The sequence below is a fragment of the Ziziphus jujuba genome, chromosome 11 (genome assembly GCF_031755915.1).
Source record: "Ziziphus jujuba cultivar Dongzao chromosome 11, ASM3175591v1".
In the NCBI taxonomy this organism is placed as follows: Eukaryota; Viridiplantae; Streptophyta; class Magnoliopsida; order Rosales; family Rhamnaceae; genus Ziziphus; species Ziziphus jujuba.
The window spans coordinates 18,715,702-18,859,880 of NC_083389.1; the positions used below are offsets into that span (position 1 = coordinate 18,715,702).

General features: G+C 33.6%; 13 protein-coding genes across 23 annotated transcripts; 3 read left to right on the forward strand and 10 right to left on the reverse strand.

The window, feature by feature from the left end:
* Window positions 1-5,604: 5,604 nt before the first annotated feature.
* Window positions 5,605-10,393, reverse strand: LOC107432888 (disease resistance protein RPV1-like). 7 transcript variants are annotated; one of them, XR_007238549.2, is made up of 7 exons: window positions 10,265-10,393; window positions 9,372-9,797; window positions 9,201-9,244; window positions 7,993-9,099; window positions 7,391-7,675; window positions 6,454-7,292; window positions 5,605-6,362 (listed from the first exon to the last, which is right to left on the reverse strand). XR_007238549.2 is itself a non-coding variant. In XM_060812523.1 (5 exons), the coding sequence occupies exons 2-5, from the start codon at window positions 9,719-9,721 to the stop codon at window positions 7,038-7,040; spliced, it is 1,020 nt and encodes a 339-aa protein (XP_060668506.1). In that variant the 5' UTR covers window positions 9,722-9,797; window positions 10,265-10,393; the 3' UTR covers window positions 5,605-7,037. The 7 variants fall into 7 exon arrangements, 1 of the variants encoding a protein (XP_060668506.1); XR_009634706.1 differs by lacking the exon at window positions 9,201-9,244 and having other exon boundaries at window positions 7,993-8,122; XR_003058059.3 differs by lacking the exon at window positions 9,201-9,244 and having other exon boundaries at window positions 7,993-9,062.
* Window positions 10,394-22,850: 12,457 nt separating this feature from the next.
* LOC125419670 (desiccation protectant protein Lea14 homolog) lies at window positions 22,851-24,677 on the reverse strand. Its single transcript, XM_048466087.2, has 2 exons — window positions 24,378-24,677; window positions 22,851-23,202 (listed from the first exon to the last, which is right to left on the reverse strand). The coding sequence occupies exons 1-2, from the start codon at window positions 24,581-24,583 to the stop codon at window positions 22,953-22,955; spliced, it is 456 nt and encodes a 151-aa protein (XP_048322044.1). The 5' UTR covers window positions 24,584-24,677; the 3' UTR covers window positions 22,851-22,952.
* A 3,854-nt stretch (window positions 24,678-28,531) lies between these two features.
* On the reverse strand, window positions 28,532-31,062 carry LOC107432893 (probable WRKY transcription factor 24). The gene is made up of 2 exons (XM_016044096.4): window positions 30,403-31,062; window positions 28,532-29,066 (listed from the first exon to the last, which is right to left on the reverse strand). Exons 1-2 carry the CDS (start codon window positions 30,843-30,845, stop codon window positions 28,889-28,891), a joined length of 621 nt encoding a protein of 206 aa, XP_015899582.2. The 5' UTR covers window positions 30,846-31,062; the 3' UTR covers window positions 28,532-28,888.
* Window positions 31,063-32,703: 1,641 nt separating this feature from the next.
* On the reverse strand, window positions 32,704-37,330 carry LOC107432887 (uncharacterized). 2 transcript variants are annotated; one of them, XM_016044089.4, is made up of 7 exons: window positions 37,006-37,330; window positions 35,880-36,041; window positions 35,234-35,299; window positions 34,449-34,523; window positions 33,544-33,673; window positions 33,337-33,462; window positions 32,704-33,184 (listed from the first exon to the last, which is right to left on the reverse strand). In XM_016044089.4, the coding sequence occupies exons 2-7, from the start codon at window positions 36,038-36,040 to the stop codon at window positions 33,041-33,043; spliced, it is 702 nt and encodes a 233-aa protein (XP_015899575.3). In that variant the 5' UTR covers window position 36,041; window positions 37,006-37,330; the 3' UTR covers window positions 32,704-33,040. The 2 variants fall into 2 exon arrangements, with proteins under 2 accessions (XP_015899575.3, XP_015899574.3); XM_016044088.4 differs by having other exon boundaries at window positions 35,880-36,047; window positions 37,006-37,328.
* Window positions 37,331-37,806: 476 nt separating this feature from the next.
* On the reverse strand, window positions 37,807-42,342 carry LOC107432885 (uncharacterized). Of its 2 annotated transcripts, XM_016044085.4 has the most exons (10): window positions 41,989-42,340; window positions 40,616-40,752; window positions 40,364-40,537; window positions 39,838-40,074; window positions 39,644-39,744; window positions 39,489-39,561; window positions 39,335-39,403; window positions 39,063-39,170; window positions 38,401-38,526; window positions 37,807-38,195 (listed from the first exon to the last, which is right to left on the reverse strand). In XM_016044085.4, the coding sequence occupies exons 1-10, from the start codon at window positions 42,314-42,316 to the stop codon at window positions 38,001-38,003; spliced, it is 1,548 nt and encodes a 515-aa protein (XP_015899571.2). In that variant the 5' UTR covers window positions 42,317-42,340; the 3' UTR covers window positions 37,807-38,000. The 2 variants fall into 2 exon arrangements, with proteins under 2 accessions (XP_015899571.2, XP_060668502.1); XM_060812519.1 differs by lacking the exon at window positions 39,335-39,403 and having other exon boundaries at window positions 41,989-42,342.
* Window positions 42,343-44,785: 2,443 nt separating this feature from the next.
* On the reverse strand, window positions 44,786-48,766 carry LOC107432889 (uncharacterized). The gene is made up of 10 exons (XM_016044092.4): window positions 48,141-48,766; window positions 47,646-47,782; window positions 47,391-47,564; window positions 46,900-47,136; window positions 46,706-46,806; window positions 46,545-46,617; window positions 46,390-46,458; window positions 46,171-46,278; window positions 45,256-45,381; window positions 44,786-45,126 (listed from the first exon to the last, which is right to left on the reverse strand). Exons 1-10 carry the CDS (start codon window positions 48,316-48,318, stop codon window positions 44,932-44,934), a joined length of 1,398 nt encoding a protein of 465 aa, XP_015899578.3. The 5' UTR covers window positions 48,319-48,766; the 3' UTR covers window positions 44,786-44,931.
* A 979-nt stretch (window positions 48,767-49,745) lies between these two features.
* On the forward strand, window positions 49,746-52,860 carry LOC107432882 (3-methyl-2-oxobutanoate hydroxymethyltransferase 1, mitochondrial). 3 transcript variants are annotated; one of them, XM_060812521.1, is made up of 5 exons: window positions 49,746-50,328; window positions 50,670-50,876; window positions 50,963-51,091; window positions 52,104-52,157; window positions 52,239-52,860. In XM_060812521.1, the coding sequence occupies exons 1-5, from the start codon at window positions 49,921-49,923 to the stop codon at window positions 52,503-52,505; spliced, it is 1,065 nt and encodes a 354-aa protein (XP_060668504.1). In that variant the 5' UTR covers window positions 49,746-49,920; the 3' UTR covers window positions 52,506-52,860. The 3 variants fall into 3 exon arrangements, with proteins under 3 accessions (XP_060668504.1, XP_060668505.1, XP_060668503.1); XM_060812522.1 differs by having other exon boundaries at window positions 49,748-50,328; window positions 50,963-51,123; window positions 52,239-52,412; XM_060812520.1 differs by having other exon boundaries at window positions 49,751-50,328; window positions 50,977-51,123.
* Window positions 52,861-61,904: 9,044 nt separating this feature from the next.
* LOC107432895 (pentatricopeptide repeat-containing protein At3g61520, mitochondrial) lies at window positions 61,905-65,335 on the forward strand. Its single transcript, XM_060812518.1, has 2 exons — window positions 61,905-64,678; window positions 65,096-65,335. Exon 1 carries the CDS (start codon window positions 62,181-62,183, stop codon window positions 64,443-64,445), a length of 2,265 nt encoding a protein of 754 aa, XP_060668501.1. The 5' UTR covers window positions 61,905-62,180; the 3' UTR covers window positions 64,446-64,678; window positions 65,096-65,335.
* A 1,951-nt stretch (window positions 65,336-67,286) lies between these two features.
* LOC107432879 (WRKY transcription factor 22) lies at window positions 67,287-68,348 on the reverse strand (the record flags this gene model as incomplete). Its single annotated transcript, XM_048465758.2, has 3 exons — window positions 67,287-68,007; window positions 68,097-68,169; window positions 68,258-68,348. Coding segments are annotated over 3 exons (702 nt in total), but the record flags the coding sequence as incomplete, so codon positions are not given.
* Window positions 68,349-73,921: 5,573 nt separating this feature from the next.
* On the forward strand, window positions 73,922-76,867 carry LOC107432894 (pentatricopeptide repeat-containing protein At3g61520, mitochondrial). Its single transcript, XM_016044097.4, has one exon. The coding sequence runs from the start codon at window positions 74,077-74,079 to the stop codon at window positions 76,372-76,374; it is 2,298 nt and encodes a 765-aa protein (XP_015899583.3). The 5' UTR covers window positions 73,922-74,076; the 3' UTR covers window positions 76,375-76,867.
* Window positions 76,868-79,384: 2,517 nt separating this feature from the next.
* Window positions 79,385-81,242, reverse strand: LOC107432881 (WRKY transcription factor 22). Its single transcript, XM_016044080.4, has 3 exons — window positions 80,507-81,242; window positions 80,279-80,389; window positions 79,385-80,188 (listed from the first exon to the last, which is right to left on the reverse strand). Exons 1-3 carry the CDS (start codon window positions 80,953-80,955, stop codon window positions 79,693-79,695), a joined length of 1,056 nt encoding a protein of 351 aa, XP_015899566.3. The 5' UTR covers window positions 80,956-81,242; the 3' UTR covers window positions 79,385-79,692.
* Window positions 81,243-93,067: 11,825 nt separating this feature from the next.
* On the reverse strand, window positions 93,068-106,868 carry LOC107432880 (exocyst complex component SEC10b). The gene is made up of 25 exons (XM_048465329.2): window positions 106,567-106,868; window positions 106,152-106,247; window positions 105,731-105,988; window positions 105,556-105,630; window positions 104,962-105,063; window positions 104,807-104,857; window positions 104,623-104,728; window positions 103,640-103,759; window positions 102,368-102,459; window positions 101,300-101,468; window positions 101,136-101,212; window positions 100,953-101,051; window positions 100,747-100,837; window positions 99,972-100,057; window positions 99,713-99,886; window positions 97,276-97,329; window positions 97,068-97,196; window positions 96,898-96,990; window positions 96,648-96,794; window positions 96,436-96,533; window positions 95,811-95,895; window positions 94,826-94,884; window positions 93,963-94,061; window positions 93,802-93,885; window positions 93,068-93,553 (listed from the first exon to the last, which is right to left on the reverse strand). The coding sequence occupies exons 2-25, from the start codon at window positions 106,245-106,247 to the stop codon at window positions 93,475-93,477; spliced, it is 2,523 nt and encodes an 840-aa protein (XP_048321286.2). The 5' UTR covers window positions 106,567-106,868; the 3' UTR covers window positions 93,068-93,474.
* A 3,173-nt stretch (window positions 106,869-110,041) lies between these two features.
* LOC132800031 (uncharacterized) lies at window positions 110,042-111,198 on the reverse strand. The gene is made up of 2 exons (XM_060812922.1): window positions 110,710-111,198; window positions 110,042-110,263 (listed from the first exon to the last, which is right to left on the reverse strand). The coding sequence occupies exons 1-2, from the start codon at window positions 111,196-111,198 to the stop codon at window positions 110,042-110,044; spliced, it is 711 nt and encodes a 236-aa protein (XP_060668905.1).
* Between the last annotated feature and the right edge of the window lie 32,981 nt (window positions 111,199-144,179).

The window sequence follows — 144,179 nt, forward strand, 5'->3', positions numbered from 1 at the left end:
GCCAACCTTTGGCAATCTTGAATGCGGCAGGACTCCTTCCTCCATACTTGGTAACAAGTGTTTGTGGAGTGAGTGGTTGTTGCCCCGTGGCTAACTCGAATGGACTTCGATTGGTGGACTCGCTCCTTTGCAAGTTGTAGGAGAATTGGGCAACATCTAGCAGCTTTGCCCAATCATGTTGATTGGCACTCACAAAGTGCCGTAGATATAGCTCCAATAATGCATTAGCTCGCTCGGTTTGCCCATCGGTTTGTGGATGAAAGCTTGTAGAGAAATGCAACTCCGAGCCCATGAGCTTGAATAACTCCGTCCAAAACCTTCCGGTGAACCTTGAGTCTCGATCACTTATAATTGATCTTGGGAGTCCCCAATACTTCACCACGTGCTTGAAGAATAGCCGTGCCGTCTCCTCAGCTGGACACTCCTTTGTCGCGGCAATGAATGTAGCATACTTGGAGAATCGATCAACTACGACGATTATCGTGCTACATCCCTCGGACTTGGGTAAGCTAATGATGAAGTCCATGGAGATGCTCTCCCATGGTCTCTCCGGAGTTGGTAGTGGCTCCAATAAACCTGCGGGTTGTCGCTGTTCCACCTTGTCTTGTTGACAAACAAGGCAGGTCTTTACATACATTTCGACATCGTCCCGCATTTGTGGCCAATAATAGTTGGTCTCCAACAAAGCTCTCGTACGCTTTTGCCCTGGGTGGCCGGCCCATTTGGTGTCATGGCATTCCTTGATCAAATTCTTCCTTAGGTTGCCCCACCTTGGTACGTAGATGCGATGCCCCTTAGTGTAGAGAAGGCCGTCCTCAACCCAAAACCTCTTAGTCTTGCCCTCCATGGCAAGTTGTAGGAGTTGCTTGGCCACAACATCATGGTCCATGCCCTCCTTTAGTAGGTTGGGTAGTTCCCCTTGGAACTTGGTTATCGAAGCTAGTTCGGCTTTCCTACTTAATGCATCGGCAACTACATTGGCTGTACCGGGCTTGTATTCGAGCTTGTAGTCGAACTCGGCAAGAAAGTCTTGCCAACGAGCTTGCTTGGGGCTTAACTTCTTTTGAGTTTGGAAATAGCTTGTGGCCACGTTGTCAGTCTTTACCACGAATTTGGACCCCAGCAAGTAATGTCTCCAAGTGCGCAAGCAGTGGATGATGGCGGTCATCTCCTTCTCTTGGACCGTATACCTCCTCTCCGTGTCGTTGAGCTTGCGGCTTTCAAATGCGATTGGATGCCTTTCTTGCATCAACACGCCCCCTATGGCAAAGTCGGAAGCATCAGTGTGCACCTCGAATGGTTTGGAGCAATCGGGCAATGCCAACACGGGTTCCTTCATAATAGCCTCCTTCAAGTCCTCAAAGGCTTGTTGGCATTGGGTGGACCAACTCCATGTCTTGTTCTTCTTTAGCAGATCGGTGAGTGGTGCGGCTAGGGCAGAATACCCTTTGATAAACCTCCTGTAATAGTTAACAAGACCAAGAAAAGATCGCAGCTCACTCACCTTGGTTGGAGGATCCCACTCTTGGATGGCTTTCACTTTGGCTTCATCCATGTGCAGCTTGCCATCCTTGATCTTGTGGCCGAGGAAATACACCTCATTGGTTGCAAACGAGCACTTCTCTCTCTTCACGTAAAGCTCATTATCCTTTAGAACCTTGAACACAATTCGTAGGTGGTGGATGTGCTCCTCTAGCGTCTTGCTATAGATGACAATGTCATCCAAATAAACCACCACGAATTTGTCCAAGTAAGGATGGAAGATCTTGTTCATGAGAGTGCAGAAAGTGGCGGGTGCGTTGGTGAGACCAAAGGGCATGACGAGGAATTCATATGCTCCATATCGAGTAACACATGTAGTCTTTGGCTCATCACCCTCCGTAATTCTAACTTGGTAGTACCCCGACCTCAAGTCAAGTTTAGTAAAGTACCTTGCTCCTCCAAGTTGATCAAACAAATCGGCTATCAACGGTATAGGGTACTTGTTCTTGATGGTAACCTTGTTGAGCGCCCTATAATCGATGCATAGCCTTAATGAACCATCGTGCTTCTTTTGGAACAAGACGGGTGCTCCATAAGGTGCTTTCGACGGTTGAATATAACCGGCATCCAGAAGCTCCTTAAGTTGTCTCCTTAGCTCCTCTAGCTCCGGTGGAGACATGCGATATGGTGCTTTTGCGGGTGGTTTCGCACCGGGCTCCAACTCGATGCAATGATCCACCTCCCTCCTTGGTGGAAGTTTCTTGGGTAGTTGTGGTGGCATGACATCCTTGAACTCCTCAAGGACTTGGCTAACCTCCTTCGGTGGCTCCTTGGAAGTAGCTTCTTCTTCCTCGCGTAGAGTAGCAAGGAATGTAGGCTCTCCTTTCTTTATTCCTTTCTTGAGTTGCATGGCGGAGAGGCGGTTGGAAGTACTTGGCTTGTGCATTGTTGGAATCATGCAAGGGCCTCCCTCCATTATACACACCGTGTTGTAGCGAGGGAGTGGTACCACATTGAATTGCCTAAGAAATTCCATGCCAAGTACAATATCAAAGTCATCCATAGGAGCAATGGAGAAGTTTACGTTACCTTGCCAAGTGCCAAGGTGCAACTCCACGTTACGGGCCATGCCATCTAGCGGTTTAGCCTCCGCGTTCACCGTTTTCAACCACCCTTGACCTTTGTCGAGTTTAAGGCCAAGCCTCATGGCCTCCTCCTTCCTTACGAAGTTGTGAGATGCGCCGGTGTCTACCATGACTTGGGCATCTTTCCCGTTGATACGTGCCGCCACGTACATTAGGGAGTTCTTCGTATTGTTGGTTGGGATTGGACTAGCCTTCAGTGAGTTAAGGAGTTGTATACAACCCATTTGCGTGTGCTCGTGAGTTTCCCTCTCTTCGAGCATGGCATTTAAGGACTTCCTCTTCGGACAATCTCTAGCCCAATGGGGACCATCACATAAGAAGCAATTTTCTTTCGGCTTGAATTCGGGCTTACCTCCTTTCTTCCAATCTTTGGTTGGTAGTGGTGGCCTTCTTGGAAACTCGTTACTTTGGGGAGTTTTATGGAATTTGGCTCCCCCACCTTTAATGTAATTAATTTTAGGCTTAGAGTTGGAAGACTCACCTTGCCTATATTCGACAAGCGTTTCGGCCGTGGTGAGGGCAGTGGAAATATCTTGTACTCCCCTTCGTTGAAGCTCTTGGTATGCCCACGGTTGCAACCCATCCATGAAGTTGAAAAGGAGATCCTCCTCACTCATGTTGGGAATTTGGAGCATTAACCCGGAGAATTGCTCCACATATTCACGGATGGAACGTTGGTGCTTCAACTCCTTCATGCGTTTCCTAGCTTCATTCGCCACATTCTCGGGATAGAATTGTTTCTTCAATTCACTCTTTAAATCTTCCCAAGAATTGATAGCGCATATGCCTCTCTTCATTTCTTCATGCTTTCTACGCCACCACACCGCAGCAAGATTAGTAAGATATAGGGTAGCGGTGTTTACCTTTTGCTTCTCGTCTTGGAAATCCAAGGCCTCGAAGTATCGCTCCATGTGCCACATGTAGTTGTCCAACTCCTTTGCATCCCTTCTCCCACTAAACTCCTTGGGCTTGGGAACATCTACCCTTGGAGTAGAGACTATTTGTTGGGTGGTGGCCGTGCCACTAGTTGCAGCTCTCTTGCATAATGCCCAATCCTCACGAGTCTCCTCTAAACTCTTCTTAAACTCATCTAATTGAGCTTGCATAAGGGACAAGGTTTCAATTACCTTTGTTTGGAAAGCTTGGCTTTCATGACGCCATGCCTCGGTGTTGGCCTCGTTGGTGTCTTGCATGGTACCTCTAAGCTCCCCCACTTGGCCTTCCACTCGGCCATCGAGCTCCCCCATGCCTTGCTCCACACAATCAAGCCGCTCCAACATGTCGGCAACGGCCAACTCCATCTTGACCACCTTGGTCTCCATGGCGGTGAGAACGTCCTTCGACTTTGAACGCCCACGTCCCTTCCTTGCAGCTTCGGGGATGACCTCCCTTCCCCTTGCTTCTTCAATCACAACCTCTGAGGAAGACATGTTGCTCTAGATGCTAGCTTTAACCTTGGCTCTGATACCACTTGTCACGGACTTGTTTGTTTACCCTTCAAGCCGTGCGGCCTTAGTTGCTATTCCGACCCTTTGTTGCAACTAAGTAAGCCTTTTGCCCACTAAAAGAGAAAGCTAAGCAAAGAAAGCTAGAGCACAAAGAGAGTTTGGAAGAATGAGAGTATATTGCTTAAGAGAGAGCTTTACAAGAGAAGTTTGGATTCTTGGATGGTTTGGCCAAATGAGGCCTCCACCTATTTATAGGCATACAAAGCTTAATCCTACGGCTATAATTGCTTTAATCCTACGGTGGAGAATGGTTCCCACCTACTCCCACCTACTTTACATAAAATATCTAAAGAAACATCTAGAATGGATATGTACATGGCTTGGCCCATTGTAAGGCCCAAAATAGGCCCAAAGTGGATTATAAGGCCCATAATGGAGAGAATGCTCACCAAGTGTTTGATGAAATGCTTTAACCGTGACACTAAGTAGTCTTTGACCCAAGTAGCTTCGTCCTGGTGTCTTTTTCACTTGGTTTTATAATTATTATCATTAGTAAAATCTTTGTTGCTTATACCAACAAGTTATCATTAGTAAAATCTTTGTTGCTTATATACCAAAAAGACATAAGAATTTATTACACTTCTTTATGGTTAATGCTTACCTGTATTTAAAGCAACATTGCAATAATTTATGATTAACATTTCTCTTAATATTTATAGTGCCTTGATGTAGATAAAGAAATTAATAATTGATTTATATTTAATTCTATGGTTGTAGATTAAAATTTTCAAACTCCATTTTTTGCAAGAAATAGACTAAAATTTGAAGTATCATTGATTTGGGGTTATTTACTAAGCGGACAGAATCTACCCTGCTGCCTTGCTTTCTTTTTTCTCTTTTCCTTTTTCTTTTTCCTTTTCTTTTTAAGGATATTTCAATATGTTTAAACAGAGTAAAAAATCTATATTCGCTTTTTTCTCTTTTGCTTTTGCTAGTTTAGTTGGTTTGAACTTCCCTTTTTATAAGCTAATACAAAGCATCTAAAATTACAGAATTCTGGTGGTGGTTAAATATGGTAAGCTGAAAGTTTATAAAAATTTGGATTCCAAGATGAACAATTCAACCTCCATGTTAGTTCATTTTTGGAGCTGAACCTTTATTTTTAGGCATGAACACACTGATTCAAGTCTTTTTTTCATTAGAATGCTTCTTTCATTCTTCTGGATCTTTAGATACAGATAATTGTTCTCTGATTATCACAGAATAAAGTTATATCTTCGGCTATATATAGATTACTGTGCCTTTGGCTTACCTCATCAATGGCAAATCTCTAAGGATATAGTTTCTTATAATTCAAATGTAAGATATTTCGTGTTTTCTATTATGTTGCGTGAATAACATTTCTTCAGCATTTAATTTATGGTTTTCATCTTTACACCTTCTAATGCCCAAATAAAACCTGTCACACAGACTATCTTTAAAAGTTGACACTCCTTTTGTGTGTGTGTGTATATATATATATATATATATCAGTCACAAATATTATCAAATATATTTCAAGTGTTTTGATATGGTTCCCACCATAATGCCGCCAAACTGACATCTAAGCAGGCATGAATTCTCTAGTTTGTCTAGGTCGGTGCTATTTGGTTTAGATGGCCTTCTAATTTACTGCCAAAACTGAAATGTGGCATATTTGCACACAACAAAAACAAATTGGATAGTTCTATTGAAGTTAAGAAGGAAAAGTGAAGTTATTTCTTAAATTCCTTTCATTCTTCATTCTGCAAAAGAAATCCACATCCTCATCAGGAAATTCAATGCAGTTGCAGGCAATTCAGCTCAGATCTTCTATGTCTGGCTCATATACCAAACGAGCACCACAAAATCCAATGGCCATGTTCGTGTAGTTTCCTTTAATTTGGTTATGTATTTCGAAGGAAACCTCAACCCGACCACAGTTGTTGTTCTGCCACTCTATATGGAAATAGATCTCACGAGGCAAATACAATAACCAAAGGTGAGGCATAGAGAACTCATGGCATCGAGGAAACTCCAACTGTCCCAATCCCCAATCATTTCCATTGATTTTTACATTGCAGAGAAAACTTGAGAAGCCCATAAAAACAAAGCATACGGAGAAAGCAAAACCCATCCATTTACTGTTGCACCAATTTGGATCTAGTTGTAAACTTATCGATGACCCAGAACTTTGACGAGTGAACCAGGCTGGAATTTCTTTTCCAGGAAGAACAATATCAAACATTTTCATTGGATTAGAAGGCTTCTGTAAACATTTAAGAACCATCATGTTAATAACAGTAAGCATCAAATACAAAAATATACTAACAGTTAAACACAGAGAAATGTAGAGAGACCTGGAGATAACTTTTTAAGGAGGCAATTGCTGTACTTTTGCTGCCTTGCCTCCACCAAATTAAAGCAGTTCACACAACTTGCAGAACACCGCAACGTGCATTGGCTCAGTGGATCAAGAAAGGTGTCCAATAAAGTACAGTGATCAACCTTTACCATTTCTAAGCTAGTTGGAAGCTCTGGTCCCAATGATTTTAGATATTTACAAAGCCTCACATCAAGATACCTAAGCTTGGATAGTTTATTGATACTGACAGGTAGGCAACAAAAACAGTTCTGAGGCTTAATCTTCTAAAGAAACTAAGCAGCCAAAATCTTGAGGATACCTTCTATTTTCAAGACTGCAGCTACTTAATTCCAATTTTTTCAAAGAATGAAGACCAGCTGAGGAAAGATCTTTGCCAACAATGATATTGATAACATTTTTCCATTGTCGTGGTCCTAAGGGTCCTTCACCACATGATAGGGTCTTAAAGTTTTTCAGAAGTACAATGGAAGATGGTAGGTATTTTACAGCAGTACCTCTCAGATTAAGCTGCTCCAAACTATTTAGATACCCCAGGTCCTCTGGTAAGTAACGAAACCTTTAACAACCTTCAAGCTCGAGAACTTTGAGAGATTTCAAACCATCTAAGCTTGCTGGAAGATTTTCTAGACTTGTGAAATATTTCAGATCTAGTAAAGTAAGCCTTTCGAGATATGCAATGGATGGGTGAACCTCCAGTAGTTTTGAACAACATTGAAGAATCAACTTTTCCAGATTTGGAACCATCCTGAAGTCGTTAAACTTGCTAAGATTTCTTGAATATCTTAGGTCAATGAGTTGCAAATTGTGGAATGGCTGCTATATTGAAAATGAGGAAATGTTATTTTGCCAGAAAATTATATATTTACGTTCCAAAGAGATTACTATAAAATAAGAGGTTCTAATATTGGTACCTTGATGGGGTTGTTCCACAGTTCTTTGATATTGCTACCAAACAACTGCAATTCAACAAGCCCATCTGGTTGGAAACCTGATGGAAAATCTTCAGAAGGAAAATAAAACCATTCAAGGAACCATAACTCTTTAGAATATTCAACTTTTGTTGCGTGACAATCTGTGTCTCCCCAGCCAAAATCAATAATGAGCAATCTTAGTTTCTTCATACTTGAGAAGGCTTCCCAGCTAAGTATTTTCTGTGTTAGAAAATGGCATACTATGGCTTCAACTTGTTCTGTTCCCTGATAGTTAAGAAAAAAATAATAATAATAATAATGATAATTAGTGAAATAAAATTTATGAGTCTTTATACATAGCTAGATATATATTTCATCTATAAAACACATTGTTTCTACATACAAGTCAAATAAAAAGGTTTAAGTGCATTTTGTTGCTGCTAGATCACTATTTGGAAAACTAATTATTGCTATAAAAAAATAAAAATAAAATGGAGAGAAAACCTGGACATCTCAAGGTGAATTGTACCTAAATTTATAAAATTGAGATATTAAGCAATACAAATGTCAAAACCAAGGTTTTATATCAGCAGGACCCTTACCGTGTTATTTTCTAAAACATGATATAAATCGTCATTATCCCATAACATACTTCGCCTTCCCGGTTCAGTGCAGCATTTTTCTCGGACAATTTCCTTGCCCATCTCTTGTCGTAAATCGTGCATCCACACTCTGTTATCATGACAAATGTGCAGGATTGATTTATCAATAAGGACTCTTATCCCGATTTCTGGAAAGAAACCACAGGCATCCATGATTCATATAATATAATCTTTATTCAACCCATTGAAGAAGCATGCAATATCCAGAAAAATACTTTTCTCTGTTTCTTCAAGTGCATCAAAAGTGATTTGAAGTACTTTAACAATCGCCTTCTTTGGATACTCCTTTAATCTATCCAAAGCACTTTTCCATTCGTTTATACTTTTTCCACATAAAAAGGAACCTAGTACTTCTCGAGCTAATGGAAGACCGTTGGCATAAGCTATCACTTGTTTGGACAGCTCTATGTAATCGTTTGATGGTTGAATGCTTTTGAAGGCTTTCCAAGAAAATAGTTGAAGACTTTCGCGGTAATTTAAATGCTCAACTTTATATCTTATAGATCCTCTATATGTACTACTAAGCTTACTTTCATCTCTAGATGTTACAATTATTCTACTTCCAGAACCAAACCAACTATTTTTCTTAGCAAATACTTTTAGCTGGTCCAATTTCTCCACATCATCAAGAACTATAAGAACTTTTTTATGGCATAATCTACTTCTTATCATGTCCATTCCTTCATGAACATCCCTTACTTTTGTAGGTAACCCATCAAGAATATCTGAAAGAAGATGAGTTTGTAAATACACAAGACCATTTTCCTTCTTTTCACAAACTTCTCTAACATTGCAAGGAAGCTACTATCTTGGAATTGAGAAGACTTCCAATCTTAATAAGCTTTGGCAAGAGTTGTCTTTCCTATTCCACCCATTCCGCAAATTCCAATAATACAAACATCGTCCAATGATGAAGTATGAACACATAAGTTTAGTCTCTCTAGTCGTGAATCCATTCCAAAGAGGTCCTCTGAAATGTTTAATCGTGCAAGACCAACTTTACTTGATACCTCTACAATGAAGTCTTGTATAAATTTTGCTTCATCCCTTAAGAAATTTAAACAACAATAGATCTATAGTGAGAGATAACAGGTAATTGCAATTGGTAATATATACATATGAGTTTTCTTCTATTGAATGATATTTACCATATAACAGGTGACACTCCTTAAATCTGGCATTTGTCATGTCACTTTTCTCCCATTATAAAATTGGAAAATATCATTCAATAGAAGAAAATTCATTAAGTACATAAGCATATATAAGAATAAAAATTTCATTCAACAAGGATAGATGGTAATAATCAATTACTCAATTACCTATCATATAAATGCCATCCAGCTAGATTGCCTACTTCTTTTAACGCATCCCTCCAGCTTTGCACCTTTTCTAAGTGGTCACTAAAATCTTGGTCATCTCTTTCGAATGCTTCCCCAATACTTCCACTCTGCTTCCGTACATGAGATGGATCTACGTGATAGAAAATTGGTAGAACAATCTGTATATTGTCCTTCCTGCATTTAACAATCTCGACAAGTTCATCCAAACACCAAGTCGAGTCAGCATAGTTTTCCGAGATAACGATGACCGAACAGCGAGAATCTTTGATTGCTTCCAAGTTCCAACAATTCTTGAGAAATGGATTTGCCTCTCTAAAGTTTATCATCATCTAAGAAGCTGTAAATTCCTTTTGACGAAAAGCTGCGTAGAGATGACTGATAAAGCTGTGACGGGTGTCTTCCCCTCTGAAACTCAAAGACACATCATAATTAGTTTGATGTCCAGAGGAAGAAGAACAACAACAAGAATTGATTAATGAACAAGATCTATCCATTCTTCTAAGTGGGAAAAAGTCCAAGGATATAGCTGAAAGAACCCTAATTTATCAGATTCACATAGAGATTTGAAGGTAGCTAGGATTTCAAATTTTTAATATATTCCAGCTTTATGAGTTTGTTGACTATTTCATTCCATTATTGAATTTCTTATCTAAAGCTTTTCGTGGAACAAAGTGTTTTATTATAAATATTCATCAGGAAAGGGAAGCTTCCATGGATTAAGGAACAATCAAAGATTGTTAATCCATGGGTCAGCAGTGAGGTGGAGCAAGCAACCAAAACAAAATATACAAGTTCATTTGTCTGAAGGATTAGAACATATAAACCATAAATCATTTAAGAATAGAGCATACAATAAGAGTTAGATAATTTACCTTTAGGAGACACTGGAGAAGATGACCTTCAATGTTCCTACTCGAACAACAACAAAATCAACCAGCAAAAGGAGAGACGAACTCCACTCTGATTCTCCACTCACATATTTCGTTGAAAACTAAAACAATAATGATTATTAAAGTGGCTTAAAAATAAAATGGGCTTTTTTGTTTTGGTGAATAAAACAAAATGGGCTTGTTGTTGGGCTTGGACTCTAAAGCACGGCAGTGCGAGAGTGATTTTATCAAATTATAAAGTGTTTAATCACTTTTTGATTTTCTTGATGTGGGATTTTTATTTCACTACAACCTTTTTATTTACTTGTGCATGCTGACTGTGAACTTTAAGTAAAAAAGGTACCAATATTGTTGTTAACACTTTATATCCGTGACCAGATCTCGTTTTCTTTTTCTTTTCTTTTTTTTTCTTTTTTTTTTTTTTTATTTGTCTTCCCTTCTTTCTTCTTTTATTTGGGTGGTATTTTGTGATATTTGTATAAATACAGGCTGTATATTATCAACGGCCACTATAGATTAGACAACGACGATGAGCATTATAGAAAAGTTATTTATTTATTATTACTGTGTTGAAAATAAATAACCGATTAAATATATATGTGGTTATCTGCACCGCTGGATCCTAATTTTTAGTGTGTTATGCATATTCTAGATTTTTTATTTTTTTTTATTTTTACATTTTTATATTGAAAAGTAAAGTAATTTTTGCACCATTAATCCCTTATCTATTTTCCATCCATAATTCTGTTAAGTAGATGAGACTAAAGTGTAACTTCCACATAATTATGAGTCCAAATGTATGCACTAAGCACTAAAGAAGGCCAAAAACAATAATTTTGTAAAATAAAATATTTTTAATATTTTGAAAAATAGATATAAAAATTTGAAACGATATAATTTTTTTTTATTAGAATGAGAAAATATAATTCGAATTATTTTATCAAGAATTAATGACTTTTACGATTAGACTGTACTATATGTGCTGAAAAAAAATCTATTCATAAGGTCATTAATCACCTTATCAATTTTCTTTTTACTTCATTTATTTATCTATTGAAAAAAATTTATTTTTTGTTTCAACAAAAAAAAATATATATATATATATATATAACATTTCTAAATCTTTTATATTGATTGTTTTAATTTATATCTGTAAAAAAAAAAATTCAATGTTTTAATTTATAACATTTTAAAATTTTTATATTAACTTTTTAGTTAAAAAAAAAGAAAAAAATAAAAAAATAAAAAAGATTAAATGTGCCAAACATGCTAAGGATAATAGATTAACAGTGTAAATATGACAAGATCCGTCCTAGGAACCCTCTCAAGATCTCTCTGGTGGTTCCGTCTAGTGAAGTTCTACTAGGCAATCCTTAGAAAATGTCCAACGGAATCTCACTTTAAAACGCAGACAACGAACACCAGCAATATCAATAATACTTCAATGTATAAATATAAAATAAATCCACAACAGTACAAGTCCCCATTTAAAAATCATTTCATAAAATCCGATCTTGTATCCCAATTTAATATCATAAAATCGATGCTCAAAGTGAAAAAAAAAAATGAATGATCCATATAATATCATAAAATATCTTAAACAATATATAAATATTAAGCATAAAATCTTATAAATATATTTCCACGAAATAAATATGAAAATGCATAAATAACCATAATATTTGAAACCAACAATATATTCAAACATATATCATGTACCATTCGCTGTACCAATCTGTAAACCGTGGAATACACTCACCTCACGATCCTTAATATCCGAAAGGTATTGTGGAAATAGTAAGCCCTCGGGACGTATCCGACCTCACGGTCTGTGGCAATAAATATTCTGTAGGCTGAATCCAACCTCATGATGCCGTGGTAATAATAACATATGGGATAAACCCAATCTTATGGTCTGTGGCAATAATATCTGTGAGCTAAGCCCAACCTCACGATATAATGGCAATAATAACTTGTGGGATAAATCCAATCTTACGGTACCATGGAAAAATCCGTGGGCTCTAATATAATATAATACTAATACAAGATATTGGCATTACATGGTACATCAATTTATAAATAAACGATACAGCATCCTTAAAACAACTTTGTAAAAGCATACGTATTTTTTTCCAACCAGTACTATATCATAATTCAGAATAAATATTCAAATTCAATAACTTATTTTAATATTTCAAAAAAAAATTCAAATCATCATTTTATGGGAAAACCAGAAATACCACAGTGAAATATGTTCACCATAAACCGATTTTAAGCACCTAAAAATTTATAAAATATTTGAACATGCTTAAAATCATATAAATTTTCGATCTGTTTCTCAAATCAATTATTTTCCAAAACGATTTAAAATCTCAATTCAAATACCAGTATATTTAATTAACATAATTCACAGGTTCACTAAGAACTCATCAAAGCTAAAAATTAATAAAAATCACTATGCAAAAATTGATATATAGCGACACTCACTTAGTGACGTTATGAAACAAACACGTTTGAAAAAATAAAACCGCAACTCTGAGGTTAATGCGTCAATAAAAACTCAATAAATATACGACGTACTATATAGATTGTGCGTCGCCTGTTCTCTCCTCCTCTTTTTTTTTTTAGTTCTTTTAATTAATCTAATTTTCATTCAACAACAAATAAACTATAAAAATATTAGAGCAACATAACTGAGGTTGTTTTTTTTTTTTTCTTTTTGTTATACGTGTAACAGGCGACGCACCAATAAGATTGTGCGTCGCCTATTCTCTCTTCACCTTTTTTTTTTTTTTAGTTCTTTTAATTAATCTAATTTTCATTCAACAACAAATAACCCATAAAAATATTAGAGCAACATAACTGAGGTTTTTTTTTTTTTTTTTTGTTATACGTGTAATAGGCGACGGACCAGTAAGATTGTGCGTCGCCTGTTCTCTCTTCACTTTTTTTTTTAATTTTTTAATAAAATCAAAATAGGACCATAACAAGAATTGAACCCAGAACCTCCTACATCTCAAGAAATCACCACACCACCAGGTCAAATGACTTGTATGTACTAATGCAACAAAAACTGCTTAATATAGTGTTACGTCGCCAAATAGATAAACAGGCGACGCATTCTTCAACAAATGCATCGCCTATTCTTTTTTTTATTTTTTCAATTTTTTTGTTCAAACATTTAAAAATAAATAAAACCAAAATAGGGCCATAAAAAGAATTGAACCCAAGATCTCCTACACTCTCAAGAAATCACCACACCACTAGGCCAAATAACTTATATGTATTGATACAGCAAAAACTGGTTAATATAATGTCAGACGACACATTATGTTAGGAATGCATCGCCAAATAGATGAACAGGCGACGCATTATTCAACAAATATGTCGCCTGTTCTTTTTCTTTTTTCAATTTTTTTGTTTAAATATTTAAAAATAAATAAAATCAAAATAGAGCCATAACAAGAATTGAACTCAGGACGTCCTACATTCTCAAGAAATCACCACACCACCAGGCTAAATGACTTATACGTATTGATACAGCAAAAGTTGTTTAATATAGTGTTAGGCGACGCATTATTTAATATAGTGTTAGGCGACCCATTATTTAAACAATGCATCGCCAAATACATGAAAAGACAAATGCGTCGCCTGTTCTTTTTTTTTTCAATTTTTTTTTAAACATTTAAATAAAATAAAATCACAATAGGACCATAACAAGAATTGAACTCAGGACCTCCTGTACTCTTAAGAAATCACCACACCACCAGGCTAAATGACTTATATGTATTGATATAGCAAAAATTGGTTAATATAGTGTTAGGCGACGCATTATTTAAACAATGAGTCGCCAAATACATGAACAGGCGACGCATTCTTCAACAAGTGTGTCGCCTATTCTTTTTTTTTTCAATTTTTTTATTTAAACATTTAAAAAAAATAAATTCAAAATAGGACCATAACAAGAATTGAACCTAGGACCTCCTACACTTTCAATAAGTCACCACACCACCAAACCAAATGACTTATATGTACTGATACAGCAAAAATTATTTAATATAGTGTTAGGCGACGCATTATTTAAACAATGCATCGCCAAATACATGAACAGGCGACGCATTCTTCAACAAATGCGTCGCCTAAGACCTCTTACACTACCACACCACCAAACCAAATGACTTATATGTACTGATACAGCAAAAATTGGTTAATATAGTGTTAGGCGACGCATTATTTAAACAATGCGTCGCCAAATACATGAACAGGCGACGCATTCTTCAACAAATGCGTCGCCTGTTCTTTTTTTTTTTTTTCAATTTTTTTGTTTAAACATTTAAAAAAAAAATCAAAATAGGGCCATAACAAAAATTGAACCCAAGACTTCCAACACTCTCAAGAAATCACCACACCACCACGCCAAATGACTTATATGTACTGATACAGCAAAAAATGTTTAATATAGTGTTAGGCGATGCATTATTTAAACAATGCGTCGCCAAATACATGAACAGGCGATGCATTCTTCAACAAATGCGTCGCCTGTTTTTTTCTTTTTTTCAATTTTTTTTTAAACATTTAAAAAAAATAAATTCAAAATAGGACCATAACAAGAATTGAACCCAATAGGACCATAACAAGAATTGAACCCAAGACCTCCTACACTTTCAAGAAATCACCACACCACCAGGCAAAATGACTTATATGTACTAATACAGCAAAAACTGGTTAATATAGTGTTAGGCGACGCATTATTTAAACAATGTGTTGCCAAATATATGAACAGGCGATGCATTCTTCAACAAATGCGTCGCCTGTTCTTTTTTTTTTTCAATTTTTTTGTTTAAACATATAAAAAAAAATAAATTCAAAATAGGGTCATAACAAGAATTGAACCCAGGACCTACTATACTATCAAAAAATCACCACATCACCAAGCCAAATGGCTTGTATGTACTAATATAACAAAACTAGCTAATATAGTGTTAGGCGACACATTATTTTAACAATGCGTCACCAATAGATGAACAGGCAACGCATTCTGTGACAAATGCATCCCCTTTTTTTTCCCAATTTTTTTGTTTAAACATTTAAAAAAAAAATCAAAATAGGATCATAACATGAACTAAACCTAGGACCTCTTATACTCTCAAGAAATCACCACACCACCAGGCCAAATCACTTGGATGTAATAATACAATAAGAACTAGCTAGTCTAGTTTTAGACGATACAGTCTTTTAAGAAAGAGTCGCTAAATAGACTAAAAGGCGACACATTTGTAAACAACTGTGTCGCCATTTCATCCAACCAATTTTTAATTTTTTTTTCAATTTGAAAGTTATTTTTAGTAATTTTTTAGTTTTGCAAATATGCTTTTTTTTTTTAATTTGTAGATGACCAATCAACAAAACTAATTAAAGATTAAAAAAAGAAAATGGAATAGGCGACGTGTTTTAATGGAATTGCGTCGCCTATTCCTTCAATTATTTTTTATTTTTTTATTTAAAAAAAAGCAATTTAATAGACTTTCAATTTTTAAAAACAAGCAAACTATCAATGACCACAAACACATGAAAGCTAAGCTCATTTAACATACTTATCTAGATAAATTGGTCAATAAATGCTTGTTGAATTAGAATTCTATATTCGGCATCCTATCTCAAATTAGGTCTTGAGATATTTTGTGTCTCGTCTATACACATATATGTATAACTGAGAAGACCATTGACAAAACTATTTTCTATTTTTAGACCAATGGAATTTATGTTCATTGGATTGCTACATAAATATATTTGTAGATCAACAATTAAAAAATTATTTAAAGATTATAAAGAAAATATAAAAAAATGAAACAGGCGACGCTTTTCGACCATAATACGTCGCTTGATCCCAAAATTAAAGAACAGGCGATCCTTCTTGAAGAGAATACGTCGCCTATTCTCTCAATTAACAAAAACAAAAATTTTGAAAGACATGCAAATTTTATTAAAAATAAAAATGTACTTGGAAACAGAAAAATAAACAGTAATCTTCGATATTTTGCTTCGCATTTTTAAGAAATATTTTCAATTTTTATTTGTAGTTGAAAAATAAAAAAATTAATCAAAGAAAAAAAATGCAATTGGGAGAAAATGTGCGTTCTTGCCATTTTTTGAACATTTTTGGCGCGTTTTAGAATCTTTACGCGCTCCTTTGAATCCATTTTTTCTTTTTTAAAACTGCATCAAGTACACTACCTAATCGATATTAGATTTGGAAGCAATCTAAGAGAGACTTGAAGAGTGAGATATTTCAGGTTTCATTTTTCATTTGCCTACGTTGTTGTCGGCCGAGAAGCTGGATTTCTCTGTATCGCCCTCGTGATTTTTTGGTTTTCTTCTTTCTTTGTCTCCATAGCTTAGGTGAGTTTCTTTTTTCTTGACATGAGGTGGGTTGTTTTTTTTTTTTTTTTTCCATTTTAATTGCAGCTTAGGTTCATTGGGTTTTATTAATCTTGCTTTTGTAGAAATTATGTTTGTGATATTACTTGACATTATTTTGTGAAGTTCAACAAGTATTTTATTTTGAAGATCAACTTGAATCAAGATAGTCTATTGTTTTAACTTCACCACAACATCGTACTTTTGTTGAAGAAGATGTTCTTGGAGATACAAAGATAGCTCACAATCCATTTGTCATATAGTTTCCAAGTATCAATGAAAATGATAATAAGGATGAATGTGAGAGTGACTATGTTTGTAATGACTGTGAGGGGAAAAATGTGCCTCGTCAAATCTTAAGAACAATGGTAATATTCTTTAAATTTTTATTTACTAAATTACAAATTTAATAATGACTAATATTTTATTTATTTTGCATAAGTACTAATAACTTTTTTAATGTTTCCATATGCAGTATGAAGATGTAATATCGTTAACAAGAGGATGTCAACTTCCATCTCAATGAATATGCATTCATGGAAGTTTAATTAATATTAAATTTGTTATGAAAAATACAATAGCTTACAAATTATGTAAAAATATGTCAATAAGATGATATTTAATTTATTTGATAATTAATTTGTTATGACAAAATATTTATTTAAAATTTTTATATTCTATTTATTTTGGATGAAGCTAGTATTCAGTTTTTTGTATTTTAATTATTTTTATATTTTTACTATTTTAATCATTTTTCATAAAATTTAAAAAAAAAGGGCGACGCATTAATAAATAATGCGTCGCTAAAAGTGTCGATGCGTCGTTAAATAGGCGACTCTATTAATGCGTCGCTAAATAGGCGATTCTACTAATGTGTCGCTAAATAGTCAACTCTATTAATACGTCGCTAAATAGACGACTCTATTAATGCGTCGCTAAATAGCCACTTTATTAATGCGTTGCTAAATAGGCGACTTTACTAATGTGTCGCTAAATAGTCAACTTTATTAATGTGTTGCTAAATAGACGACTATATTAATGCGTCGCTAAAAGTAAATATGCATCGTTAAAAACTCAAAGATCGGCGACTCTTATACTGCGTCGCTTGTTGTCTTATAAATTTAACGACAGGATGTTAGGCGACACCGTGCGATACGTCGTTATTTATTTTGTGCGACGCATTTATTACGTCGTTTATCAACGCAATTCTAGTAGTGAATCTTATTAAAATCCACATAAAATGATAACTCATATAAGTGAAAGCAAATATTATATATGCATAAAACAATCCTTTCAATCAATTTGTACATACGTAAAATATCCAACCACACATATATATTATTCTATATACCCAAAACATTTTAAAAATAATAATCACTCATAGTACTATAGAGGCTCACTCCTGCTCTTCTGCAGGATCGCCTTCAGGCTCAACTCGAGTACCTGTAATATAATAAAATATTTTTTAGGTTCCAAAAAACTAAACCAAAGACATTTGTATGATCCAAATGTCTTAAAATAATTTATGATACTCTAAAATTATATAAATTGGACACCGAACAGTTCAATTGTACCGCGTGCGCTTAGAATTTGATATCTAAAATTGGAGATTTTCACTCGAATCCTAAAATTTCAAAATTGAACCTCCTAATGGGTCCTAATAATATCTAATTTCACTAATCTGACTTTAATTTTAACCAATTTGACCAATTTTGTCCAAACACAGTCCTAATTTATCCGATGATTAACTAATTGATCCAAAAATGGAAAAATTATCAAACGACCTCCAAAATTCACAAAATTTATATCCACGAAAAGCCCAAGAGACAAGGAACCCAACATTGAGCTCACCTTGGTCCAAAGTTTCCTTCGGTGGCCGAAAAACTCGATTGAAGTTTTGACCGAACTTCCTATTGTCGTATCTCTCAAACGGTGAAGAATCTGGGCAAAATAACCATGGAAATGAGTTCAAAGGGTCCACAAATGGTAGAGAAGGTCTATGGGTTGGCTTGAAATGGCCGAAAAATACAAAAATTTGGCAACCCACCTCACCGGTCGCTATCGTCTTCTCCAGCCAGATCCGGGCGCATTTGGCCGCCATTCGTCGTGAAATTTCACAGCCAAGCTCACCTTGACGTGGGCTTCCTCCCTGGTGAATGTACAAACTTAGTGTCCGGAATGGGCAAAAACGGCGATGACCCGGTTCGTCGTTAAACGGGTTGAAACCTCGTTCGGATCCATGGGTCTAGGGGAGAATTTCTCATATTTTGGGGATGAAATTGATATTTTGGACTTTTATTTTCCTGTTTGGCCTGCTTATCGAGGCTTATATAGAGCCTTGGGTCATTAACAGACAAAAACTGGGAACTAGTTTGGACACTGATATAAATCTTATGTTTAAAACTTCTCAGAAACATAAATTTTTATCCATTACTCAGAATTTAACGTACCACCAGTCTATGAAATCATATCAATGAAATCTACACAACGATACTCAGTCAAACCAAAAATATTGACCATTGAAAAAGTCAATTTGGATCAACATATTGTTCACTTGGTCAAACTTAATCAAATTTGGTTAAACTTATTAAAAACATATGTATTTTGGTACGGGTTGTTACAAAATAACCCATATTCTTTAGTATAAAACCAAAATAAGAATGAGCCATATTCTCTTTCACATCAATTATAAAATGGATTTTATGAAGTTGATTATCATTTTTGTTGTTTGGAAAAATATGTGGTTGGCATTGGTTATTGGGCATTTTACTTTAGTTCAACTACAATACAAGCACATCGTTTCTTGCGGTTACCTTTACAAAATCTTAAATTATTTTCACAGAAAACCCAAAAAAAAGTTTAAAAAAAAAATTCTCTAGCTAACACTAAAGAATGATTAGTTGTGAGCAAAAGAATATATTTTACTATATACATATTTTTTACCTTATATTTTAAAATTTCAAAAAGAAATTGAATAAGAATATTAATCTCATTATTAATTATCATAAATAAAATTTTATTATTTGACAATAAAATAAATATAACAAAAAAACAAAAATATAAATGTATATATTATACAAATAAAGATATCAATCTTATTATTAATTATCATATATAAAATTTTATTATTTTAAAATAAAATAAATATGGCAAGCCAATAAAGATATTAATATATAGATTATAAAATATTTTTTTCAACTTTTTATTCTAACTATCTTTTTTTTTTTTAATTTCTTGCAAGTAATTAATTTTTCTATATTAAATTTTCATAATATTGTTTAATTATCTTTTTTTTTATTATTTATCCTATAAACATGTTTTTAATTTATAGATGATTTATTTATAATTACATATATTTTAAGCAGATCAATCTCATTATTAAAATTTATATATTAATAATATTAAAATTTCATTTTTAACATATCCATATACGAATATATGAATATGTGTTAGTGTATAAAATTTTTATGTGAAATAGTTTTAATAATAAGAAGGAAAAAACATGATTATTTCATAGACGAGCTTTATGGAGTATTATTTAATCATATTAATAGGAATAAATAATAAGGAGAATAAGAGATGAGTTTTCTTTATCATTCTTGGTTTTTTGTTTTTGAAAAATATCCAACATGTTGCAATTGTTTGCTCCCACTACTGGATCTACTTTGTTTGGATTTTTAATATGTTCTCAACTAGTTTTTCAATTATTACTCTAACATAATATCATATTCATATAGCTATCTGGTTGAATTTCAGGGCTGCTAAAAAGACAATGTCTCCGAGAAATTTTTCTGCCATCCTTCAACTATTCCTATGGTACTTAATAGAGATCAATCTCAATCCCAGGATTATTCTTGTTTATCTTATTTATGTCCTCAATATATCAAGTCTTTCACGGTTCCACCTGGTTTATTTTTTATTTTTTTTCCTTATTATTTATGTTCATCAATCAAGTTTGATTAGAGAAAAAAAAAAATAGTATTAACTGCATATATATCAATCAGTATTAGTTAAGTTTTACTAGTTTTAATTTAATGCAAAATTAATCATATTAAAAAATAAAGTCTAATTCTAATTAATTTGAGTTAATAAGGTACAAATTAATTTTGATCAATAATTTAATTCAAATTAATCAAATTTGAAAACAAAAGTCTAATATAATTCTAGTTAATTATAATGTACAAAATAAGTTTTACCAAACTCAATGTAAATTAATCAATAGACATATAAAAAAGTAATTACATACCATAAACAAGAAATAATATTAATGATTTGCCTAAACCGTTTGTTTATGATTTACCTTAATAAAAAAACTTGAATTACAGGTATAAACAAATTTAATTAATTTTTTCATTCAATTATCCCATATATATATATATATATATTTTTTTTTTTTTTTGGTTTTTTGAATTTACTTAGCCCATGCTAGTCACATAGAAACTAACCTAAACCCTCAAAAAAAAAAAAAAAAAGTTTGGTTTGGGCCGGATATTGGATACCAAAATCCATACCTGAATCCGGAATGGGAATTAATGAGTATATCAAAAAGTAATGGTCAGATTATTAGGATAGCCCATTTGGTATAACCCATATAAATATGGGCCCACTCAAGCCCATAGCATCTAGGTCCACGAAGAGACCTTGGACAGGGCTGAAGAGTCCACAACTTAGATGCACATGACAGACAACCCAGGTCAGGTGGTATGGTGCACAGGTGAGGAAGGCCTGGGCTGAAGCCCAGGCCCTGCCTCAACCGAATCTTCAATGGACCTAAACTACTTACTTTTCCATTACTTTATTGCCCCCACTTGGGTTATATGCTCCCGTTACTAGGCACGGCAGCATGACGTTGATTGTATCAAATTATAAAGTGTCAAATCACTTTTTGATTTTATGGATGTGGGATTTTTATTTCACTACCACCTTTTTAGCGTGTGAGTATGACAGACATCTGTTTGTGTGCTTGGGAAAAATACGGACGCACACTCGGTGCTTATTTCATCACATTAATTAATTGCTTGTGCACGTTGATTGTGAACTTTAAGTTAAAAAAAGATACCAAGATTGTTGATAACACCTCATATACGTGACCACATCTCTTTTTCTTTTTCTTTTTCTTTTTTTTTCCTTCCTCCCCTTCCCTTTTTTTTTTTTTTTTTAAAACCTCTGGATCCTAATTTTTAGTGTGTTATGCATATTCTTGATTTTATTTTATTTTTGACATTTTTATCTCGAAAAGTAAATTAATTGTTGCTCCATTAATCCTTAATCCATTTTCCATCCATAATTCTGTTAAGTAGATGGGACTAACGTGTAACTTCCACATAATTATGAGTCCTAATGTATGCAATAAGCATTAAAGAAGCCCCCCTAAAAATAATTTTGAAAATAAAATTTTAATTTAAGAACTACTTATAAATATAATAAATTATATTTAATTTATATAAAATTATAAAATAAAGTTGATCAAGCATTTTTTTTAATATTTTTAAAAAAAACATAAATAAAATTTTGAAAGCATATAATTTTAAAAATTTTTCAATTGGGATGCAAAAATATAAACTCGGATTATTTTATACAAAAATAATAACTTTTATTATTAAACTGTTTAGTGTACAAGAAAAATTTTATTTATAAGGCCATTTATCACAATTTTCTTGTTTTTTGTGTGTGTGTGTGTGTGTGTGTGTGTGCGGTTACCTTTACAAAATTTTAAATTATTTTCACAGAAAACCCAAAAAACAATTTTTTTTAAAAAAAAAAATTCTCTGGCTAACACTAAAAAGAACGATTAGTTATGAGCAAAAAAGAATCCACCGATGTCATCCATATTAGTTGATTGCATCTTTCCTTTCATTTTAAAATCACAAATTTAATTCCGTCTGTATAATTTATCTATCTCTCCTAAGTCAATGGGAGGTAAGTTCCTTAAAACCATCTGTTTCTCAATTTTACTTCCAATTTTCATTTCTCATTGTTTGTCAAAATTCCATCTGTTGTGGAAAAAAACAGAAGAAAATTTAAATTTGCTGTTTCCCAACTTTCAACCAATGACCATCACAAATATCAAATAAGGCATAGCTGTGTTTTCACTCATCAATTCTGTTCTCTACTTTTTATCACACCAAGAATACTGTTTTAGAGAGGGTCATATTGGTAATTATATATATATGTGTATAATATTAGAAAAGATACAATTAAGGAAATTAAGTAAAGAAAGTTTGAACATGAAGAGGTAGAAATAAATAACTAATTAAAACATATCGGAGAGAGTAGGAAGCTTGATCTCTCCCTTGGTAGAGAGTGGGATGGTAAAGTCTCCAATAAGAGGAAGATCAATGGTAAGTCCCAAAGCCAACTCATAGTCAATGTCCCAATCAGCACCAATATCCCTTGCCAAGCTCACTAACACGCTGTGTGGTACTTTCACTGGCACGTCCAAATTCGTTGTGTCACTTGCTGCTATAGACCCAGGGTCCGGTACTGTCCCAGATGCAATTACCCTATATATTATAATAATTTATAATTTAATTTATATAACAAACAAATTAAACAAAAATAAATAAATTTCATATTCGCCTGAGGTGTGTGAATATATAAATGTTTTAAATAATATTAGAAACACCAACTAGACTACTAAATTAATTATTTAATAAATATACATATATCATTATCTAATTAATTTATATTTAATTATATGCTTAATAAATAATTTGATAAATTAATTGGTAGCTACCAGGAAAAAAAAAATGAAAGACCTTTTATTATTCTTAATTTTTTTAATAAATAAAAATAAATATTAAAATGGGTCATGCTACCATCCACCGTCTACCAAACCTCACATGGATATGGACATTTACTGGTAGAGCTTTTTAACAATGTCAAACAAGACAGACGATAACTGTAGTCATCAGTACAGCTATGAATTTAGGAAAATAAATGTTTTGACACTTACAAAGTGGACAATAATATATCAAAATATGTGAAATATATATATATATATATATATCTATATCGTAATTTAAATAATTATTATTAAAAAATTAATTTTTAAAATTTTAAAATAAAAAATAATAAAATTAAATAATCAAGGTAAAATTTATCAAATAAAATATTAATAAATAATAAAACTTTTATATTTTTGAAATATAATGATAAAAAATTACTAATTGAACAAACAATTGTCCCGCACGATCTGATTCCTACGGGGTACACACTTCTAATGGGATGGTTTTTTTTTTTCTCAAAAATCAAAATTATCGGACAAATTCGGGATAAAAGTTTAAAATCCAAACCGAAAATGGATCGGAAATAGAAAATAAACATCCTATCTCGAATCCGATCCGATATATATATACATTTTTTTTTTTCTCCAACACTAAGCTTCCAATTTTAAATATCTATTTTAATATATTTTATTATATTTTTATTATATTTTAATCATTTTATTTACATTTTATTATAACAAAAATTATAAAAAAAATTTATATAAATAATAAAAAAACGAAAAAAATCACCCAAATGTATAAAAAAAGGGAAAAAACCGCATAAACGAGATAGAAAATTTTCCATGGAAATAGGAATGAAATTTCAAAAACCAGTCCGTCCCGCCTGTTGATATTCCTAACAGTAAAGAATGAAAAGCAGATCAGAAAAATGATGAAGAAATTTGTATTACCTGCCAGCGCTTTTGAGGGTGTAAGAGATCTCACAGATGGGAATGGAATGGCCATAAGGGTTGCTTACAGCGACCTTGGCATGGTATTCCACCGAGTCCCGGCTCAGCTTCTTGAAATCAACATCTGTTATACTTGCCTCCGGCTTCTTTATGTTAGCCACCTTCTCGGCTACGAAGTTCTTAGCCTTGTCTACTAACTGCGACATTTTCACAAACACCAAACACCAAACACGCACACCCAAAAATTACACACAGATTTAACGAGATTAAGAGATCAGAGCCTGCTGTGGAAAGAAAATGAGATTGGTTTCTGCGTATAAATATAGCGTTGGTGCAGGGGGGCACATGTGGATTTGTGACACGTGTCACTTTGGTGTTTTTTTACGGAAAGTACACGTATGCGTGTAGGAATTGCACATGGTTTTCTCCGCCTTAAGAGATCTGAGAGATCGCTACCAAATAAAATTTTGGGGTTTTAATTAAGGTTTTTGGATTTTGTAGAAGAATTATAGATGGGTCTTTTTCCAGATCTCTTTTTCTTTTTTGCTTGCAAGTCATTTTTCAGATTTTTTTTTCTTTTTTTTTAATATATAGCATTTTCCAGATCTCAATGGTGGAAAATTAATGACTGTGTGTGAGAATGAACATATATGAAGGTGAAATGCATATTATATGTATTTTCTTTTTGGTAATAAAAATGCATACCATATTTATTCTGGCCCATCACATGCCATACATGTTGCATAAAAATAAAAAAAAATAATAAATAAATAAAAACAAAACAAGGTGATTCATTTAATATTTGACATCTGAACAAAAACATGAGATTTTTTTCCCCCTAATGGATGGGGGCAAAGAAAAAGAATCTAATTAAATTCTCCCATTTTGAATATTTTTCTTGACAAAAACATCGCTAGTTTGAAGAAATTTAAAAAAAAATAAAAAATAAAAATTGCTAGTTTGAGAAATTTTCATTAGTGGGAAGATTTATTTTTCTCTTTCTAATTTCTATATAACTCATATATTAGAAACAGTATTAAATCTTGGAGTGATAAAAGTAGAGAAAAAAAAAAAAAAGGCTAATGGTTGAAAATTGAGAACCAGCAAATTTAAATTTTCTTCATTTTTTTGTTCCTCAACAGATCGATGGAACTTTGGAAAATTTTAAAAAATGAAAATTGGAAATATAAAATTGAGAAAAAGATGGTTTAAAAGAACTTACCTCCATTCCTTGAGTAGGAGAGACAGAGAAATTATACAAACGGAATTAAATTCGTGATTCTGAAATTAATGAAAAAATGCAATCAACTAGGTATCGATGATATCGATAGATTCTTTTTTGCTAATAACTAGTCGTTCTTTAGTATTGGCTAGAATTTATGTGAAAATAATGTGGAATTTTGTAAAGGTAAACACAAAAAACGATGTCCTTGTATTGTGGTAGATCTAAATAAAAATACCCACGACCAATTCCAACTTCATATTTCTGCCAAAAAAAAAAAAAAAAAATCAACTTCATATAATCCATTTTATGATTGATGTGAAGGAGAATATGGCAAGTTGTTATGCGAGTTTTATACCTAGTGTTTAATTGTTAGTCTCGAATCTTTAGTGCGTTTTGCACACTTAATTTATTTATTTTTTTTCTTCTCCTTTTTATACTAAAAAGTCAGTTTATTTTTCATCGTTAATCCTAATTATTTTTCACATTTAACCATGTTTAAAAACAATAAACTGAATATTAAAACATTGAAATTTTTTAAGAGAATATAAATTAAAACAATCAATATAAAACAAGAAGCTATCAAGACTTGTAAATTGCTGCTTTGAAGAGTTCTGTTTCAAATTAAATTGTAGGTACTTCTTACACTCTATGTGCTACACTTTCCAGATATTTACCAATGGGAAAAATTATATGGTAATATTTTATCAGTTTAAAAATTAAATATAAACTAATGTGGATAAAAGACCTGAAAAATGTAGGAATCACCAAAAAACCAACAAAATAATATACAAAATTTGTCATTTCAAATTCAGCGTTTTTTCTTAGATTATTGAATTTATTATAAAACTTTAAATGAAACTTAATACAAAGCAATAAAATGAGGTTGATGTTAAATTTATTGACTTCGTTGTTTGAATGAATATACAGAAAACGCAATTCAAAATTTTTTTTTTTTTTAAGAATGAATATATTTTTTACAAATTTAGAAGATAATTTTTCCAATCATATCCCAACTACTTGTCACCCTACATACCAAATAGAGCCTCAAAGAACACAACTTTGACCATCTTCCCCTTCTCCCTCAGTTGCTCTAGGCCCAGGCCTCCCTCCTCTTATATGGGTCCCATCATAACCTGGGTCCTGGACAATGGGGACTGGGTCCAACCACATTAAAATGTGTTGACCCACCCTAGGAGATAAGGTGGCTGGGTCGGGGCTTGGGTCCAAACCACATTACCTGTGCGGATCCAAAGAGCTTCACTAGTCACTAATTCCACATTAATCAAAGTTGTTTCGGTAAACAATGAGTTGGAATTCTACAACTGACTTTTCTTCTTATAACTATAGGCTATGGATAATTTATTATCCATATATATACTGTCCAATTTATTAATCAAAATTTTGATAAACAATGAGTTGACATTATATAATTAGTTTTTTCCTCCATAATTGTAAGGTATGAATAATCTATCAACCACTCATAGATGATCGAGGGCTATGTGTGGATCTAAATCGGCCTCCCTAATTAGTAATTTTTTGTTCAATAAATTAGTTAATCAAAATTTTGATAAATAATAAGTTATAATTATACAATTGGTTTTTCCTTTCGTGATTGTAGGGTATAAATAATCTATCAACCACACATATATTGCCATGTCATTATTTTAAAAAATTTTGATTAACAAATTTGTTATGCATAGCATCACTCAATTAACCTGACCATTACCTTTCTCATCCAATTTCCTTTTACATAATTTACATTTAGCCTTAAAAAATATATATGTATTTACAATAGACGTCTAATATTAATTCATTCATATGTAATATAATTTACTCACATTCATTATTCAGTTATATGTAATATATAATTTTTTAAAATATGTTATTATAATTAATTACATTTTTAATATATTTAAATTATTAAATTTCCTTATAATTCGGTTCGGTCTGCAAACAACGTACCAAAAACTGACTTAACCGAACCAATATCTACCTAACTAAACTAATGTGAATCTAACTGTATAAGTAAATAATAATGATATTGGACCACAATATGTTTTGGGAGCTTTATTCCATTTTGTGAGAAATTTGGCTCCTTTTTCGTAAAAGAAAAAAAAAAAAACTTCAAATTTGTTCTTTATAATTAATTATGACTAAATTAATATTCCTAGACCAAAAACACTAAAACTAAAATTATATAACCAAAAAAAGTTCTATAATGATATTGAGGAGACTATTATACTTTATGATGAAGAAAAATCGAGCTATAAAAGCTGAAGAAATCAAAATATTAAAGCAATATAAAACTCGTGCCGCGATATTTTCGTATGGGCTTCTTTTTCTTCTTTGATTATTATTTTTATTCATTATTATTAATATTGTGTGTGTGTGTTTCTCCTCATATTACTCTAAAAATGAATACTTTTTTGTCTACTTATTATTGCAGGATGGAATCAAAGAAATTTGCACCCATCTAAATTTGTCTATTGCCTTGGTTTTTGACACTGGAAATGCATTGGACATTTTGTTTGACTTTTTTATAAAAAAAAATATTTTTCATTAATTAATTTTGTTTTGAGTTTTATATATATAATTTTTATATATAGATTATATATGGTTCAAATTTTATTTCCATCTTCTTCTCTATCACGAATCTCTAACATCTACGTATGTTTCTGTAAATTTGCGTTCTTGATTTATTTTTGTAGTATAAGAGTTATCATGAAATGGAAATAAATTAAACAAGAGTTTGAATAAAAATCATGAGCTACCTCCAATCGCTTCTTCACTATATATATATATATATATATATATTTTGTTGAATGGGTTCCGTTCTTTTTTTTTTTTTTTTTTTTTTTTTTGGTTTTTCAATACAAAGATATTAACAGCAGGCTTGTATAGATGAATATTGCAAATACCACTCAAGTAAGTAAAAAAGAGATCAGGTCAAGTATATATACGATAATATTGTTAACAACAAATTTTGAAACGTAAAGTTCACAAATTAACATGCACAGGTAATTAAATGTGATTAAATAAGTACAACTTGCCAGGATATGAAAAGAAACTTTTTCATATACTATTTTCTTGCTTATTTTGGATTAGAAGTGACTTCATGACTTGTGTGTGTTGAGATATATATATATATATATATATATAGAGAGAGAGAGAGAGAGAGAGAGGGAGAGAGAAATCTATATATATATATATATAGAGAGAGAGAGAGAGAGAGAGAGATCTATATATATATATATATAGATATGCAAGAGAGTAATGATTAATGTTGTTAAAACCTACTGAGAAACTGCATTTGCTTGAGGAGAGGAGTTAGGGTTTCCATGAGCTTCTCACAGGGATGATTATGGATTCCCTCATACGTCGTCACCACGATGCTTGTGTCCTTTGATAGTCTCTGCACCTGCTTCTTCACATTGCATGTGGGATGTGTGCAGCGATAGTAGCTCCTAATTAATATCCATGCATGCAAATTAATTACATCTCATTATGATATTTGTACATGTCATAATTATTTATTTATATTATATATAGACATAAATTATAAGATTAGTTATGAAAGTTTTATTATATGTATCTAGACTTTTTAAATTTAAATAAAATGCATTTTATGTTTTAAAATAAAGTTCTTCAATTATGATTATTGCATTCTATGTAAAATTACATAGACATATAAAATAAAGTTCTTCAATCATGACTACTGAATTCTATGTAAATTATATAGAATTCAAAAACTATAAAAGATAAATTTCATTTAAAAAAAATAAAGTGTTATATTATATATGATGTTGATAAAGAATTAACATCCTACATGTATCAGTTATGAACATAAAAGCACTTTCTAGTCTTTTAGATCTTATAGATTTTACTAATAAAAAATAAAATAAAATAAAAAAAATGCCACAAATATTAGTGTGCATGCTTCACAGTTTTTTATAAATAAATAAGGTTTATAAAGCATAAAAAGAGATCATTATAAAATCCTTGTTTTCGTGGTAAATTGTTTGCTATATATATATATATATATATATATATAAAATTCTACTATGATGCTATGATGGCAAATTGTTATATTTTTTAACAAATTTATATATATATATATATATATAGATATATCAATATATATATATATAGTTATCTAAATTAGATCTCACTTTTGTTGATCTTAAAACTGAAATTGGTGGCTTTGAATGTATTAGATAATACTTCAATTATAACTTGTCTCTGCGTGCTGATTTACATCTACCAGTCTTAGTATGAAAGATAGATATATAGGGCCCTAATTTACGTTGTTTTTATTAGTTTTTCACCGTCAACAACATTATCAGAACGTGTTCAATTCATCAATGATTTTCCTCTACATCTTCAAGTTATTTTCTAATTATTATTTTACATATTATATTGCAACATGGCTAGGTTATAACAGCTAATTAAAACCCTCGAAGGATATCGTGTATATATATATATATATATATAATAACTCTTTAATTGAGGAGATACGGATTTCCCTCGCTTTTCTCTGCCCATCTTCATCCTTATCATTATTTGATAAATAAAATAAATTAGATATATTTATAGAATATATATAGAGTATGTATAATATACAATAATTTTCTACCGGATGATAGCAGCTATTATGCCAGACAACTCTCATCTGATTACAATCCATGTAAAAATTATTAGTTTTTCTCCAAAATTGCTTACTTCCAAAGTAAGCTAGGTGACATCGGATAATAGAATAAAATTTTATGTATATATATAGATATTGCATGTATGTATATATACCTGGGATGTAGGCTATTCTTGACAGATTTCTGGCCATATTTTCTCCATCGATAACCATCATCAAGAATATCATCAACGCTCCTAGTCTGGAAAGCAAACCTCGGCCGGCATGTTTTGCTCATCCTCCCACCTTTCCTTTTGCCACCTTTTTCTTCATGATCACCTTCACCATTTTGCATCCTGGGTTTATTCATTAGCTCACCAAACCCACCAAGTTGTCCGGATAAGAGACCAACCCAATCGATATCATGGAGGATTTGCGGGACATCGAGAGGAGGAGGATGATGAGGAGGAAGAGGAGGATGGATAGAAGATGATGGAAGAGAGGGTGTAAAGAGGCAATTAGGAGGGTTTTGGGATATTGGCAATGAAGGTGGTAATAAGCTTGGTAATGATGGAGGGGGTGGATTTGAAGGCTCTTGGGAATCCATGGATGAGTGCATGTGGGGTTTGGATATGAGAAAGAAATGTTAAGAAATTAAGATCAGGAAATGGGAATTTTTTGGGTAATGGAAATTTATAAAAGTTAAAAAGAAGGGTGGTGGTGGTGGTGGAAATTGGAAGGTGAGAAGAGGTTGGACAGACGCAGAAGAGATTAGGGGATTAGATATATACAAAGCCAAGAAATTAAGGAAAAAGAGAAAAGAGGGGAGTGTGAAATGCAAATATGTATTGAAGCCAAGAAGAGCCTAAAACCAACTACATTTCAACTACTTCTGTTCAACTGCCCTTTCCAAGTGAAAGGAGACGTGCCCCTGTACATATATCGTTATCATCTATGCCTATGTGCATGCTACAGTCACATATGCATACACATATACATATATTTGCATGCTTTCTCTCTCTCTCTCTCTCTATATATATATATATATATATCTATATATTATACACACCCTCTACAGAAAGTCATCCATGATATTTATGACACGTTCTTTTTACATTTTATAGTATTCGAACTCTATGACCTAAAGTATCAAAAATTTCAGTTTGATTAGATACTGTTTACCAAACCACAAATGAGACTAAGAACCAAGACTTTTTCACTGAACAAAAAGAGAATTATTTTGGCTTTTTGTAATTTTAAAAAATCAAATGGACACTTTTCCTTTAAGAGAAATCAGTAAAGCGATACTTTAAAGATAGCGATAAATTTTTTTTTTTATTTTATTATTTTTTTTTTTTTTGGGTAATGTTTGATACGGAGACATTCAATTCCATTATTGCTATAAGGTAAGAGTGTTGCTATTTACGCGATCAGAATTACTTTTCCCACTGTAATTTTTGCAAAATAACAAATAAGTCCTCCCCCACCCCCCCTTTTTTTTTTCTTTTTTCTTTTGTTCAGTTTGATTTTTTAAGGTTTTATGTTGGCTTCTTCTTCATCGCATCGCCGAAAATTTCCTGCCCAATCTGAGCATGATCGAGCACCTTCAAAAACTTGACCTATTTCTTTTAATGGGTCTCTCGCATAATAGTTCTTCAACGCTTCCCAGCTTTAGTTTCTTCATTTGTTGAACAATTGGATCTTTGGCGACATGTCTGAGGCTGTAGCACTAATTTTACCTTCTCTTCCACCAAGATACCATTATCAAAAGTAGTTTTTTTCTTACTGAGCCATTACACAAAATTCTTATGTGGATAACATGTCATTCTTCCTTGTCAACAAGAACAATTAATGATAATTGGGGTCCAAATATTCCAATGTCCTATACAAACAAGCCCAGATGAAGTAAACGAAGTTTCACAAAATACCAAAAGCCTCAAAAGTCCAAAATTCCCAACCTTAGATTCTCATATCTTTCTCGTTCATCCTTGATTCTAGAGCTTTTAGTTTTTGAAACTTGCTCTATATCAATGGAATTTTTTAAAAATATAATAACAAAAAATAACTTAAATTTTTTAAAATATAATAACAAAAAATAAGAGGAGTTTTTAGTAATTTTATAGAACAGTGCAGTGGGAAAAGAAATTTCAACGGTGCAAATAGCAGCACTCATAAGTTAAAGGGGGTATAGATGACAAAAAATGTAGTTCGTCGTAGCACTTTGTTTTATTCACATATTATTATGGTCCTTTAAATTGTTTTTGAAGTAAGTACTTCAGCAACCGTGATTTTAAACAAAGAGCTTTCCATTATAGGCCCCAAGCGACACCCAACATTAATATTTTGAGATAATTAATTACAAATTCAGAGAACCTCATGAGGTCACCCATAAAGGATTTTTAATATACAATTACAAGAGACTGAAAGGTCCTACCGGGGGTCCCTATGCGATTTGTGGAAGAAAATGCAGTAAAATATTAGCAGCAAGAAAACTACCTTTGTGTAATTTCCATATGAAAACATATGAATTCAGAATCCAACAAACTTCGCCAAGTTTGTGAATTATTGCAGCATGAAAGAGGGCAAAGTACATATAGAAAGAGAATCAAAATTGAAAAGTGAAAGAGCAGATTTGATACAATAACTAGAGAAGATCAAAAAATTTCACTGCTTGAAGCCCTGCTCATGACAAACTTCAAAGTCAGGCTTATGATTCTCTATGTCAACTGAAATATCCAACCGAAACTGTCAATATTTCATCCCTTCTTGACTAGCAAAGTTGTTAAGTAGAAACAGACGCATAAATCCCTCAAATCAGCTGATGATCATCTTGTTCAAAAATTCAGCTTGCTCAGGAAAATACTCCAATACTTCATCCTTGGTAACCCACACAAAATCTTCACACTTGTTAATGTTGAACTTATTGGTTGCAATCACTTGAGACTTAAAGAAGAATCTCTGAAAAGCAGAAAGGAAAGCCTAAATTGTTGGTATTTGAATTAAAGAAATGGTATCAAACTATTCATTAATGACCTCCTTAACTTTCTTTTAATTTTTTTGGTCATCTGATACAGGCATATCTTGAGAACTAATTTGGGGTTAAAGAATACCTTAAAGGACGAAAAGTCTGCCAGATTCTCTGTTGCTTGTACAACCATATGGCCCATAGGAGCATTTCCAACAAAATAAGTATGAGACAGATCTCCTACGACAGATTCTAAAGCAGACTCTGCACACTGAAAACATATGGGGTTTATATCAAAGAAGAGGATAGAAGATTAGTAACATGAATAAGAAGATCATATAGCAATTATCACCTTTCGTAGCGTCTCCTCAGACTCGTAAACTTTTTCTGGAAAATGCCATACAGGATTACCGGTAGGCGATCCGTATGTGCTCCCATACAGAAGAAGATACAGTCTTCTGTCAAGTGCTCTCTGTAATGACCTGATGGAGGCAGTAAAAATTTGCATGATCAGTCGCAGAGTTAATTACCAAGTTCAAAATCAAATTACACACACATATGGTGTCTAGTAATTATGGATAGATTTTGATCAGGATTAAATCCATAAAACCTTTCATTATCTGACAAGGGATAATTGTACTTCCACTTGCAAGTGACAGGCAAATGGCCACAGAATTGACTTTCCCATGGAAGCAAAACCATTGCAAGGATAACACTCAAAGTAGTAAGTAAAATTAAGAACCACCTAACACCACAGTGCTCGATACTTGCTATATTGTATATTTCAGAATAAGCATCCTACTTATATGAATTAATATAGACTGTACAATTCAGATCCCAATTATGTAATCCACATTGCAAGTTTCAACAGTACAGAAATCTAGGTTTCTCCTCGTCCTCACCAGAGGTAGTTATTACTTTCGTCTTCTTAAATACTACTGCAGTACCTTTTACCACCTCTATAAAGCAAAAGCCACCAGGTAATGCACCACATGAAATTTTATAGGTAAAGTACCAGCTACAAAATTAAAGATGTAGATACTCTTGTATAACCCAATAAGAAAGAGCAGCAAATTAAGTATAACAGTCAAGAGGCAATCATTTGATTGCAAATATAAACAAAAAAGAGGAGAAGAATAACTATGGCATCTTTTAAAATATACATCCAGATCATTAGATTTGAGCAATACAATATATTTGGGCTTTTCTAATAAGTTAATAGAACTAGAAAATAAATAAAGTAGATATACTTCATACTTTTTATCATTCTTTTTGTCAGCTTCAGTGATCCGTGGAGCTGGTACATAATCAATGTGGTAGTCGCCTTTTCCCCTGTTCACAGAAAAAGTGTCATACAACAGGCATTGAAAATAAACAAAGCTTCCATCTGCAGCAATCTTATCGGCATCTCTCTGTTTGTAAGCTTCATTTTCAATGAACCAAATAAATGCATCATTACAAAAATAAGGTTTCAAATCAGCCGTCTCTTGATTCTAAGAAATGTTACTCATTTGCAGCCAAACTATCTTATCCTGTTATGCAGCCCAAAAACTTTGACCACCCACCATAAAGTATTTGTATGGTTACTCAAGGCTAAACCTACTCATATTGTTCTAAGATAGATGTCAATGATATTGTTCATTTTCAAGAAATTCTTACATTGTAGTCACACTTGTATAATGTATATCAAAGATAAATATCATATTCAAATAGAACAAAAGAATTAGAAATGAAAACATGACCAAGTTTACAATTATAGAATGCTCCAACAAATAGGTAGGCATTGTAATGTTACTTTATATTGCGCCTCAGGCCAGGCATAAATCAACAACATGTGACTACAAATACAAACATTCAAAGAGAAACTTAATCTATCTATGACATTTTTGCCATGTATAAGCAAATGTAGCAAGCTCTAAGTGGAATAGTTATACTAAGTAGAGCATACGTTAATCAGTTAAATTATACAATAAAATTGTTGCTTTCAACTCCGTAAAGCCAGAAACCCTAAATGATGCTTATAACAGAAGATAACAACTTACCTAGAATTCGACTTATCTAAAAGTTCATCAGGGTACATACGCCGATATTGCTGTTGCCACCGAAACCTAAAAGAAGAAAAAAAATTCATAATACGGCTACAGTTGATTGAAATGTACATCATTAGCAAATAAATAACTAAAAATGCACACGCATACTATTAAGTGATCAGCGCTCTTGCAGATTTATTACACAAACATACTGGATTGGAAGTCATAAGTTTTATGCCCTTACCATCCTTTGATAGCTGAGGAAACAGATGCAAAGAAAACCAATTAAAATTTTATGGGACATTTGTTGTTTCTCCTTATCATTGGTGAAACATAATAAAGCTAAGTTCAACTATACTTCTAGCTTTTCTAAGATCCCAAGTAACAAATTTAACAATCGACATTCTCCCGTTTTTGCTTGCTTTCATTTTCCAATGCCTTTTCTAAGCAATCATACAACATCCTTCCATCTGATTACCATCAAACTAAATGAAAGAAATAAAAAGGGACGGTTTCTGAAATATAATGGAAACATTAATTCTTATCCATTTTCTTGGTGCTTTTTTTTTCCTCCCCTTTTTTGGTAGCGAAACATGACATAAGCTTTCCAGCAGTCAAACAGAACATAAATGGAAAAACGATAAGAGATCGAGCTTACGAGAACTCCTGGAATGCATAGACAACAGGGTCGATTTTTGGAATAACAACAGGCAACCTCTCAAACAGTACAGACGCTACAATTTTCTCTGAATTCGAAGAGAACCCTCTGACGACCTGTTTCAAGAGAGGTTGAGCTGACAGCCTTAGTGATCTCTGCATTCTGATCCTACATCCACAATCACCAGAAGATTTTAGAGAGAAAGTATTAGAGCGTTCAGACACATGCCCTCTCTTGGATATATTCAATCAAGCAAGCATGAAATAAACTAAAGTATAAGTCAATTTAAATAGTAATTCAGACTATGAAAGATAACAAGATATATACAATGGAACGCCTAAAATAATATGAAGTTAATAACTTGTCTAGTTAAATAATATAAAATAGTTGCTCCAAATTCATGTGAATTTTAAAATAAATACATAAATAATAAAACCCCTCTGTATCCTGCTAACCCATCACATCATCTTAACACATGCGGCAAATCAACCCATACCCAATATTTTTCATCAGGAGAGAGAGAGAGGGGAAAAAAAAAAAAAAAAAAAAAAAAACGAGGAAGGAGAATAAGGAGAAGATGGAGAAGATGGAACCCAAACCAAAGGAATATCTTCACAATGAAGTTGTCATTGTATCCTAAAAATCAATTACACTAATATACGAAATAAAAAAAATTCGCTACCCGCTAAACAACTAGACTTAGAAGCCAAAGACAGCAATAAAGAAACAGACATGGCTTAAACCTTTTTTTTTTATTTAAGAAAAAATTTCTACTAGGAAAAATCCCTAACCTTTAGGCCATTGAGTAAAAGTTATTTCCTTCAAGATTTGCTAAAACTGGTACCAAGAAATGTTGGGCGATGTTTTGCCGAGAAAAAGAAAAACTTGAAAACACATAACCAGTCGTTAAAGAAAACTAAATTCTAAAACTAGTACAAAAAACACTTTGGACCTTCGTTTTATTCTGCATACCTCATACTCTCTACATTGGGGTATTCTCACAAACAGGTTGAAGGCAATCGTAGCCCATTATTCTATACAAATCAATATATCTTTATTCATTGAAAAATGCATCATATATGAACAAAAAAATAAATAAATAAAGCAAAAGTAGAAGAAAACTCACCAGTGCCAATGCCCAGAAGCTACCCAAGGTCCAACTTGGCGAAGCCCAGCAGCTGACCAAAGTTCAAGGAGGAGTAGTTTGCTGCAAAAGCCTACGGAAGTTATGAGAGGATGATTCCGGCCATTGGTAAAGGTCTGAGGATTCCGGGCAGCCTTGCGAAAAGGCAAAAAATATTTTAGAGAGAGAGAGAGAGAGAGAGAGAGAGAGAGAAGCGAGAGAAAGAGCACTAACTGGCGGAGAGAGAATCGGTATAGACTAGAAGGAAGGAGCGAGAAAAAGGAAAAACAAGGGAGTGAGAACGGGAGCTGAAAATGTAAAAATGAAAGGTGTACCTTTGGAATAAGACAATAATATATTTTTAGTAAATTTTTTTGATAATTTCCACCTTTTTCTCTGATCAAAATTTTATACAAAAAAAGAAAAAAAGAAAAAAAAGAAAAAAAATTACAAACAAAAAATTTAATCCATATGGGAGAAAAATCAATTGTAATTAAAATTAGAAAAAATTATAATTATTTTAAAATTATTCCTGTAAAATATATTAGAAAAAAGGTTTTAGCGTATGCATCCTTTTACAGACATGAAATTTATACGTATTCCATTTTAATGATTAATTTCATTATGATGTATAATTAATTTATATGATATTTCAAATCACTTGGTTTTTTTCTTTTTTTCTTTTTTCCGATAATGTCATAAATACTAAGAAAGCTTTGTCAAATCGACAATAGCACAGTTGCAAAAGCCTATATAATGATTCACCACATTCGGCCAAACGCTGTAAATTTAAAAAATTTAAAGTAAATAACCTTATACTGGAATAAATATCTGGCGGTTCAAAACTTCGAATTTTTTTTTTGGTATGACACAAATGCTTGGAAAAAAAATAATAATAATAATCAAGTAACAACCTAAATGTAACAGTCTAAAATAATGAGAACATTAATGTAACTCCAAATCAAGCACATAATTTTGGTTTGAAACTCAGAGAGAGATCAGAACAAAGGCTTCTTCCCATTTAACATTGCCATCAACTGATCGAAAACCCGAGTACCTGCATCACGAAGACCAGAATGCATGTACTCATTAGTTATCCACAACCGAATCCCGGCAATCTGCGAAGCGGTTTCCATGGCCAGCTTGAAGTTAACAAACATATCATCGTAATATACAGCAGCTGCAACAGGTACCTGTAAATGTCGAAAGAAACAAATTCATACACTTCTATACAAAAACCAGACAATTTGAAAAGTTGCTTTCTCATTATTTGTTTAGAGACAATGAAAACATTATTTGCCTGCAGCTAAGTGTAGCAATATGGATCACCAATAGAAAAATATTTTGGCTGCCTCCAATTTTAAGAGAATTAACTTTATATCAAAGGCAGCAGACTACCTTGTTGTTATTTAGTACCGTGGTGTCATATAATGAAGGCCAATCCTGCTTCTCAGCCAATATATGAGCAGCATCTTTGAATTGCTTTAAGGCATGAATCTCATCAAACATCCATGGGAAAATCATCTGCAGAAGCATAAGAACCCGAATAAATTTAGTCCTTGCCTATGTGAAAATGTTTAGAAAACAAGTGTCTCCTATGAAAAGAATCAATTAATCATGCATATTAGAGTGCATACTTTCAAACCAGCTCATGACAACTGTCAACACAAAGTAAAAATCATCAAGAAATTATACAAAAGTTGGATGCGGCTAATTGAACATTTTTCCAAATCCTAAAGAATTCATACCCTCAAAACTAAGCTCACCCTTACAGCATAAAGATAAGAGAAAAGGAAATTTTAAAATTGCCGTATCAGTCACAGCTTAAAGATTTTATGAATTGAGGTTTAGACTTCTTATGCATTTTTCTATTCCTTTCTTTTACAGTTACTACGGACAACATTCCCATTTGAATTCTAGATTTTACTTACTGACACTTCCATCTGCAAAACATCTAATCAAATACAAATCAAAATTGATCCATCAGAGAGATTCCAGTAACTTGATGTAAACAAGACAATGTTGTAGTTCACAAAGGCACGGTTAGAGCTTATGCCTACCTCCCCAGTGAAGTATACAGGGTCTCCTTGTTTTGCAGCCCTGATTGCATCAAATTTTTCCTCATATTCAGTCCTTATTCTTTGAGCAGACCACAGTGAGGAAGTTCCCTTCAAAACATAAATAAATAATATCCCTAATAAATTAACAATTAAAGAAATAAAATTTTTCAACTATATGCTGCCACACAGTTTTAAGAAATTCCTTTACATTACAGGGGGGGGGGGGGAGAGAGAGAGAGAGAGAGAGAGAGAGAGAGAGAAGAGCAATCAACCTGACAGTATATGGCCTCATGCAGAAGAGCGTAAAGTGGATTTGTAATGAAAGAAATTGACTTCTCAAACTGCATGTATGCAATGGCTTAGGTTGATGCTGATAACAATTCAACTTTTGATTTAAGATCAATGAGAAAGCAGTAATTCACTTACAGCATTCAAGAAGTTGTTACTGATACGCTTTGGTGATCCTGGAATTATAACAGGATCCCAGATCGTCTCTAACCTATTATAGCCAAAAAAAGTTTATTCAAAGAACAAGGTTTTGCAAGTTTTTAAGAAATGTGGTGTATATGCATGAAACATACATGTAATGCAATCGCTCAAAACCATTACTGGATCCAAGACATGAAAGACCAAGAGTTTGCAGTCCCCTTGATGTTAAGATGCCCCCAGATGGAAGAGCAACCTATATCAAAAGAAAAGCAAGGGAATGAATGCAAGGGTTAAGCTTAATTTTCAGTATCAAACAATGCTAAGAACATATTAGTAAGATCCTTACCCCGCCTCCTTCAGATTCTGATAAATACTTTACAAGTTCGCGAACAATCTCAATATCCTGAGGATACCTCTTGTAGTACTTGTCATTTTGATTTATAATCTGTCCAAAGCATGCTTTGTACACAGCATCTGCAGTGCATCCATTTCCAATGGGAGGAATTCCTCCAGTTAGAAGGACATGTCTTAGTCCTTCCGGTGCAAAACTCAAATAGGTAACAGCACAAAAACCACCATAGCTCTAAACAAGGAAAAAGGATAAGCAGTCATTCAATTTAAGAACTCTACTGGCTTCACCACATCAACACAGGATAACTAATCCTCACTGAACAAGAGGCATTAGAACAAGAAGAATTAATTTAGAAGGAAAAGAAGTTGAAAGTATAAGATGAATCGGTTCTTAAAGATGAGCAATGATGAAAGTTGATAATTGGTAGTACAATAAAGCACCTGCCTAATGGCAGGGCATTCCTATATCTGTAAGCTTACCAAACAATTATAACACCAAAGAAATGGTAATATGTCAATACCTGACCCAAAATGGTCCATGGTCCAGCATCAGGAACCAGACGCACTCGAATAAACTCAGCATCTTTCACAATATTATCAGCTCGAAAGTATTTTAAGTAGTCAGCCAAACTCTCTGCTGCCTTCAATTGCAACATAGATGAAGATGTCAAAGGAGTTGATAGGCCTGTTCCCCGCTGCAAGTAAAAAACTTCAGCTAGTAAGAAGATAATATCACTAACAGCTTGTCATAAGAGAATGTCAAGAAAACATGCCTGATCCATCAACACAACCCGAAATTCTTCACATGCTTTATGCATCCATCCACTGGCTTCTGTTGGTCTCTGACACTCAAACCCAGGTCCACCTTGTAGGTATAATAAGTATGGCAGGGGCTGTTCTTCTTTTCCAACTGCAACACATATTCTGCTTTAGGAAGGGACTAACAGAGAAACCAAGATGATTAATCAAATGTACCATATGTCTCTAAAGATAAACACTCATACAAGAAATTATAAAATGAACATCTAAACAGCACTTACAGTCTGACACATATCTAACCGTAAGCCCAAAGCTCAGTGACATAGAAAATTGTTATTGAAACAGGCAATAACTACTAAACCTGATATACGTAAAAGCCTGTGTGCATGTTTATACATAGGCTAGCATAGGTATCCGATCCCATATCACTGTTGCTGCCCATATCTTATCAAATTTTATTTTATTTCTCCACAAACCTCCCCCCCCCCCCCCCCCCCAAACAAAAAAAAAAAAAAAGGGCAATGCTGATTGCCTGGCATTTATCTACTCACTGTCCTATAACTTTGTATTTTGACGGTCAATTAAATGATTTGGTATTAAAGTACAATTAGCTTACCATAAATTTTTATTTCAATGAGCTATTCAAAAGATGGTAGCTTTAAGCAGTTGGGTCAGTGGCCTACATATAGAGATAAACAAGCAAGCACTTTTCTTGATGCTATAAAGTGATATTGACTCTCCCAACCAGCAAATATATTCAGAAAGTAATAGAAATTCCACGCTAAGTGGGGTCTATAAAATTTGATGAATTCTACAAAGAAAAACTATATGGACATGCAAAGAAGACTGTATTCTAATCTACTATCAAACCCCAATATCCATCTACTTTTGATTGTTTAAGAAAAGTAGCAAACAAATTTTATATTAAAAAAAATATCAAATCAAACATATTTCTGTTACTTAAAACTCTTTTTTTTTTTTAAAAAAAAAACCTATTACTCAGATCATTGACAACTACTTAAATTCCAAGTAACCTACCTTTTTTTTTATTTTTTATTTTTATTTTAAACTACTGGGTTTCTAGTAAGTTGGGTAGCTATCAATTATTCGTTAGAGACAAAAACCTATGATCCTTTCTTTTCTTTTCTTTTTTTTAATCTTTTTCTTTCCTCTACTCTTTCTACAATCAAAAGCCAATACACAATATATTCAATTCCTTAAGATCATCCTCAATATTTCCCTTATAAAAGCTCAATAGCTCATACACAAATTCATCGCAGAAATTTAAAATAGATTCACAAATGAAACAGCGATTCGTTTCAATAAAACGAAAAAGAAAAAAAAAATTGAAAATTTTGATTGAACAATATTCGATAGAAGTTTATACCAGCAACGATTTCGCGAGCGAAGATCGAGATTTTAGGAGAAGTTCTTAGGTTCAGAGAGTAGTCCAAAGGTACAGTGAAGTGGTGGTCGCGAAGTCTGAGGTCCGGCACAGAGTACCAGTTTCCGGGGACATGGTCAGAGGATTGGTCACCGGATGTGGATGAGTTAGCCCCAGCCATGGCAGTCAATGTACGGGCTGGAACCTGGAAATTGTGGAAACAAAGAAGCTTGGTTGCTGGAAATAGTGAAAGTCTGCGAATAGAGAAGGTAGTGAAGGAGTGAAAATGGAGTGTGTTTATCAATGAAGGTGGCGCGTGGCACGCCAACATTTTTCGTTGCGTGTGATATGGACAGCCAATGTAAAGGAAGGGCCTTTATGGAAATCGAGAAACAACGTGGCGCGATCTTAGAATGTTTGATTAGATGAGGATTGACATGGGATGGCTATCTATCCGTCCAATGTTTTGACGTTTTTGGTTGTCAAATTTTACTAGAAACATCAAATTTTAATCTCAACGGTATTTCCTTTGTCTTTTTAATTTCAGTTAAATAGGTTTATCTTGATCTGGTTAAGTCTGATTATTGAGTGTCAAATATCGAATTATAGTTTTAAAAATTAAAAATTATTTTTTAGCAACCAAAAACTTGATTCTTAAAGACTTTGATTAGGTCACTAAAAATGTTTAATTAATTGAATTTCATAATCATAAAAGTGGGTTTCTCAATTTTTAAAATGATCGAATATTAGTTTGTTGCAATGTTTAAACGTAAACAGTCAATTAAGCACGCTAATACTATTATTTTTTTGAAAAAAGAAATATTAAAGAGCCGTTTAGAATTTGGATTTGATTTAACTATTTTAAATTAAATTTTAAATAATTCAATCTAATCCCACTTTCTAGACGGAGCTTACGGTGATTGTGAAAGGTTCCATTTTTGTATTTTTGGTCAAAATGGGGCCAGCTAGTCAAGTACCCTCCAAAAAAAATATTAATATTTCTTTTTCATTAGAATACGACAAAACACAAGTTCTACGGCCGAGGACGCAGCCGAGCTAGTAAGTTCCATGTTTCTTTTATCCTTTTCAGGTTTGAACATGTAACAAAACAATAATATTGGTATCTAGGATAAAAACAAAATGCAAGTCCTAATTTGAATAGAATTTTATTTAGATTTTAGAATCATATAATATCACAAAACTTTATTAATACCATAAAATACAATACAATTTTATTAAGGATTTAAAATGTTCAAATTCGATTAGACTTTAGAATCAAAGTTTCAATATCAATAAATATCTCAAATGTTCAAAATACAGAAATATTTATAAAAATATAAAAAATTATTAAATATTGATAAAAATTTTAAAAAATTAATTAAAATTTATTTAAAAATTTTAATATTAATTTAATTAATTAATTAATTATTAAATTGATTATTAAAGTTATAAAAATATTAATTAGATATTATATTTTTTTAATTATTTTATTTATAATAAGCAATATGAATACTATTATTAATAAAAAAATGTAAAAAAGAAAAATATATTTTATTAAGTAAAATATATGAAATAATTATTACAATTATATTATATTTTATAAATACTATTTGAATGCTCTAAAAAATTCTTGGATGGTTGAGAATTGTTTGTCTCTTTTTCATTTTCATTTTAAAATATAATGTATAAAAAATAATTATTAAAAAAAATATTTTTTTAATAATTTTATATATAATTATTAATATACTATCGATATGAATATCTAAAAGTTAAGTTTATATGTATCAAATACTATAGATGTCGAATTTTTCAACCTTTATTTACAAAAAAATATATTTCTTGCATATTTTTCAATTTTTATTTATGTTCTAATATTTATTTACTTTACAATATTTATACAAATATTAAATTTATTATTATAAAAAAATAATAATAGATAGATAAATGTGTAACTTGTAATATTAATTTTTTCTAAGAATATTATAGGTAGACTTGTTTGATATAATTTTGGATATTGTATGTTAAATGTGATTTTTTTAATTTTTATTCATCTAATTATTGAAAACAATTAGAAGGTAAAAAAAAAATCAATAATATTAATTTGGCAAAAAACTTTACTAAACATCAATAATATTTATAAAAAAATTTTGATAAAAAAATTTAACAAAAAAAATCATAGATATTTCTAAAATTTTTATAAAAATTTATGAAAATTTTATGGAAATAATTATAGATTTATAAAGTAAATTGTGAAGAATTCAATATGAATATTATAATGAAAATTTTCAGAGAAATTATAGAAAAATATTAAAAAATTTCGATGGATATTATGAAAATTATATCTTTTACCACTTTTCCTTCCGATGTGTTTAAAAAATAAACATTTCATAAAAAATTTCAATATTTTAAATAAGATTTATATCTTATTTAGAATATCTAAATACTTTTAGTCAACTCCATTTTATTTATTAACCAGGACTCGTTTTATTTACACTTAAGATGTATCATTTTATTTTGTTCACCGATTGTTACCATGATTCTCAAAATAGGTAAAGCAAACAATCCTGCATCCATATATGGTGATATAGAAGTTCATTTTGGTGGATTAATTGTCTCCCAAATCTTGTATTTCACTAGTTTATCTATCTTTTTCAAAATAAGTAAACAATATATATATATATATATATACACACCTGTCCTAATTGCTTTTATAGGAAGCACTTCTTCTATGGAGTGGTTTCCAAAGAGGATGTTTTCTTCTATGAAAACCAAATAGGGTACTTTTTAGTATTTTTGTCTATACACCACTAAGAAGCACTTTTATTTTTATAAAAGCCGTTTAGATATTTCAGAAATAGGTAACAAATGTACCAGTCTAAATTATCAACAAAAAGAAGGCAACTCTAGATAACACAAATAGTTTGGTTATAAGTGAGACGGAAATCATCAGAACAAAGGTTTCTTCCCATTAAGCATTTCCATCAAATGATTGAAAACCTGCGGCCCCGCATCCCGCAAACCAGAATGCATGTACTCATTGGTTATCCATAACCGAATCCCTGCTATCTTTGGAGCTGTTTCCATGGCCAGCTTGAAGTTTACGTTCATATCTTCATAATAAACAGCAGCTGCAACAGGAACCTGTCAATGCCAAACGAACCAAATTCATACACTTACATACCAAAAACAATGATTTGGCCACAGCGGAGCCTAGAAATCTAGATCTTCACCACAGTTTAATAGATTAAACCTCGTAGTTAGACAGCGAACCTTGTTGTTATTTAGTGCAGTGATGTCGTAGAGTGAAGGCCAGTCCTCCTTCTCGGCCAATATATGAGCAACCTCTTTGAATTGCTTTAAGGCATGAATCTCATCGAACATCCATGGAAAGATCATCTGCAGAAGCAAATAAAACCAGTATATTCACTAACTGGTGTCTGACGATTCAAAGTAACAACAGGGAAGCATGACCTGGTCCATGCCTTGAGATTAAATTATTTAGAAATCTAAATAGAAAACAAACATCTACTACGGAGAGAATGGATTAGCCATGCTCATTTTTGCGAGCAAATGAGCATACAATGATAATTCAGCAACATAATATCAGCAAGAAATGGCAAAAAATTGGATATAGCAAAGTGAACAATTTCAAAGAACAAAAACTAACCCCCTCAATGTTTTTGCAGATGAACAGAGAGATTTTTAAATTGTAGCAACCCTCACAGCTTAAGATTTTAATGAAATGAGTACTGGATTTACTATACATTTTCCGATTCCTTACCTTTCATTTACACAAGATCGTGACAATCTTAAAATAAAATTAGTTTCAATTAATGAATTAGCAACTTTTACCAAGTCCAAGTTTAGAGAACCTCCAGCACATTAATGATAGAAAAGTTTCACCATGTAAAAGAACAAAAAAGGGAAAATTATAAAGTGCATGCACTCAATGCAACAATATCCTATTGATTAATGCGCCAAGAGAGATTTTCACATATGGATATCAATGTTTTGAGTGAGTTCATAATTCCAAAAATATTCTACAATTTCCCCCTCAACACTTCCGTCCGTAAATAAGCTAACAATATACAGAAACAATTGATTCCGTCAGAGATACTCCAGTAACTGAATGCAAACATGCTAGTTTTGTCGTCGTCAAATGAAAATGTTAAAGCTTATGCCTACCTCTCCAGTAAAAAGTACAGGGTCACCTTCTCTTACAGCCTTGATTGCATCAAATTTTCCCCCATATTCAGTTCTTATCCTATGACCAGACCACCGTGAGGAGGCACCCTTCAAAGAGTAAACAATATAAATAAACTAACAACATTATTTATCATATAGCACGGCATAAATTTCCAGAAATTTCTATAATCATCCAATAAAGAGAATACGGCTGTCTACCTGGCAGTATATGGACTCGTTTAGAAGAAAATAGAGTGGATTTGTATTGAAAGCCATGCACTTCTCAAACTGCATACATGGAATGGCTTAGAATGATGCTGAGAATGATTCAACATTTAAATTCAAGATCAATGTGAAAGTAATAAATTTCTTACCGCATTCAAGAAGTTGTTGCTCATATGCTTTGGTGCTCCTGGAACTAGTACAGGATCCCAGACCATCTGTAACCTATGAGTCATAGCATAATATGAATTATTCAAAGAAAAATATCGTTGTAAGTTTGAAAGTAAATGAGGTGCATATATGTGAAACATACATGTAGTGCAAGTGTTCAACACCCTCATTGGATCCAAGACACGCAAGGCCAAGAGATTGCAGCCCCTCTATGGTAAAGATTCCCCCAGATGGAAGATACACCTATATCAAAAGAAGGACAAGGGTTGAATGCAATGATAAGCTTGTCTTTCAGCATTGTGAACAATATCAAGAAAATATCAGTTAGATCCTCACCCAACCTCCGTCAGATTCCGATAAATAGTTTACAACTTCATGGACAATCTCAATATCCTGAGGATACCTCTTGTAGTACTTGTCATTCTGAAGTACAACCTGTTCATAGCATGCTCGAAACACAGAATCTGCAGTGCATCCATTTCCAATAGGAGGGATTCCTCCACTTAGAAGGACCTGTCTTAGTCCTTCTGGTGCAAAACTCAAATATGTTATAGCGCAAAAACCACCATAGCTCTATACAAGGAAAAAAAAAAAAAAAAAGTACTCATTAAATTCGAGACTCCAACTGGCTTAACTGCACCACAAACAATACATTATATATAATCTTCACTGAACAAAGAGGCCTTATCATTCACTAAGCTCAACAACAAGGATTATTTTAGGACAAGAAAAGGTCGGATGGATGATATATTTTGGTTCTTTGAGTAAAAGTTGCTAATTGCGAGTAGTAGTAGAATTAAGCACCAACATAAGAATGATAGCAATACTTGACCCAAAACTGTCCAAGGTCCACCATCAGGAACAAGACGTAATCGAATAAACTCGGCATCTTTCACGATATTGTCAGCTCGAAAGTGTTTCAAGTAGTCAGCCAAGTTCTCTGCAGCCATCAGTTGCGACATGGATGAAGATGTCAAAGGAGTTGATAGACCTGTGCCGCGCTGCAAGTAAAAATATTTCAGCTGGAGAAAAGATAATAAATAACCGTAACAGCTTATATGAGAATGTCCAGAAAAAAATGCCTGATCCATCAACACAACTCGAAATTCTTCACATGCTCTATGAATCCACGAAATGGCTTCAGTTGGGCGCTGACACTCAAATCCAGGTCCACCCTCTAGATATAATAGGTATGGCAATGGCTGTTCTTCTTTACCAACTGCAGTACATATTCTGCTTTAGCAAATTGCTAACAAAGAAACGATGATCATCAAAATAAAGTGCCATATTTCTCTGAAGACAAAACTCATACAACAGATGTGCCAAAATGATAGTCAGTCTCTGGAAGCATTTTAGTAAGCTCATATCTAATGCCACTGCTGTCAGACATAGATTATAGATATTCATGATTAATGCAGACAATAAGTAAAAAAAATTAGATTATAGATATTCATGATTAATGCAGACAATAAGTAAAAAAAATTTCAGAAATAGAAATTCCATTTGCACGGAAAACTGAAATCCGGCATAAACCCAAAATGTAATTTTGATTAACAAGATGGATTAAAGCCCAATACCAGCGACAACTTCGCAAGCGAAGATGGAGATTTTAGGAGAAGCTCTTGAATCCAGAGAATAGTCCAGAGGTACAGTAAAGCGGTGATCGCGAAGCCGGAGGTCCGGCGCAGAGTACCACTTCCCGGCGATGTGCTCCGGAGATAGGTCAATATCAGAGACGGCTCTTAGCTCAGCCATGGCTCAAACTGCAAATGGGCTTCCGTCGAGAGCGTGAATAACGAAGAAAAAAAAGCAAGAAATGCAAAATGGGTTGTTGCTCGTGGATCGCTGCCAACATTTTGACTTTGAAGCTTCCAAAAAAATGAGCAAATTTTTTTTTTTTTTTTTTGAATTCTGTAAGAAAATATTAAATAATGGGTTTTTTTTTTTTTTTTTTAAACAGATTCATTGAGAAGAACCAAAAGCACAAATCTTTTCCACTTTTTCGCTAACCCCATTGGAAAAGAATGTGGATGAGAATCTGATCTCTAAATTTTTGGGTGATTAGAAAGTTGTATATTCCTTATATGTGATTGGAAATGAAAGCTTTCAAAAAGTTTTTATCAAATCAATAAAAGTTAATAAAAGGCTAAAAAGAGTGAGAGTGTTTGTTTGATGAGAAAATTGAAACTGTGAGTGACAGGGTGTTTATTGAAAAGTGTGAGCTTTATTTTATTTTATTTTATTTTTTTCTTTGGTGAATACTTGGAATCTCCCGCCTGTTCTGGGAATTCAGCAGTTCAAAAAGTCAACATCAATGTCAAAATCATGGAGTATTGTCGCTGTTGAATCAATTTGTACCGACTATTTTTTTGGTGAGTACTAAACTAAAGATAAACTTTTTAACACACGACCCGTGAGCTCAGCTTCTTGGCATTGCATATCATTTCTAATTGCAGGTCTTGAGTTCGAGATTCATTGGTCGGTAAATCCCAAAAAAAAACCCAAAAAAAAAAAAAAAAGTACTTTTAACACAAACAGCCATAAACAGTTCAAATAAAAAATAAATAAACAAAACTAATTGGAGCATATAACTACGGCTATTAAAAAAACATTAAAAATATTGTGGGAAAAAAATTCAGAAACTTAAATGAAAAATCATTACGAGTTACACATTAGTTAAAATAAATTAATAAATAAAAGTCACACTCTAAAAATTGACTAAACAAGAACTCAGATTTTAGATTTATTAACTGTATCAATTTAGATTTTTTATTTTTATTTTTTTTATCGAGATTTATGTTTGACTCAGTAATTTTTAAGATATTAAAATAATAATAACATGGAAGCTATTAACATATTTATAATTTTATTTATTTTATCAAATACACAATAAATAATATATAATTAATTTATTTATCTATTTAAAAGTTTGCAAACATATATACACATGAAAGATCAATAATATCTTAAAAAAAAAAAAATTTGTGTCATTTTGGTTAACATTTCAATGTGAGTACCATAATGGTTGGAAGAGAAGAAAACTTTCAGTACGTGGAAAGGAAGTTAGAGTATCTGAATTTCTTTTCCTAGCAGGATAGGTACAACTACAAGTGCCACATATATACATATATATATATATATATATTTTTTTTTTTTTCTTTTATTTAAAGGATTGGTAGGTGGCCAATAATTAAAAAGTGCATTCTCAGTTGAATAAAGTACAAAAATCCACACTTTCATAGAAAAAGGGAAAAAAAAAACGAAAAAAACAAAAATCCAGTCCAAAGGTCTTTAGTGACAACCAAAAGAAGAAGAAGAAGAAAAGAAATTCTCTTACCTCTGATTCTCGTGTTTGATATGGCCTTCTCCACCATATCCAGAGCTTTCTTAGCTTCAAGACCCACCTCTCTCTTTCTTCGGTGCATGAGCAATGTCCCAGAAAATACCGTCTATGGCGGACCAAAGGTTCAAAGCCCGAATCAAAGAGTGACACTGACCCATCTTCGACAGAAGCACAAAAAGGGCGAACCCATTACCGTCGTCACGGCCTACGACTACCCATCGGCGGTTCACTTGGACACTGCCGGAATCGATATCTGCCTTGTCGGTGATTCGGCCGCCATGGTTGTCCACGGCTACGACACCACGCTTCCTATCTCGGTTGATGAAATGCTTGTCCATTGTCGAGCCGTGGCTCGTGGAGCTAAACGGCCGCTTTTGATTGGGGATCTTCCATTTGGGTCCTATGAATCCAGCTCTACTCAGGTATGTTTGCCAAATCGTTTCGAGTTCAATGGGGTTTTATGGGGAATTTTGTTTTCTGGGTATGTTTTTGTTTGGTTGCTGAGAAAGCAGAGGAAAAGATCAGCCGTTTCATGGTCTTCTCTGCTTGCTGAAATTTGAATTCTTGGATTGGTTCCCTTATAACCTTTTCTGAAAGTGCGATTTTCCAATGATAAAAATTAGAGCTTGGAGGGTTTCATACCTTTTCTCAGCAGCCAAACAGAGCAATATGGAATTTTACTAGAAAAATAGGGTGTAAAAGTTTCTTGGGTTTTTTTTTTTCACCCTTAGATTAGTGATGTGATAGCAGTAATTATGAGCAGGCTGTTGATACGGCAGTGAGGATATTGAAGGAAGGAGGAATGGATGCTATAAAATTGGAAGGAGGTTCACCTTCGAGAATCAATGCTGCAAAAGCCATTGTTGAAGCTGGAATTGCAGTGATGGGACATGTGGGGCTTACTCCACAGGCCATTAGTGTTCTTGGGGGATTTAGGCCTCAGGGCAAAAATGTTGCTAGTGCGGTAAAGGTATGCTTTTCTTTGTGATGCATGAATTTGCAAATTCTCTATGGCAGTATTTGGTTATGTGCGTTTTTGATTCAATGTTGAATTAGATTGTTTATTACAGGTTGTGGAAACTGCACTGGCTTTGCAGGAAGCTGGGTGTTTTTCTGTTGTTTTGGAATGTGTTCCTCCACCCGTGGCGGCTGCAGCTACTTCAGCTCTCCGAATTCCTACCATCGGTATTGGAGCTGGGCCTTTCTGCAGTGGTCAAGTTAGTTGATGATATTTCTATATATTCTTGTTTTCTGTTATATAATATGTCTCTGCGTATTTGGTCTCTTGTGCTAATAATAGTAGGGTGGTTGAGTTAATATAACTAGTTCTTAGACTATTTCATATCTGCTAAATGAAATCAATTAGGCATTTTGAATTTCAAGATAAAGTATTTTTAGGTGATTGTTGTCCAGATATGGATATGATAATACAGCACAGTGGAATGAATTTTGTTTGAATTACAATTTTGTGGTAAATATGATGATGTTATTCTGTCTATATGTTGGAGCGAAAGCTTTTGTCTGTATATCTCTGCCTAATTTGCAAAAGTTCTTGGAGATTATGCTGGTCAAGAGGTTTACATAGGCTTATAAACTTTTGATTTTCAATTAGAGATTAGGTAGTAAAGAATATGAAAATTAACTTTTGTTGTTTTGCTGTTACAAGTAAAACTTTGCTCTTTCAATCAACTTTTTCCTTTGGATGTTTTTTTTAAACTATTTGATTGATTTATTTTTTTAAGTAGTATTGTGCTGCTCATTGAACCAATTTCTTGAAGAACAGAAGATTGTTGATATATTATATTGTATCATACTATTTAAATTGACTAGAGGATTTTGATATGCCACCTACTTTTTGGTAAAAGTGATTTGTTTCTTGGAGATTATTCATTCACTTTTATCTCCTAGAATCCCTGGCATTCAATTTTTGTTACACGGGCATTTGTATGCTGAGTCGTAAATTTGCTATGGAATATACATATTAGCAAAAACCAAAACGAAACTCTGATAAATAGAGTGAACTCCACCTATAATTAGAATTGATTATCGATAACTGCTTCCAAATAAAAACTTTCATGTCTGACCCTTCTCCTTCATGGTTGTTAAAATGCATTTTTCTCCCATTAATGCAATGGTATAATTTAAATAGATGCCTTTTTTAATTATAGCCTGCTTAATTTGTTTCACTATCAAACAGGTGCTGGTTTACCATGATTTGCTTGGAATGCTGCAACACCCACATCATGCCAAGGTTAAATTTTACGATTGCATTTCCATAAATTGATTCTCTCTTCTTATCTAAATTTTTGCTTAACACGGTTACCTTTTATAGGTTACCCCAAAATTCTGTAAGCAATATGCACGTGTAGGAGATGTCATCAACAAAGCTCTGGTAGAGTATAAGGAAGAAGTGAGCAGTGGCAAATTTCCTGGGCCTGCATTCAGCCCGTATAAAATCAGTTCCACTGATGTTAGTGCCTTTTTAAATGAGTTACAAAAGTTGGGTTTGGACAAGGCAGCATCTGCAGCAGCTGAAGCATCGGAGAAAATTGAAAAACCTGAATCACCTGTTGCAGATGAGCAGCGGAAGAGTGATTGATAGTGGTATGGTAGAAAATGTCCTTTTAGCAGCAACATCGAGGCATTTGCAAGTTGGAATTTGGTTAGCATACAGTACAAATTTTCATTATTTATTTTTTCAGTTAACTTTCTCATCCTTTTTTTTTTTTTTTTTTTTTTTATTATTATTATTTTTTTTAACCTTTCTCATCCACCTTTTCTTCTTATTTCTCTGTAACACCAAATAATGTCATCTACATAATATGCTGTTAGAATTCCTGTTGAGTGGTAAAATAATTTGATTCCTGCACAAAGTTGTATTTGGAATATTGAAGCAATTTCAGGAATGAGAATGAGATTTAAAGCCAATGTTCATGGTTTATGATCTTGGTACTTTTGATACGTGAATCATAATGGACTGCTCGATCTGTTGTTTGGTTGACAATTTATATATTGGAATGCATTTGCATTTTTTTTTGGTCTCTTTCCTGGTCTTCCCTCTGTAAAGTCCACCGTAATAACTTTCTATTTAACGGAAGTGCAAGTTGAATGCTGATCACCACGGCAATTGGATTTGCTTAGAAACAAGAAGATTTTCAAGCACATTTAAGACTATAAATGGCCAGGTTACCAGCCACGTGTTGTTTTTAAGTGCAACGAAGTTTCAAACTGCAATACTATGAGGATCTAAAAACAACATACCCCGCCATGTATTTAGTATGAATCAAGATACTAAGACTATGATACACCGTGGAAATTCTGTAATTTCCATCAGAGAAACAAAGAGACGGTCTCGAACCCAAGAAATGATTAGTGCTTCTCTGGTTTTGCCTGCTGTTGCCAATGGCAGCATTGATTTTGTGATACACTAAGAAAATGGCGCTGCTTTTTTTATGCTCTCAATTGAGCTGCAACAAGGGTCGAAGTTCCCTTTGCTATCCTTCAACAATGAGATATCAAAAGAAAGCATTTTGATCAATGATAGATCAGTATCGGCCATTGAAACACTAGGAGTTACATTCTTTGTCCCAAATGTTTGATAAGGACTTCTAGAATATAAGCTTTGTTTTCGCCTTTATAAGCTACCCTGCTACCATATACATCTTTCTCAAACTCGATGGTTTCCATATCCTGAGACAGAATATATATAATCTCCCATAACATGACCATATATATTATTTTTGGCTGTGATATGGTTCTTGATTCTGTCAGCATTTTATTCTGCTTCTTAACTGGTTTTAAATATGGTTTGGCCATAGACCATCTTGGAAAATTTTCTCTCAACTGTTTCAGGATTTCTACTTCACTATAGGATTCAAGTTGCTTCTCATGAGTGCACTTTCTTGCAAGAATCAAAGCTTCAGTTGATGGAGAGTGAACTTTATTTGATGCTAGCAACTAAGTGAAGTTTTTAGCCTTTTCACATATGCTGTCAAAATATGCTTTTTCTCCATCATGATTTTGCTATAATCTTCATTAACTTTGACAGAAAGCTCTCCTTCAATAACTAGAGGTAGAATAGAAGTGGCTAGGGAAAAAAGGGGAGAATGAAATCTAAATACCAATCATGAAAGCAAAGCAATGGAGAATTATCTTTCAGCGTTACCTTCACACAAAACTTCATAGAAAATTGAAATTGGAACCTGAGAAAACCCAATTGGATACTAACTCAAATCTTCAGATCTTACATTGCAATTTGAAATCCAAAATTTGAAGAATTAAATTCCTGTATAAAAAAATGCTTACACAGATTCTTTTTTCCTTTTGGATCTTACAGAGCTCGTTTGAGATGTAATTTCCTCATTATGTTCTATAATGCGTACTTCCTGAGGTGGAGCAAAAGAGGAATGCTGCATTTTTCCCTTTTTGTTATTCAAGTTGAAATTCATTTCCTTTGTCAATACAACTTTTTGGTGGGAGGTCAATGCCAACTGAATGAACAGAACTATGAAGTAAATGTATAATAATTCAAAATTTTAAAATAAATGCATTATAAAGTCAGAAAAAAATATAGACATATAATGAAAGGGGCTCAACTTTATTCTTCATCATAGAAATAGTAGTGACAAATTTTCATCTTACGAAAACTGTAGTCAACCACGACTCCTGAAAACTCAAAATACATCTATGAAGACAAAAAAAAAAAATTTTCCTTTATTTACCTGAGGAATAATCTTCTTAGTCATGATGTCTAAAACTCTGGAGCTGTTAAACGTCCCTATTAAGTTGGCAATGCACAGAGAAAAGAGAGAAAAAAAAAAAAAAAATCAAAGTCTGCATACGTTGAGAACTCATCCACTCTGCACAAGTCAGATAAATATACCATGCTATGGTAGATGAACTGGAAAAAAAAGAAAAAAAGAAAAAATAAAAGAAATAAAATCCAGCATAGTGCTATGGGGTCACCATTAGAAAAATTCAATGCCCAGATATAAATAAATGAATCATCAAATCATCACCTTAGTTTCTCATGAAAGAGAATCAGATTATCTTCTTATGAACAGACAAATCTGTTCGAGTGAATTTGTAATAAACGGACTGAGAATGCAATTGAGTTGAGGTGCATCAAAGAAAATGCTGTACAGAAACTTAATTAGAAAGCCTACCATGTCAGCAAACTGTTAGTTTCATTGATTGTAGAGGTTGTATCATCCTAGTGAATGTCATCGTTAGCTTCGACTTTCCATGTAAATGGCATTCGTTTTCTTCAACCTTTAGGTCGACTTTCTGGAGTTTGAATGCGCTTTTTCGGTTTTCCACGTCATTTGTCACTGAGGATATGAAATCGAGGTCCACCATCTTTGTTATTGTTAATGTGGTTTAGAAGCTTTTTCTCATTGCATCTGAGTTGTGTCCCTTCATTTCAAGCAAATAGACACATGTGATTTCAATATATTTAAATTAACTTTTCAGATAAATAAAAATAAAACACACATAAATATTCCATTACTTTAAAGCCTAAGGGTATACGTTCAGAGATGTCAAAATGAATTGTACAGCACAATAATGAGTTACGATATGAGTTTTGTAAATAAGTTCCTTTTTACATAATAATTATATTAGTGATTTTATCCTGGCCAATAGAGAACACAGAATACATATTCCAACGCAAGAGTGGAACATAAAATCAAATAAAATATTGCTAATAGAATCGGAAATCACAAAAATATAAACTTAAAAAAATGCAAAAAATAAAATAGAGAATTTTATAAAAATTTTGACTAAATAAAATTTTCGTATCTTACTAAAATAACCAGTTTTATTATGTTTAATACTTAAAAAACATTATAGTTGAAAAAACAGATTGATGATATTTTACACACTTTAATTATAAAAAAGTATTAAATCACAAAATAGCATTCTCCTCTAATTATAAATAATGAATACTGTTAAATAAGATTTTGGTATAAAAAGCACCTGAAATATTTTAAACCTTATCTTTTAAAGAATATGTGTGCATAAATTTTTTATCTATTTATTTGTTAAATAATGTACATCTAAATGACTAGGAATCCATATTAAAGAATAGAACCTTATTAAGGATATACATAAATATTAGAACCTTTTATATATATATATATATATATTTTATTTTATTTTTTCCTGTCTCACACACCGTTGATTCAATTATTTATTCATACTTTTCCCAGTTTCAACCTTTAGCATTCATTGCATGTGTTACTTTTACCTAATTCCAGTACCTTTTTTTATTTAATTATTTTGTTTTCATTATTGATTTCTTTCATCCAATTAAAGCACCGTTAGCATAAAGCAGTACAATGAATTATCCTCAATCTTTTCTACCATATCTAATAGGATTTGCATTTTTGGTATTATATATTTTTCTTAGGACAAAGTGCATGAATAGACCAATATTTATAAGATCTGCGACAAACGGAAATTATAGTAGTGCCCCACAAACACTGTGCCATGATGTACCATGCTTTCTCTTCGATGTTTTCTTTTTTTCCCTTTTAGCTGATATTTTATGTTTGGACATTTGGAGAAAGTCAGATATGTGGTTGGGGATATTTTCTCCATTTGACATCCTTTTTATCTTTCATTTATGAACAATTGGATTCATATTTAAAAATTGTTTGACGTATTATATTTTTTATATTTTATTTGCATCCATAATAAATGAATAAATTTTTTTTTTTTGTTTCTTATATTAATAAATTATGTTAATTTATTCGGATAGTATTTTACCCAATTCCTTATCGTAAAGTTTACCTTAGAAAGTAATCAAATACTTGCAATCCCCGTCTAGTTATAAATTTTGTCATATATACCTACAGTTTTTTCTTTTTAAATTGTGTATATTTATTTTCTTGTGTCAGTTATCTTTGGCATAGTCCCTTTCTTTAGTCAAATTTTGAAATATGATAGTCAACATGCTTTTTTTTTTTTTTTTCCTTTTAATACATTTATAAAGAGGGAAAAAAAAAATATTTTTGATACCAGGGGAATAATCTTCTTAGCCATGATATCTGAAACTCCAGAGTTGTTTGAAAAAAAAAAAAAAAATTCCAGCGTAGTTCCCAAACGTAAAAAAAAAATATATATATATATATATATACATATATTTATATCACATCAAATGGATCTCAATTTGGACTCCACATTGGGATCACATCGTCCTGTAACCATGTCACATTTTGGTGGGAGCTTAATTGTAACATCCCACATCGGTTGGAGAGGGATACGAAAAGGTTTTTATAAGGCTGTGGATGCCTTTTCCTTCAAGATGCATTTTGAAAAAACCTTGAGGCTAGGGGAGAGAGGGAGTGAACCCTGGGCCAAAGATGACAATATCTTAATGCGGGTGGATTGGACCGTTACAGTGGTATCAGAGCCAATACCCAGATCAATGTGCCAACGAAGACGCTGGGCCCCAAGGGAGGAGGATTGTAACATCTCATATCGGTTGGAGAGGGATACCTCTTCCTTCAAAACGCATTTTGACAAAACTTTGAGGCTAGGAGGGAGAGAGGGAGTGAACCCTGGGCCAAAGAGGACAAGGGGCCAATAAACCCGTAAGGCGCAAGGAAGCTGAATGGCGGGATCCCCATGTGGGTTGCATCGCTGACCGACCTTGATCTTCTGAGAAGGGTTTGAGTGAGAGCATGCCTGTCGGGACCCGAAAAATGGTGAACCCAAAGCGGACAATATCTTGACTAGGCTAGGCTGTTACAGTGGTATCAGAGCCAGTACCCGGATCGGTGTGCCAGCGAGGACGTTGGGCCCCAAGGGGGGAGGATTGTAAGATCCCACATCGGTTGAAAAGGGGAACGAAGCATGCCATATAAGTGGGTGTGGATACCTTTCCCTTTAAATGCGTTTTGTAGACCCACAGTGTAACAGGGTCATAGAACAAAAGAACAAAACCGTACGGGCTGGACCCAAAACGGACAATATCTCATGCAGGTGGTCTGGGCTGTTACATCAATACTAACCACATGAACAAAACCATGAAGTAAATATATAATAATTCAAAATTTTAAAATAAATGCATTATAAAGTCACAAAAAAATCTAGACATATCATGAAAGGGGCTTAACTTTATTCTTCGAAAACAAGATCAGCCTTAACAATCGGCTTTCCTTGTGGAAGGTTTGACAGGAAAATTGTTGCGCTGCAGAAGACATAAACCACCTCAGCCTCAATACTGTAACATTTGAGACCCCAAGAAAATCTCCCCGAACAAAAACAGAACATGCTCTAATGTGGAGCTAGCTACTGACTGTTTCTTCTAATAATTTGGTTATCTTTCATGTTTACTTAGCAATCAAGTTTAGTCATCATAGAAACAGTAGTGACAAATTTTTATCTTATGAAAACTGTAATCAACCACTACTTCTGAAAACTCAAAATACATCGAAGTTCATTATACTAGGCATGCGGTGCTTGCTTCAAGCCACACAGAGCTTTTTTTAATTTGTAAATATAATGAGGAAAGTGAGGATCATGGAAATCAAGCAGCTGAGACATATAGACATCTTCAAAAAGAGTACCTTGAAGAAAATGTGTCGTTAACGTCCAATTGTCTAAGAGACCAACCACGTGCCAGAGCAACACTTAAATAAGTCAAATGGTGGTTGGTTTGATGACAGGGCTAAATGTTTCCTGATAATCAATGCCAGGTTAGGCTGTTGATGAAAGTCTTTAGCTACGAGTCGTGCTTTATATCTCTGAATGGAACCATTGGGATTTGGTTTGATATGAAATACCAATTTACAACCAACAAGATTATATGATGGATGAGGAGGGAGATTAATTCCTAGGCGCCATTACGAAACAAGGCGGTAAGGGAATATTTTGGATTGGGTTTGACAATAATATCTTTAGCCCCGAGTGACCATAGGGTGAGAGTTTTCAGGGTTAGAGATCTTTGGGGGAGCATCATCAACGTGTAAGGATGGCTTGGACAAAGAGGCCAACTCACGCATGGAGAGAGAATGAGAAACGTGTGGATCTGTATTGGAAGGATTAGTATCGGGTGATATATGGGAAGAAGATATTTGATGAGGAGTAGTTTGGGAAGAATGGAGATATGGTCCTCAGTGGAGAGGAATTAAGAGATTGATTAGAACAGGAGTTAGGCGGAATTAAAGTATTAGTTGAATTGGGATTGGAAAGAGAATAATTAGGAGATTGATTGGTGGATGAGGTGAACGAAAATAAAGGATTAATCGAATTAGAATTGGGAAGAGATAAAAATAGGTGATTGGAATAATTAGATAAGGAAAGATTGGATGAGGATAGTGGAACAGATATGGGTTTTTGAGTGGCAGAGGAATGTAGTGGGACCAAATAGATGAAAGTGTCAGAAGTGGGAAGTGGTAAATGCATTGACACGACATGGAGGAATAAGAAAAAATGTGCTCAACAAAGTCAACATGTTCTGACACAAAAATTCGATTTCTGGAAGATTCAAAACACGTATACCCACTTTGAGTGGTTGAATATCCAAGAAAAATACAAGGTTTAGAACTGGGTTTTAAAATTTATAAAAATTGTATAGACTTTTGATTTTCGTTTGATGGGATATAACCATATGTACTTTGTGAAGTGGTCAACAAAAATAACATCCATCAATTGATTAGATGGGTGCACTCCAAACATCACAAAAAATTAATTCGAGAAGAGAGGAACTGGTGAGAGAAGACACATGAAATGGAAGCAGAATTTTGAACGGAATTTGAAGAAACAATATTGGAAGAAATTAGATGTTGAATTATTTTAGAATTATTAGTGTCAGTTCTTCATGATGAAGAGGTGAATCGAGCATAGCAATCTCATCTGCACGACTTTGAATCAAATGCATGTAGTCTGTGATGCTTTTCGTTTAGAATATAATTTAACGGTTGTAAGGCACACTACTTGTGCACTGATTTCATAAAGAATATATACACTAGTTAAAAAGTTTCACAAGGTAAAAGTAATACAGTTCACACTTTTACATGCATGGTATAATTATGAACATAAAACGTAAAAAGAATATACAATATGTAATTAGGATATTATACAAGATTTTTCCTTATCATTAAGTGCTCCGTCACACGTGAGAGCAATCTAAAGGAAATAGACAGAGAAACAAAACTAATTTATAAATAGGTAATTTTTCACAAAAATAAATTCATAAGTCCAGCGCTAATGGAATTTAACAATTATATATACATACATACACCGGGATTCCACTTTTTTAGTTCCATTCAAGAGAATCTCATATAAATGAACAAGGAATCATGAAATAGAATAAAATAAAAATGAATTCAATTTTGCTGTGAACAGAATTTGCATATCACCCTTAAGAAAAAAGACTTTAAACGAGATTGCATGCGATCTTTGAAACAAAGTCTACCATTGTTTGAATTTATTTTATTAAGTACAAAATAAAAATTGAAGGATCGATTAGATACCATATTCCCATATATAAGATTCAGCTCTAGAAAGCAAAATACTTTCCTCTATAAATTGCATTTATTTGTCACTGCATGATAGTGAGGCTTCCGTTAGTCTTTACTGCTGTTTTCTCTCTTTGATGAATGGATATTTCAATGACAGAAGGTCATTGCAACATGAGAGAGCCGCTTTGCTGCTTCCCGTGCTCCTTTTCTAGTTGAATAAAACACCAAAAAAGATTTCCTTCTTGAATCTTGCATGATGATATCTACAAAACAGTTTCACGGATAGAAATATTTTCATGATCTTTTATTTTGAAGATATTAAATTGAAAAGAAAAATATTATAGAAATCTCTTTGTACAATAGCCAAAATTTCCCTGGCTTACCAAAGATATAATTCTGGAGGCGCTGAGCAAGGGGAACAAGTGCAAATCACAAGAAAGACAAGGGGTGGTTTAGCTTGTCAGTAAACTATTTGGAATGTCTATCTTTTGTAGCTGATAAAATCTTTTAAAACGAAAATATATAGCACATGCCATAGGATTAACCAGGGCTTCAGTCGTATATAATATTTGCTTTTGAAGCAGAAAATCATTTTTGGCTGGGGCATAATATTCATTAAATGTTAATTTTTATTAAATTTTGAAAATATTATTAAATACAAAAAAAAAAAATTTCAAATTGAGCTCAAAAGAAGCTAAATATACATGTGACGGTGAGTGTTCCAGTGGTATTAGAGTAATATTGATTAAGATTTTTCAATTTTTATAGTTGAATTGTTAAAGTATTGATTAAATAAGAATATTTTACAATTTTAATAACAAATTTTATTTTTTTTATAATTTTTTTATGAGATTTTTAAATATTGGATAATTTCTAATATTTTCATCAATCTTTTCATATTTTACAATGTTACAAAATTTTCTTTTAAAATTTAGAAAATATCAATATATATCATGAAAATTTTGACCAAATAATTCACATAAAAATATATAGATAGAAAATTTCACCAAAATATTGAAAATTTTGATAAAAATTATGGAAATTTTAACAATTTTTTTTATGTATCTCAATATCTTACAGACTTATTGAAAAAATAAAAATTTTAAAAAACATATCACGCAAATTATTCATATTTTAAACATTACTCTTGCCTATGGTTTAGCAATAATCCTACAACATTGGTACGTAGGACGATTTTTTTGACATGCTCTTTGTGCTCATGGTTTGCTTGTTTGCCCATAATCCCTACAACTTTGCTATCTTGCTTGTTTAACTTGCTCTTTTGCTTATTGTTTGCCTAGTTGTTAATTTTGCACTCTGGTGCTGCATGATGTACCCTTTCCATATGCATCGGGTTTTATTACAGGTTTGTTCTTAAAGAAAAAAAAATAAATAAATAAATGAACAAAATAACTCATATTTAGAAGCCAGAAAAATGGATTTTGTTTGGATGCCAAAATACAAACTATGCACACGGTTGCTCTAGCATACTAACCATACTGCTAATTTTAATGCAATTGAGCCACAAGTTGAAAGAAACCTCAGAAAAATTAAAAAAAAAAAAAAAAAAAAAAAAAACAATAATAATGAGCTCCATCACCATGACCGCTGGTTTTTATGATCATCAGAATGTTGAGAGACCAGTATACCCTCTTCTTTTATTTGCGGAATGATTAGATGAGTTTCTGTACAGAGCTCTCGAAATGGTATAACAAAAAATCACTTTCTTTTATTTGCTGAATGATTCCTGCTTAGAACGTTGAAACAATTAACAAAAAAATCAATTTCTTGCTCTGAAAATAACAATGGCAGCGAGATTTGCAGCAAAAGCAGAGCAATCAAAACCTCTTCTCCGATTCCTTAAACCCAATATCCCAAAAACCCATTCTCATTTACTCCTCCGCCACCTATCCACCGAACCCAACAACCCTCTGCAGAAACTGAACAACGACGACGAAGAAAAATTCATAGCTCAAGTGGTTCAACTACTCTTCTCCAACTCCGCCACTCCCTCTCCTACCCGACTCTTCCGTATCGCTTCTCGCTTGGACTCCTCGTCTAAAGCCCTCCAGTTTTTGGACTACCTACAATCGAATTCGCCAACCCCAGATAAAATCTCGCTCTCTTTAACGTTCCAGGCGGTTCTGTATGTTGCTAGCCGAGAACCCACTTCGCAAAGTAAGCTTCTTGAGCTCTACAAGGCGTCAAGAGAGCGCGGCATTGCGCTAACCATCAATGCCGCCAGTCTTCTCATCCGGTGTTTTGGCAGGGCTGGAATGGTGGACGAGTCGCTTCTAGTGTATTACGAACTCGACCCTTCTTCTAAAAACACGCCTGTTCGAACTCTGCTGATTGGTGAGCTGTTGAGATATGGGCGTGTCGATGATGCGATCCAGGTGCTCGATGAAATGCTCGAACCAAATGCAGAATTCCCGCCGAATGATGCTACGGGTAATGTCGTGTTCGCGAAATTGTTGAAGCGAGAGCGACCAGGGAGGCACGTCAGTGATGAGGAAATTGTTGGGTTGGTGTTCAAATTTGGCAAGCACGGCGTGTTTCCTGGTAAAATAGAGCTTACGCGGTTGATCTTAAAGTTGTGTAGGAACGGGAAGACTGATCGTGCTTGGGATGTTTTAGATAATGTGATGAAGTCGGGCGGTCTTGTGGTGGCTGATTCCTGCAATGCTCTTTTGACAGGTTTGGGAAGAAAACATGATTTTAAAAGAATGAATTTACTTATGGAAGAAATGAAAGAAAGGGATATTCAGCCTGATGTTGTTACTTTCGGCATTGTTATTAATTATTTATGCAAATCTAGGAGAGTTGACGAGGCATTAGAGGTGTTTGAAAAAATGAAGGGAGGAGGAGATAATGATAAGTTTTCAGTTGAACGTAACGTTATCATTTATAACACTTTGATTGATGGACTCTGTAAAGTGGGGAGGCAAGAAGAAGGACTGCAGTTGATGAAACGGATGAGATCGGAAAATGGATGTGCACCCAATGCTGTTACCTACAATTGTTTAATTGATGGGTTTAACAAAGTTGGGGAGATTGAGAGGGCTCGTGAGCTTTTTGATGAAATGAAGAAGGAAAAAGTGCCACCAGGTGTAATTACTCTCGGTACATTGGTTGATGGTATGTGCAAGCATGGAAGCGTTAGTAGTGCAGTTGAGTTCTTTAATGAAGCGCAAAAGGATGGTCTGAAAGCCGACGCGTTCACCTACAAAAACTTAATCTCTGCCTTTTGTAACGTCAATAATATTAACAAGGCAATGCAATTGTTTGATCAGATGTTAAGTGATGGATGCACCACCGATGCTAAGGCTTACTGCTGCTTGATATCTGGTCTTTGCCTAGCAGGAAGGTTGGATGATGCTAGCCTTGTGGTTTCAAAGTTGAAAGAGGCTGGGTTCTGTATAGATGCCATTTCTTATAATACCCTGATTAATGGTTTTTGCAAGAAGAACAAGCTGGAGAAAGCTTATGCGATGCTTAAGGAAATGGAAGATGAGGGAATTAAACCAGATGTTGTCACATACAATACCTTGATATCCCACTCAAGCAAAACTGGGAATTTGGAAACTGCTTATAAATTGTTGAGGAAAATGATAAGTGATGGTCTTGTCCCCACTGTTGTCACTCATGGAGCCCTGATACATGGCTTTTGCTTAAGTGGCAATATTAACACAGCCATGAAAATTTTCAGAGACATGAGTTCTTCATCAAAGGTTCCTCCAAACACTGTAATATACACTATGTTGATAGATTCTCTCTGCAAGAAGAGCGAAGTAGAACTTGCAGTTTCTCTGATGGATGAAATGAGAGTTAAGGGTGTGAAGCTGGATACCACCACATACAATGCTATGTTCAAAGGCCTTCGGGAAAAGAATTTATTAGATAAAGCATTTAAGTTTATGGATCAAATGGTTGAGCATGCTTGTGGTCCTGATTACATAACAATTGAAATTCTTACTGAATGGCTTTCTGCGGTTGGTGAAACAGACAAGTTGAAAAAATTTACAAAAGCATTTGAAGTTTCTGCTGCAACTGCATTAGAGTGGCTGTAGTAATACGAAGATGGGGTTCATAGAAATACATTGCTCCATGAGATGTTCATACTTGGTAGAAAGCAAAAATTGGTCCCATCTTCTAGCCATACAGTTGCATTCTGAGTTTGCATATTTCTTGCCCTTCATACAAGATTGTGATTGCAGATCCTCGACTTACATGCATTTGCATGGTTGAGACAGTTTTTGATGCTGACTTTCTATTCATGCAAATCCATAGTGGGATGTAGGAGGTACGTCTAATCTGATTACATGGTTCTAAATTTTGTGTGAACAAGATAAATTTTTTGAGAATAGGAGAGAACTGTATATCAACAACCTAAATTACAAACTTTCAACTACATTCTTTTTTACTTCTCTTCTGAAGTAATGCTGCAAATGAGTTGATGAATTTAGCAGTCGTTTTTTCAGCTGCTTGCTTTGGTGTTTTACCATTTTTGTGTTAGAAGTATTCTTGTTGTATAAATAAAACTAGAATATATTTGTTTTGAATCCTAAAGACTCTTTACCTTTCTTGTTGGAAAAGGTAGTGGGTTTGGGGGATAGAGAAGACCAAATTTGGTTGTAGTGGGTTTAGGGGATAGGGAAGACCAAATTTGGTTATTTTAACTCTGAATTTCATGTCATTCTCATCGATTATCTTTCTCCAGGCTTCAGCACCTTGTGGAGGATTTGTGAATTTAGGATACTCATCAAATTAGTTTACCAATGGACAGCGAGTTGTCCTAGAGCTATTGTGGACAGACATTTCATCATAATTTCAAAAGAGTATTGCAAGTTTAATTGTAAACCGAAGAATATAATTGTTTTTAGGGTAAATTTCTGTATTTCTTTAATTTTATAAGGATAAGAAAAAATTCAAATAAAAGAGTGAGTTTATTGTTGGTTTTTGAGACCTGCTTAAATTTTGAGTTCCTTTAGGAAAAATTCAGAGAGAGCTTTTATTTAAAATTTAACCAAACAATCATACTCTATCCGGTAGAGCTTCGAATCAGTTAAATACATTTTTCATACACTTACAAAATCGATCCAAATGGACACTTAATATTTGCTCTTTTCAGGGAAAAAGAACAAAATCGATATACAAAGTCAAATATATATATATATATATATGTATTGTTAGTTTTATTTAATCAAAACACTTAATTTAAAATTTTATTTGTTGTCCGAACATTAAAAAAGTTCATATTTGTAGCTTATATCTGAATGAGAAAACATGTAAGACTGGAGAAACGTGGACAAGAAAATGTTTTGGGGAGTTCTCAGAAGAAAAGATGATGGATTTTTATGGAATTTGCTCGAACCTTATCCCCCTTTTTTTTTTTTTTTGGGGGGGGCTCAAACCCTATCCCCTATGAGATGTTTGTGACTTTTATTTTTATTTCTATTTTATTTTTCAGAGCAATACATGGTGTGATTTTGAAGTTAGATCCATTGTATCTTGTGCCTATCGCATAGTACTCCTGTTTGTGTAAATTATTGGGCATGGAATTGGGATCACGTTTTTATGTGGTTTTCTGTTGACCATTATGGGCTCGGGCCTCAAATTGAAGACCTTTCCTATTTATGACATGACAGCATCATCTAACACTTGAAAACACTAATAATTATACTGTAAATTTTGATTCTTTTTAATTATTAATCTTATTTTAACTTAAAATCATTAAAAGGGTGTAAATTTGATTAGCTTTTATTACGTAATCTTTTATTTTAACTCTAAATCATTAAAAGGGTCAAAATATTCTTTCTCTTTTTTTTTTTCTTTTTTTTTTTTAATTCTAGCCAGTCTTATTTTTCTATCCTTTTTAATTCTACCACCATCAGTAGTTGGTCGTTGCGACCAATGGTCGTTAGTGATGGTGAAAAAGATCAAAAAAGAATTTATCTTCAAAATTCAAATACTTTTAACATTGAAACTATAATAATTTAGATTATAAATGTACCGAAATTTTACTTAAAAAATAAAAAAGAAAAAAAACAAACATTGGAAACATGCTTTGTATGGCTTATGTTTTTCATTCCATCCAATTTATAATTGCAATAAAATTCAGCCCCCTCCACCTTAAGGAAGTATTTCGTGGACAAACATATTTGATAAATATTTTAGACATTATCTTTTTGTCTAAATATATACTCCAAATTGTGCATAAAAAATATTAAAAAAAAGTGTGGAAAATCATAGTTACTTTTTTTTTTTTTTCCTTGGTGGGAAAATTAAAGTTAGTTAAGACCATAATTTATATCATTGGATGTATTCAAGAGCCAAAAAATATTTGGTTTTTTTTTTTTTTTGATCATTTTTCTTAAAAAGTTTGTCATAAATTTTGGTTCATGGAATCTCCCCGTATTAAAAATGCTGCTTTAATTTCTCTTACTATATTTGAATACTCTTTTTTCGCTCCATAAGTAATGATAGCATGGAGTAAGAGAAAAGTGTGTATGCGTGTGTGTGCTCCTTTTAATGAAATTTTATTGAAATTAAACTAAAAAGCGCTTGCTATAGAGGTAGAGTTTCATCCCCATGACCACAACAAATTTTTCTTGTAAACTAGCTATTCAGATTAAATTTTTACAAGCGTATACGTAGACTTTATTAAAATGGTTAAAAAAAAAAAAAAAGCAAGTCTGCAACTTTGTGAGAGATGTTATTTTCACATGAACATGTGAATTGTGACGGTCAAAAAAGAAAAAAAGCTCAATAATTTTACTACGACAAAATGAACCATGCCACATATTAACATTGAAGAGAATGCAGAGAAGCCACATATTTTGTTTTGTCTCCAAAAAACCCATCAATTTCTATATGCAACCAGGTAACAAAATCGGAATCACAGATCGAAGTAAAACCATGAAAACGGTAAATATGTAAATGGATCAGCAAATCATTCTTACAATTTGTTCACTACCAACTAGTTTAACTGTACTCCAAAACCCAAAATAAAAAATAAAGATAAAAATAAATAAAACCCCCCAAAAAAAAATAAAATTAAATGACTAAAATCTAGTACTCTTTTTTACCCTCAACTAAACTCTCTCTCTCTCTCTCTCTCTAAACATTGTTAAACCAAGATTCCACCAATCGCTAAATTTCTCTCTAGCGACCCAAGGAAGAGAAAAGCTTCCCGGAAAGTGATCCGAATAGCACGATCCGGTCACCGGACTGGCCAATCCTTCCAAACCCACAGAGAAATCGTCACTCACAGTCATATCCGAGAACCCAAATTCGTCTTCTTCCTCATCATCAAGCAAAAAATTCTCCCTCCCTTCTTTGCTCTCCGTGGTTATACTCTGAGGTACAACCAGCTCTTCCTCAATAGATGTTGCCCGAGATGAGGGTTTGGTGGTGGGCATGTTGTTGTTGTTGTTGGAGTCATCGCCGTTGACAGTTTGAGGGTTCAATGGCTTCTGACGGGTTGAGCCGGCGAGCGAGTTCCGATCAGTCGGAGCTGGGTGGTTGTTTTCGGCCGTGTATGTGACTATGAAGATTCCCGGGTCGGATCCGTTCCACTCCACTTGTTTCCGGGCCAAACACCCTTTTGAGCTGCTACACCTATAGTATCCCCTGTAGTCACAAAGCTCAAATTAAGAACCCAAAAAGAATATAAAAGCTTAAATTTTTTGCTTTTTTTCGAATAATTTCTCGAAACCCACCTTGGATATTGAGAGCCTTTGATGGGTTTTTGACCGTATTTCTGCCATGTCCATGTATCTGAAGAAAGACTCTCTGCAGGAACTTGCCAAACTTTCTTAAGCTGGTTCTTCCTGAAAATGGTCCCCAAAAAAGAAAAAAGAAAAGTCAAAGAGAAATTTACCTCTTTTTTGATCGTGGAGCTGTGGTAGTGGATTGGGATTGCTTAGAAGGCTGAGTCTCTCGTTGTTTCTGTTGCTGTTGTGAGTGGAAGAGAATACAAGTTACATTTAATGAAATAGGGAAATTAAGTTTTATGACATATATATATATATATATATATTTAGTATTCTATTAACTAATATATCAACTACAAGTTTACATCAATAAATTAAACAAAATTAAACCTTAATATAAATAAGTACATAAAAATACATTTATTATTTCAATTTTGATTACATTGGCAATTTTAATGGACAAATTTAGCTTCATGACAGTATTTAAAATTCTACACTATTATACCAATGGTACAGAACTTCTGACAATTTATAGTTTGGAGATATCAAATTTTAAACAGACAAATACTTAATCAGTCTTCATTATTATATCAAATATAGCATAAAACTTTTCAAAGGATAATTAAATCAATAATATTTAATTTAAATTTTGAATATTTTAATTAAATAAACTTGATAATGGAGATTATTTCATATAAAATAACAATAACTAACTAAATAAATAAATAACATAAAATTTCAAAATGAATTGAATAAATAAATAATTTTTTTAATTAAAATTTGAAATGGCGATAAATTTCCATAAAATAAAAATAAATAAACAAATAAAATCATATATAAGAAAATCAAATAAGTTTTTTTATTTTTTTAATCCGATTAGTTGACATCAGCAGACTGCATCAAATGACAGGTAGTTTTTCCTGTCTTCTTCTTCCAATCCGTCACCGGTTGATCCGGTTTCACTACAAACGGGTTGCGGACCAGCCAAGCTCATTATTCTGGCCACCAAATTCTTTGATTCCAGCAGCGTTTAAATTGTCTTTTTTTGGGCAACCGTTTCCACAAATCAATTTTAATTTTTTTTTTTAAACCAAAATCGATGCCCAACCCAAAGTTTATTTTGCCATGGATTTCAATATTTTTGTCAGATTTTCACATGTTTTCAAACCAAAAGGAACTCCATTCAACCCCAAAAACCATTTCTAAGATAACCTAGGTCATGAATTCGTGCCAAACAAATTTTCCTATTTTTTATTTTATTTTATGCAAAATACACATTTGGCCACGGGTTTCTTTTATTTTATATATATATATATATATATATTTTTTTTACCAGATTTCAAAGGGTTTTCATACCCAATTTGGAAGTACTAAAAAATTCCATTTAAGATGAAAAATAATTGTTCATGATGCCCAGATCTCAATTTGTATAGAAATTATTATTTGATTCCAAAATTTTTGCAATAAACTATACATTGGAACCCAAAAGAACACAAGCGATACAAAAAATTTCACAGTTTTCGCATAGAACAATTTTAACCTGACATAACACGGCATGATAGAACAAAACCAAATCATATTTGAGATTCATATAAATTTGCAGTAGATCACAGATGCAGATATAGATAGCTTTGACAAATTGCATCATAATGCACAAATCATAAAATATAAAATACAATTTAAAAAATGTGAAATCTAAGCTCCGATACCAATTGTTAGTGCTATCAAACATGAACAATTAATTATATATAAACTATAACACTCTAATTTCAAGATCTTCATACATATAATTACAAAAATTGTATTTAATTAAATTATTAACATTTTAAACGCAGCAATTGATTTATCAGATCTACCTGCAAAACAAAATATAAGAATAATATAAGCATGCTTAATGGACACACTGCTCTCTAATATTTCTCTCTCAGATTTTCACCAAACAGGGATTATAGATATTTCAAAATCCTAATCACTCAATATGTAAATTATGTATTATCTATAGTGACTCATGCCCGATTTATATATATATATACACAAAAATAATTAATAAATAATAATAGCAATAATAATAATAATAAAACATAAAATAAGTCAATTGGATATATAGAGAGAATAAATCTTTCAATCCAATGGATCAACTAAAATATTACGGAGAATGTGTGACTAAGGATTTTATTGAAAAAGATCAATAAACAAACCAACAACAGGTATTTGATGAGGAATAGTTTGGGAAGAATGAGAGATATGGTCGTCGGTTAGTGGAACTCAGTTAGTGGAGAGGAATTAAGAGATTGATTAGAATAGGATTTAGGATAATTAAAGGATTATTTGAATTGGGATTGGAAAGAGAATAATTAGCAGATTGATTGGTAGATGAGGTGGACGAAAATAGAGGATTAATGGAATTAGAATTGGGAAGAGATAAAGATAGGTGATTGGAATCATTAGATAAGGAAAGATTGGATGGGGACTGTGGAACAGATATGGGATTTTGAGTGGCAGAGGAATGTATTGGGACCAAAGAGATGAAAGTGTCTGAAGTAGGACGTGGTAAATGCATTGACACGACATGGAGGAATAAGGAAAAATGTGCTCAACAAAGTCAATGTGTCCTGCGAAAAAAATTCGATTTCTGGAAGATTCAAAACATTTATAAGCACTTTGAGTAGTTGAATATCCAAGAAAAATAAAGTGGTTGAATGTCCAACAAAAATACAAGGTTTAGAACCATGTTCTAATTTATGCTTGTTATATGGACGGAGCCATGAATAACATAAACTACCAAAAGTTGGCAATTTTTGATAATTAGGAACATAACCAAATAATTTTTGACAAGGTGAGCACATAGACAGACCAACTGTGGACATTCTATTAATGAGATAAGTAGCTGTGACAAATCCATGAGACAAAAAATGGAGAGGTAAGGAGGCGTAACCCGTTTCAACTAAGTGGCGGTGACAACGTTCTAAGTAGCTATTATGCTCGGGTGTGTGAGGTGAGAAAATTTTTAGAGCTAAATATTCTCCATCATTATCAGTATATAGAGTTTTAATAGACTGAGAAAAATATTTTCAACCATATTTTAAAAATTTATAAAAATTTGTATAGATTTTTTTTATTTTCGTTTAATGGGATATAACCCTATATACTTTGTGAAGTGGTCATTGGTCACATAGTTGACAAAAGCCTTTGTAAGGCTTGGAGTTGGGGGTGACGGGTACTGCTATGATAATTGGATTCAGGACCCGGTTTAAATTGATTTCCACTATTGTTGGTGCGTCCTTGACGATTGTAGTTGTTATTTTTTCCACCATATCCTGAGCGAATAGCAGCGTTAGCAGTAATGACAGGATTCTCAATGTTGTTTATATCCCATTTGAGAAAGGCCTCATAGTTGAGAAGTTTTCGAGCCCCAGCAGCGGCAGAGATTTCTTTGAAATCATCACCAACACCACTTAGAAATATTGGTTTCAGTTCTTCATGATGGAAAGGTGAATCAAGCATAGCAATCTCATCTGCACCACTTTGAATCAATTGCAGATAGTCTATGATGCTTTTCGTGCCTTTGGAGATTCGGGAAAGATAGTCTCTAATACTCAATGAGACGACCCCTTGAAGATGTTCCATACATCGTTTTGTACTTGTCCCAAGCAGACTTGGATGTTTTACGGTCGCCCATGAAGGAGACAAGTGATGGTGATACTGAGGCTACAATAGCAATTGAGAATGAGTTGATCTTGGCGAATCCGAAATCAGCATTCAGAACTGATTTTTCCATCAGAAGTGGATGGGCATGGCAGAGATCCATCAACATATCCTAAAAGGTCACAACCAACAAGAACAGTGTTAAACTGAAGTTTCCAAGCATTGTAGTCTGAGAAGCAACATTGATGTGGTAATCAGTAGTTTACGGACTTGACTGAGGCATTGCTGAAAACGACAGAGGAGGGTGAAGTTCCTGAATTGCTTTCATTGGCCATTTGAGAGGATGAGCATGAAAAAGGATCTCTTACTAGAGTAGAAAATGCTCTGATACCATAAAATAATTTAACGGTTGTAAGGCACAATACTTGTGCACTGAAACAAAGTCTACCATCGTGATGACAATGGCTAGCGGCTGACATTGAATTTATTTTATTAAAGTACAAAATCAAAAATGAAGGATCGACTAGATACCATATTCCCATATATAAGATTCAGCTCTAGAAAGCAAAATACTTTCCTCTATAAATTGCATTTGTTTGTCACTGCATGATAGTGAGGCTTCCCTTAGTTTTTCCTACTGTTCTCTGTCTTTGATGAATGGATATTTTAATGACAAAAGGTCATTGCAACATGAGAGAGCCGCTTTGCTGCTTCCCGTGCTCCTTTTCTAGTTGAACAAAAGACCAAAAAAGATTTCCTTCTTGAATCTTGCATGATGATATCTACAAAACAGTTTCAAGGATAGAAATATTTTCATGATCTTTTATTTTGAAGATATTCAATTGAAAAGAAAAACATTATACCGATTTCTTTGTACAATAGCCAAATTTTCCCTGGCTTACCAAGGTATAATTCTGGAGGCGCTGAGCAAGGGAGCAAATGCAAATCACAAGAAAGCCAAGGGGTAGTTTAACTTGTCAGTAAACTATTTGGAATTTTTCTAGCTGATAAAATCTTTTAGAACAAAAATATAGAGCACATGCCATAGGATTAACAGGGGCTTCAGTCATATCAATACTTTTCAGATAGAAAACCATTTTTTTCTGCGCATAACATTCATTAAATTTTGAAAATATTATTAAATATATATAAAGATTCAAATTGAGCTCAAAAGAAGCTAAATATACACGTGACACTGAGTGTTATAGTGGTGTAATAGTAATATTGATTAATATTTTTCATTTTGTATAGTTGAATAGTTAAAGTATTGATCAAATAAGAATATTTTGAAATTTTAATAACAAATTCTATTGTTTTTTATAAATTTTCATAATTTTTTATGAGATTTTTAGATATTCCATATTTTCTAATATTTTTATTGATATTTCCATATATTACAATGTTATAATATTTTCTTTTGAAATTTAGAAAATATCAATATATATTACGAAAATTTTGATCAAGTAAGTAACATAAAAATATATAAATAGAAAATTTCATGAAAATATTGAAAATTTTGACAAAAATTATGAAAAAATTAACAATTGTTTTTAGTATCTTAATTTCCTACAGACTTATTATTGAGAAATAAAAATTTTTAAAAAAATATCATGGAAATTATTCATATTTTAAAAATTACTCTTGCCTATGGTTTAGCAATAATCCTACAAGGCTACAACATTGATATGTAGGATGATTTTTTTGACATGCTCTTTGTGCTCATGGTTTACTTGTTTGCCCATAATCCTACAACTTATCTATCTTGATTTTTTAACTTGCTCTTTTGCTTATTGTTTGCCTAGTTGTTAATTTTGCTCTCTGGTGTTGCAAGATGTACCCTTTCCATATCCCACTGTTACTACTAGCAAATGTATTTCCACATTGGTTTTATTACAGGATTGTTCTTAAAAAAAATTTAAAAATAAAATAAAATAACTCATATTTAGAAGCTAGAAAAATGGATTTTCTTTGGAAGCCAAAATGCAAACTATGCACAGGATTGGTCTAGCATACAAAGTACACTACTACTTTTAATGACATTGAACCACAAGTCATGTAAACCTAAAAAAATAAAATAACATAAAAATAAAAATACAAAGTCTAAAAAGAGAAATAGAGAAAATAAAATAGATTAAAAAATAACAAAAATTACAGGCTCCATCTCCATGACCGCTGGTTTTTATAATCATCAGAATGTTGAAAGACCAGGATACCCTCTTCTTTTATTTTCTGAATGGTTAGATGAGTTTCTGTACGGAGCTCTCGAAGTGGTACAGCGCCGACTCCTGCTAGAAGATTGAAACAATTAACAAAAAATCACTTGCTTGCTCTGAAAATCACAATGGCAGCGAGATTTGCAACAAAAGCAGAGCAATCAAAACCTCTTCTCCGACTCCTTAAACCCTATATCCCAAAAATCCATTCTTATTTAGTCCTCCGCCACCTATCCACCGAACCCATCAACCCTCTGCAGAAACAGAACGGCGACGAAGAAAAGTTCATAGCTCAAGTGGTTCAACTCCTCCAACCCCCAGAAAATGACTGGAACTTCGAAAAGCTCCGTCTTCTACTCTTCTCAGACTCCACCACTCCCTCTCCTACCCGACTCTTCCGTATTGCTTCACGCTTGGACTCCTCCTCTAAGGCCCTAAAGTTTTTGGACTACCTCCAGTCGAATTCGCCTACCCCAGATAAAAACTCGCTTTCTTCCACGTTCCAGGCGGTTCTGGTTATTGCTAGCCGAGAACCCAGTTCGCAAAGTAAGCTTCTTGAGCTCTACAAAGCGTCAAGAGAGCGCGGCATTGCGCTAACCATCAATGCCGCCAGCCTTCTCATCCGGTGTTTTGGCAGGGCTGGAATGGTGGACGAGTTGCTTCTAGTGTATAACGAACTCCACCCTTCATCGAAAAACACGCCGGTTCGAACTCTGCTGATTGGCGAGCTGTTGAGATATGGGTGTGTTGATGATGCGAACAATGTGCTCGATGAAATGCTCGAACTAAATGCAGAATTCCCGCCGAATGATGTTACGGGTAATGTCGTGTTTGCGAAATTGTTGAAGCGAGAGCGACCAGGGAGGCACGTCAGTGACGAGGAAATTGTTGGGTTGGTGTTCAAATTTGGCAAGCACGGCGTGTTTCCTGGTAAAATACAGCTTACGCAGTTGATCTCAAGGTTGTGTAGGAACGGGAAGACTGATCGTGCTTGGGATGTTTTAGATAATGTGATGAAGTCGGGTGGTCTTGTGGAGGCTGCTTCCTGCAATGCTCTTTTGACAGGTTTGGGAAGAAAACATGATTTTAAAAGGATTAATTTGCTTATGGCAGAAATGAAAGAGAGGGATATTCATCCTGATGTTGTTACTTTTGGCATTGTTATTAATTATTTATGCAAATCTAGGAGAGTTGACGAGGCATTAGAGGTGTTTGAAAAAATGAAGGGAGAAGGAGATAATGATAGGTTTTCAGTAGAACGTGACGTTATCACTTATAACACTTTGATTGATGGACTCTGTAAAGTAGGGAGGCAAGAAGAAGGACTGCAGTTGATGAAACGAATGAGATTGGAAAATGGATGTGCACCCAATACTGTTACCTACAATTGTTTAATTGATGGGTTTAACAAAGTTGGGGAGATTGAGAGGGCCCGTGAGCTCTTTGATGAAATGAAGAAGGAAAAAGTGCCACCAAATGTAATTACTCTCAATACATTGGTTGATGGTATGTGTAAGCATGGAAGAGTTAGTAGTGCAGTTGAGTTCTTTAATGAAGCTCAAAACGATGGTCTGAAAGCCAATGTGTTCACCTACACAAACTTAATCTCTGCCTTTTGTAACGTCAATAATATTAACAAGGCAATGCAATTGTTTGATCAGATGTTAAGTGATGGATGCACCACCGATGCTAAGGCTTACTGCTGCTTGATATCTGGTCTTTGCCTAGCAGGAAGGTTGGATGATGCTAGCCTTGTGGTTTCAAAGTTGAAAGAGGCTGGGTTCTGTATGGATGCCATTTCTTATAATACCCTGATTAATGGTTTCTGCAAGAAGAACAAGCTGGAGAAGGCTTACGGGATGCTTAAGGAAATGGAAGACGAGGGAGTTAAACCGGATGTTGTCACATACAATACCTTGATATCCTACTCAAGCAAAACTGGGAATTTGAAAACTGCTTATAAACTGTTGAGGAAAATGATAAGTGAGGGTCTTGTCCCCACTGTTTTCACTCATGGAGCCCTGATACATGGCTTTTGCTTAAGTGGCAATATTAACACAGCCATGAAAATTTTCAAAGACATGAGTTCTTCATCAAAAGTTCCTCCAAACACTGTAATATACAATATTTTGATAGATTCTCTCTGCAAGAAAAACGAAGTAGAACTTGCTCTTTCTCTGATGGATGAAATGAGAATTAAGGGTGTGAAGCCGGATACGACCACATACAATGCTATGTTCAAGGGCCTTCGGGAAAAGAACTTATTAGATAAAGCATTTAAATTTATGGATCAAATGGTTGAGCATGCTTGTGGTCCTGATTACATAACAATGGAAATTCTTACCGAATGGCTTTCTGCAGTTGGTGAAACAGACAAGTTGAAAAAATTTACAAAAGGATATGAAGTTTCTGCTGCAACTGCATAGAGTGGCTGTCGTAATACGAAGATGGGATTCATAGAAATACATTGCTCCATGAAATGTTCATACTTGGTAGAAAGCAAAAATTGGTCCAATCTTCTGGCCATACAGTTGCATTCTGAGTTTGCATATTTCTTGCCCTTCATACAAGATTGTGATTGTAGATTCTCGACTCACGTGCATTTTGCATGGTTGAGTCAGTTTTTAATGCAGAATTTCTATTCATGCAAATCCGTAGGAGGTACGTCTAATCTGATTACATGTTGCTGAAGTTTGTGTGAACGAGATATATTTTTTGAGAATAAGAGAGAATTGTATATTAATAATCTAAATTACAAATTCTCAACTACATTCTTTCTACTTCTCTTCAGAAGTAATGCTGCAAATGAGTTGTTGAATTTAGCAGTCATTTTGTCAGCTACTTGCATTGGTGTTTTACCATTTTTGTGTTAGAAGTATTCTTGTTGTATAAATAAAACTAAAATATATTTGTTTTGAATCCTAAAGACTCTTTACCTTTCATGTTGGAAAAGGTAGTGGGTTTGGGGGGATAGAGAAGGCCAAATTTGGTTGTAGTGGGTTTGGGGGATAGAGAAGACCAAATTTGGTTATTTGAACTCTGAATTTCATGTTATTCGCATCAATTATCTTTCTCCAGGCTTCAGCACCTTGTGGGAGGATTTGTGAATTTAGGATACTTGTGACATTAGTTTACCAATGGACAGAGAGTTGTCCTAGAGCTTCTGTGGACAGAGATTTCATTATAATTTTAAAAGAGTATTGCATGTTTAATTGTAAACCAAAGGATATAATTATTTTTAGGATAAATTTTTGTACTTCTCTAATTTGATAGGGATAAGAAAAAATCCAAATAAAAGAGTGAGTTTATTGTTGGTTTTTGAGACATGCTTAAATTTTGAGTTCCTTTAGGTAAAATTCAGAGAGAGCTTTTATTTAAAATTCAACCAAACAATCATACTCTATCCGGTAGAGCTTCTAATCGGTTAATACATTTTTCATACACTTACAAAGTCAATACGAATGGACGCTTCATATTTGCTCTTTTTCAGATAAAAAAAGAAAAAAAATTCATATACAAGTCATATATATATATATATATATATATATATTTGCTTATTTTATTTAATCAAAACACTTAATTTAAAATTTTATTTTTTGTCCGAACATTAAAAAAGTTCACATTTGTAGCTTATATCTGGATAAGAAAACAAGTTAGACTGAAGACAGAAGCGAAGAGAAGAAAAAAGTTTTGGTGAGTTCTCAGAAGAAAAGATGATGATGGATCTTTATGGAATTTGCTCAAACCTTATCTTTTTTTATTTTATTTTTTTCCTCAAACCCTATCCCCTTATGAAATGGTTGTGACTTTTTTTTTTTTTTTTTTTTTTTTTTTTGAGCAGTACCTGGGTGTGACTTAGAAGTTAGAAGTTAGATCCATTGTATCTTGTGGGTATCTCATGGTTCTCCTGTTTGTGTAAATTATTGGGCATGGAATGAAAATAATAATAATTATACTGTAAATTTTGATGCTTTTTAATTATTAATCTTATTTTAATTTAAAATCATTAAAAGGGTGTAAATTTGATTAGCTTTTATTAATTAATCTTTTATTTTAACTCTAAATCATTAACAGGATCAAAATATTCTTTTGCTTTTTTTTTTTTTATTCTAGCCATCCTTTTTTTTATTTTTTATTTTTATCTTTTTCAATTCTACCACCATCAATAGTTGGTCGTTTCCGACCAATGGTAGTTAGTGATGGTGAAGAAGATCAAAAAAGAATTTATCTTCAAAATTTCAAGTACTTTATAGTTGAAACTATAGTAATTTAGATGATAAATGACCCGAAATTTTACTTCATAAAAAATTTAAAAAAAAAAAAAAAAACATTGGAAGCATGCTTTGTATGGCTTATGTTTTTCATTCCATCCAATTTATACTTGCCAATAAAATTCGGCCTCTCCCCCTTAAAGGAAGTATTTCATCGACAAACATATTTGATAAATATTCCAGACATTATTTTTTTGGCTAAATTAATACTCCAAATTATGCATAAAAAATATGAAAAAAAAAGTGTGGAAAATTATAGTTTTTTTTTTTTGGTGGGAAAATTATCGTTAGTTAAGACCATAATTTATATCATTGGATGTAATCAAGAGCCAAAAAATATTTGTTTTTTTTTTTATCATTTTTCTTAAAAAGTTTGTCATAAATGTTGGTTCATGGAATCTCCCCTTATTAAAAATGATGCTTTAATTTCTCTTACTATATTTGAATACTCTTTTTCAGCTCCATAAGTAATGATAGCATAGATTAGGAGAAAAGTGTGTTTGCGTGTGTTTGTGTTCTTTTTAATGAAATGTTATTGAAATTAATTTAAAAAATGCTTACTATATAAAATTGATCATATGATGCATTTTTTTTTTTTCTTTTTTAGGGTTTCCCTAGTATAGATAGAGTTTCGTCTCCGTGACCAAAACAAATTTGTCTTATAAACTAGCTATTCAGATTAAAATTATTACCACCGAAAAAACCTAAACATTAACTAGTCGTTTTCATGTTTTTCCATTTCCATAATAAAAATATATGTTTTTTTTTTTTCCTTTTTTTTTTCTTTTTCTTTTTTTTTTTTGGGGGGTGGTGGGGGGCCGGTGGTGGGGGGTGTTATGGGGAAGGCTGGGGTGGAAGGGTTTTAAGCGTATAATAAAAAGTAGACTTTATCAAAATGGTCAAAATGAAAACAAAAATTAAGGGGGAAAAAAAAAAAAATCTGCAACTTCTATGAGTTATTATTTTCACATGAACATGTGAATTGTGAAGGTAAAAAGAAAAAAGGCTCAATAATTTTACTACGACAAAATGAACCGTATAGCATTTCACATTGAAGAGAATGAAGAGAAGCCACATATTTGTTTGGTCTCCAAAAACGCATCAATTTCTATATGCAACCAGGTAACAAAATAGGAATCACAGATCGAAGCAAAACCATGAAAAATGGTAAAAAAGCAAATGGATCAGCAAATCATTCTTACAATTTGTTCACTACCAACTAGTTTAACCTTACTCGAAAACCCAAAATAAAAAAATAAAGAAAATAAATAAAACCCCCAAAACAAAAAAAAAAATTAAATGACTAAAATCTACTACTTTTTTTTTTTTTTTTTCCCCCTCAATTAAACTCTCTCTCTTTCTGTAAACATTGTTAAACAAGATTCCACCAATTGCTAAATGTTTCTCTAGAGAAGTGTGATTGACAAAAGGAATAAATCCCACATCACCAACTGAATTTTTTTTCCCGGCGACTTAGATACTTCCGGCAGCCGTGGCAGCATTATTAGCAACCCAAGGAAGAGAAAAGCTTCCCGGAAAGTGATCCGAATAGCACTCTCCGGTCACCGGACCGGCCAATCCTTCCAAACCCACAAAGAAATCGTCACTCACAGCCATATCCGAGAACCCAAATTCGTCTTCTTCCTCATCATCAAGCAAAAAACTCTCCCTCCCTTCTTTGCTCTCCGTGGTTGTACTCTGAGGTGCAACCAGCTCTTCCTCAACAGATGTTGCCGGAGATGAGGGTTTGGTGGTGGGTATGTTGTTGTTGTTGGAGTCATCGGCGTTGACAGTTTGAGGGGTCAATGGCTTCTGACGGGTTGAGCCGGCTAGCGAGTTCCGGTGAGTCGGAGCTGGGTGGTTGTGTTCGGCCGTGTATGTGACTATGAACATTCCCGGGTCGGATCTGTTCCGCTCCACTTGTTTCCGGGCCAAACACCCTTTTGAGCTGCTACACCTATAGTATCCCCTGTAGTCACAAAGCTCAAATTCAGAACCCCAAAAAAATGAAAAAGCTTAAATTTTATGCTCCTTTTTCGAATAATTTATTGAAACCCACCTTGGATATGGAGAGCCTTTGATAGGTTTTTGACCGTATTTCCGCCATGCCCATATATCTGAAGAAAGACTCTCTGCAGGAACTTGACAAACTTTCTTCAGCTGGTTCTTCCTGAAAATGGTCCCAAAAAAAAAAAGGAAGATAAATAAAAGATTTTTCTTTTTTAGATAAAGTTTCAATTTTTAATATGGGTTATTTTAGAAACAACAAAATCAAAGAGAAATTTACCTCTTTTTTGATCGTGGAGCTGTGGTAGTGGATTGGGATTGCTTAGAAGGCTGAGTCTGTTGTTGTTGCTGTTGTGGTTTCATCTGTAACAGTCTCTGTTCGTTAGAAGAACGGAGAAAAGAAGAGAATGAACAAGTAGAAGAAGAAATTGGAGAAGTAGTTTGCGATGAAGAAGAAGAAGTAGAAGAGAGAGGAGAAAACTGATGGGATCTGGGGAAGAAAGGTTTGTAAAGCTCATGGAGTTCTTCCATACCATTTGAAGTCTCTCTCATAGGATCTGGAAGAGCAAAAAATGGAGATGAAAAGCAAGAAGAAGAAGAAGAAGAAGAAGAAGGATAGAACTCAGGAGGAGTGAAACATGGTGTAGAATAGAAAGTGTTGTTGGTGGTGGTGGAGGTAGAGGAAGAGCAGCCTCTGACAACCGCTTGGAGATCCCAATCGTCCGCCATGGAAAGGACTCTGAGACACAGCTCTGTTTTCTGTCTAATACCACTGTCGTCTCTTTGAGACAGAGAAAGAGAGAGAGAGAGAGAGAGAGAGAGAGACAAAACAAGGCGCTGACTTTTGAAGCTTAGAGAGAGAAAGTGAAATATAGAGAGAGAAAAGATAAGGGTGCAATCAGTGGGAAAGGATCAAAGGAATTATATATACATGTTGTACATAGAGAGAGAAAATGGGTGTTTTTGGGGTCACAGAGTTTTAGAGAGAGAGGCCCAAGTGGGCACTTGGAGAGAGAGAGGTGGGGTTGGCATCTCTATGTTATGCTTTTTTTCCTTTATTTTTTTTGCACTTTTATTTTAATTTTGCTATTGTAGTGGGAAATTGAAAACTGGTTTTTGGGGTTTAGAGGGGGTTGACTTGAGAAAATGTCAAAGGGGGATTTGATTGAGGAAAAGTTCCACTCCGTGTCTTGGGAGTGGAGCTCGTGAGTTATGCCGACAAAAAGAGAAAAATAAAATAAAATAAAATAAAGATAATTTAATTTTTAAATAAAAAATTAATTATAAAATAAAAATAAAACTGTGTTAGGCCAGTTGAATTTATTGAGGCGCTCTTATCAAAAATAGGTTGCATTTTTCAATTTTTGGTGCAATTTTTTAGTGCGTTGCTAAAAAATTATCACACTCCATAAAAGCGCGTGTCCGGACGTACTTCTTCTTCTTCTTCTTCCTCTTGGAGCCCCATAAAAATAAATCTCCTATGTTTTTGAAATTTTTTGCTTTGTGTTTTTTCAACCTTAAATTTATTCAATGCTTTATAGGCCCATTTTTTTTTTTTTTTTTTTGGTAATGTTATAGGCCAATTAATTGAGCTAAAAGAGTAATGTGATTTTTAATTGTGCAAAACATGTAAAATTCTGGAAATAGACATCTTTTGGAAATATTCATATTTTCTTACTACAATATTATTACTTTATCTTTTTAATGTTGTAAGATGAGTAATAATATTATTCATTTGTATGTGTTTTGCACTTATCAATGTTTTCTCCTATTTAAATTGTTTGGTACTACGTACAAGTTCTAATGAGAATAACAAATTGTGTAAGAATATAAGCATCTAGTATTATGTTTTGGTTTTATTACATCTTTTGTATTTTATTTTTGGTAAATTACAAAAGTTCTTTATCAAGTTTGCCCTAAAATTTTTAATTACCCCACCTAAAATCTTTAATTATTACAACGTCATGTACTATGAAATCATTTGAGATCATACAAAGAATATATCTCCATTGCACCATTATACTAATCATTTGAGATCATACAAAGAATATATCTCCATTGCACCATTATACTTATTTATTTTTTGAATAACACCATTATGGTTATCAAATTATAGTTCTTCAATAAAACTAGGTGAAGTTTTGAAATGGTATTATAAACATGATAAAACCATAATGGTTATATATTGTGTTGTTTGTAAATGAAACAAGTTGCATCTATTGTCCTTCTTTATGTGGGAAATATCCATTTGACTTCACAAGATTTTATTTTATTTTTTATATTGAGTCATAATGCAGGTCATGGATGAGCAACATGTCACATGTTATGCAATTCAAAGCCTATGCTAGAGAAAAATATATATATATATATATATATTATTGGCATGTTATCTTCTTCTTCTTCTTCTTCATATTTTTAAGTGAAAATACAAATTTATTTTTTTTGCAAAACAAAAAGAAATCATTAATGGAATGTCCCAATTGACAAAGATGTCAAACGTGAATAATCATGAGCTAATATGCAATTTGACTTTAACATTAATCATGTAAATGATGTATCATCGATGCCAAAGAAAATTAAGACAATAATAATCTCTTTCTTTTGGTGGAACTAACTATTAATTATTACCGAAAAAAATCTAGAAAAACATAGAACCAAAAATTTTATAAAAAAATTTGATGCCAATAGTGATGTATTACCAAAATGATAATCATTTAGAAGGCATGGTTTGTTTGGTGGAAGCAAATTGCTTTGCTACTTTTTTACTTTGGGGTTTTTGATTCCATCTTCTAGAGCTTGCAACTTTATTCCACTAGGAGCACTCGTCCACACCGGGGCACTCTAATTCCTTTTACCCTCTGACCGACACGTGGACAATGATATGCGGCTTAACGGTATTAACGAAAGTGCCACCACAACGTGTCCATCAAATCCAGTGGGTTTGAATTTTTTTATTTTTATATACGACTACCGCGTATGAGCCTCTTAGTCAATGTGTGCCATCAAATCTCGAGAAGCGATCCAACGGCTTAAAGACCGAAGAAAAAAGTAAAATGATCTGACGGCGGAAGGACCGTTCACACATGGAATGGATGGAGGGAAGCGCGTGGATTGACGGTGCAGGGTTATGACGTGGAGTGACAGGCTTGCAGATCTTATGGGCCCCATTTCTTTTGTTAAAAAAGAAAAAAAAAACAAAAGGGCTTTTTTTCTTTGTGTTTTTAAATATTTACAGGTTGGTTTTAGCAGACCGCGTGCCTTGCGGTTTTAATGCCAGTTAACTGCTGAGGTTAGAACCTTTTTTAGGAATCCTATGATGTAAAAGATCCAACGGTCACAAATTTCTATCATATGGTACTAACGATATTTACTTTCCTTTGGAGCAAACATATTTTTACTCGGTTATTACAATTTTACTTTCTATTGCGCTATTAGCTATAATTTATCTGGTATTATATTCTCGATTAATCCCACTTTTGTGGTTTGGTACCTTCTAATTTTAGCATACTGCAATTTAGATTTTTAGTTTTAGAATTCACCACATTGGATGTGTTTTATTTTATTTTATTTTTTTAGTACACATTGATTAAAAAAGTATAATATTTCGGATGCTCCATGTAATTCAGCCAACTATAAAACATCCAAATTAGTTTGTAAAGGTCATGGATTCATTATGGATTAAAACCATAGTTATATTAAGTTTATAGAAAGCTTAATGAATAACAGATTACAAATAAAAGATTCAATGTGGTCAGTTTTAAAATTAAAAATTTAAATTGTAATGTCCTAAAATTAAAGGTACTAAAAATGCCATTAGCCCTTTATTCTTCGTATTGCAATACATTTCACATTGTTTTATGATATGTTGTTTTCTTAGGTCCATTTGAAATACAGAAGAAATTGAATTGGATAAACTATTCTAAGTTTGATCTAATTAAATGTGATTGAATTTGAAATTATTCAATTTGATGGCTTGAATTTTAAATAGTCCATTCTAATTTAAACCAATCCAGCATTTCAAATAGACTTATTATTTAGTCTAATTTAGCACTTTGGTATATAAATTTTTTTGGGAGTAACACTAGGCATGCATAATAAATATACCATGCACAGCTACCTGTTAATATTTTATTGCTTAATAAATTATTATAAACTAATTATGAATGAAATAATTTTTGAAAGGATAAATATAATTAAATGTAAATTAATCAAATATTGATACATGATATTTGATACATATTTTGATATATTTTTTTTTTACTTCTAGCATTATTTAGTTTTTTGGAAGACATTTTGGTATATAATTTAATGGAAAATATACACAACTTATGTAGTTCTGTACAAAACAATTTTATTTTATTTTTATCTGTGTGGAACGCATAACTAGGTCTGCTAAATTTATTTCATGATTTAATTAACTAATAATAAATAATAGTTCAAATGATAACATAAGTTATTTGGGGTAAAATGTGTTTATCACTTTTTATTTTTTTAAAAATACTTGTGGGACAAAATAGTAATTAACCGCATAGTTTCCACTAGGATATTACTAATTAGTGTACCCTTTTTCGGACCGGCTTCATGTGCCGAGGCCAAGAATATTCTTTCAATAGAATATAAATGAATTTACTTTTTAGATTCCATTAACAGTTTAAAAAGATCTTATGAGTTTCATTTAAAAAATAAAATAAAATGGAATTTACATTTTTTACGTAGTTTTTGTTTTAAGCAAACAATGAAAATTATAGTTCATTTACATTTCTTTTCCCTTATCACCATACATTCGGAACACTAAATTTAATCTATATTTCACCTACTAAATAGGTTAAACAAAAAAATTTATACTTTATCTATACCATACAATATAACAGAGGAGTGTAAATATTGTAAATACTTTTGTAATTATCTGTTTTATTGCTATCTCAATCGTTACATGATAATCCTTATAATATATACAAAAATAGTTATGTATTAGAATTTATCTCACATAATCCTTTGTTATACTTTTTGTATTTAAATGTTACTATTATTAATGAACAAAATACAATTCCCTTCAAGTCTTTTACTACTCGTTTATGGTATCAAAGCAAATTATTACTCAAAAGAGTCTTATTTTTTATTTTTTTTCCCCTACGTTATCATGTCAACCATTTCAACACCTACATTGAAAGGGACCATTGCTACCAATCCACTGACTATTAGTAAAAAACCTATCTTTGTTGATAGGAATCTTGTTATCATCAATGTTGCAACTCAAGAACTTCTCAAACTAATGGAAACTACCTACTTTCCTTAGAAAAAGCAATTTGATGCCTTGTTGATTGAACATGATTTATATGGATTTATTGATGGTACCTTACCATGTCCATCACCAATTTAATTTGATTATGCCAAATTTTCAAATTCCAATTATACCTTTTGAGTTCATCAAGATTCACTTCTCCTCAATGCCATTCTAGCATCCTTATCACCAAATGTTCATCGATTTATCTCCAATGCAGAAACTTCTAGAGAAGCATGGCAAAAACTGCCCCTTACATTTGCCAAGCCATCCCACCCTTAGCTAATAAGGCTTCATGAACGACTCATTTGTTCTCAAGGCTCATGTCCAATTATGGACTATTTATAGGATGCGAAGGCTAGCAGATGAACTCTCCTTGATTGATAACCCTGTATGTGATGATGACCTTGCTTTGTATATCATTAATGGTTTGTCCAACGACTTTGAAACCATATTTGCTGCCCTTCAAACACAAGACACATCCATATCCTTTGAAGAACTTTATGAAATGTTGGTGGAGCACGACAATTATAGAAAACAATTGCCCGAAAATCTGAAAATTTTTCTATGACAATGAACATGGTTAGTCGCTTCTCATTAACTAAGAATACCACTACGAGAAATCAATAATCTCCTAACAATGGTTCTGTTGCTCCTTCTCCTCAAAGGCTTCTTTTTCTACGGCTGTTCCACAAAATCAAGCTATCTGTTCATTCAATTCATCCACGCCTTATAAAGGCTGATGCCAGCTATGTTCTGTACAGGCCATTCTGCATGTCGTGCCAACAATGGACCTACACTCCTCAATAGCAAGCTTCATTTCCTAGAGCATCATCACCACCACAAGCTTATTTTGCCAATTCCATTCTTGGACCTCTTCCCTCCAATTAGCCCAACAATTCTTCTTGGCTCTTGGATTTGGGCAGCTTTCATCATATTTCTGTTGATCTTCAAAACCTATCCATGCGTTCTGAATATGATGTGATCGATGAAATTGCAATAGGTAATGGTAATAAACTTCCCACCACCCTCCCTGGTACTATTAAACTTTACTCTACTTCTAATACCTTTTTATTAAAAGATGTCCTCTATGTACCAAGATGAAATGTAACTTACTATTTACCTTTTAATTAAAAGATGTCCTCTGTGAACCATAGATGAAATGTAACTTACTATTAGTTTCACAACTCTGTAAGTCCAATAATATTTTTGTTGAATTTTTACCAATTGGTTTTTCGATGAAGGATCTGCGGACAAGCATGGTGCTACTCAAAGGACCTATTAATGGTGCAAGATATGAATGGCCGACTCATGCTTCAAAATCGTCCACCCTTTCCATTGTGTTTTTTGTTATCAAAACAAGTATCTAAGATTGGCATCAATAACTTGGACACCCATATGACAATATACTTTGTCAAATTACGTTTAGATATTCTATTCTAGTATCTTCTATGAATAAGTTTAATTGTAAATTTTGCCAGTGCAATAAATTTTATAGACTACCTTTTAGATTCTCTTCTCTGTTTAGCTATAAGCCTTTACAGCTTATTTATTATGATATATGGGGACCTACTTCTATGACATCTTATGTAGGATTTAAATATTATGTCATATTTGTATATCACTATTCTAAATACGTTTGGTTCTTTCCATTAAAATCTAAATTCGATGTTAATATTAGGTTTATCACTTTCAAATGTCTGGTTGAGAAATTTTTTCAATTATCTATTATATCTTTCATTCTGACAATATAGGAGAATTTCTTAAACTTAAATCTACTCCTATCTCTACCTTTATTTCATCTATTCCAAGTCTTCGCCCATTGCCTACTCCTTTTACTCCCCCTCAATGCACTCATTCAATGTGTGTAAGAGCTTCCAATTAAATATTCAAACCTAAAATTCTCTCTGACTTCTTCCTTACTTCTAAGCGCTCACCCAGTTTGGCTCAAGAACTACGATCAATAGATATTGCCCTTTAATCCCCTCAATGACGTCAGGCAATTATGACTGAATATCAAGTGCTTCTTCGCAGTGGTAGATGGGAATTGGTTCCATTTCACCCCTCTCAAAACATTATGGATTGCAAGTGGATCTTCCGAATAAAATGCAGTCCTAATGGATCGATTAACTGTTACAAGGCCCATCTTGTCACCAAAGGCTTTCACCAAAGACCAAGTGTTGATTATTTCGACACTTTCAATCTAGTTATGAAGTTAGCTACCATTCGAGTTGTCTTGTGTGTTGCTCTCTCTCAAAATTGATCACTTTGACAATTAGACATAAACAACGATTTCCTTCATGGGTGGCTAACTAAAAAAGTTTTTATGTCCCAACTGTCCGGATTCATTGATTTGAATAACCTGTTCTATGTGTGCAAATTACACAAAGCCATCTATGGTCTCAAGCAAGTACCAAAAGTATGGTTCCAAACTCTCAAAGCCTTTCTTCTCTCGGCTTTAAAAACTTATATGCGGATATCTCATTGTTTATATATCAGAATCAAGGTTTCACCATATACCTACTAGTCCATTTTGATGACATTGTCTTGACAGGGAGTAATACTCTTCTTATTCATAAATTTATCTTACCTTTCTTAGTTGAATTCTCTCTAAAGGATCTTGGAGACCTCCATTAGTTCCTTAGGATTGATGTCATTCCTTCACTCAGACATTTTCCTCTCTCAACATAAATATATCCTTGATATTCTATATTAAGTTGATATGGCTAATGCTAATGGAGTGGAATACCTTCCACATCTTCTTTAATACTTCTGAATAGCACATCTCTTGCATTTCCCACTCAATATCACAAGAAGTGGATTGTTTAAAATATCTCTCTTTAACCAGTTCAAATATTTCATTCTCTGTCAACAAATTATCTCAGTTCATGCACAAGCCCATCGATGTTCAATGGATAGCGGTTAAACGCCTTCTCCATTATCTCAACAACACTACCACCTATGGTCTCTTCTTGAAACTACATTTTCCTCTTACACTTCATGTATTCTTTGATGCGAATTGGGTTGGGAACCATAACAATCACACTTCTACTGTTTCTCAGCAGCACCTATCTCTTGATCTTCCAGGAAACAAAGATTTGTCTCTAGTTCCTTTATCGAAATCGAGTATTGTGCTGTTCCCACACTACTTGAAAACTTTGATGGTTTCTCTCTCTCCTTCAAGAACTCCATGTTAGGTCCTCTACTATTCTAACAATATATTATGACAACTTAGGTACTGCATATGTTTGCCAATCCAAAGCTTCATTAAAAAATAAAGCATATCCAAATAGACTTCCACTTTGTCCATAATAAAGTTCATGATAGCATGATAAGAGTCTCTCACTTGTCCAGCATTGATCAACTTGCTGATGCTCTCATCAAATCCTTGTCCAGACAAATTTCAGTCTCTACAAAGCAAGATTGGTGTTCTAGAAGGAACCCAAATCTTGAGAGGGGATAATAAAGGAGTATAAATATTGTAAATACTTTTGTAATTATCTATTGTATTGCTATCTCAACTGTTACATGATAATCTTATCATATGTACAAAGCTAGTTACGTATTAGAGTTTATCTCACATAATCCTTTGTTATACTTCCTGTATTTAAACGGTAGTATTATTAATGAATAAAATACAATTCCCTTCAAGTCTTTTACTACTCGTTTACGATATATATTATATAGGCTTGGACATTTACTTTATTGTATTTACATACTTATAAAATTTTAATTTAATATGCTACTTAACTTTACTTACGACAACAAAAAAAAAAATGCATAGAATTTTCTTTTTTTAAAAAAAAAACAATCCATATGATTTATACACTATATAACAATTTAATTCACTGCTTTTAAAGTGTTTATTTTTCCTTAAAGGCTTTGTAGCATTTAGAAATAAAAATAAAAATAAATATTGTAAAGTAATATTACCGTATATGGTTTATCATTCTAATCAATTAACCATAAAGTGAGCCAGTAGACTATTAGATTATATCTGTAGCTCACAATTATTAAAAGAAAAGAAAATAAAAATAAAACAAAACTAAAACTACAAACCAGTTAAAATATAATTAATTATTTTTTCTATGATTTCTGAACTTAATTAGGCTACACATCATATAACATATTATTTAAAATATTTTTCAAATAATATATTATCTAATATTGATATCCAAACTTTATAAATCAGAATATCGGCTTTTCAAAAATTTTCTACAATTAATAATATAGTTAGTATTTTCAGCCAAAAAAAAAATATATATATATATATATATAATTAGTATTATTTTGCAACTTGGATGATGAATGAAAATTGGCTGATATAGACGTGGGTGGCACGAGGGTTTGTTTTGCAAGCGTGTGGGGTCGATTATGTACGTATATAATTAATAATATATATTATACTGTATTATATTATTGTATAGGTATAATTGTTCTACTTGTTTGGTCAAAAAGAAATGGGAAAAAAATAGAAAAGAAAGCAAGATATGACAAACTTTGAAGAGCATGCAAAGCAATGTTTGGGGATGTGGCAGCAAGTTATAGACTTTTGTTATGCTGCCGCCCAGACCGCTGAGCCCGGCTGAACATTATTTTATCCAACTTGAACCGGCCTTTTAGTTGTTGACTTTTGCCCTACTTTGGTTTTTATTTTTATTTTATTTTTGTTTATATTTTAAATAAAACTTGAGCGTTTGACCAATATTAGGTTACCTTACAACATACCGTAGTTATGGGCAAGATAATTAAAATATATACATATATATATATATATATATATATATATATGAAAATTTTATGATGAGGACGGTACGTATGAGGATTGCAGTATTAGTGACGGTTTTTTATAATATTAACGACGGTTTCTTAGAAAATCGTCACCAATATTATGAAAAACCGATACCAATACTGTGGTCCGCATGAAGATCGTCCGCACCATAGATGGACTGTATATATATATATATATTTGTACTAGTTGGTCTACTCAATATTTTATAGAATATATCCCATAAAAAAAACATTTTATAGTAGTAGTACATACAACTATCATATCCATATACATGGGGGACAAACATCATTTATTTATTTTTTTTTCCTTTGATAACAAACATCTCTATTGTGTATGTTTATTTTTATTTATATGAAATCACCCTCAAACTATATATAAATTTTGATTATCATAAGCAAGTTAAAAAAAGGGGGAAAAAAAAAAAAAGGAAAAAGAAAATGCCCACAGACTCTAGAACAATCATCGGCCTATAATCTCGGATTTGCAAAATGATGGGATTACTGACTTCCTATCATTTCTCCATCCCTTCGGGTATAGCATCATTGCTTAGCTGATAAAAAATGGAGATAATTAATTTAACATGTTTATATAGATAATTATAAGATGGTTTTGATAAAATTACGTCATTGATCTGAATCCTCATAAGTGCATTCAAGGAACTCAATACTCATATTCATCGGTTTTGACAATGGATCATAAGTTCTAAACCATGTATACCTTCAAAGGAGTTGGACATTAAACAAAACTCAATTAAAAAAAGAAAAAAAAAAAAGGTGCTTTTCGGATATGAGGGCGTATCTTTGAGGGTTTATATGAGACAACTTTTGCTGAAACTATATGAGATAACTTATATTATATGATATGTATATATTACATTACTATTATAGTAGCGTACAAACAATGTTGTGTCACCATTCGCTTGTCTCTATTCATTTGTTACCAAAAAGAAAATAATAACAAAAAATGTTCTTATAGCCGAAGTCAGTTTGTTTACTTAGACAAAACCCATTAGTCTATCAAAATGGAGTTCACTTAATTTTCTTTCCTTTCCTATCTTTCATGAGATGAAGGTGTCAAATAAATAGGACAAAAACCTGTCAATGCCACTATACTTTCAGCAAAGAAAACCAGAAGCAAATAGATAATGATGAGGAACGTTGAAGAATAATAATAGAACGAAGAGGGCAAAAGCATATGGGCATAGAGTTGGACCACCCTATTTCCTATGACACAAACTAGCCTTCATATACCCTTTTCTTTTTTCTCTTTACACTTTGTAAGGTACATTTATATTGATAGAGAGCCGTGGAGCACTTTAGCTTTGAGAAATTGGGTTTGGCTGGTAGAGATATTTCTCTTTGACATGTAACCCAAAAGCCTAGTTAGATTGAAATAGTTGGGACTAATAAGCTTTTAGTTTAATCTCCAATTTTATTTTATTTTATTTTATTTATTTTTTGGTTGAATGTAGTTCGATCTCCATTTGGTTGGGTCTATTGATAATGCTCCTTTGTTTCTATCTAGTTAGGAAGGGGATAGAAAATGACTTTGAGAATAGATAATTCAGTCGCGACTACATATATAGGTATGGGTCAAATGAGACTTAAAAAATAAAAAATAAAAATTGGGACAACATACAGTCAACCAACCCCACATTTGATTTAGTGGTCATTGTGTGGTTTTAAATATCTTTAGCACTTGAAATTTGTTGATATATTGAGAGAGAGAGAGAGAGAGAGAGAGAGTGAGGCCCATACTAGGAGAGGAGGAGATCATAATGGGTTTGGCACATGGACTTGTAATTGATAGATACCTTTGCCATACAAGAAGATGGCAATCCATTAGCAGCCACATCCATTAAAGTTTTCTCCCTCTCTTTCTGTCCAATCCTTAGGAGAGAGACTGGGGGAAAAAAAAAAAAAAAAGAAAAAAGAAAATTCCCAGGGAGGTGTCGCACACTGGCAAAGGTATGAGACACCCCACCACCAAGGGCATTGCCTTGTGTCTCAATCACTAGCTATAGCTTATATATATATATATATATGTATATATATATTGCTATTTGTGACTCATTTGCACCAACACTAGCATTTTGCACCTTCCTTGTTGCCTTCCATCATTATACACTCCTGGATACTCTCTTCAAAAGTTTCAAGTCCATAAGAAATATATGCCAAGAGAAACTTGATTGACAGTTTATCATATTACTTCCTCTATTTTGCATGTAAGCGATTTTTCCCACACTTGAAAATATGGAATGAGTACACTTTTTTCAAGTTAAAAAGATTCTAAATGCCTGGTCTATAACTCTTTCATCATATTTCAACTTTACAATTATGTTTGCTTTTATAGAAAAAGTCTGCAAAACCATTATCATTGAAACGAAATTAAATATGTAAATAAAAGAAAGTTAAGAAATCATAATTTTTTATTCATATACAATTAATTTCTTGTTAACAAATAAACTATGACAAACAGAAAATAATAATAATAATAATAATAATAATAATAATAATAAGAAGCAAAAAAATAAATAAATAACTAGATAAAATTTCCTTTATTTATTTATTCAATTAACTAATCTGATTTTTGCATCGTTTTATTGGACTGTGGCATTCCACTTTGGCAATTAGTCATTGACAACATTATAGAGATACAGCAGAAAAGCTTACGAAAATTTAATGTAAACCCAAAACCTTCATCCAAAAGGCAAATGATAATTTACATATAAACGATGAATTTTACTTGTAATAAAGCAAAGGCCACTCTGCATCAAGCTTTTAATTCTCTTCATTAATCTTCCAAATTAATCATTTACAAAGGCACACCATAACATCGAATCTACGAATTGTTGAGCAAAAAAACATATTAGCAAACCTAGTAGATTAAAATGAGCTTTAAAGATTACAAATCTATGATCAGGTCTTCCTATTTATACCTTAACAAAATATACAATCGACAAAAATGAAAGAAAAAATAAAAAATGGGAAAAAAAAAAATTGTACTTGATCTACGAGCTCTTAAGATCATTATCTTTTAACTGCATCGATGTGCTCAGTCTTGGGCTACCAAGTGTTCCAAAATTGAGGAGTCAGTTTCCCCAGCATGAAACTGCTTAATTTAATGTTACCCAAGAAATTTGGGAGATCATATAGAACTCAGCATATTGACTCTATCAACTAGAGCTTGGCCACAAAGAAGCAAGCTTCGAAGCGAGTTTGGCACTCTTGTAGTCCTCTCTAAGTGGAATAAACCTGTGTATGAAGCCAAAACAAATTTTATCATCACAAATGATCTACCTCTAATAAGATTGACCACTTTAAACAACAAATTCTGATCATGAACCTTAGAGAGATTCATACATATATATATATATATATATATATATATAAACACCACAAAATGTGAGCATTTTCAACATTTGTAGACCACCTCAGACCTTTCACGGATTCTATATGTGAAAAAGAAAAAAAAATGGGAATCAAATGCAGTTTGTTGATACCTTTGTGCATCTTTCCGAATACCAGGCGAACTATCAAATAGAGTTGAGAGGCTTTCAGGAGCAACAATAAATACATTGGCCATGCTGGAAACAAAAGGTCGTGAGTATATATTATGGAGGAAAATTAATAAAAGTAAGAAATGTGAAGCATTGCGGCTTACATGCCCAGCAATTCAAATTTTTCATCAACAGAAGGAGCATTGAAACTGCGTACAAATTCTCCATACTCAGTTATGTCACGCTTTAGCCGTAGTCCTCCGCTATAATAGAGAAAAGACAAAACATATACATACAGTGGAACAGATGTGAGACAACTAGCAATATTGATAGAGACAATAAATTTTGAAGTGGAAAAAAAAAAGAAAAAAAAGAAAAGAAAAAGACGATAGGAAAAAAATTGCATACTTCTCAAACTGTAAAATTACATAGAAAAAGTAAAGACACAAAACAGTAGATGGGTCTATGAAATGTGAGAGAACTATCTCCCGTTTGCAGCCCATAGGACTGGTGAAAATCCAATAGACCAAAAGAAGATCATTAGTAAATTTTCCAACTAATGGGAAATAGAAATACCACAGAATACACGGCTTGAATGGAGAGAAAATCTGTTCAGCAAACAAGAACTCATGTGGCCAGCCAGCCCCAAGCAGTTGGGACAAGGATGTTTGATGAACAAAAATACTCTAGACACTAACTAAACTGGGCCCCAACTTACAGGTGAAGTTCTTTTTCCTCAAACAGGCGATAGGATTTCTGCCTATGTTGTTAAAACTTCAAATTGTTCTTTAGATCATCATAGATAAAGTATTTTGTCTCTCTTAAATAACCACAAATCCTTACTTCTTCAAATACTGGAGTAAACTTTATGGACATTCTCATACATAACAATCTGAATGTAACTTACAGTTCTAACATTTGTTTGAAAATAAGACACAAAACCATGATTTACAAAATGTTTTACATGTCATCTAAGATGTCACTTTTAACTTGTTAAACAAGATAATATTAGAGAAAGCCCTGTTACCTGGGATTAAAAGTGAACTTCTGCCAATGAGTAAGCAGTCCTTTATGCAAGCGATTTCCCTGGAGTAGCAATTCAGGTGCAATACCAATTAAAATGAGATAGAATAATGTTCTTATTCAATATGTTATGATTTCTGTGAAAAGGGGCAAATATGCACAAGGAAAAAGACTGCTGAGAACTGAGAAGTACCCTAAGATATGTAATGCTGAAGCAGAGTTCAGCAATGACTGATGAGAACACAATGCAATTGAATTGCTATATAACTTCTTCCCAGCACTGAATTTTTTACCATGTAGGATTGCTTTAAGCATTACATAGTTAATGGTACTTCTCAGCAAGAGAATATTCTATTGGGCAATGAAGCCAGGATATCCTGAGCAACACAATATCCCGCAACATGTTGCAGGACATAGAACTAAAGTTTTGCAGGATATGCGAGTCGCACAGGATATCCTAGGCTCCATCACCCATGAGAATAGGACTAATCAGAAATAGCCAGTGCAGATAAGCACCATAAAATGAATTGATAAGCAATCAGATATGAGAACTTTGGCTGGTTGTATTGTTTGACAATGAGTTCTAGAGTTCCACTACCACTCATCTGATTGCTAAACTTGTTTGACATGATAATTTGAATAAAATGAGGCATCATATGTACAAATGGAAGACCAGTAGTCTACCAATCTAAAATATATCTTGCAAAAAAAAATTCTGAAAATGGTGATCACATAAAAAATTTATTCACATATTATCAATGTTACTTGAATTCTACAATGTTATGCTCAAAGAATACAGAGAAGAAAATACATTGTCAAATTTTAAATCTATGAATGCTTCCTTCTTTTCAGTCATTCATGTCAAACAAGTTGCACGATGGCACTCCTTGCCAAACAACAAACACAACCAGTGAAATTCAAGACAACTTGCTAAAGATTTAAAGTCGCATACATAAGGGCCTAGAGAGTTCCAAAATAAAATGCCATACCAATTCAGTAAGGAATGCTTGTTTGTTAAGCCCTTCAAGTGCTGTGAAAGCAGATTCTAGAACACGGGAAAGATATGCCACAACTCTAGCCATAAAAACAGAAAAACATCATTTTGTATCCACAAACAAGATTCAAAATCATATTAATTGCTTTAATAACTATATACCTAATTACAATTTTTGTTGTTATTTTCAATGAGGCAAAAAAAAAAGAAAAGAATTTTTTTTGAAAGGTCCTACAAGCTGGGCAATTAATTGTCAATATAAGGGATCAAAAGAGAGAGAGAGAGAGAGAGAGAGAGAGATAGAGCAAGAGAGAGGGGCAATGACTGAACTCTAATACTCACACTATAGTCAAGGTTCCATAAATGGAACATATGATAACATTCCCATAAAAAAAATAAAAAATAAAAAAAAAAAAAAAGAGAAAAGAAAATCATTTAAAGATATAGCTCAAAAAACAAAAGGTTACTTAGAAGCGAAAAAAGAGAGATGAGAGAGGGTGAAAAGTCTAGGACATTTCCCTTTGTAAAGAATATTCCATGGAATTAGCTGAATCTCCGGTTTTGGCATCCATGAAATTTCAGAAAGCCTTAGGAAGTCAGATACTAATCTTTGGTTGTACCTTGTGCAGGCAGTTGTTGGCCGATGATCAGGAGCATTTCCATCATCAGGTGCCCGATAATCTGTTGCCTTTTGCTCGGCCGAGAGTAACCGCTCCACCTGTGCATTAGGAGTTTAACAAGGAAAAAACCATGATGCAATGCTCTGGAGGCAAATAAATGTACAGGATCCAGAGGCTAGAAGCACATTTAATAAACAATACATCTAGCTGACCTCAGCCATCACAGTTTCAATGCACTGTTGAAGACCTTTATAAGCTGCAGCCTCTGCACTGGACATAGCTGTTGCCATTTCTTCACATGAAGAAGCATGGGCACCATCGACAGGTAGTAGAAGCCGAGATATAGAATTAGCAAAGTACTACAGAAAACAAGTTCGGATCAATTTATGATCTAAAAAAATCAGAGCCCAACGTATCATGAGCTAAATCAGAATAACTAAATAATAATGCAAACCACCATACTTGCTGAACTATAGCTACACTACTACCACAACGTTGTATAGCAACCATGAAAGATCTGAAACTACTTTCTCCAGCAGCAGCAGCAGCTTCTGCCTACAAACACACAATATCCCCAGTCTTACAACAAAAGCATATGCAGTTGCATAAAGGTACAATGATCAGGTAATTACAGCAGATGCAGCTGCAGCAGCCACCCTCCTACTCATACTAGTGCCCAGCACAAATCTTTCCCTCAAAGCCGCAGCTTCAGTCAGGCTATCTCTAGCCCGTTCAAGCCCTTCTGTTATATATTGACTGACCTGAAAAGAAGAGGGCAACAAAGAAACTGAGTACCTATTAACTAATTTGGTTAGTCCCTGGTTTAAGTAACCAACTTACTTGATCTAGCAGACAAGTGAACACTGTTTTAACATGGGCTGCAAGGGTAGCAGGCTGTAAAAGAACATGTAAAATCAATTAACAAACTGTAAAAAGATCTGAAAGTAATAGATTCACTAAAAATAATAACAAAACTATTCCACCCATTAAGACTTGAATTCTCTTTTACAATAATAATATATATTTTCAGATAAAAAACAAAAAAATTATTTGTATAAAGATTATTCAATACATAGAGAATGAGAGAACTCAAAATATGATAAACATAACCAAAAAAGATAAACAAAATTAACCCATTCACCGTTGTTGATATCATGGAAACTTATCCTCAAAAGTCCTATTTCTTTCAAACCAAATAGCCCAAAACACATCTGAAAATACATCTCTACAAAAACGTTACTTTCTTGTCACCACCAAAACCAGATAAGCAATCAACCAAAAAAAAGAGCATACAGGATAAATCTAATAAAACCAAATCTCTCTCAACAATACGACCCCAAAAAAGGCAGGGACATTTAACTTGCAATAATAATTATTAATTCCCAAATAATCAGTTTGCTAGAGACTTTTCACAGCTGAGGTAAGCACAGGTTCCCTTTCGCTCATCTATTTAAGAGAAAAAGATGGTTAAATCCTTTTAGCATGAAATATTATTTCATTACCAAAATTCATTCTCTACCATGCACAATTTACCCTGTTAAAACAACATAACATTTTAATGTATCTTGTTCCTTTTCATAACAAAAACTAACAGAAGAAAACAAAGAAACATGCCGAGAAGGGCATCATTAGCACCCTGAACCTGATTCATATCAGCTTTCATTATGACTTTCATGGCAACTACAAAGCTTGCAATTGATTTTCTCCAAAGATTTTATATTTCAAATGAATATCTTTAGCAGCATCAAGCCTAAATCTTTTTACCTACTAATAACTATGAGCTAAATACACTATTCTTGGGTTGCTATTGTGGGTTTACTGTTCAGGCCAAGAACTGCGATCCAATTTTTCTAGTCAAGATATTGGTGAATTATGAAAGCCTGGTTTGCTGGAGACATTTCCTTGGTTCACATCTCACAAATTTCGATTGTTTGATTTCATGGTTATTAATTTCATTAGGAATCTTGCTAGGATTCAGCATTAAGACTTTAAACAGGAGATGTTCTTTTTTTTTTTTTTTTTTTTTTTTTTTAACATGACCAAAATTTAATTTCTGCACAAGCCTTTCTAGAAAGAATTAGAACTTTGATTCATGAAACTTTCAGGTTTCAACAAGTTGACGAAATTCATTAAGACTCCCCTAAAAAGCCCTGTTCAAGCAAAAAGCTATACTAGAAATCCTACTTTATGAAACCAAATACAAGTGACCCTCAGCTTCAACTTATAAATGATTAAGAACAAGCAACAACAATCTGGAGCTACTTTTCCATAACCCAAAACAAAAAGCCAGATATTCATATTATAGCCAATTTCACATATTCTCCTTCACACCCACTTATAAATCCTTTAGACATGCTTCTCATACATTTTACCTTCCATTAAATACTATTTCCATCCTTCCAAATTTCAAAATTAATTTGTCACCAAGAAACTATCCTTCAAACTTTTTAATTCAGTTCCAACCCATGAATCCACCCTAACTTCCTATATCACAAAATCCAAAAGAACGCACCATCAATTTCCACCTATGAAGCATTATATATATATATATATATATAATAAAAAATATACATGTGTATATATATATATACAAAGTAAAAGCTATTCTCAGGCCATACAGTTATAGCTCATAACAGCAATATAACTTCTCACGTTTTCTAGCCAATATCACTTTGGAATCCTCCCTATCTTATCCTACTAGAAATCCTAAAACCTTGAGATCCATCAACCTTACTTCCAACTTCACATATTGAAAACTTCTTTTCTTGTCTGGAGAGATTTTAAAAACAAATTTGCTGCCAGGAAAGCATAGCATTCTATTTAAATGCCCACCCTCAAACCCCTTCTGAATATAAACAATTTCACTCTTTTGCCATCTACAACCAAAACTACCTTTCCAAATCAGAAAGTGTCATATCTAAACGTTTTGGCCTGCCATAATTGACAGTAGGCAACCTTGTGGGATTTGAACTCTCTCTTTTTTTTTTTTTTCTCACCCAGCTGGCGTAATTTTTGAAATCCCTTTGTTCATAGGAATTACAGACAGCTTTTGAGAATTGTTCCTAGGATGTAGAATCCTATTCTTACCAATTGAATATTTAGGATCTCTAACATCTCAAACTCACAACTCTCACAACGCTCCTTGACAATTCCCCAACAAAGTTTAGGCACAAACATTTAGGTCTGTTATATGTTCCAAACTGGAAAGCTGGAATAGGTACTAAATCAGAAGTGATATAGGGTAAAACGTAATTCAAATTGAAAGAACAAATATTACTTGAGACGTAAGCATAGTGCATCTGGAAATTGATTCTTCATTCCAATGCACAAACTCTGTCACTACAGTAACAGATATTTGTTGGTGAGAAGATGCTACTGAAGCTCCTTTTGAGCGGCCAATTGTTCCAGTTGATTCAGATATCTGCTGATTTTCAGCACGCAGTTCTGCCATCTGCAATATTGATTATATCTAATGGATTATTTCACCAAACATTAGAGTTGAACCTTCAACTGAGAAATGATGCACTTAAACAAACCTTGGCTTGATAAAGTTGTCTAAGAGAGGCCTGCTCATGTTCAGGATATTCATCCTTGTGAGCAGAGAACAGAGATTCTGTGAGCCCTGAAACAGCAGAAATTTTTACTAAGATCCCATAAATTAAAAGTGATATTGAAAAATAAATATTACAAAAAAAAAAAATATATATATATATATATATATATATAACCCATAGACAACATAAATAACATACTTGATGACCAGGTGTAAAACAAGTTATGTTTCCAAATATAGTCCCTAGTAGGTATCGACACATTAATGCCCATGTAGATAAAATATTAACGATAACATCCAGTAAGTCTACAAATAACTTAAGAAATAGAGAAAAGAACCTTAACAGCCCAATTCTTTGTAATGGAAATATTGCTTTTCTTTTCAGAAGAAAGAGATTTTATTCAAGGAAGCAAAGGCAAAGTACATGATAGGTAACAAGAATAGCATAACCACCTAGTGAGATTCACGCTACAATATAACCCACCAAAACTAATTGCAGAAGTTCCTTACTCAGTATCAGGATTGCTAACTCATTTATTGCCCTGATGAAAATATGAAGATAAACATCTATGATCGCATAGCGCTTGATAAATTTAATCTGTAGTACAACATACTTGTCCTTTATCATGCCATGTATATCAAACATAATCTAAATGTTACCTTCCATTTATAGCTTAAGATATCACATTGTAATTGGCTTAAACTGTAAGAAGAACATTCACAGAAGTCACCAACAAAGTCCAGAGTTAATTCATTACCCTCAACATCCAAGTCGCCACATCCCACAGCACGTAGATCCCTAGCAAGTTCTTGTGTTTTTTCATATGCCACTGCTAGCATTCTAAGATACTGAATCCTCTCAAGTGAAATGCAAATTAAATCAAGAGCAGATTGTCAGTTCAATTAGCATTGGGATATGAAAGAATAAGAGGAAAATAGAAAGACAATATGTAAATTTACACACCAATAGGAGTCCGCCTTCTTCCACAGGAGGTAAATTCACTAGAGATGGCTTTACCAATAGTTTGTCCAGAAGGGTTGTAACTCTCTGCTCCAAAACTCTCTGCATACAACATTAGAAGACTCAATACAAGGCGAGAAAGTAGCTTGAAACCATGGTGAACATGAGAAATGTACTGACTGGTACCTGGACTAAAATTGACATAACTTCATTAGGAGAAGGGAAAACAGCTGTAATTGTTGCAGCCTCTTTACGTACTGTATCTGCCAGACCAAAAAATGAAAATATATATCTATATATTATAACAAATCTATAAACTATTTATGAATTTATAATGAAAAACCTCTAACCTGTGATTTCCTTGTACAAGGAAGAAAGCCCACGGGCAACATTGCTAGGACTAGCCTGTAAACCATGGTCACCAAGAACTGATCTGGTATCTGAATTCATGACTTCCACATCAATAAACATTGGACGAGTTGCCACATAATGTTGCATGGCACTGGTACCCCTATTAAACTGCATTACCAATTGAACCTCCCAAAATGAGTTTAAAAATTTCTTTGATAGCCACATATGATTTATCTGTAAGTTACAGCATCACAAACATTCTGCTAAAAGCCAAAGCATCAAGATAACAATTGAACAATTTAAAAAAAGAAAAAAAAAAAAAAGTTTTTCTTAAAAGTATAAAAGGAAGTCTCAGAAAGTCAGTACAAGCGCAGACTCAATTGCTGAGAGCAGTTAAAATACAAATATGCTCAAGGCCATACCAACATCTCCCATCCTAAAATTCCTTAAGGTACCAACATGAACTTTAAAACAGCATTGCATCCTTTACAACAACAAATAAAATTTATATGTATCATCATTTTTAAAACTAAAAAAAGAGGCATCTGAATGGTTTTAATTTAACTTAAAGGGTAAATACCCAAATTAGATCCAAATAACATTTTACTTGCGATACATTAGCAAAAACAAAGAGAACAGGCATCCAGACTGGTTTATCATTACAAAAATTTCATTTTCTTGTTTTTAATAAAAAGTTAACCAAACAGAATCCCTTAATTTCAAAACTAAGTTTTCAAAACTATGAATTAAATCAACTAAACATATGATAATTGTTTTGAGGTAATCAACCAACGCACCCTAATTTTTGTCTGTCAACTTTTACCTAAAGTTTTGAAAGGAAAAAGGATAATGAAATCTAAAGCGGGGGCTGGGTATGGTTGCAGAAAATGAGGGTGGCCATTAAATAGCAGGAAAGTTAGTAATAGAAATAGCTATAACCGTATGGTATGATGACTAGGAACTAACAAAGAGAAGAAAACCCACTGAAGCATATCTTGAACTATCAGTTCATAAAGTTGGAGTTAGCTCAGAAGGTATCAATCTAGTATGTATAAGAACATAGTTACCTGAGATAAAATTTTAGCACATTCTGCCATAGTAGACAATTCTCTCTTCTGTGATGCTGCATCAAACCGAGCCAGCAATCTGTTCTCTAGTTCTGCAAAACAAAAAGAAGCAAACATCAAAAAAAAAAAAAAAAAAAAACTAAAAACCTACTCAATACAGGCAAGTGAACAAAATTCCTCCCAAATTTCTATATCTGGGATTCCAAATAATTGGCATAAGGAAAGATAAGAGAACACTTAACTGACTTCCTATGTTTTCTTTATATTTGTGAAACCATATTAGTCTAAACAGAAAAGATTATTACAAGACAGAAGTTTATTTTGGAGAAGAAATGCAACCAAATTGATTAAAACAGAGCAGTATAAAACATACAGGGGAATTTAACAGAAGAATCCGAAGTCAAGGACTCTCTTTAATCTGGTGGATACACCTTTTACAACTAGCCAATCTGGAAACCACTCAGTAAACTACTGAAAATCACCAATGTTTTCACATTTAACAATATATTGCATAAGGACAACTAAAAGCATCAGCACTTTGATTTATTACCACGAAAAATCTCCTTCAGCTATATATTTTGATAATAAAAGGTGTTTGACCTCTAATCCTTACATGGCTGGCAAATTACCGTCACAGTATTAGCTGTAGAAGCAATGCATCAGCCCAACTCAGTCTTAAGAACAGCCATTCTGTTCCTAACCCAGACCCCAGATGGCCACAAGCCATGTTAAAATTGAAAAGTTTACTCACTGCAAACAATAGTCGCACTCCATTTACATAGCTCTAAGTAAAACCCTTATCTTAATATCTTGTGGATCCCCAAAGATAAGGGAACAATGCCTACCTCACAAACACAAATGGTAGGATTGCAAAACCATCATCATCACATAAGCACAAATGACATGGTTATAAATCCCAATCAGAGGGGTGGGGGTGGGGGAAAAAACCTTGATACCTCGCAACATAGACCCTAAGAGAATATCTTGACAAAAGGAATGAAAAATGTAAACTAAAAATTTCAAAAGCATACTTCCAATGTACAAACACATGGTAACCAAAACAAGATTTTTGATAATATAATGGAAGTTTACATAATTTCCTAAATCAACAGTGCTGGTTCAATTTGTTGATCTAAAAACAACACATAATTTAAGTAAAAATTGTTTCAGCTCATCAACATATATTAGAAAACAATATACATTCAAAATCTGCTCAGAGACTGGTAAAATTACTGAATCAATGAGACACGAAATTAGAAAAATGCAGCATACCATTGCAATATTCCTGAAGGTTAGCAACTGCAACTTCCAATCCTCTGCTAGCAGTTGCATTGCCCACAACAGATGGTACAGCTATGCTTTGTCTTCCAATATCTTCCTCCGCAAAGGAACCTATAATCAACAAAAATCAAATTAATAGTTGCTCCTAACTTCACCTTCCAATTAAAGCCATAAACCATCAGTACTAATCATGCTTTCAAGACAACTGTTATAACATTAACTTACGTCATAATTTCCTCTCTTTTGCAATACTTCCTCTAAATGGTACTATCATAAAAAACATAATCAAAATTACAATCTTAAAAACAGCCCAAGATAACATTCTCTATGTTGTGACATGGCCAATTGCTTAGCATACCTTTAAAATTCTCCTTCAAGAAATAGAAAAACTACTTGGTCATGTCTGGTATATACTGTATAGACCATGGACTATACCAGCCTATCCAGTTGCATTATCAAAAAAGATGCTGATTTAAACATATATGGTCAATATAGGCTATAGACCAATCTGACACTGTGGCACAGTTACAGGTGACATTGTTGCAATTAAAACTAAAGGGAGACATTGAAACTGGGGGAAAATTGAAGGGCAGCTTTTTCAGTTAATAAGAAAATAAAATAAATAAACATATAGATAGACTGATAATGCATGAAACACACGACTGCCTACTAACATATATGTAGGTTGAGACAAAAAGTTTATTAAAAGGGAATTGTTCAATAGTAAATGTGTTTGGAATCATAAAAACTAACAGAGATTTGGAGCACAATGACTTTATACATCTTAGGCTATATTTTTTAACTCCAGATATGAAACATGGTTCTCACTCATCTTTATTAGCTAGAATAAGAAAAGAAGGAAAGTAAATTTTACGTAAAAAGTTGTAAGTCTAGCATGCTTATGCATAACAATAAGTTGAACTCATCGAAACATAAGATTACAACAACGTTATAGGAATATAATGGTATCTTACGTAATTTTTGAGCAATTGAAGCAGCCTCAGCAACACGGCTATCATCAGAAAATAGAGGTGAAAGTTCCATTAGATCACCAGGGCTGCTATTAAACTCCATCAAGTACTGCAGGATTAGATTGACAAAATGTGTCAACTCTATTTAAATGAAATACATAATATACCACATACCAACTGAAAATACCTTTATGAGTTCTATTGTTTGACTGGCTGTTTCTCTCTGAGCATCTGCACTCTGACACGAGAAATCCGCACATATAAATATAATTACATAAATAAAATAAAAACAGTAACCAATAAAAAACACTATCAAGTAACTAAACTTTGGAAAAAAATCACCTGCAAATGATCCCCTATTTTGGCAGCTGTCTGTCCAACACTTGAAATACGTGAATCCAACCTTGCAAAGCTAGTAAACAAACCATCTACACCTTTTTCCAGCTGATAACATATAAAATACAATCAATGAATCAAATTTGCAGATGGAAATTCGACATAATATCATCTCATTTATTATTATTATTAAAATTACTTTTGAAATATGCATATTATGCTTCTAAATGATAGACAATCATGTCACGAGAACAAGTTGAATATTTCAAATTCAATTTTCAATTATTTACAAAAGACAAGAAACATAGATCTGAATTTCATGGAATGCTGTCAAACAGTCCCTTTACAAAACTATTAGGGAAGTTGTAGAAGAGAACTGGCAAATTAAACCACATAACCCCCTCAAAAATAGAAAAGAAAAAAAAAAATATATATATATATATAACAAAAAAATAAAATAAAATAAAGGTATTAACACCCGAAAGGCCGTTGAATTTAAATAGTTTCGAAAGCTGCCACATTTTGCTATTGGTATCTTTATTTATAATATTTGGTGAGTAGATTCACATTCAAAAGCAAAATGTATGCCTTCTAACTAACCTCGGTGAGTGTCTTGCGGTGCTTAGAATCTTGTGCAGAAACTTCTTTCTTAAGATTGTAAAGCCTTCCATCAATCTTAGGGGGGGGGGGGGGGAAAGAAAGAGAAAAATGAATATCTCACCGGAAACCACATTGACTTTACAATTCCATGAAGAACACAGTCCAAAAGCCATACCTGTTTTCGAAGATCAACCAACTCCTTACAAGAATCTTTGAACAGGGACAAGAGTTTACCAACTTCAGGAAACAGAGGTTCGGATGGTCCCTGAGAAAACTTTGCAGTATCTGACAGGGCTCTTATGTGACCATTTGGCAAAGCATCAGTCCCACTGATGTTGCCATGTCCTTCAGCTGAATCAGTCTCTTCTTCTTGAAAAGATGGGAGAAGATCATTTACCAAGTTCCCAAACAACGCATCAAATGAAAAATCCCCCTACAAACATTTCAAAAAAAAAAAAAAAAAAGAAAAAAAAAAAATCAGTCTCTGAAGTTCATTTAACCAACAAGCAAGTATTTTTTTTTTTTCATTTCAATTTCCAACTTAATTAAAGAAAGAAATATGAAAATGCAAACCATGAACCAGTCAGTCTTCTTACCTTAAAGTCGTCTATGTCCAAAATGAGAGGAAGTGAGGTAACAGATGAAGATTTTGCATGCCTAGCACTCTTGGTTCCATCCCTACTCTCTTTCATCTAAATCACCACCCCAAAATAATTAATTAATTAATTAATTAATTAATTAATTAAAAAACAAAAAACTGAAATAGAAATGGAAAATTAAGCACAATACGATGTCACCATAATTTATCAATGGCAACCCTCAATGTATAATTTGAAGCCATTTTCCTAACAAAATCAGGCTTTAAAAAAGACATACCAAATCAAAACCCTAAATTACAATTTCTTAGTTTAGAAATCAAATTAAAATCCCAAAATACAAACAGATTTAAAAATTTTAAAAAAAAGAAAAAGAGAGAAATGAAAAAAGAAAAGAAAACCGAATATAGCAGACCTCTTTTCCGGAGTTCAGAAAATGGACCGAGACACAGCGAGGAGCGAAGAAGAGAAGTCCCCGCTTTCGTTGATCGTCGAATTGGCTTTTTGGCTTTTGGCTTGGCTTGGCTTGGCTTGGGTTTAGATCGAAGAAGAAGAAGAAGAAGAAGAGAGATCTTGGACGAAGAATGCAATGAACATAAAATATCGCGAATGACGATTTTGTCCTCGCAGTGTCAAGAAGAATGTTCTATGGGACCAGGGTTAAGATTGAATATTCCCTATTGCTTGCTGATGAACAAACCTGGAGGCTGGACTGTGACTTTTTATTTTTTTGTCTTTGTGCTCACTCTCTCTGCCGCGTTGTCTTGCTTTAATATACAGTTGGTACTTTTAGTAATTTTGTTTTAATTTTTTTAAATAAATAAATATAATGCTTAATTTTTGTAATTTAATTATCATGATTTACAGTGGTCATTGATTTATCTTGGACTAAGCCCTTTTTTTCTTTTTTTTTTTCCTTTTTCATATTTTTTTTTATTAAGGAACATACGAACATTGCCAAAAAAAATAAAAACTAACTAGTGCCATTCAATTAGACCTACCAATATATTCTGACGTTTAATAATATAGTTAATTTTTAATTTTTGATTTTTTTATTATCTAATTATGTATAATTTATTTATATTAAAATTGATTTGTAGCAATTAATAATAATTAAATTAAAAAATAATAAAATTTGGAATTATGTTCAATTTAATATTTATGTTGGTTTTTTTTCCTCTTCAAATATATAATTAATTAATATACCTAATAAACCCTACATACCATTGACAAATATTGAGTTAACTAAGTTACTTGAATAAAAAATAAAATAAAAATCAATCGCAATACCAAACACCACTTAAAAATGTCTTTTAACAAAATATTTGATTTTTTTTCTTTTTCACTTATTCTCAAGACTTAAGGATGTATAAATTTAGAAAAAGAAAAACAAAAAAAGGAAAAAAAAATTATCAACATTTAAGCACATTCATCCATAGCAAGGTTTAAAATATCGGTGTCGACAGAAATATCGAGAGTTCAAAATACGGAAATTTTTATGGAAATATCGGAAAATATCGAATATCGATAAAAAATTATAAAAAATGATGGAAATTTATTTTAAAAGATGGAAATTTTTATTGAAATTTTAGAATTAGCTTATTTAATCCATCAATTATCAAATTGATTATAAAACTTACTAAAATATTGAATAGATGTTATATTCTTTTTAATGAATTGATTTATAATGAGCAATTAAACATTAATAACCATAGATGAATAATTATTAATAAAAATATATCAAAAAATACATATATGATAAAATTATTTATTAACTAAAATATATAAAACGATTATTACAATTACATTATAGTTCATAAATGTCATCTTAATACCACATAGAACTTCTGGGTGGTTAAAAATCATCGGTTTCTTCTTCATTTTGATTTTGAGATGTAAAATGTGAGAAGTAGTTATGAAAAGATATATCTCCATGATAATTTTACATATAATTATTAATATGCCAACCATATGGATCTTGCATTATTGGTTGACTATGTGCATAACTACTACTCTCTGATGGTTGAGTTTAAGATGATACCCATGAGTTGCTATTTGGTGACATTCCATAATTATTCATTGAATAAGGGTTATGAAAATGACTTCCAACCCTCATAGATTCAAAATTCATAGAAATTGAATTTTTTTCTTGTTGTGATATCTCCATCATATATTTCTCTTTACGTGTATAGTCTTTTCCAACAATACCGAATCCTTGACCTGCATCTCTACTCCCATGATCTTCATCCTGTGTTGCATGTGTGTATTATTGTTCACCAGTAAATGGGCTTAATCCAACTTCTTGACTTGGTGATTCCCTTTGGCCCCTACCTCTTCTACCTTCTAATTCAGATAATTTATTGAAGTTATCTTCATCACCACTCGAGCTAGAGTGACTACTAAGAGATTCAAATTGTGAATGTGTACCACCTGATGGAGCTGAAGTACTAGTAGTTCTAGTTGGCTCTCTCATAAGCCTTTGAAATGAATCACCACTACTAGAATTTACTTCTTCAATAATCACTTTTTGAACATTTATCCCTTCTTTTTCAGCTTGTTGAGCAATCTTTGGATCAGGATTCCCCTCATGATCATCTAAATGAACATCTCTAATCCATTGGTATATTTGGTTGCCTTCTTCATCATCATCTTCCATTATAGTTTCAAATATTATTGTTGGATCCAAGTCTTGATGATTTTCTTCTTCAGCTTCCATATCCCTCAAGTTAAGTTTCATATTATAATAACAATAGACTAGTTTTTCAATTTTACTATATGCTAGTCTATTTCTTTGTTTTGTATGTATTAGTGCAAAAGTGCTCCAATTTCTTTCACAGGCAGAGGATGATGCTGTTTGTGACAAAACTTTCAATGCCAATTTTCTTACTGTAGGTGCACTATCACCATACATGACCCACCATTCAACTGTTACAAAATAATTATTATATGATTACATATTTGTACTATTACATCAATTGATATTCACATACTACAATATTTAAACTTACCAGGAGACATCTCTTTTCGAGAAGCAATTGCTGTTGGTCTTGCAAATCCTTTCCTTGCATCCTTGAAGTATGTAAGCTGTAAAATAAAATAAAATAAAGTTATAAACCCTTAAAATATATTATGTTAATAAATTATCATCATTATACCTCCTTTCCAAACTGGCTAATTGCGGCTGATTTAGGATCCAATGTAGCATAGACATCGTGTACAGCCTTTATAAGATTAGAATCTTTTCCAACTTCAGGTCTATATTAATATTGAGGATTTAAATAATAAGCTATATAAAAGGGAAAAAATATATATATATATATATATTTCAGTTTAATTAGAGATAAATAATGAAAGATATAAAGTATTTTACATTAACAAAAAAATAAAAGGCTAACATATTTTATATAAATTGACTATGAGCTCATACCTGCTGCATGTAATGGATGCTTTAAGGTTTTATCCCACCTATTATTGATAATCTTTAATATCCACTTTGCATCATGCATTTTGTCAAGTTCCTCTTTAACAATTCGCATAAACTCATACACTACTCCCATTGTTGGATAAACCTCGGCGTCAACAATACGTAAAAACTTATATAAAGGCTCAAATAATTGACATACCTTATGTGCTTGATCCCAAAAAGTATGATTAAGTACTATATTTTCCACTGTTTGGCCTTCTTTTGAAGCATTATAATTATGATTAGTCCAATCAGTAGATGTGAATAGTTGCTTAAGTTCTGCTTTCTTTTCAACCAAGCTATCAAGCGCAAGATAGTTTGTGGTAAATCGTGTAAGTCCCGGACGAATGATGTCACATTTGCAAGTTTCACGCATCTTTGCTAGCAACTAATTATGATTGTAGATGTAAGTTGTGATTGCTCTAGCCTACTTGATCACAATAGCCACATTCTCATTCTTCCCAATATCTTCAAACATGAGATCAATGCAATATGCTGCACATGGAGTGCAGTATAAATTGTAATTGCCCATCAATTTTTTCCCAGCTTTAACAAATGCAGAGCCATTATCTGTTACAATTTGTACCACATTTTTCTTCCCAACTTCCAGAATTATTTTCTTCAATTGATCATATATGTATTTATGATCCTTTATTTGATTTGAAGCACCAATAGATTTTAGAAAAACTGTGCTTCCTTTTGAGTAAACCATGAAATTAATAATAGACATCCTGGTGGGACTCGTCCATCAATCACACATGATTGTACAACCATATGTTTCCCACTTCGCTTTCATTTTGTTTACATGGTCTTTTATCTCCTCATACTCCATATCCAAATATTTTGTGCTGATCTCATAAGAGGTTGGAGGTTCTATACCTGACCTGCTTGTTGGCATCCTGGTACCAAATTCTTGAAATGATGGGATGATGCTTTATTTGCTGGTAGATTTACTTATTATTCTTCCCATACCTTCTTTTATTTTTCCTCCAGAAATTTTTTTTTTATATTTTTTTGCTTTGCTTGAGAGGACTTGTATAAGCTTGGTGCAACAAATCTCGATTGTGGATCTTTAAGACTCTGTGTTCGTTGTACTGCAGGTTTAGCACAACTGCTAGATTCGCCTCCTTCAGCTTGATATTGAACTTTGTGGAAATGACTTCTTTCCCACTCTGATTGTTTAGAAGCACGAATTGCCTCTCGATAATCATTTTTCTCATATGGATCCATTCCAGGTGGATATGTTATGTCATCATCATCCTCATCATCCACATCATATGTTTCAGCATGCAGTTGTCCTTGTAAATCTGCACGAATCTCTTCCATTCTATTTGCTTTTTTGATCTTACATTGTTGTTTTCCTTTTAACAAATCTATTATGAATTTTTTAACTTCAGGAGGCATTTGACCACAAGGTTGTACATTGTGTGAAGGATCAATACCATTAAGGTGGTATTTTAATCGTGTTACTCCACCACTCTTCATCACGCGATTACAATATTTGCATATTGTTCCACTTTTATTACCGTCAATTGGAAAATCATGTTTCCATGCAGGATCACGTTTGCTTCCTCCACTAGCCATTATCCTATAATAATAATAATAATAAGAGTAACAGTAATAGTAACAATAACAATTTTAATATTTGTCTATGAATATATGTATATATTTGAATTTTTGATCGGAATTGGATAGAGATATTTGATTAAAATATTTTCTTATAACTATGAAAAATAATTTAATGTAACAAAAAAAATTAAGATCTTTGAAATTAAATAATTCGTTTTTAATGAATGTACCTGGTACGAAAATGATTCCTTACAGATCTCCAATGTCTTGAGTATAGATGTTTACAATTGGAAAAGGGACAAAACACTACATAAAGAAATAACCAATATTTTCAAAGCAAAAAAAGAAATAACCAATATATTTAGGCAAATTTAATATACTTTAACAATGTATATTCTAGCCGACATATATATATGTATAAGATTTATTTTCTAATCAAGTTTTTATTTATTGTTTATAAGTTTTAACATATTATATTATGAAGTTTTGCTTACGTAGAAGACAACATGAAAAAATTAAATGATAAAGTGGGTTTTTTAAGTTATGCTTTTTATCCAATAAGAAAAAACAATTATATTTTCAATCACACATCATACATTAAGCTTAAGGTATATATTAAATTTGGGTTTGTAAATCTAATCATTTATGATTACTACATATAAATATATATATATATATATCTATACATAAATACATGTTACATTTTCACCATATATATATAGAGATAGATACATATGTTAATATATAATTAATTAGCTTACAATTAATAATTCAAATAACAATAATACAAGTGAATTAAAGAATTTAGATCTTAAAGTATAAAAGTAAATATAAACCTCTTTTTTTTTTATAATAAAGAAACTAACCTGTAAAAAGGATATCTAAAGAAGTTGTATAAAAGAACTTGAAATTTTGTGAGAACCGAAAATATGTATAAAAAAAAATATTAAGAACAAAGCATCAAACTTGCTCTTTAAATAAAATAATAATGTGATTTTTTTTTCCATGGAATATTTTATAATCAAAAGCACACTCATGACTCATGAAGAATATGTATTGGCTTTGGTAAAATATAAAAGACACGTGAAATTATGCAAAGACAAAAAAGTGGACAACCAAGTGTAGTATATAGAGACAAGAAAATGCCCAAGCAATGGTCAAACACACATTTATGAAGAATATTTTTTAATTTCAAAACTACATAATGATGTACTAATATAAAAGACATGTGAAATTATGCAAAGACAAGAGAGTGAACAAGCAAGTGTAATATATAGAGATAAGAAAATGTCCAAGCAATGGTCAAACACACATTTATGAAGAATATTTTTTTAATTTCAAAACTATATAATGATGTACTAATATAAAAGGCATGTGAAATTATGCAAAAACAAGAAAGTGGACAAGAAAGTGTAATATATAGAGACAAGAAAGTGCCCAAGTAATGATCAAACACACATTTATGAAGAATATTTTTTAATTTCAAAACTCTATAATAATGTACTAAGATTCTCTAGCATAAAAATATTTTTTTTCTAGCATAAAAATATTTTTTCAAAACTATATGATAATGTACTAAGATTCTCTAATAAAAAAAATAATTTTTTAATTTTAAAACTATATAATACTATTGTAAGATACCCCAAAGTATAAGAAATTTATGGAGAGTATTTGGTTGATTGATATAATTGAATGATATATTGTCTTCTTCTTAAAAGAAAATGAAAAATAAAATTTATGAATTTCAAAAAAAATTATGAATTGTCTTCTTCAATAATATTTATGATTTTTTTTTAAAAAAAAATTTCATAGATATTTTTGAAATTTCCATGGAAATTTTATAGAAATTTTGGAAATTATAGATTGTTTAACCAAATCATTAAGGAGTTTATATATTTTCGTGAAATTTTAGAAATTTCCATAGATATTATGGAAGTTTTATCCATTTCCATATCGAACCTAAATTTTATATCGACCCCTTCAAAAAATGGAAATATTAAGGAAATTTCGAGGAAATATCGGATATTTTAAACCTTGATCCATAGCTTCTTCTTTTTTCTTTTCTTTTTTTTTTTTCCATTTTTTTATGTGTAATTTGGAATAGATGGAGGATTTTAATTTAGGATCATTTAAGTATAAACTTCTTTAAAATTTTCACAATATTTGAGTCCTTGTTTTATATTTGGTATAATTCTTTTGATAAAATTTGTGCATTTTAAGTATTATTTTACTTGCTTTTAAGATCCAACGCACTGTCACATAATTCAGGATAGTGGATATAGTTCTAAAACTCATAATTCCCAAGAAATATTAATGGTTTTATTTGGTTTAGACTCCATGTGCTTAGGAAATATACAAGGTGAACTTAATGCAAAACTATTTAAATTTTTATATAGTCGAAATAAGAATGCCAATTATAGTGTTTGATAGTGACCAGGTTGAGGTGATTTTGGACAACAACCAGGTCCAAGACCAAATGGGAAAGTGGGCTAAAAGAGAGGCCCAAGAGGAAGAGATCCAGGATAGCACTAACGATGAAATGAATGCAAGGAAGGGTCGTTTTGAGGCTGGGAACAAAGAAGAAGCTGAAGGAAACAAGAAGAAGCTCACAGGGGAGTCAGGCATGCTTCGTGAAGCCAGGAAATGTGCGAGACCACGCTGGCTCAAGGATTTTGTTACACCAGGGCAGCATCGAGACTTTTTCGGAGAGCCATATGTAACACCCCGTCCCAAATCGCACCGGATTCCGTGCACGTTGACCGTTGACCGTTGACCAAAGGGGTCAAAAGTTGACTTTTTGACTCGGTGGGAATTTCGAGTTGACCAGGGTACCGTGGCGAAGTGCATGACGCCCTGAGTTCGTAGACTAGTAGCACGTCGAAAACGGAGCTACGGTTTGAAAGTTATGGGCAAAACAAGTTGAAGTGCAAACTGTCCAGAAGGTGCCAGGAGTTGACTTTTTCTTGTGATGTAATTTTGAGTTGACTCTTGTATGGTTGTAAAGTACTCGTCGATACGAGTTCATAGACTAGCGGCACGCTTAAATCGGACATGTGGTTAAAAAGTTATGGACGTTTGAAGTTTACCGGATACCGTATTATTTTAATGTTTTTGGGTCGATGAACAGTGAAATGCCACGTGTCAGCTTTTGAGTGGTCCACGTGGCATGAACAGTGTCACACAGGGGTTTTATTTGTTATAAATCTCGGGGAAGAGAGAGAAAGAGAGAGAGGAGAGAGAAAGAGAGAGAGAGGACCCGCCGGCCGCCGGTCATTTTCACGTTTTCCGACCTAGTTACTGTACACGCGCCGGCCAGCCAGATTGCCCACCTCATTTCCGGCAAAACCTCCAAATTTCACTGCGAACGGCCGCCGGACGCGCCCGGATCGGACGTCCGAAGTTTGGCGGCGATTTTTTCCCCTCCACCGCCGGCCACCGCGAATCGGCACTATTCCGGCCGATATACAGTATACGCGCCATACACCCAGCATCCTCTCCTCAAGTCCGGCCTACCCACCAAAAATCACGGCCATCGGACCACCGACGCGCCGGGATCGGAGCGTTTTCCGGCGAGGGGTCGGAAATCTTCAAACGGTGATTTCTCCGCCGTCCGACCTCCGTTTTGCTCACCGTCGGTCCCGTTGGATTGCTCTCCTCACGATCTACAAATCTGCAAAATTTCACAGCCAACGGCCACCGCCGGAAAATACTGTTCCGGTGACCGTTGCCGGTGACCGTGGCGGCCCGCCGGAAAATACTGTTCCGGCGAGTACCTGAAAATTTCGGCCAGCTCCAGTCCGCAGTGTTCGACCTCCTGAACCCAAATCCGACTTCCGTTTCCGCCAATTCGCGACGGTTTGGGAGAATTGCGGAGCCGAAACCCAGAAAGCTTCCCGACGAAATTCAAACCCCGTCGGGTACGATCATCGGAAATTAAGACCGGATCTGTGATTAGCATTACTCGAGCTTCGATTCGGTATATAATTTGTAAATTTTAGTTATCGTTTGGTGTTCGCTCCTCGGGTACCCATTTGGGGATTACCCGAATAAAATATTAATATTTGTGGTTTTGGTACTGTGGATGTTTTAGGTGCACGTGCGAGTAGCGGAGTCGATCCTGCGGAGGATCTTGATTGAGATACGTGCACAAGGTGAGTGACCCACCTTCAATTTAATTTTGGGAAATCTAATTTGGTGAATATATTATGTGTGATTTAAATATTTGGAATTTAATTTTTATGTGCCAAATATTTATTTGATTTATTGTGGAAATTATTGTGAATTTATCGGATTTAAGAAAATGTGCATTTCACCAATTTATGCCATGTGGAATTATTTTATGGTTTTGAGGATTTTGAAATTGGTGTGGTTTTAATGGTAAATTGGGCACGATTTGATTTTCAAATATTTCAAGGAAAATATTTGGTTATATTGGTGATTTCAATTTTTATAAAATATGCCCATGGAATATTATGAGATTTGATTATGATATTTCGAGAAATTATTTATGCTATTGGGAAAATGTGGATATTTGAATTGATGGATTTGGAAGTTGGTGGATTTGAAAATCATGGAATTTATGGTATGGATTATAAGGAAATTGTGGGAAAATTCCCGGTTCAAGCGGATGGATTATGCCCGCTATGTTTATGAAAAATGTGAAATTTGTTTTATAATTTAAATTGTGGATTTTATGATTTTTAGATGCACCGTGCACGTACTGGTGTTCTGATTATGTGATATGGTATATGTGATATGGATATTGTGCACACGGATATGATTAGCACGCAGGTGGGTGTGAGTAGCGCGCAGGTGATATTATGAGGGTGTCCTGTGGATGCCATCGGAGAGGGCGGCCACCCCCCTTTGGCCGGGACACCAGGTTAGCAGCGGCGCAGTGGGACGCCACGCTACCGTATGCCGGTTTCTCTCTATAACCTCCTGTCTGGCAGTACCTCGGGACGCTGGGTACTCTGGCGCCACTGGTATATAGTGGGTGCATCAAATGATTTTCAGAACTGTGTTTTAAAAATAAAATGTTTGGAAACTGTATTGGAAAAATAAAATTAATTATTACTGCTCCCGGTATTTAATTATTTGATGTCTTGGTTTTCGGGGAATATGAATAAAGGGTTTTTGTGAAAATGTTTTAAAAGGGGAACCTTGCCAACTGAGAGAATTGTAAGGGTTTTGAGAGAAATTATTATTTCCAAATAATTATTATTTATACTTATTACTGTGATATTATATGGTATAGTAGTAGGGTCGCTCACTGAGATGATTAGCATCTCACACTCTTAAATTCCGTTCCTCTAGGTTCCAGGTTGTCGGTGTTCATCCGGAGCGGACTTGATCTTCATCGCTGTTTTACTTCGTGAAGTACCCTGTTCTTCTTTATTGCAGTTGTACTATTTCTTTCATTCTTGTTGTATTTATTATGCACTGGATTACTGTATTTATTTTGAAGTGCTGAAATTTGTGGAACCAATTTGTAGTATTGTGGGAGGAATAAGGGGATATTTTTGAAGTGTGTTTTCAGTGCAGGTAAATTTATGATAAGTAAATCCCTTAGGGGAGGTGCTGCCGGATTTTCCGTTGGAAGGTTCGGTGGTATTTCCCTGGGATCAGGGCTTGTCTAGGGTTCCGGGGAGGAATTTTGGACGGGTCCTGACAGTTGGTATCAGAGCTCTAGGTTCTAGTATTCCTAAGGGACTGTGCATTGTTGTGCATCCTATCCGTGTTTAATCTCTCGTTTTACCCGTGTGAAAGCGTTCTTTCTGTTTGTCTCGAAGTAAATTCGTTGCCCGAGTTTGAATAACTCTAATCTTCGAGGGTGTCAATTAGGATCATCTAGCCTAACGGGAAATTCCTATGGCCTAGTCGATGGTCGAGGATGCCTTTTCTTTTTGAAGGTCAAGCTTATCATCGTGAATGGTATCCGTTTCGTTCATGGAGAAGAATGATGATTGCCTAAGGATGTGTGTCGATCGATTTCAAGGCGTCAAAATATTTTCCCGATCGATTATCAAAATTTAAATGCTTTTCAAGGTGTTTTATTCAAGTATTTTTGGTTTGTGTTCATACATGTATCTGTATGTTATATTGTTTGATATTATACTGCACCATATGGAGGCGGCGAACCAATGTGGTCCATGTAGAGCTAGCCCCATGATCATGTTGCCTACGAGCCCGGGGAATTGGACGGCCAATATAGGCAACCACCCTGGTTTGTATTGGTAGCAGAGTGTCGGCGACAGTTGGAATCATGGATTACGTAACATGTAGAAGGTGTCGTACGTACCTCCATTACAAGCGTGCATATTTTATTTTATGCTATGGATTTTAAGATATGATTTTCAATGTGGAGTTTTAACAATTGCCTATGCAAGTTAGGTATATTTGAAAAATATATTTTATTATTTGTTTTATGTTATGGTTTTTCCAAGAGCGACTTAAGGGTTAAGTATCGCCAGTCGAGAATCCAAAGCAGGGTATCGTTGAGTTCAAAAAGCAGATCTTAAAGGAAGCACGCGATTCAAAGTATGCGATACACCCCAAGGGTACCAAGACGTATGGAATGCTCACTGGATGACATGGTGGTTTGGCACGATAAAGGAAGTTGCAAGATCCGAATAAAGGTACTTAGGTCACCGATAAGTAAAAGTAGGGAGATGTAAATATGGATTTCGTGCTTAAACTATCATTCACAAAGAGAAGGTACGACAGCGTTTAGAGAATCAAGCAAGCTCCGGATAGCGACTAAAGTTCTACTTGGTGGTTGATGAGGTTAATGAGATGAGGATGATTCCTTAGGCATGGTTGGATGTTTAAGCATGGTTATTTTCATTCTAGAAGCTAAGATCTTGATATCTTATTTCCTTGGAGATTTAAGGTTCGTATTGGTGGTGCTTTATCGATTCAAGGTGGTTGATATTGTTGGTGATAATTTACAATGATAAGGAGTATGATTTTTGGGACGTAGTTAGAATTTAAGAAGTGTGGAATACTTTATTGGGTTAAGGATCTAGTGATTTGTTCATAGTATTGGTGGTGATGCTAGAATTAAGATTTAAATTTCTTATTGCTTGAGGTGTGGATTCATGGAATTTATTTGAAATGGGGAAAACTTAGGGTTTTCAAGAATGGTATTTGGATGTTGAGAATTTTATTCATGACCTTGATTTAGTTAAAAGAAAGATTGATGTTTGTCGAGGTTAAGACTATTGGTTAATCAATGAGGAGCAAGGGTTTTATAATTGTAAGTACTAGGAGGGTAATCGAAGACAAGTGAATTAATCTCAACCTTAACTTGGTGATACCAGTATTTGAGGAAATTAGACTTAAGTTCTAATCTAACCTTTTAAAGTGCTGATCGAGTCACGAGAGTTGGTTGTTGGTTTAAGGATGCATGCTTTAGAAGCACCTTATGGTTAGCGTTCGACTATGACCAAGACTTGCAGATCGTGTTCTCGTGGACCAATTTGACTATCCTTAATTAGTGGGCATGAGAAGGAAAGTTGCACAAGAGGGAAGTTAAAGTCACTATTAGGCGAATGTAGTGGCAGATGCTTTGAGTAGGAAGGCTACTGGATCCCTTGCTCACATCCAAGTCATCCAACTACCTCTCATGGTGGAGTTGAAGAAGATGGGGGTGTTAATGCATATGCATCCTTCAGGAGTTCTCATGGCTAGCTTCCAGGTACGACCGGTGTTGGTGGATCGTATAGTAGAGACCCAAATGGAAGATCCTAAGTTGAGGACAATTAAGGGCAAGGTACAAGAAGGTCTTGATCCGGAATTTTCCATAAGGAGGGATGGAGCCCTCGTGTATAAAGGACGACTTTGTGTTCCGGATATTCCAGGACTCAAGAAGGAGATTTTAGAGGAGGCGCACAGCTCGATGTATGCGATGCATCCTGGGAGTACCAAGATGTACCGGACGCTTGTTAAGTATTATTGGTGGATTGGTATGAAGAGAGAAGTGGCAGACTTCGTATCAAAGTGTTTGATTTGTCAACAAGTGAAAGCAGAAAGACAGAAGCCTTCGGGACTACTCCAACCTTTACCGATTCCCGTGTGGAAGTGGGAAGAACTCAACATGGACTTCGTATTCAAGCTTCCTTCCACACCTAGAAGGTACGACGGCATTTGGGTAATCATTGATCGTCTCACCAAGTCGGCACACTTCCTACCGGTGCGAGAACGTTTTTCACCCGAGAAGTTAGCCCAGTTGTTCGTGCAAGGCATACGTGGGATCAGTTCAAGATGGCCTTCTCTACTGAGTTTTGTCCTCCTGCCTACCGTGAAGCAAGACGGAGAGAGTTCGAAGAACTACGACAGGGGAACATGACAGTGACAGAGTACGAGAGGAGATTCCGAGAACTATCAGAATTCTACATGCACCTAATTCCCGACGATCACACGAAGAAGGTGAGGTTCATAGACGGATTGAAAGAGAGCATCGGCTACACCCTTTCTGGATCAGTACATCCCACCTATCAGTCCGCCAGGGATGCAGCGCTCGAGCTAGAGAGACAGGAGGAGATACACAGACCCGCGAGGCGCAGATCATTCGAAGGTTCGTATAGCGGAGTACCTCGACAGGGGGCAGCTAAGAAGAGCCATAGCTCAGGCTCAGACAGTGATGGGTTAAGCCCACGAGGCAGATTCCAGAGGAGAGATAGTTATCGCATGCCCCAGCCAGCTCGCCATTCGATCAGTGTGGATGCAAGCTCGTATCAGCAGTCACGCATTGGTTCTCCGCGGATTTGTCCACTTTGTAGGGGGAATCATTCTGGGCAGTGTCAGATGGATGGTTTATGCTTTCGGTGTGGGCAGCCAGGTCACATAAGGAGGGATTGCCCTTATGGTAGCGGCAGTGTGCTAGAAGCAGGTCGACGGACACAGCATACGGGGATATTTCCAGGACAGAGTTCCCAGGGGAGTCAGCCAGTAGGAGTTTCTTCGGGATCAGTCCAGCCGTCTGCAGGATCGAGTCGAGGTAGAGGAAGGAGACCCCAACAGACAAGTCAAGGCCGGGTGTTTGCTATGACGCAGCAGGGAGCCAGGACTACGCCCGACGATTTCACAGATCAAGTGATGGAAGCAGACCTGATCCTGTTGGATCTATCCGGACTTGAAGTAGTGTTGGGCATGGATTGGTTGGCAAGGAACTACTTAGTCGAGGAAGCGACATGGGATCCCGAAGCGCAGGTGCGTGATCAGAACCCTTGTTTGTTCCAGTGACGCGCAGAAATTTCGAGGACGAAATTTTTGTAAGGGGGGAAGGCTGTAACACCCCGTCCCAAATCGCACCGGATTCCGTGCACGTTGACCGTTGACCGTTGACCAAAGGGGTCAAAAGTTGACTTTTTGACTCGGTGGGAATTTCGAGTTGACCAGGGTACCGTGGCGAAGTGCATGACGCCCTGAGTTCGTAGACTAGTAGCACGTCGAAAACGGAGCTACGGTTTGAAAGTTATGGGCAAAACAAGTTGAAGTGCAAACTGTCCAGAAGGTGCCGGGAGTTGACTTTTTCTTGTGATGTAATTTTGAGTTGACTCTTGTATGGTTGTAAAGTACTCGTCGATACGAGTTCATAGACTAGCGGCACGCTTAAATCGGACATGTGGTTAAAAAGTTATGGACGTTTGAAGTTTACCGGATACCGTATTATTTTAATGTTTTTGGGTCGATGAACAGTGAAATGCCACGTGTCAGCTTCTGAGTGGTCCACGTGGCATGAACAGTGTCACACAGGGGTTTTATTTGTTAAAAATCTCGGGGAAGAGAGAGAAAGAGAGAGAAGAGAGAGAAAGAGAGAGAGGAGAGAGAAAGAGAGAGAGAGGACCCGCCGGCCGCCGGTCATTTTCACGTTTTCCGGCCTAGTTACTGTACACGCACCGGCCAGCCAGATTGCCCACCTCATTTCCGGCAAAACCTCCAAATTTCACGGCGAACGGCCGCCGGACGCGCCCGGATCGGACGTCCGAAGTTTGGCGGCGATTTTTCCCCCTCCACCGCCGGCCACTGCGAATCGGCACTATTCCGGCCGATATACAGTACACGCACCATACACCCAGCATCCTCTCCTCAAGTCCGGCCTACCCACCAAAAATCACGGCCATCGGACCACCGACGCGCCGGGATCGGAGCGTTTTCCGGCGAGGGGTCGGAAATCTTCAAACGGTGATTTCTCCGCCGTCCGACCTCCGTTTTGCTCACCGTCGGTCCCGTTGGATTGCTCTCCTCACGATCTACAAATCTGCAAAATTTCACAGCCAACGGCCACCGCCGGAAAATACTGTTCCGGTGACCGTTGCCGGTGACCGTGGCGGCCCGCCGGAAAATACTGTTCCGGCGAGTACCTGAAAATTCCGGCCAGCTCCAGTCCGCAGTGTTCGACCTCCTGAACCCAAATCCGACTTCCGTTTCCGCCAATTCGCGACGGTTTGGGAGAATTGCGGAGCCGAAACCCAGAAAGCTTCCCGACGAAATTCAAACCCCGTCGGGTACGATCATCGGAAATTAAGACCGGATCTGTGATTAGCATCACTCGAGCTTCGATTCGGTATATAATTTGTAAATTTTAGTTATCGTTTGGTGTTCGCTCCTCGGGTACCCATTTGGGGATTACCCGAATAAAATATTAATATTTGTGGTTTTGGTACTGTGGATGTTTTAGGTGCACGTGCGAGTAGCGGAGTCGATCCTGCGGAGGATCTTGATTGAGATACGTGCACAAGGTGAGTGACCCACCTTCAATTTAATTTTGGGAAATCTAATTTGGTGAATATATTATGTGTGATTTAAATATTTGGAATTTAATTTTTATGTGCCAAATATTTATTCGATTTATTATGGAAATTATTGTGAATTTATCGGATTTAAGAAAATGTGCATTTCACCAATTTATGCCATGTGGAATTATTTTATGGTTTTGAGGATTTTGAAATTGGTGTGGTTTTAATGGTAAATTGGGCACGATTTGATTTTCAAATATTTCAAGGAAAATATTTGGTTATATTGGTGATTTCAATTTTTATAAAATATGCCCATGGAATATTATGAGATTTGATTATGATATTTCGAGAAATTATTTATGCTATTGGAAAAATGTGGATATTTGAATTGATGGATTTGGAAGTTGGTGGATTTGAAAATCATGGAATTTATGGTATGGATTATAAGGAAATTGTGGGAAAATTCCCGGTTCAAGCGGATGGATTATGCCCGCTATGTTTATGAAAAATGTGAAATTTGTTTTATAATTTAAATTGTGGATTTTATGATTTTTAGATGCACCGTGCACGTACTGGTGTTCTGATTATGTGATATGGTATATGTGATATGGATATTGTGCACACGGATATGATTAGCGCGCAGGTGGGTGTGAGTAGCGCGCAGGTGATATTATGAGGGTGTCCTGTGGATGCCATCGGAGAGGGCGGCCACCCCCCTTTGGCCGGGACACCAGGTTAGCAGCGGCGCAGTGGGACGCCACGCGACCGTATGCCGGTTTCTCTCTATAACCTCCTGTCTGGCAGTACCTCGGGACGCTGGGTACTCTGGCGCCACTGGTATATAGTGAGTGCATCAAATGATTTTCAGAACTGTGTTTTAAAAATAAAATGTTTGGAAACTGTATTGGAAAAATAAAATTAATTATTACTGCTCCCGGTATTTAATTATTTGATGTCTTGGTTTTCGGGGAATATGAATAAAGGGTTTTTGTGAAAATGTTTTAAAAGGGGAACCTTGCCAACTGAGAGAATTGTAAGGGTTTTGAGAGAAATTATTATTTCCAAATAATTATTATTTATACTTATTACTGTGATATTATATGGTATAGTAGTAGGGTCGCTCACTGAGATGATTAGCATCTCACACTCTTAAATTCCGTTCCTCTAGGTTCCAGGTTGTCGGTGTTCATCCGGAGCGGACTTGATCTTCATCGCTGTTTTACTTCGTGAAGTACCCTGTTCTTCTTTATTGCAGTTGTACTATTTCTTTCATTCTTGTTGTATTTATTATGCACTGGATTACTGTATTTATTTTGAAGTGCTGAAATTTGTGGAACCAATTTGTAGTATTGTGGGAGGAATAAGGGGATATTTTTGAAGTGTGTTTTCAGTGCAGGTAAATTTATGGTAAGTAAATCCCTTAGGGGAGGTGCTGCCGGATTTTCCGTTGGAAGGTTCGGTGGTATTTCCCTGGGATCAGGGCTTGTCTAGGGTTCCGAGGAGGAATTTTGGACGGGTCCTGACACATAGCTAATAGCTCATAACTATTTTTTGTTATCCAATTTGATTATTCTGTTATTGTTTGTTGAGAGTAAAATTTGTAAGAGGGGACTGTATAATTTGTAGGGCAGCATTTTGTTAGGGACATTGTTGAAAGAAGAAAATTCTTGTGAAAGAAGTTGGACACTGACTCGAAGAGTGCAGATATTTCTTATCACTAGTGCTTTCATTGAGAGATGCCATGAGAAACGAGGAGCTTGCAGACATCATGAAGACAATGGAGGCTAGTTTCAAACAACACGCCGATGACCAACTTGCCAAATTTTCTGCACTACTGGAGCAACACATGGCCGTCACCGACCAGCACTTGACTCAATTGTCTCATATGCAATGAGATCTTGACTTAATAGTGGAATTCACAGTAGCTCCGCCCAGTGCTGAGGCTGATAATATCCAGGTTGAGGGCTCTCGAAACTCAACCGGTAGTCCTCAGGTGGACATGAATTTGCTGCTCAAGACCTTGAAGGTTGATGTACCATGCTTCGATAGAACAAATATGGAGAACTAGATCTATAAGATCGAAAAAAAAAAATTTCTCTGCACCAGGTGGATCTTGCGATGCGCCTAGCAGTTGTGGCTTTTCATTTGGATGGTGAACCATCTATGTGGTACCAGTGGATGGAAAGGGGTGGCGCTCTGTCAAGCTGGGACGTATTCCTCCATGAGCTGCAAAAGAGGTTTGGTGCTTCCATATATGATGACCCGTTGGGAACAATTTCTAAACTCATCCAAACTGGGAAGGTTTCTTAGTACCGTGTGGAATTTGAAAGCCTAATGACTCGAATTACAGAGGTGCTAGAGTCACTGTTCCTCAATTTCTTTGTCTGGGGATTGAAACTTGATATCTGTAGGGAAATTTTGATGGCTAGACCATACGATTTGTCTGATGCCATGGCGAAAGCATTGTTGTTTGAGGATCGGAGTGAGGACTTGTTTGGGAGCCCCTGGAGGGAAGGTTTTCGAGCTTTGGAGACCCCACCGCGTAGTACTGTGGCTGGTTCTTTCCTTGGCCACAAACCAACTTTTCCAGATAGTAAGGAGGCAATGTCAATCTCTCGAGCTGGTCACCCACCAGTTGGAACCTCCAAATTTCCGATTAAACGTTTGACACCAGCTGAATTATGGGACAAATGGGAGAAGAGCCTTTGGTTCAGCTGTGATGAAAAATACCACAGCAACCATAAGTGTAAGAATAGAGTATTGCTTCTGTGTGGTGAGGATGCTGAAGCTGACATACCAGAAGAGATCAAGCCGATTGGGGAAGGCATCACCGATGACGATGAACTCGAAGTACGTCTTAATACTCTCTCAAACTCTGTGAACCCCCGTATCTTTCGAATATTGGCTCAGCATGATACCGAAACTCTAGAAGTCACCATAGATACAGGTAGTAACAATAATTTTATTCAAGAAGCCTTAGTAGAAAAATTAGGCCTTAAGTGGGAGGAAACCCGGAGGTTTAAGGTTTACATGGGCAACAGCCAACATCTGGTGTGTCACAAAAAATGTTTAGGAGTGAAACTTGAGATGCAAGGACACCATTTTGAGGTGGATTTATTTGTACTACCCATATGGGATCTGGATGTGGTGCTTGGCATGCAGTGGTTGCAAACCCTTAGTCCTTGTTTGCATTAGAGGTGGCAATTCGTGTCCATGTATCGTGTTTGTGTCGACCCATTTAATAATCGTGTCAAAAATGCTCAATCCTAACCCGACTCGTTTATTAATTATGTTAGGTATCTAAAACACTAATCCAATCTGTTTATAAATAGATCAACCTGACACGACCCGTTTAACACGATTACTTTAATAAGTCATGTTGACCTGTTAATATATTAACCTGAATATTAACATATTAACCTAAAAATTATCTTATTTATTTAAAATTAATATATTAATTCAAAATTAACCTATTTATTAAAAATTAATTTGTTTACTAATATATCTATTCTACTAACTTGAAAATCAAGTTCCCTATTTGAAAATGATTTGAAAATAATAATTAAGAAAACAACATAAAAATAATTTAAGTATTACAAAATTAAAATAGAATATTTAAATTTCATAATAATATACCTTCAAATTATATTTGTAAATCCTAATCCACAATACATTAATCACAATACATGTGCTTTTATAAAGTTTTTTAATTTATAATATTTTTTATTTATTAAATAATATATTAGGGATAAAATTATAATTTAAATGGGTTGTAATAGATATATAATCGTGTCAGGTTGAAACTGACACATTTAATAAATGGGTCATAACGGGTCAATTTCAAGTTAAACGGGTCAATTCAAAAATGACACGATTAATAATCGTGTTAAACGGGTTGACCCAATTATGACCTGAACCTATTTATGGTAAATCCAAACCTATTTATTCCATATCGTTTTCGAGTCGTGTGACCGTGTCATAACCCAAATTGCCACCTCTAGTTTGCATGATCATAGTGAACTGACTATGGAGTTCCAATGGAAGGGCAGGCAGGTGAAATTAGCTGGGGAATCTCAGTTCTTAACCCAGCAAGTCACTTTTGCTCAATTCAGTATAATGCTTCTGGAGGGTGAAATGAAGGGGGTTTATCGGTTGTCCACAATTCCACCTTCAGCAGTGGAGAGTAGTATTACAAAGCCAGATGAGGTGTCACAAATGGAGGAGGCACTTCCACCACTGGGCAAGGGCATTTTGCATCAATTTCGGTAGGTATTCGATGAACCTAAACACTTACCACCTATCCGCAACATTGACCACAGAATTCATGTACAACCTGGTTCGGTTCCATTTAATGTCCAACCATATCGATATCCATATTTTCAAAAGGATGTCATGGAAAAGTTGGTTACCGAAATGCTCGAATGTGGGTTTTTTCGACATAGTAACAGTCCATATTCTTTCCCTGTGTTATTGGGGAAAAAGAAAGATGGCTCTTGGAGGTTTTGAGTCGATTATAGGGCACTAAATGGGATCACGATTAAAGATCGCTTCCCAATCCCCACCATTGATGAACTCCTCGATGAATTAGGAGGGGCAGAAGTGTTCTCCAAACTGGATCTCCGCGCCGAATATCACCAAATTCGAATGGATTGTAAGGAAGTGCACAAGATAGCATTTAGAACCCATTAGGGCTACTACGAATTCGTTGTAATGCCTTTTGGGTTGTCCAATGCCCCATCCACCTTCCAAGTAGCCATGACACAGATTTTCAAGCCCTTCCTTCGTCGGTTTGTCATTATTTTTTTTTATGACATACTAATTTACAGTAGAAGTCAGGCTAACCATGCTCACCATTTGAGGTTGGTGCAGCAATGTCTAATGGAGAATCAATTTTTTGCCAAATGAAGTAAATGTCAGTTTTTTCAACCTTCCGTCGAGTATTTGGGCCATCTAGTCTCACAAGAGAGAGTTCGAGCTTATCCAACCAAAATTGAGGCCATGACTAGCGGGTCACAGCCTAAGAACCTCAAGCAATTACGCGGCTTCTTAGGACTCACAAGGTACTTTGCTACTTCATCGCGCATTATGCGGCGATCGCTGCCCCACTCACCGAGTTACTCAAAAAGGATAACTTCATATGGACCACTAAAGCAACCGCAGTATTTGGGAAATTAAAACAAGTTATGACTGAGACTCCTGTCCTCCAGCTACCAGATTTTTCGAAGTAGTTTGTCATGGAAATCGATGCTTCTGATGTTGGCATGGGGGGAGTGTTGATGCAAGAGGGACACCCATTACATTCTTCAGCAAGAAACTTAGTCCACGTTTATTGGGCACTTCGGCATACCTACGTGAGTTGAGAGCAGTGGCCGAGGCAGTCTCCAAGTGGCGCCAATACCTATTATGACGGCCCTTTGTCATATACACGGACCATAAAATCCTAAGGGAGCTCCTCACTCAGGTTATTCAGACCCCGAAACAACAGCACTTCCTTTAGAAATTGTTGGGGTACCAGTTTACGATTGAATATAAGGCAGGATCAGTGAACTCAGGAGCCGATGCCTTGTCCCGCCGCCATGAAACTTATTGCCTCCCACTCCTAGCAGCCAGATCAGCAGAGCGGTATGAATTTTTAGATGAATTACGTAAAGAGAATTTGGAATGTTCGGATCTTAAGGTATTGGAGAAACAATTATTTGTTGGAACTTTGGATCGTGCCCACTACAGTTATCGGAATGGTCTACTGATGTATAAGAACAGATTTATAATTAGCAAGGAGTCCAAACTGAAAACCATATTGCTCCAGGAATTTGATGACTGTAACACCCCGTCCCAAAGTACAATGGAAGTTTTCCAACTTTAACCGAAGGGGGTCAAAAGTTGACTTTTTGACTCGGATAGAATTCTAGGTTGACTGAGGTACCGTTACGAAGTACACGTTGGCACGAGTTCGTGGACTAGTAGCACGTTGAAAACGGAGCTACGGTTTGAAAGTTATGAGCAAAACAAGTTGAGGTCCAAACTGTCCAAGGGTGCCGGAGTTGACTTTTTATTTATGGGGAAATGAGCTTTGACTCATACATGTTTGTAAAATACTCGTCGATTAGGCTAGCGGCACGTCCGATTTGGACATGTGGTTTGAAAGTTATGGACCTGTAGAGTTTTTCAAATATTGTATTATTTTAATATTATTTTTAAACGTGTAACGATGAGCCACGTGTGACTTAATAAATGTGACCATGTGTCACCATGTTGAGATGCCATATGTCAACTATGTTTAATATCATATTATTTTATTGTTATTTTATATAATAATATTATTTTTAATATTATTTAATTTAATTTTCTTTTTATTTTCTTTCTCTTTCTTTTTCTTTTCTTTTTTCTTTTTTTCTTCTTTTCCCCCACGTGGGAAAAAAGGGCCACGGGCCCGTTCTTCTTCTTCTTCTTTCTTCTTCTTATTCCTCCTTCTTCTTCCTTTCCTTTCCTTCTTCCTCTCGGGCCGTCTCCGTTTCTTCGTTTCCGGCCACCACCTTGTTACACGCGCCGGCTAGTGATGAGCGCAGGGAGGAGGCGAGCTCGGCCGGACGCGCCCAGATTAAGCCGGAGAAGTCGTCGGCCGAAAATTTTCTCTCTCCTCTTTTCTTGTGTTTTCCGGCCAGTCCAGTCCAAATTGCCACCCCTCTCCCTCTATTTTGGGTCCTCTGAGTTCAAATATGGCCTCCAATTTCCAAAATTCGAAGCGGTTTGCGAAATACGAGGAGATCAAGACCGGCCGAAGCTTTTCGGCCAAATTCAGCCCACCACCGGCGGAATTGGGGTCAATGGGGACCGGTAATGCGATCCTTGTTCCACAAGCTTCGATTCGGTATATTATTCGACAATTTTGGTTAACATTTGTGTTTAACCCCCCGGATACCGGGTATTATTTACCCGAATAAAATATTATTTTATTTGACTGTGTGTGAATTATGTTCTAAGAGCACGAGTGAGTCGTGAAATTGATCCCATGGTGGATCATGGTTTAATTGCGTGCTCCAGGTGAGTGACCCACCTTCAAATTAATTTCGGGAATTAAATTTGTGAATATTTTGTGTGAATTGAATATTTGAAATTTATATCCTATGTGTCAAATATTTAGTGGATTTATATGTGGAAATTTTGATGCCCATATTTGAATAAATTAAATCATATTTTGATTTTTGACAAATTATGGAAATTTGGATTTTTATGGAAATTTGATATATACAGGCATTGTGATTTTGATATTAATTGATTTATTGTGGAAATTATTGGTGGATTTATTTTGATTAAAGAAAATATGCATTATATAAATTTATGCAATGTGAAAATTATTTTATGGTATTGAGGATTGCGGAATTCAATTATATATGAAGTTCTTGTGGTTTTAACATTAATTTGGGCATGATTTGACTTTCAAATATTTCAAGGAAAATATTTGATTATGTTGGTAACTTCAATTTTGATAAGTATACCCATGGAATATTATGTGATTTAATTTATTATATTTCAAAAATATTTATGCCATTGGAAAAATGTGAATATTTAAGTTGGTGGATTTGAAAATCATGGAATTTATAAAGATGATTATAAAGGAATTGAGGAAAAAATTACGGGTTTAATTGGATGGGATAAACCCGGTATATTTATGGAAAATTTGAAATTTTGATATGTGTTGATTTATGATTTTTAGATGCACCATACACGTACTTGTGTTCTGTTTATATGTGATATGGTTAGTGTGCACACGGATGTGATTAGCGCGCAGGTGGATGTGAGTAGCACGCAGGTGATTTTATGGGGTTGTCCTGTGGTTGCCATCGGATGAGGGTAGGCCGCCCCTCCATGGCCGGGACACCTGTTTGCAGCGGCGCGGTGGGACGCCACGCGACCGTATGCCGATTTCTCTCTATAACCTCCTGTCTGGCGGTACCTTGGGACGCTGGGTACTGTTGGCGCCACTGGTATATAGTGGGTGCATCAAGTGATTTTAAGAAATGGGATTTTAAAATAAATATTTTGAAATTGTATTGGAATTAAGAATATAATTAATGCTGTTTTTATTATTTAATTGAATGGGGATTTTAAATTGATTTAATTTTTCCTTTACTTAATTATTCAATAAATTAATTTCTTTTTAATTATAAATTTGGAATGCTTGATTTATTATATTTTATTTGATATTTAGTTGAATAAATTGATTCCTTGGTTTTCGGGGATTATGAATAAAGGGTTTTGTGAAAATGTTTTAAAATGGGAAATTTTCCAACCGAGAGAATTGTAAGGGTTTTGAGAGAAAATATTATTTCCAATTAATTTTTATTCATCTACTTAATTATCGTGGTATTATAATTGTACAGTAGATAGGGTCATTCATTGAGATGATTAGCATCTCATATTTTTTTAAATTTCGCTCCCCTAGGTCCAGGTTGGGTGACGTCGATCATCAAGGGTGAGCCCGACGTCTCAGTTCATTGCCGAAAGTCCAAGAAGTATTTCTTCCCTTTTTCCTCTCCATCTTGTATTACTTCTCTATCTGTCAATTTATAAATTCTACATTTATTTGTGTAATGCTCTGTATACTGTATTGGACGTGTAGTTGTTATTTATACACTGAATTGCTGTTATTCTTTGAAGTGCTGTAAATTTGTGGAATCAATTTGTAGTATTGTGGGAGGAATAAGGGGATGAATATAGAAGAGTGTTTTTAGTGCAGGAAATTTTTGGTTAGTCCTACCCTTAGGGGAGGTGCTGCCAGATTTTCCGTTGGAAGGTTCGGTGGTATTTCCCTGGGATCAGGGCTTGTCTAGGGTTCCGGGGAGGAATTCTAGATGGGTCCTGACATGACACTCCTACAGGCGGGCATGTTGGAGTTGACTGGACTTTTCTAAGACTTAGTGCAAGTTTCTTTTGGGAAGGAATGAGGAAAGATGTGAAGGAATTTGTGGCCAAGTGTCTCACTTGTCAGACTATCAAATACTCCACAGCAGCCCCTTATGGCTTACTCCAACCCCTCGAGATCCTTGAGCGAGTGTGGGAAGACTTAGCTCTAGATTTTATCATCGGCCTGCCAAATTCAAGAGGCTATTCCACAATTCTGGTGGTCATCGATCGACTCACAAAATATGCACACTTTGGATCCCTTCCGACACATTATACCGCTTCAAACGTAGCTGAGCTTTTTACTCACATGGTAATAAGGTTGCATGGAGTGCCACGTGCACTGGTTTCTGGCCGTGATCCTGTTTGGGCTAAATATCATTACAACACTAGTCACCATTCAGCCATTGGAATGACTCCTTTCCAAGCTGTCTACGGAAGACCTCCCCCAACCATTCCCACGTATGTGAAAGGTGCCACTTTGGTGCAAGCAGTGGAGGAAGGGTTGGTGACCCGTGACTCTCTTTTAAAGCAGCTGAAACAAAACTTGGAGCAAGCTCGAAATTGAATGTAGCAACTCGCCAACAAGAAACGTAGAGAATTCAGTTTCAAGTTGGGGACTCGGTTTTGGTTAAGGTTCAACCCTACCGCCAATCTACGGTAGCACACCGACTTAACTCTAAGCTTTGCCGACGTTATTTCGGTCCCTTTCCCATCACTGCACAGGTTGGTCTAGTGGCTTATACGTTGGCGTTACCGACAGGAAGCAAAATACACCCAACTTTTCATGTATCCTTGGTGAAAGGATACACCCAACTTTTTATGTATCCTTACTGAAGCCCTTCAAAGGAGATATTCCTATTCAATTCTATCCTATTCCAGAAGTAATCATGCAAACAAACTGATGCTCACTCCCGTTTCTGTCTTGGCTGGCTGAATAGTACAGGTGCTAAATAAATCTGAGAAACAGGTGTTGGTGCAATGGTCTCATAGTTCACTTGAAGATGCAACTTGGGAGGATCTCCAAACCTTTAGTCAGCTGTATAATGTGCCCGACCATGAGGACAAGGTTGTGTTTGAGGGAGGGGGAAGTGATAGTCACCAGGTTGAGGTGATTTTGGACAGCAACCAGGTCCAAGACCAAATGGGAAAGTGGGCTAAAAGAGAGGCCCAAGAGGAAGAGATCCAAGATAGCACTAAAGATGAAACGAGTGCAAGGAAGGGTCGTTTTGAGGCTGAGAACAAAGAAGAAGCAGAAGGAAACGAGAAGAAGCTTACAGGGGAGTCAGGCATGCTTCGTGAAACCAGGAAACTTGCAAGACCATGCTGGGTCAAGGATTTTGTTACGCCAGGGCAGCATCGAGACTCTTTCGGAGAGCCATAGCTAATAGCTCATAACTGTTTTTTGTTATCCAATTTGATTATTCTGTTATTGTTTGTTGAGAGTAAAATTTGTAAGAAGGGATTATATAATCTAAAGGGTAACATTTTGCCAGGGATGTTGTTGAAAGAAGAAAATTCTTGTGAAATGAGTTGGGCACTGACTCGAAGAGTGCAGATATTTCTTATCAATGTTTGATTACATTTTTATTCCCAAGATGACTAGAACACAATACCTCATATGTACATGAAGGAGATTATTAGTGCCACAAACACTAAAATGCTTACTAAACATATTTACAAAATGGAATAAATTTCATTTATATCCTTCATTTTAATTATATTTATATTTATGATTTTTACCAGTAAAAGTTAACTTAAAAAATCGGTAAATGAGTTATGAGTATGATCTTTCATTTGCATGGATCTATTTGTAATTAAAACAAAATTAAAAATGTTTAAATGGAATTTCCCTTTACAAAATTTTATGTTTTAATATATTATTAATTGATATATTCATATTATTTAAATAGATAAATAAATTAAAAAATATAAAATTAAATATTTATATATAATTTAATAAATAAATTTGATAGATATTTTAATAATTTCAACATTATTATAAAGAAAAAAAAATAGATAAGAAGCTTATTAAATTATCCTATAAGGATATTATTGGAAATGAATTAAAAAATTGATGATTCTCTAAAATAACTCCTTGTTTGTACATTTAAAATTTTAGTTTGAATTTTTTTTTTTAGATTTTCCCTTTCTTTTCCAAAAAAGAAAAAGAGAAAAAAAACTACTTAAATTATGTATAACTTGCCATTCTGCAATTTTTTTAAAAAATATTGTTCTGCTTAATGGGTTTGTGCATTTATGGGATCCTTCTGTTTCAGAAACAAGTTGGCCCACTTAAGTTAATCTCCCAAGGGAATTCTAGGCCAAAAGCCCAACTGTTCTTATAAAGTTGATGATCCATTTTAAGCCCAATTAATCGTCGAGGTTCTAATAAGTCATCAGTCATTCTGTAAATTATTGGTCTCCATTCTGTTTACATTTTTTTCTCCAATCCGCTGGAGACACAGGCCCCTACTTCTTCAGAAATCAGAATCCGTACTGTTTACATTTTAATATTTTATACTTTTGAAAATAATAATATTAGATTTTTTAAAATAATTATCCAATTTTATTAACCAAACGATTCTACAGGTGGTGCTGTAATAATATTTTATTGATTTAATTTTTTAATTTATTTATCTATTTAAAAATTTATTTTTTTATATTTAAATTATATAAATATATCAAATAATAATAATTTAATATATATTATTTAATAAATATTTTAGTACCTATAATATTATTAACTTGAAAATATTGCAATTTCTACTTTCAGTTTTTTAAAACTTACCATATTGAACCATTAACTTTTGATTTGTTTGTGTTGCATCATGGATGAATTTTGATTGACAACTTGACGGTTTATGAGTCGCAAATAAGTTATCAAATCCAATTTTTTGAAAAAGTAAAGGATGTAAAAGTATAAAATTTATAACTATATTAGAAACTCTACAATTTTTTAAAAATAATTTTAAATAAAAATATTTTCAAAAAAACATAATTTTTGCTCAATTTTTAAAAATTTACTTTAATATCCTATCTTTTTCAAAAAATTATATTTTTTGTGCATAGGATGACCATTGAGTTTCCATTAGTTAAAGGTTAATTATATTCCAATATGTAATAAATTGAGAATTAAAATTCAAACATTACTAAAACAAAGAATATTAAAATGCAATTAATTCATCATTTTAAATAATACTTTATTTTATATTGAAAAATTGCAATTTACCTCTTGCATTTCAATTTTTTTTGCAATTCATTTTCGTGCAACAGTTTTGTTGCTATTAAATGAAAAAAGTATTTAACTATCATTCAATCCTTAACATGACATCTCATATTTAAACAAAGAAAAAAGAAACAATGGCTTACATGACATCTCATATTCAAACAAAGAAAAAAGAAACAATGGCTTACTATTGTTGTGTAATTAAGAGGGGTTAATAGATTTAAAATGAGTTATAGATTTTAAAGGATTTGATGGATTGTAATGAAATTTTATAAATTTCATAAAAAATTTATAAAAATCCAATGAATTTTTTGGGATTAAAGTTGGATTTCATATTGATAATTTTCTTCACAATTTCACTGTTAAAATCCTTTCAAATTCATTAAAATCCATCATTTTTTAAAATCTTTTAAAAGCAATGACTTTTTGAATATCATTAGACTTCATAAGAATTTTACAAAATCCTAATTGAATACACCTGAATTTTAATGTAATTTTATAAAATCCATTAAAATCTAAATTGAATATCATTGGATTTGTATAGACTCCTTTAAAATTTAAATCGAATACCTCCAAACTTTTAAACACTTTTAAAATTCTTCAAACTCTAGATTGAATAATTTAAAAAAATATAAAAGTATATTTAAAATATAATTAATTAAAATAAAAAATATATATAGTTTGTTCGATTCCATTTGATGTGGGTTAAAAAATTATCTAAAACAAAGTGAACTAACCATGAAAAAAAATGAGAACCGATTCAAATTGAACTGGTCGATTCCAGATTGATTTATGCCACCTCTAAATGCCATGCCATGATTTTCAATAAATATCTTATTATAGTTCTTATAAGTTTGTTAAATCAATAAGGAAAATGAAATAATATGAATTTTCATTATACATTTTCCGATGGCCCTTTTATTTTCCTAGGAAGTGAAGTGAAAAAAAGAAAGAAAAAAACAAGAAAGTAGGTTACTAACTTTGCTATCATCATGCAACTTTTTTGTCTTTTTCAAAGGCTATCACCATGCATCCTATAAGACTAAAGACTGCATTTGCGCATTTGATGGGCTCTTTATATAATAAATAAAGTTACGACATTTAAATCGCCTCCACTGGTGATATGCATTCAAATTTTCGTTGGTAATACAATTCAGAGCGAAAAAACCGAAGGCTTTGAAAATTTTTTCATTGTTACTTTGATTTGGTTTCCAGCCAATAACAGCAATGTTTGATTTTGATGGTGGCTGCATATTAAATATTCCTGCAGGAATCTGGATCTTCTACAAACTTTCAATTTTGTTGAATTTAATAATTCCTTTTACTATTTTTTGAAACAATTAGATGTTTGATTGAATTCGTCATACCAAAATTTTGAATGTTAAGCTGATATATAATTTGAATATGACTAGAATTTTTTTTTTTTTTCAAGGACTATCTGCAGACTGCAGATGTTAGCTGAGATAAAATTATTTGTTTATTTTTATTTTTATTTTTATTTTTTGAGAACTAAAATAAACTTGGGTTCAGAATAATGTAAATTATACAACATCTTATCTAGTTGTTTTTTTTTTTTTAATAATTTTTTATGTGCATATATCATCATATATATGTTTTAATTTAATTCAAATATATGACAATTTTGATATTATTTTTGTCGCACCTTATAATATTTTCAAGTTAAGGTTAGAAGAAAAAGAATGTCTTTTTCTTCCCCCCCCCCGCCCCCAAAAAAAAAAAGGAAGTCAATGTGGTTTTTTCAAATGATAAACATTTGTACCAACGATAAATTGTATTATGTTTATGCCTCTCTTTTGTACCAATTTTATTTTTCTTCTATAATAATATGTATTTTTTTTTTGGCTGAATTTTGATATTAATAGGTATTGCATTCGAAAAGTAAAGATTAATGGAATATTCTGTTATATTATTTGAATGTTGATTGTAAGAAAGTTATAGCCATCGGGAGTGATGTATTCCCGTTCCAATAAAAATAAAATTCAAAAGGATACATTTGCGATTAACTGAAACTCGAAGGATAAAAACGTCAAAAAAAGAATCTTTTAAATGCATCTATTTATTTAACTACACCTTCCAAATTAAGAAACATAAAACTTTGGTTTAAGTATTCATTTTTATTTACTTGAAAACGATATCTTATATCTTTAACATTTTCTTCTTCTTTTTTCTTCTTCTTTTTTAATCGGTACATGCGGTGTATATATATATATATATATATATATTATGTATTAATATAGAAATGGTTGTTGTTTCCTAACTTTGTTACTTTTGTTCAATAAAAAGTTCTTCCAAATGCCATGCATGATAACATGAGTTGAATATTTTAAAAGAATTATTTTTTCAGTGAACTAAGTTTAACATATTGAACTAGTTGTCAAATTAATGATCTAAGAAAGGATGACAAGCTTTTCTAACATTAAATTAGTACATGACTATATTCAAGATTACCCTCCCCAAATGACACTAATATTATAAAAGGGATATAGGGCCTAGGCATAAAAGTTGGTGAAAAGGTTTTAGGACGTCGAGAAAAGGCACTTAGAAAAAGCAGTATAATTCCCGTTGGAATGGATGACAACTTTTCTAACACTGAATTAACTCATGACTATTCAATATTACACTTCCCAAACGTCACCGATATTGTAGAAGGGATATTGGAGGATCTTAGAACATTACTCCCCCCCCAAAAAAAAAAAAAAAAAAAAAAAGGCACATTAAGGTACCGAAAGAAGGCAGTAGTACTCAACATAACATGTACCCTTTTTCTTTATTTTGTTTTTGTTTCTTTTCATGAATAATTATAACAACGCCTTTTGTGGGAAATGTTGCAAAATCATATGAAAAATATCGTGTGATGTTGTATTTACTACTTTAGTATTCAAATAAAAAGTGAATTTGATTTCCTATATTTTAAAAATTATATGTCATATTTAACACTAATTTTTTTTTTTCCAAGTAAAGAGTAAGTTGGCAATTACCGTATCTCCCCTCTAACAAAGAAAATACACCTTTGAGATGCATTAAACTTGATTAAAATAAAAATAATAAAAAAAGCATATAGTGGATTATCAAATTCAAAGTATCTTCAATGATTTTACTTATTATTAGATTTTTTTTTTTACTACATTAGAATCATAAATCGATACTCAAAAACCTCTCTAATGAGATTATTTAAATACATTGTCAAAGTGACCCACTACTTCTGAAGGATGAGTTAGACATTTTGAATTTCTTGAAAAGATAAAATTTTCCTTAAAAAATGAATTCTTTCAAAAAAGAGAAAATAAACTAATAAAATATTTAAGTAATTAATAGCCATAAATAATTTTTATATACATTACCAATGGAAAATAATTTTACAATTGATTATGTATTTATGTTATTTAGATTTAGATAGTTTCAATTTCACCACATATATTAGTAGGACCTCTTCCAGAGCCCTTTATGAAAATCTAAGATGAGTCTTGCCTAAGGAAACCTTATTGAACTGCTATGAAAAGTTTAGTTGGACTTCCTCGCAAATAAGATATAACCCAATAGTAAAATAGAAAAGAATAAATGATTTTAATATAGTTTTTGTAATTTACAATTATAGCCATCAAGGGGTTCCAACTCAAAAAAAAAAAAAAAATATATATATATATATATATATTAGTTTAACCGGCCAAACCATATTAAAAGAAGTATATGAGTCCGAAAATAAATAAAACAACATAATAATAATCTCATAGGGTGCAAAAAAGAAACAGTATATCAACAATTGAAATTAAGGAAGATGAAGATATGAGAATAACAAAATGTACAAACATGATGATGATCAGGCCTCAAATGTAGTATGCAACTAATAGCTAAGGCTTATGAGAGCAATCTAAAAATATGAAACTATGAGATGAGCTCAGTGAGTGGAATAAAATAATAATATAAAAATGGTCATTTAATTTTAAAACCTTTTACTTTGGACTTCATTTTCATTCTTTTGAAAAGTTTTCATTTTCAAAACTATTTTACAAAACCTAACGTGTATTCCAAATCAATATCATAAAATGAGCATCACATAATTAAGAAATTTAAACTATTAATAACCAGTTAAAACATAAATTTAACACTGGACAATCAACAACATAATCACAATCATAAAAGCGATAATAAAAATATAGTCAAACCACCAATGTATGTATATCTGCTAGAAAATCATACAATGTATTATACTATATATTTAGCACTGCCAATTGGTGTAACCATCCCAAAACACTACAAGGCAGTAATGACATATAAATAAACCAAAGTCATAAGGGAGTGGCACAAAACTCCTTATCATTACGAGAGACTGGCATACAATCCAATCATCATTCTCTTATATCATGAAAACTTGTTATTCTATTATCACGAGGAAGTGGCATACAACTGGTCATCACTCTGAGAGAATGATACATAATTCGTTATCATTCTTTTATATCGCAAATACACATAGAATGACCAAGCCTGCTTGCGGCTAATAATATATAACAAAACCATTGATATTATATGGTACACCCTTTAAAATATAACAATACAAAATTTATAACAACCCACTCAAGATCATAGTTCCAATTTTTCCAAAACCAATACAATATCATAATTAAAAATTTAATATTCAAGCCCAACCTTTTATTTAGATATTCCAAATCATCATTTCATGTTAAAACATAAATACCAACAATGAAGTATAAATTACCATAAATCACTTTAAGCACCTTCAAATATAAGAACACTTTTATATGCTTAAAAATATACCGTTTTTAATTTTCTATTTTAAAGCCAATTATTTTTTAAAACAAGTAAAACATCAATCCAAATATTAAGATATTTATATATCAAAATTTTCAAATTCATTATGAACTCATTAGAATTTAAAATCATTTAAAAATTTGTCAAAACTCACATAAAATGAGAACACATATTTGTAAAGGTATATATTCTTATATGCATATTAAACCATATTTATAAAATATTAATATGCCTAAAATCATTTAGAAACATAAATCACTTATAGATATCACTGATGTCTACTCCTACTCCTCTGCAAGATTTCTTTTAGTCTTAGTATGGGTGCTTATAATATACTAAAATATTTCTTAGACTTCATAAATCAAACCCAAGGCATTTATGCGTATTAGCTGTCTTAAAATACTTTATACAACTTTCAAATCATATAAATTAGACACCGAAAGTTCCAATTATGCCGTAACTCTTTAAGATCCAATATCTAAAATTGGGATTTTTTTTTTTTACTAAGAGGTTAATTTAATGAAATTAAATATTTTATTGGATCCCATTAACACCTAATTATACTAATCTAACTTTAATTTTGTTCAATTTATCTAATTATATCCAAAAACTAATTGATACAAAAATAAAAAAAATTATCAAATGATATCCAAAATTTACAAACTTTACATTAATGGAAAGCCCATGAGACAAGGAATATGATGGTGCACTTAACTTGGTCCAAAAGCCTCGTTGATCACTAGAAAACCTCCTTCAAGTTTCAATTATACTTGATGTTGATGAATCTTTCAAACTGTAAGGAATTTTGATAACGGGAGTTGGATTCAAGCTTAGAGGGTTAAAAAATGGTAGGTAATGGATATATAGTTAGCCTAGAATGGATGGAAAAAGTCAAAATCTCCAGCAAATTGTCAGACCACTGTTGCCTGCTTTTCCAGCTTGATCAAGGTGCTTTTGGTAACAGTCTGGTCATAGATTTGGAGGCTAGGGTCATTAGATGATGGGCAACAACCCTGGCCTAGGCATGGTGGTTAATGGTGGCTACAAATGAAAGAAACCAATGAAACTCGATTGGTTGCAGTGATGGGTGGGATTGATTTGGTTCGCGGGTTACATATCTACTGAAGGATATTGAGACTTTTTGAGTATTTTTTCAATTTTTTATTTATGAAGGAGCAATTTTCCATGTATATATAGACCCTTGGATTGCTAACAGATAAAAATTTAAGACTGGTTTGGACCTTAACATAATACTGATATTTAAAATTTCTTAGAACCATAACTTTTTAACTGTAACTTGGTATTAAGCGTACCACCAGTCTATATACTCATATCAACAAGCTCTATGCTTTAGTGTATTGATCAAATTAAAATTCTTAATCATTCAAAAAGTCAAACTTGAGACCTACTAACGATTTAGTTGGTAACAACCGGTCAAAATTTCAAAATTTTGGACATTTATTGGGATGGGATGTTACATATACAAAGAAATCCACTTTTACTAATGGAGATATTAACTATATGTTCCTAATTATTCTTTTATTGCAACAAGTAAAGAAAACTAATCGTCTTATTTATGGAAAAATTTACTTTGGGGTTAGGGTGTTATAGAAAATCGTTGGGTGAGTAGAATTGGTGATGAGAATGCACAAAGATTCTTGGTGTTGTCCTCAAATTCTTTAGTAATTTTATCTCCATGAGTTTTAGATGCTAAAATGTGTGTTTCTGAATTATTGAGAATGTTAGAAGGTTGGAATGTGGATGTAGTTAGAACAAATTTTAGTATTGATCAGCTGGAATTTATTCTATTCGTTTTGGATATTGGATAGCCAAGAAAATTGGTGGGGGATCAAATATTGGGGGGACTAGTAGTAATGAGAACCAGACATGGTGGTGGCAAATCTAGGTTTTAAGGATACCAAGCAAGGTGAAGATTTTTATTTGGAGGGTTAGTTCTCAAGTATTGTCATGTGCAAATTTGTTGCTTCAAAAAAAGGATATTGGCATCTAGTATTGTGAGTTATGTAAGTTTAAAAAGGAGATCATTTTTCATACCTTAAGGAAGTATGCTGATGTAAAAAGTGTATGGAATAAGGTGGATTTTGTGAAGTAGCCATGGAAGCCAAATTTCTCTTCTTTTTGTTGTGCTAATTTATGTAGTTTATCAATATGGTGAAAGAAGAGATTTCTTATATTTGTTTGGAAGAGTGGAATCATAAGAATATCATCGTACGTGGAGGTAAGGCTAAGGATGATTTTCTTTTGTTGAATCATATTGATCTGGATGTTGAATTTGTTGCAGTTTCAAATCTTAAAGTAGTTGCGTCTACATCGAAGGTGCAAGCAGCATAGAGTAAAGTGTGGTAAGCACCACCACCTGGTACATTTAAAACCAACATTAATTTGGCAAAGCCTTTTCATTAACATTATATTGTGTTAGCAATGGAATTTTTGGCAGTAAATGATGCTTTGTATTTTTACCACAAGTGGTATTTAAGGACGAGAGCTGAAAATTGATTCTAGCGACATGGTGCTTCTTCTTCATGAAGACAATTTATATTTAACAATGGACTAACATTTAGTGGCTGAGGTTAAAAAAATTACATATTAGTTGGTAATTGTTTTTTTTTTTTTTTGGTAAATACAGTTCTAGGGCATTTAATAAAGCTACTCATTAATACTTTATCTTTATCAATATGTGAATCCTGGTTAGTAAAAGAGCCTAATTGGTTGTCTACTATACTCGGATAGTGTTCGATTAGTAGAATAAAGGGGAGAATGGAATGGGCTTTTGATTGGATCCCCATTTCTTTGTTTGGTTGGATCTAACATGGTTGGAATGGGAATTTCATTCCCCTCTGCATACCTCTATTTTGGTGGAATAGACTCAATAGACTCTATACATTGGAGGAATCCCTCATTCCATGCCCTTTATTCATGTTTAAAATAATATTTTACCCTCACATCAATATACTTTAAAATTAAAATTAACTTAAATTTTTATGCTTTCACATTAATCCACTTTATCTTTCCTCATTTTCTTTCCACTTTCTATTTCTATATTTTCTCTCTCTACTTTCTATATTTTTAATGATATAACCCATCTTAGGAACCTCCCAGGAAGTCCTTGTGGTCCTACATAATAAATTTCATTGGGCAATCCTTAGAGAAAACCCCCGATTTGAACCTCATTTGAACTGTGGACAACCAAACATATGCAACATAAAACAATACCTCGATATATATTAATAAAGCTACAACAATATTCAAGTTTCTAAATACAGTTAACAACTACAGGTCAACATGCTACAGGCCATTACTAAACATGCATACTGGGATAACTAATGTATCTATACATTAGGTCATAGCATTCTAAAAGTAATAATAAACGTAGTTTATTCAAATAATAGGAATGAGTTTAAAAAGATAAAGACAAAGCAAAAAAAGATAAAATACTATTGCTGCCGTGGAAAATACAGAAATAACTAGTGATATATAATGTAAACAATCCACTATTTGCCTCGACATAAGGGAACGATTTAAAAAAAATGAAACATGAGATAAAGATATCTAATCAAGTGATATAATATAATAGGAAAATAACCATTTAGTTGTTGGAAAACCATCTCTCAAGACCTCGTGTTACCTTTTTTTCGAAAACTGCTTAAAAATCATTTTTCACAAAAATCCATTCTTTAAGTCCCAATGCTTAGTCAAATAAAATTGATATGTGGAGAGACAACACTATACAATCATACATCAAAGAATTATAAGCTATAACACTTATGCAACAATAAAGGTACTATACCTAGTACTGCCAAGTGGCCCTCAGTGCCCCAAGGTACTATAAGACATAGGAGGAGGTGGAAACATCATCAAGACCCTTTAGAGTCCTAAAGGTGTCGTGGGAGGGAGTAATCGTCATATTCACTCCTCGCAATATAGGAAGTCAATACATGTATAGTGGCATTAATCAACATTCGATATCCAATATCCAATATATACTGGTATTGCATGGTGCATTAATTTAATAAGCTTAACATTATCATCCAATCATAGGATCAAATTGTGTATATATACTTCAAGACCATCAATCTTAATTCCAACCAACCATACCATAATTAATTAAATAGTACTATCCAATTCTTTATTTCTGATCAATAATTTTCCTTTCAGTTGAATTCATTTTAACAACCTTTGAACTAGATCATGAATGCAATTATCGATGCATTTTAAGTACCCTTATCCATAAGTTTTCCATGAGCATATTAGAATATGGAATCATTTAATGCCTTGCCAAAAATCACATGAAATGATAGCATACATATGTGAATATAGATAGCTACATGTGCATAAAATAAGCATTTACTTTTCAATCTATAAATATATAATATTCAAACCATGTAATTATAGTACTAATATGCCCAAAATCATTTTAAAATATAAATTACTCAAAATATGCCGCCTATAATCATTCTTGTTCCTCCACATGGTTGCCTTTAGGTGCAATACAAATGCTTATAATATAATAAAATGATAGTTGCACTTTCGTATCCTCAAAAATTATCTAATTTCGTTTTGGGCCTGTAAATTAATTCTATCACATTGATACCCCGGTTTTCAAAATTCTTATAAATTGTTCTAATTCAACTAAAATTTACGGAAACCATCAAATAGGATTGTATGCTGTGCATGTGACTGCTAAATATGGTTTTATCTAGTTTATTTTTCAGATTTTTTCATTAAAAAATTTAAAAAAATTCAAGGCCCGTAAAAATATCAGATGTTGAGAAAAATTTAAGAGCTCGAAAAAATATAAGTAGTTAAAAAAAATTTGACGCATAATAAAAATACCAAATTTTCAAAAAATATTCCAATAACTTGGAAAAAAAAAATACACATAATTAAAAGAAAATTTTTGGGAGCTATAAAAAAATCAGATATTTAAAAAAATTCTGGAAGTCCAAAAAAATACCAAATGTTCAATAAAAAAATTAGATAACCTGAAATGAAATATAAGATGTTCAAAAAAACTTTGAGAGCTCCAAAAAATATAAGATGCTTAAAAAAATTTCAAATGCTCCAAACAAATATCATATGGTAAAAAAATTCTTAATGCTCGAAACAAATACAAGATGTTCAAAAATGTTTCAAGAGCCAACAAAAAATACCTTCCAAATGCCTGAAAAAATATCATATGGGAAAAAATAATTCTGGATGCTCAAAAAAAATACTAGCTATTAAAAAATAGTTCTAAGAGTCTAAAAAACTACCAAATAGTTAATACAAATTTCAAGTGCTAGAAAAAACACCAAATGTAAAAAAAAATTCCGTAA

Excerpts from the sequence above, each read along its gene's own strand:
- LOC107432888 (XM_060812523.1), bottom strand. The coding sequence starts at position 9,721 with ATGATGATAAACTTTAGAGAGGCAAATCCATTTCTCAAGAATTGTTGG. Across the intron at positions 7,676-7,992 it reads ATGTTTTAGAAAATAACACG|GGAACAGAACAAGTTGAAGC; the intron begins GTAAGGGTCCTG and ends CTTAACTATCAG. Across the intron at positions 7,293-7,390 it reads TGTGGAACAACCCCATCAAG|CCATTCCACAATTTGCAACT; the intron begins GTACCAATATTA and ends TCAATATAGCAG.
- LOC125419670 (XM_048466087.2), bottom strand. The coding sequence starts at position 24,583 with ATGTCGCAGTTAGTAGACAAGGCTAAGAACTTCGTAGCCGAGAAGGTG. Across the intron at positions 23,203-24,377 it reads ACCCTCAAAAGCGCTGGCAG|GGTAATTGCATCTGGGACAG; the intron begins GTAATACAAATT and ends TATAATATATAG.
- LOC107432893 (XM_016044096.4), bottom strand. The coding sequence starts at position 30,845 with ATGCACTCATCCATGGATTCCCAAGAGCCTTCAAATCCACCCCCTCCA. Across the intron at positions 29,067-30,402 it reads AAGAATAGCCTACATCCCAG|GAGCTACTATCGCTGCACAC; the intron begins GTATATATACAT and ends GATATTAATTAG.
- LOC107432887 (XM_016044089.4), bottom strand. The coding sequence starts at position 36,040 with ATGCAGAGATCACTAAGGCTGTCAGCTCAACCTCTCTTGAAACAGGTC. Across the intron at positions 34,524-35,233 it reads TTAGATAAGTCGAATTCTAG|GGGAAAAGGCGACTACCACA; the intron begins GTAAGTTGTTAT and ends TTCTGTGAACAG. Across the intron at positions 33,463-33,543 it reads CTGAGGAGACGCTACGAAAG|TGTGCAGAGTCTGCTTTAGA; the intron begins GTGATAATTGCT and ends ATATGTTTTCAG.
- LOC107432885 (XM_016044085.4), bottom strand. The coding sequence starts at position 42,316 with ATGTTGGCGTGCCACGCGCCACCTTCATTGATAAACACACTCCATTTT. Across the intron at positions 40,075-40,363 it reads CATGGACCATTTTGGGTCAG|AGCTATGGTGGTTTTTGTGC; the intron begins GTATTGACATAT and ends TTCCTTGTTTAG. Across the intron at positions 39,171-39,334 it reads ATGAGGCCATATACTGTCAG|GGAACTTCCTCACTGTGGTC; the intron begins GTTGATTGCTCT and ends TATGTTTTGAAG.
- LOC107432889 (XM_016044092.4), bottom strand. The coding sequence starts at position 48,318 with ATGGCTGAGCTAAGAGCCGTCTCTGATATTGACCTATCTCCGGAGCAC. Across the intron at positions 47,565-47,645 it reads GAGTTGTGTTGATGGATCAG|CGCGGCACAGGTCTATCAAC; the intron begins GCATTTTTTTCT and ends TTTTACTTGCAG. Across the intron at positions 46,459-46,544 it reads GCAACAACTTCTTGAATGCG|TTTGAGAAGTGCATGGCTTT; the intron begins GTAAGAAATTTA and ends CCATGTATGCAG.
- LOC107432882 (XM_060812520.1), top strand. The coding sequence starts at position 49,921 with ATGGCCTTCTCCACCATATCCAGAGCTTTCTTAGCTTCAAGACCCACC. Across the intron at positions 50,329-50,669 it reads ATGAATCCAGCTCTACTCAG|GCTGTTGATACGGCAGTGAG; the intron begins GTATGTTTGCCA and ends AATTATGAGCAG. Across the intron at positions 50,877-50,976 it reads ATGTTGCTAGTGCGGTAAAG|GTTGTGGAAACTGCACTGGC; the intron begins GTATGCTTTTCT and ends TGTTTATTACAG.
- LOC107432895 (XM_060812518.1), top strand. The coding sequence starts at position 62,181 with ATGGCAGCGAGATTTGCAGCAAAAGCAGAGCAATCAAAACCTCTTCTC.
- LOC107432894 (XM_016044097.4), top strand. The coding sequence starts at position 74,077 with ATGGCAGCGAGATTTGCAACAAAAGCAGAGCAATCAAAACCTCTTCTC.
- LOC107432881 (XM_016044080.4), bottom strand. The coding sequence starts at position 80,955 with ATGGCGGACGATTGGGATCTCCAAGCGGTTGTCAGAGGCTGCTCTTCC. Across the intron at positions 80,390-80,506 it reads GCTCCACGATCAAAAAAGAG|GAAGAACCAGCTGAAGAAAG; the intron begins GTAAATTTCTCT and ends GACCATTTTCAG. Across the intron at positions 80,189-80,278 it reads AAAGGCTCTCCATATCCAAG|GGGATACTATAGGTGTAGCA; the intron begins GTGGGTTTCAAT and ends TTGTGACTACAG.
- LOC107432880 (XM_048465329.2), bottom strand. The coding sequence starts at position 106,247 with ATGAAAGAGAGTAGGGATGGAACCAAGAGTGCTAGGCATGCAAAATCT. Across the intron at positions 100,838-100,952 it reads AAGAAGGCGGACTCCTATTG|TATCTTAGAATGCTAGCAGT; the intron begins GTGTGTAAATTT and ends GAGAGGATTCAG. Across the intron at positions 95,896-96,435 it reads CCAACAACTGCCTGCACAAG|AGTTGTGGCATATCTTTCCC; the intron begins GTACAACCAAAG and ends TTTTATGGCTAG.
- LOC132800031 (XM_060812922.1), bottom strand. The coding sequence starts at position 111,198 with ATGGCTAGTGGAGGAAGCAAACGTGATCCTGCATGGAAACATGATTTT. Across the intron at positions 110,264-110,709 it reads GCAGTTGTGCTAAACCTGCA|GATCATAAATACATATATGA; the intron begins GTACAACGAACA and ends AATCAAATAAAG.